This window comes from Abramis brama (assembly GCF_963993115.1).
Source record: "Abramis brama genome assembly, chromosome: 6".
In the NCBI taxonomy this organism is placed as follows: domain Eukaryota; kingdom Metazoa; phylum Chordata; class Actinopteri; order Cypriniformes; family Leuciscidae; genus Abramis; species Abramis brama.
In genome coordinates, this window is record NC_139968.1 from 5,578,060 (window position 1) to 5,722,238 (window position 144,179).

The following is a 144,179-nucleotide window of genomic DNA, read 5'->3' on the forward strand; positions in this document are numbered from 1 at the left end:
AAAAGGACATTTTACAAACCTACATTTTGCGCATGTGCTCCTGCATGCACTTTTCCAGTCACAACACAGCAATCAAAGGAGGACGCGCTGAAAACTGTAATGCTGTTCTCTTCCTTCGAATGTTTGAGTTGCAGAGGAATTTGTGACTGTTTCAGCTGTTCAACCACATCAAAGTTTCGTAATTAGTAAGTCCGTGCTTTTTCTCTTTTTGTTCTTATGTGCTGAAGGGCTGCTGTGCCTTGGTGAAACGGTGTTTGTACGTGAAGAGCTCTTTTCCAAAACGCCATAAACCTAAAAAGCTGCCTCAAAGAACCAGCAAAAGTAATGATTATGAATGTGTAAAATATTGCAATAAGACATTTTAATTGTTTATTAATTTCTGTGTCGGCTGCAAAGATGAAGTTGACGATATTTGACTCGCGATCTTCGCAGTAGGCTAGTGAACGCATGCACCGGAGAAATGCACATTTAGGCTACATAGTTTTATTTTGTTTTGGATGGTTTTGTTTAGAACCAGATTTCTGTAAATATATTCCACATTTTTTAGGCCTGTGAGGCGAGGCTACGGTTCGGTTCACGATGATATAATCTCCAGTTCAAGCACCTTATGTTGTGATTGATAGCCTATATTTACTTTATGTATTTAATGCAGGAATGAAAATATTAATGAATTAATGAAAAAAAAATATATTAAAATTAAGATACAATTAATACAAAACGAAATTCGTTTTAAAGAAAGGCTTTGTGCTTTCTGTTTTGAGGTCTCTGTTAAAGTTTGAAAGTCTCAGTGCAGCTTTCAGAGCGCTCGCGTCCATAATGGAGAACTGTCAAGTAATATTGTTTTTTCCTCATAAATGCAAACACGAAAAATAAAAGACAAAAACTTTTTTAAAAAGACAAACCATAAATTTAGAAAAAAAAAAAAAAAAGATGGATTTATAGCGTTTTGGGGGAAAAATGAATGGATTTATACCGTTTTGAAAATGTTAATTTTTTTTTACTTTGAATTGATCATCAACAATATTGTTGTTTGATTTAATAATCACTGTTGCAAGAAGTGCCTAGTTAAGTTTTTTTTTTTTTTTTTTTTTTTGTAAGTGGAAAAAGTAGGGGGTGCCACAGATTCTGTTTAGTTAGCTCCTTTATTGTTTTTTCTATAGCCTAGAATAATATAGGTCAAATGCAGCAAGTCAAAAGACCAACTGGACCTTCTTTGCCAGTTTGCTCACATTTCTTTGAAGGATGGCAAAAATATCGCCTGAATATCTATATCTAGATATTGGAAAAAAATATCGAGATATTCATTTTTGTCAATATCTCCCACCCCTACATGCAGAACACCATATATGTTATGAATCTTACACGAAATTCATCTTCATCACAATATAACTGATGGTAATGTAAAAAAGTGTATCAATGCAACCTGTTTTTAGCTTATATAACTAGCTCGTTAGCGAATCAAAAAATATATATTTTAAATTTACCAATATCAATATGCTAGCTTGATAGTGAGTACTAAAATACATCTTATTTGTTTATATTCATAAGCAATTAGCGTTAGATTTTTTTATTACATGTGATTCTGACATGATGTCACTACATGCACTGTGCTCCTTCCTCTCTGCTTGTCTCAGGTAAATAATGCGTCTTCAGCTCAGCGGTTGGAGTCGCGCGTTCATGTGTTTTGGGGGCGTGGCTTTGGAAGGAGCCCAGAAGGGAGGGGGTGGAGTGAATGGAAATAATGAACTGTCTTTAAAACAGTCCTGAGAGGTCTACAGACACTCGATTTTTATACTTTCTTTTTCAGAGTACTTACATTTTAATTATGTATTGATATGAACATAAAGTTTAAACAAATTTGAAAAAGAAGTTTTTTAGACCATTCCTACCTACCCTGCCTTTAATCCCTAAATTTACCCTCCTAATGCAGTCCCTTGCAAAGCATGCTGGGAACTACAGATCCACTGCCCAGTTAGTTGTCAACAAAAATGATTCATGTAGTTTTCACACAAATTAAGTAAACTTCAGTTTTAAATATATTAGGTTGATTGAACACAATTAAATTAAGTTGTGACAAAATAGTAAACAATCGTGTTACTTTTGCTTATTTTAATTAATTGAATTGAACAAAAATTCAGGTCTTTATGAGTGAGTCATTGAATCATTCACTCAAACTGATTAGTTTTTAGCGCAATTTTCCACCGGACAAAATTGCGATTGTTAACTCATGATTTCTGTTCTGTCTGTGCGCACCAATCTTGCACTTCTATCTACTCCTCAACCAGACCACCTAGAGACTTCGGGTTTTCGGCATTATGTTAAGGAAAGTCTAATCTCGGGAACGCACAAAAAAAAAACCAGGAAAAGATTTACTATCTCTTAGTGTATATGATCCCATGAGGTCAGAAAATTGCGCTAAAACACTCACCGAATTTTTATTACTTGTTTTTATTCAAATTAAATAAATACATTTTTAAATAGACTGCAGCAACATTTAGTCAGAAACTCTAGTAAAGTTATTTTGTTTTGTTCAGAATCACGAGAAAATCATGATCTCTGTTTTAAACAAAAAAAATCTACATTTATTCAGAATTGTATGACTCATGCATGTTTCCTGCATGTCTCTCAGTTTTCTTGCCATTTGAGACGCACATCTGGTGACGTTGGGGGGTTTAGACCTGCAACACAACTTCAGTATGACATCTACCTCAAACTGCATGGTTTGATTCTTCAACCTAAGGTTGTGCACTTACTTTAGATGAAGCTTTTCTACATCATTGGAGACCTTATAAATGGGTTTCCCCGTGGAAGAGATGAAGAATCTCTCCTGGTTGGTTTCTTCCAGGTTGTCTGAGCTTTTCTGACCAACCATTACAGGGCGAACATTTCTAAAATACATTTCAAACCACTGGAAAAGAAACATGTTCTGTGAGCTCTGGTTCTTCTAGATCCATAGTAAGCTGTTATTAGAATTTAGTTTCACATAATCATACCATTTCCTCCTCCTCGGAAAGGGTAAACGTCGCCAACTGTGCGGTAGCCTTCACCTTTACAGCAACATGCCCACTTTTCCTGCTTAACCATTTGCCAACCTGCAAAAAACAAGTTCAAAATATGAGTCTACCAAAAAATATATTCGATAAACCAAATGTTGCCAATCTCTAACAATTTGTGGCCTGCTCAACTTGTAACCGGTCTTGCTTGAGGTTAGTTCTTACAGCACAATTGCTTTATTACTGTGATGCATTGCTGCCACATACTATTTTTTTTCTATCTTTTCTTGTAATAACAAGATGACATATTTTTCTTGTTAAAACTACATATTTTCTCTTAATAAGGACATATGTTGTAATATGCCTTTATCCACATTAGAGAATTTATATAGCATATCCAGCCCGTTCTCATCCTAGGGCGTCATATATTGACGCTTTTGACATTTCGTCTACATCGAACGCACATGGCACCCTTTAGCGTCAATATGAGACGCAGATAGAAATGGGCCAGAAGGCGCCTCCTAGCGGTCTAACCCTAACCCTACACCAGACCTAAACCTACCCATAACCTAACAAAGCTCTGTGCGTCTCATATTGACGCTAAAGGGTGCCATGTGCGTTCGATGTAGACGAAATGTCAAAAGCGTCAGTATTATGACGCCCAAGGATGAGAATGCGTTGGCATATCACACTTCCACGTTAGAAAAGCAGAAGCAAATAGCATATATGTAAAATACCTTCCGCTGCCTGTATCAATGGCAGTGCCCATAACACAAGATTGTTGTGATTTATTGATGTACAGTTCATCACAGATAGCCTATTTCATCTAAACCAAACTTTCTCAAACGTTTTGGGGCCATGGACGGCTTATAAGGTAGAACAGTTTCCAAGAACCCCTCATCATTAGCCTATAACTGCTTTATTAGAACAAATTATAATTGTTTTATTGCATATCTCTATGTGTATATATGCACTTTTTAATAAAGCACAATTTTATACTGTAGCCTATACTTATTTTCTGGAAAATAAGTCGCAACTGAGTACATGCATCAAGTCTTAAGTTTTTGAGAGAAACCCGATAAATCGCACTGGTATATCAGTCGCATTTGGAAGCTTTTCTACCTTACCATGCAGGCAGCGGAAGGTATTTTACGTATGCTATTAGCTTCTGCTTTTCAAACGTGAAAGTGTGATGAAGGCACGATATGCTATATAAATTCTCTAATGTGGATAAAGGCGTATTACGTGTCACTATACAACAGTGTGTCCTTATTACGAGAAAACGTTGTTTTAAGGAGAAAAGATATCGTTAAAACGACATAACATCTAGTTATTATGAGAAAAATATGCCATTAAAATGATGTAACATCTAGTTATTACGAGAAAATGTAGTTTAAGGAGAAAAGATATCGTTAAAACGACATCTCGTTTTTTCGAGAAAAGATGTTGTTTTAACGTTATAACATCTAGTTATTAGGAGAAAATGTCGTTTAAGGAGAAAAGATATCGTTAAAACGACATAACATCTCGTTTATCGAGAAAAGATGTTGTTTTAACGTTATAACATCTAGTTATTACGAGAAAATGTCGTTTAAGGAGAAAAGATATTGTTAAAACGACATAACATCTCGTTTATCGAGAAAAGATGTTGTTTTAACGTTATAACATCTAGTTATTACGAGAAAATATGTTGTTTTAATGTTATAACATCTAGTTATTACGAGAAAATATGTTGTTTTAACGTTATAACATCTAGTTATTACGAGAAAATATGTTGTTTTAACGTTATAACATCTAGTTATTACGAGAAAAGATGTTGTTTTAACGTCATAACATCTAGTTATTATGAGAAAAGATGTTGTTTTAATGTCATAACATCTAGTTATTACGAGAAAATATGTTGTTTTAACGTTATAACATCTAGTTATTACGAGAAAATATGTTTTAACGTTATAACATCTAGTTATTACGAGAAAAGATGTTGTTTTAACGTTATAACATCTAGTTATTACGAGAAAAGATGTTGTTTTAACATCATAACATCTAGTTATTATGAGAAAAGATGTTGTTTTAATGTCATAACATCTAGTTATTACGAGAAAAGATGTCGTTTTAACATTATAACATCTAGTTATTACGAGAAAAGATGTTGTTTTAATGTCATAACATCTAGTTATTACGAAAAAGATGTCGTTTTAACATCATAACATCTAGTTATTACGAGGAAAGATGTCGTTTTAACGTCATAACATCTAGTTATTACGAGAAAATGTCGTTTAAGGAGAAAAGATATTGTTAAAACGACATAACATCTCGTTTATCGAGAAAAGATGTTGTTTTAACGTTATAACATCTAGTTATTACGAGAAAATGTCGTTTAAGGAGAAAAGATATTGTTAAAACGACATAACATCTCGTTTATCGAGAAAAGATGTTGTTTTAACGTTATAACATCTAGTTATTACGAGAAAATATGTTGTTTTAATGTTATAACATCTAGTTATTACGAGAAAATATGTTGTTTTAACGTTATAACATCTAGTTATTACGAGAAAATATGTTGTTTTAACGTTATAACATCTAGTTATTACGAGAAAAGATGTTGTTTTAACATCATAACATCTAGTTATTATGAGAAAAGATGTTGTTTTAATGTCATAACATCTAGTTATTACGAGAAAATATGTTGTTTTAACGTTATAACATCTAGTTATTACGAGAAAATATGTTTTAACGTTATAACATCTAGTTATTACGAGAAAAGATGTTGTTTTAACGTTATAACATCTAGTTATTACGAGAAAAGATGTTGTTTTAACATCATAACATCTAGTTATTACGAGAAAAGATGTCGTTTTAACATTATAACATCTAGTTATTACGAAAAAGATGTCGTTTTAACATCATAACATCTAGTTATTACGAGGAAAGATGTCGTTTTAACGTCATAACATCTAGTTATTATGAGGAAAGTTGTCGTTTTAACGTCATAACATCTAGTTATTACGAGAAAAGATGTCGTTTTAACGTTATAACATCTAGTTATTACGAGAAAAGATGCCGTTTTAATGTCATAACATCTAGTTATTACGAGAAAATATGTCGTTTTAACGTTATAACATCTAGTTATTACGAGAAAAGATGTCGTTTTAACGTTATAACATCTAGTTATTACGAGAAAAGATGTTGTTTTAACGACATAACATCTAGTTATTACGAGAACAATATGTCATTAAAACGACATAACATCTAGTTATTACGAGAAAACATCGTTTAAGGAGAAAAGATATCGTTAAAACGACATAACATCTCGTTTTTACGAGAAAAGATGTCGTTTTAACATTATAACATCTAGTTATTACGAGAAAAGATATCGTTAAAACGACATAACATCTCGTTTTTACGAGAAAAGATGTTTTAACGACATAATATCTAGTTATTACGAGAAAAGATGTCGTTTTAACATCATAACATCTAGTTATTACGAGAAAAGATGTCGTTTTAACGTCATAACATCTAGTTATTTTACGAGAAAAAGAAGTCGTTAAAATCACATAACATCTTTTTATTACAACATAATTGTGTGGAAAAAATAATAAGCATGTGGCAGCAATGCGCCACCGTACTTTATAGATGAAATGAACTAAATTAATAATTGATGATCTTTATAATAGACCTGAATCAACACCGAACTAACTTCAGCTGGACAATGTTTTCTTCTAGATCTGCTGTACAGCTGTTTGGATCATTGAATCATAATTTTCCTGTTATCACTGTAAAGCTGCTTTAAAACAATCTGTATTATATAAAGCTCTCTCTAAGTGAGGCTGACTTGACTTGACAAACACTTACAGTCATGTGCTGTACGACTCCGAGACCAAAACGGCCTCCAGATAATACAGCACAAGCTGGCGTTCTGCTTTGGTCAGATTGTTGCCGGAGCCGGAAAGCGTCCTGATGTCTTTCAGGAAGTGTGTTCTGGCCGCCTCTAATACAGCGCAGCACTGGACAGGTGTGTGTGACCTCTCAGGAGAACGCTCGTATCTGCCAGGAAAACAAGTGCAACGTGGAAGTAAGCTGTTATCTGAGATTGTGTGGGCACTTCTGATTCAATAGACAAATAACAGGAAGAATAACAAAATGCTGTAAATACACACTACAAACCAGTGTGTTTATGATTGCGATAACAAATAATATAACATGATAACAAATATTGCAATATCAAGCACATACACTGTAAAAAATATGGACGTAGTGTTATGTCTGCCGTAGTGTTTCTGAAGAGCATTTTTGAAGCCCAAAGTGGGCGGAGCCGGCGGTCGCCATCTTGGCAGCGCGTCACTCCTGGATAAAGGCGGATTAGCTGAGGTGATGTGCCGCTAACAGACAGCAGACAAACGGCAAGTAGTGACATCAGCGGCAATCCACCTGTCACTCAAGTGGCCACGCCTTTAATTATGCAGAACTTTAAGACTTAATATAATTTAAACGGATGAGTTATAAAAAAAAATTCCCCCCTCACAGTCATCATGAAGAGCAAAATTTGCTATATAGACCAAAACCACGTTTAGTACCAGGCTGTAAACATATTTTTCTGCTGTAAAGTTGGGCATTTTAACATGGGAGTCTATGGGATTGACTCTCTTCTGCAGCCGGTCTCTAGTGGCCAGTCGATGAACTGCAGTTTCAGACAGACGGGAAAGGTAACAGACATAACAGACAGCTTTTGTACAACTAAAATAACGAGAAGCGGATGAGACCGGATGAGGCATTTTTGCCTTTATGGAAAGCACAGTAAAGGAGAGACATGAGGAGAGAGGAAAAGGACCATGAGCTGGGACCTGAACTCGGGTCACCCGAAGCGCTGCAATATCATTTTTAAAGTCCCTCTGTGGTGTAAATCCAGCTTTTAATGTTGTTTATGTGTCTATGTGGTGTTTTTAATACGCTTTAAAACAAACCATGTGTAAATTCATAAGTCGACAGCATTGCTGAGTATTTTCTCCTTAAAACTGCAGTGAACCAAAGACAGTCTCAAAAACACGCTTTGAAATCGCTGGTGTTTCTGACGTCACAAACTACCTTGTAACCAATCAGATCAACGTGTGATCGTCAACCAGTGGATCTCTGAGCTGAGGGAGTGAGTGGAGGCGGCGCTCATTTGCATATTCATAGAACCACGCATACTAATTGAGGCAAGGGTGTCGAGTTACATTCAAGCTATTTTAAGGCATGAAGAAGTTTTTTTCAAGCAAAAAACTTTGAAAATATGTAATTTTGGTGATCAAAGATGGATTTTAAGGGATAAAATGACTGACTACAGGGGGACTTTAAGAACAAACGTGCAATGAAATCAAATGCCAACCTTTTCCTACTCACCTTGATCACTTGCTTTGAGACTTCACTCTGCAAATCGGCGATAAAAGTAAGGAAGGCCTCACAGTCGTGATGGAGGACGTTGTCTTCAAGACACAGGTTTGTGAATTCAGTTTAGGAACCTAAGTAAAAAAGAAATAGCAGTTAATAAAAATGTTTTATTAAAAGGCGTTATATGGATGTGACATGAATGATAAACGTTCCTGACCTTCTGATGCTCTTCAGGTAGTTCTGAATCGTTTGCCGGCTCTGTTTAGCCTCTTTCAGTTCATTCACATATTCCCAGACCCGCCTCGGCTGCCAAACAAACTCCAGACTCGGTTCCACTGGGTCCATAAAGAACAAGAAGCGGGACACATTTTCCACCTGTGGTATCCAGTCGGACAGCATTAGTGTGATACGTTTAGCTGCTGTCTTGTTTCAGTGGTCAGGCCAGATTCTGTGGATGAATTCCTGAATGTGTGTAAATGAAAGTAGGTTTTTATTTCAATTACCTCCTGTTTGAAATTGTCATTTGCCAGAGTTTTTTCCAAGTAGTCGGAAAAGGCTTTCAGCAGTGGATGACTTGCAGGATGTTTTTGGTAAAGGCCTTTATTTTACATGCTCTTCCTGACTGAAGCAGCAACACTGGAAGAAAACATGTTCAGATGACACCTGTTCATGATTGAACTAATCTAACTAACTAACAGTTCCAGTCAGAAAGGTTTTAAGCATCAAACCGTACACATGCCCTCAGTGAGGGAGGATTTTCTCACAAAGAGGACACCTTGGCATGCATCTAAGGGTTCACGCTGGAGAGAAACCTTATATCTGCCAAGTCATGTGTGTGGAAAGAGTTTCACAAGTTCAGGGGGTCTTAATATGCACACGAGATCTCACAGCGGAGTGAAGCTGAGAGTAAGACTAGGCGAAGAGTTTCACTCAGGCAGATCTTCTGTGAATGCTCTCTGGAGTAAGGCCATTTAACTGTGATCAATACATTATTTTAGCATCAAAACAACGCTTGAGAATCCATGCAAATGAGAAGCTTCACGATTGCTGTGCTATCTCAAAGACCACCAAACTGTCTGATCTGTTCCTGCGAAGAGCATCATTGTTTGTAGGATTTTTAAAATGTTATTGGGCATAGTGACAGTTCTAAACTATTACTGGATTGCATCAAGTTGTGTTGCCAATGAAATTCAATGGTTAACAATGGGAAAAAACTATTTTTTTCCCCTCAGCTTTGAAATGTGATGAAGACCAGGACATGGAGTGGCCTAAAGCAGTGCTTCTCATGGTCATTAAGCAGCGACCCAACATTTTTTTTGTATGGCATTTTTAAAATTGATTTGCCAAAATTAGTAATGATATTTATATACAGGTTTATTAAAAATAGCAAAGTTTTATGTAAAATTCACATTAAATCTGTATTGTAAAAAGCGCTATAAAGATAATGGGGACTTGACTTAAATGCTAGATGTAATGCTCTTGCTATTTATGTTTAGGCTGTAATGTGTGTGTGTGTGTATATATATATATATATATATATATATATATATATATATATATATATATATATTATATAGGCTAAATAATCATGAACACAATGACGGGGTGAAATAGTCTGTGATGGTAAAATCTTGCCTATAGGGCAGCAAATTGTATTTATTATTTGGGCATTCAAACATTTGGTTTATCATTTTAATTTTGTTAAGAAGATTTTGAGTGAAAACAATAGTTTATTCATTTAACATGGTTTATGCTTCTGTACATAACAGACAATGCTCCACTTTCCAAAAACAATAGTAAACAACACAAAAGTAAGTAAAAAAAACCTTGAAAATACTTTAAATATATAGTGTTTGCTCTGTAAAACCTCACTCATTGTAGTAAGATGCCATGGTCATATATTTTTTAAATAAATCAAGTGTGAAATGAGAGTATTTAGTGTATATGTGTATGAGCCATTTGAATAGGCAAGGCAAGTTTATTTATACAGCACATTTCATACACTATGGCAATTCAAAGTGCTTTACACAGAGAGGAATAAAAATAATCCCAAAATAAAAGGAAAATTCAAACAGTTATTCAAAAGCTTTACATAGAAAGGAATAGTTATATCAAAATGGATTTCGATTGATTGCATCATGGCCAGATAAACATCAGGGCTAATACTGAGCACACATGGGCAAAGTAACAGCAGATTCTGTTCTCCAGAATTTAGCAAATAATTGCCTTCCAAATTATGCAAGTGCCCCACGTTTCATTGGCTGTTTTGAGGTGAACTTTACCTTTACTCGACTCAGTTTAGAAAACACATTGATTTTTTTCCTCTGTTAGTGCTGACCACTCACTTTTAACACCCCCACCATTAAACAAATATCCATGATTTTTTTTTTTTTTGCCCCAAATAATTATGCACTAACAGAATAAGTCTTTTAAACCATTGTATGGTTTTATGTCGATTGCATATTATTTATAATATAATAATATTTATGCAGCACATGTTGTCCATAAAGCTTGTATTGAACATTTGTTTAATTAATCTTCTTTATAATTTCATAGGTATTAGGTAAATAATTTTTCCTATTTCTTTTCCCAGTTAAAAGGTATTGGGAGCCAGAAACACCACTGACACATTTCATAATGAAGTTGATTTCAAGACGGTATTACAAAAACAAAAATGCTGGAATTGATTTCTGTGCTTTTCCAAAAAGCAAAACTATATAATACATAATGATTGCAAAAATGCATGTCCAAAAATAGTAAACTACCAAGTTATGCTTAATTTTTTACAATTGTAAAACATTCTGGAAAAAAATGTACAACAACTTTTAATGGTTGCCTATGGCATCTGCAGTAAATATCTCGCCTTACAGTTCACACAACCATAAGCTGATTGTTTACTGCACATTACACCGAAGAGCATTGAGTAACGCTTTACTTGAAGCCTTTTTCATTATAAACGCATTTTAATGCATTAATTATGCCTTTTAATGCACCTTATAATATGGTCTCATAATTGTAACCCAGTTATAATACATTATAGTACTTATCTATTCACTAAAAACAACTTTTTTCATTAAAACACAACAAACACATTGACATTTGTATATTTAACAATTTCATGAACAGGTGTCATTTAACAAGTCATTCTTCTACTATTAAAACAAGCTTCAAGTGCCGCCCCCATGAGTCCAAAGTCAGTGCTTGATTGCAAAATAGATTACTATGGACTACAGGCACTGAGAGGCGTATGTTGAATGAAATGGAAATTAAAAAACTTTATATTGACTTCTAAAGCCACTTTCTGTTACGCCTTTTCAATGCACTAATTGACCAATATGCAATTGTGCACTTCAGTTCAATGCACATATGCAATAATATTAGGTTTTTGAATTGTCTATCATTTGGGGACTTTTGTCTGCAATTTATTGCGGTTAATTTGATGAATCACATTATGTAATTCAATAGGCACAATGCATGATAAATATAATAATTTTTAATCAGTTGACAGCCCTAGCATAACACAAATGACATCAAATTAATGACACTTATTTAATGTAAATTATAATCAAATATTTGTATGCATAATTTGTACTGAAGATGCAAAAACTATAAAAAATGAATGTTAACACATTTATTGGCATGACCCATTAATCATAATTTAGAAACACAAAAGCTACACCGCAAAAAAATGATTTTACAATGGTTTTAGAAAATACTGTTTCAGCCAAATTTCACGTATTTCACGTATAATTCAATGTGCTACTTGCCGTTTCTTTGTAATTTGTGAAATATACAAGTAATTTCTGACAAAACCTCAAAGTGATGCTGATTTCTGCTTAATAGTTAGCCTGAGTTTATACTTGTGTTGACATCATTTACATTGGCAAGCAACTCTGGCTCTAAATTGTTTGCTTATGTCCCACGTCGGTGTATATTATAAAGGTCTGGGCGAGAGAGGAGATCTTTTACTTGGTTGAAGATTGCAGTATGAGAGAGCTGGTGATATTAGCTGCTTTGGTCTCGGCTCTACACGCGGCCAGCCTCCATAAAGACAGTGATGTCGGGTACAAGTGCCAAGCAGATCAGGACAAAAACGCTACGTTAGCCGCCGAGCGGTTCATTAATGAACGTCACCGCCATGGATACAAGTTCAAATTCGTCTCGCTGGACAGTCGCAGTGCAGAGAAGAAGGTGAGCTTTCATGACAGTTTCAGAGTTTCAAAAGAGTGCTTTTAGTGTATTTAAACAACATAATGAAAGAAAAAAAAAATTATGATGTGCAAACTGTCTTGTTTCCATGCAGATTGATCCTTGTGAGGTCGTCTTGGGAATAACCTTAGAGGAAACTGAATGCCACACTGCCAGTCCCAAACCTTTAGATCAGTGTACGACTAGAAGCGAAGCGCAGACGGTGAGCTGAACATCACAGACTCAGATACACTGCCTGTTATTGCTCTGAATATGACTTTTGTGAGTGGTTAACAGCCTTTTAATGTTCCCTTAATAGAAAGTGACTGCGAAATGTAATGTGACTGTCTCCAGCTATAATGGAAAAGCAGCCGTGAAGCGCTACATCTGTGACACTGAAGCAGGTGCTGTAAACAAACCAACAGAGTGACTTTCTTATTTAGTAGATCAACACTCTAGCCTTTCAAAGAACCCATAGCAATGTTTAAGCTGACTTATGTCAAAGAGTACAGAATTTAGGAAATGCAACTCATGTAAAATTATAATGCAAAGTCAAATTAAGTTACATTTCACATAGTGATTGTATATTGCTCATAGTTTTGTATTTTGTTCCAGCTCCACATAAAATACTTGTGACAAAATGCCCTGACTGCCCCAGTCTACTTCCCTTGCATGATCCGAAGGGTCTGGAGAGTGTGCAATCCTCCCTGCAGAAATTCAACAAAGACTCCAGTCATGCATCTTACTTTAAACTGCTGGAAGTGGGAAGGATCAGTACACAGGTGACGCCTTTCAAACTCGGGTGAAGCTTGAATATTCTATGCCAACATTATCTCACGACCAATTCGTACGAATTCGTACGAATAATAAAAAGATGGCTAATTTGTACGACCTCACTCGTACGAATTTTTACGATTTGTCTAAACCCACGTGATGGGTAGGTTTAGGGGCGGGGTCAGGGGTAGGTCATTCGTATGAATTCATACGAATTGGGCAATTCGTAAAATATGTACGATTTTGCAAAAATCTAAAGTGCACACAGTGCAAAGACTGAGAGAGAATAACTCTCCAAACCAGCAGGTGGCAGTCTGTGTTTGTCATTTTTACACCAATTCCACTCAACACTGATAGATTCAATCAAAATATTGACATTTCTGCAAAACTTCTTTGCGCATTTTGTGACAGTTTTTGAATTGAAATGTCCAGCAAATAATGTTAAAAGCATGTTCAGTTTTATCAGACATAGATTAATGTGTAAATCTGGCAACGTTTTATTGAGTTGCTTGTTTTACGTATCACCGCAGTTCTGAATTGTAACGTCCGGTGAATGGTGCTACAGTTAATGATCTATCTATGGGGAAAATGCAGGATAGTCCCGAAATTGGGAGCTTTGTCCTGCGTCCTGCAAGACATTAGCAGTGTCCCGTATTTCAGTTATATCTGTATTATTTTCTGTATTATTACCACTAAGAAATATAATAATAAAAAGTGCATTTGAAATATTTCAAAATATGCGTTTCGATATGGGTGTGTGTAATGTGCAATGCAGAGCAAAACGTCTAAGTTTCGTTGAACAGTTTCAACAGTTTGAATACGGTCATTACAACATTAATTTTTTTAAACATTCTTTGCCTGCATGTGGTTTGCAACTGCATGTTAACAGAATATTTGTCTGTTTTCTTAGTGGATGAGTTTCGGTCAAAGCTTTTTTGCTGAATTTGCCATTATGGAGACAAACTGTTCAAAGGAGGAAGCATCCCAGAAGCCAGAAGCATGCAAGGCTTTGTGTGGGGGTCAGGCTGTAAGTGCACAGCATGTTCATTAATTACTATAATTAAAGGAAGACACTACAGCAAAAAACATTGTCTTTTAAGTCACTGGCCAATTTTGAGATTTTGGGCTATTGTACTCGGTGTTTGGTGTTTTATGCCCCCAACGGCGCCTTCCAGGCAGCGAGGGGATGGGTAGGTTTAAGGTTGAGGGTAGGGTTAGCTGCCTCTAAAGAGCCATTGGGGGCTTAAAACACCATCGAGCATTGTACTCCCATAACTCACATAGTCTTATGTCAGACTAGTTCAAAGAAAACACCCAAAATACACAATTAAATGTTTATTTAATTACACTTTATCTATTTGTGTCTGTAGATTTTTAAGGTTATGTTTGGTTCCATGGACTATTATTTTGACATTCTGTTCCTGTTTCTCCTCTCTGTTTAATTTTATTTTCCTTAGTTACTGATTTTGTCCTCGTTTGTTTCTGTAGTTACATTATTATTTACACATGTGTCTTGTTTGCTGTCCTGGTTTTTCCTGTTCTGCTAGCCATTCTGTTTTAGTTTATAAATGACTTACTGTTGAAGACTTCTCATCCCCATTGACAAGCCGTTACTGAAGAACGACCATCTACAGAGTAAAGAAATTATTGATGGACATAAGCCAATCATCTCCTTCTCAAATATCAAAGAGATGGGTTTGATACGTTCCCTCACACACTATCCTGACCACTCCCTCTGTGTGTTCTACAACAAGTGGTCCAAGGCACCCCCCCCTTCCGTGAACCCCATGCTAGAGCCCATTCCTGCTACGGAACCAGAGCCTGCAGCCAGGTCTGGCTACCCAGTCCATTGTAGGGCCAGGAGATGAGCACTGGCTCATTAATTTGTGGTCCGAGGATCCAAGTCCACACCCTTAAACTTTTCCTTACTCTGCCTGTTCTGTAGGGCTGCCTCCTTCCTTCTCGGTTGATCCAGCCCAGCCTCCTAGCTCCTTCGTGCCAGTCAGTCCCGTTCCCTCTGCTGACTCCGTCCAGTTCCCAGATTCGGCAGTCTCTGCTGGTTCTGTTCAGCTTTCTAGCCCCACCTCTGGCTTTCCGATCCCCAGCTCTGCCCTGTGAGGCAGATTCCCCTGCTCAGAGCCCCTGACTCCACCTCAGTCTGTCAGCCCTTCGGCTTCGCCTTGGCTCCACGCTCCCTCGTCTCTACCGTGGTCTGTCATGTCTTCGCCTCAGTCACCCTGGCTTTGCTGCAGACTTTTGGGCCTCAGGCTGTGCCTCAACCCTCAATTCCTCTGGCTCCACCAGGCTCCTCCTTCCCTACAGTTCCTCCTTTGTCCTTGCTCCATTTGGCGTCACCCTGGTCTTCCGAGTCCCTGGCTCCACCTCGGTCCCGCAAGCAAGCAGCTCCACCTAGGCTTTCCAGACCAGCAGTGTTTATGCCTGTTGACAGTGTTTTCTGATTTATAGAAAGAGATATCCAAAATCTGCCCTAAACCTTTAACTATAATTTCAACAAAATTAAACAATAATTGTGAACCGGGCTTTATCAAGCTCTGTCTTGGAACTTTATGCAAATACAAAACTGTATCTGCTAGTTAATTTTTTCACCATATTCACCTGTAGTGTCTTACCTTACAACTTCATTCAGTCCTTCAGTTCCTTCAAGATCTGTAGTTATGAACACCTCTCTTTCTCTTTTTCTTTCTCTAGCGGTATGGGTTCTGTAAGTCCTCTAAATTCGGAACTCCGGTACCAGGGGTTGAAGGTCTAGATGTGGAATGTACAGTTTATGAAGCTCAGGTATACATCACGATAACACAGTTAAACTGGAATTTTCACTTTCTTCTCTCTAGCTATGCAATTATTGTGCTCTAATTGTTTCCAGAACTTAACTCATCCACTGAAACACCCCGCTCAGTCAAAGAAAGACTGTAAATTCCATGGACCTCACCGCCATCCAGGACATCAACCAGGGCATGATCACCCCCATCGCCCGGGACATGGAGGCCATGACCACAAGGACAAAACACCTGACCAAAGAGGCCGTCCAGACCATGCTGGCCATGACCACAAAGAGAAAACACCTGACCAGAGGGGCCGTCCAGACCATGCTGGCCATGACCACAAAGAGAAAACACCTGACCAGACGGGCCGTCCAGACCATGCTGGCCATGACCACAAAGAGAAAACACCTGACCAAAGGGGCCGTCCTGAACATGCTGGCCATGACCACAAAGAGAAAACACCTGGCCAAAGGGGCCATCCAGAACATCCAGACTACTGTCCAGAAGGCCCTGTAGGGCCTCCAGAATCAGACTCTGAGGGACACCATGAATTCCCATGCCATGGCTTTGTAAAAATACCCCCCTCTGTTTATCCAATCTGCCCCTTCCCTCCACCACGTATCTGCACGGGCCCAGGACTTGTGCGCCCTCCTCCTCCTCCTCCTCCTCCTAAGCACACAGGACTTGTGCGCCCTCCTCCTCCTCCTCCTCCTCATCGTCCTCGTCCTCCTCCTCCTCCACCTCCTCCTCAGTAACTAACAGTAAAATCTGCTGAGGAACATCCAGGTGTTATCCCATGTTGCAAGTTTTGAAAGGGAAAATATTAAAAACTGAACAACATAAGTGTGTAAATGTCTCCAGTACATTCAGTCCAATAAATACTCTTTACTGGACCAGTGTGATTGACTGATAAAGGTCCTGAAACACAGTATTACAATATTATAAAACAGCTGTGACAAGAAAATCAAATCATGTATAAATACAAAGTTCTGTCATCAAACTCTAGATGGCGCAAGCTAATAGGTCCTATCGCAACCTGCTCGTAATCACATCATTATCTATAGGGCGCAGCTGATTGGTTCCTGCTGTATCAATAGCCAATGAGCTTGCATGCTCAACCTTTGATTGATCATTGATCTTTTGAATATAAGACTAAGAAAACATTCTTTAACTTTTCTACTTGGTTCAAAAAATACCATTTGCTGAGGTGATAAATGCATCAACACACAATCATCCAAGTTTACTGTCCTAATGAGAAATCAATATGCTATTATTCCTTAACACCAGAAGAACTAACAGTTAACCTGGCTGTGTGATCCTTTACTCTTAGCATATATGCTTCTGAAGAACCATAACATTTGACACAAATGGCTAAAGTTTATTATTACTGATCATTTCAGTCAGATCTTAACAATTTGTGCAGTACACTTCAGTGTGGATTGAGACACACAATGTAATACAGTCTTTTAAAAGAGGCTGTCATTGAAAGATAGTTTAGCTTAAAACTATATTATATTTAACAATATACTGTATAATAAGTACAGCTTGTGATCAGAGAAGCTCATGCGAAGGGGAAATTCTTAAAGACAGCAGCAAAAGTCTGTTTTTTAACTTTCTTAACATTACAAGTGGACTTTATCATATCATTTGACCCCTTTAAGCATACATAATGTTGTGTTCACAACATCTCTACAACAACATGGTATTGACCTTGCAGCTGCAAGTATCATAGTCCACACATAGTGACATAATCTTATGTTTACATGGAAGAGTTTAGAGAAACATGCAAAGCTTAGGAATCAATTTACATGAGTAAAATGTAGTGTGCTTCCAAAAAAGTTACAAATTAAGGCACAGTCTAAAGAACAATGAAATCAATCCACGCCTAACTTATTTGGATAGTTTAATGGCATGTTGTGTTATTAGATTAGTTTATCAGGGGGAAAAATGATCAAAAGACAAGGTTTCAGGGTTCATTCTCAGAAAACACAACCCTGAAATACAAACAGCAATACAAGACAAATTCTGCAATTTCTCAGAAAATGGAATAAAAGAACTACACAGACAGTCATTTTTAGTAGTGGTATAATCTGACTAAATAAAGAAATTACATTTAAAAAAAAAAAAATGTTGGTCCCACTTTGTATTGATAGGTGTCTTTAGCTACTATGTGCTTTATTCTCGAAAAATCCAACAGAAAGGCGAACAGATAGCAACACACACTTAGACACATACACATAGACAATACCGGACACTGAATTCAAACAGAACTGAACATATATGCAGGTGTTAATGATGGTGACTGATGAGTGAACGTAATTAGTGTCCATGACAACAAATGAGTGACGAAGGCAGGTGATGACAAAACATGGCGAGTCCAAACTAACGTGAATGTGACAGAATGCCCCCTCCCACTAGGCGCGACCTCGCTCCGTGAAGAGAAGATGAAGAGGATGAGGGGATGGCGAAGGGATGGCACAGACAGGCAGATGAAGGTTCTGGGGGTGGAAGGACGACCGGGAGGAGGACAAACAACAAAGTCCAGGGTAGTGATGAAGGTGGAGTGAGCCAAGGGGTGGCCTTGAGCAGGGGCTGATGGATTTCCATCCAGGCCACAGCCAGCGGAGTGCTCTACGGCGGCGTTGATGGAGGGAGGAGCCATGGAGGAATGCTTGTGAGGGGAATGACTGGAGACGACGATGGCGAGGATGGAGTCCACCGCGCAGCCGATGAGCCGGGGTGGTGAAGATCCTGGTGGCCGTGACGGAGCCGCAGAGACGACCTCCCGAGAGGGCGGAGGTGGAGCCTGAGGTAGGGCGGAGCAAGCCGCAGCAGAAGGGGTGGAGGACCAGACAGCAGCGGACGGTCCACAAGTCCACAGCAGAGGTGAAGCAATGTCTGACCTTGGTGGAGCCGACGTGCCGAGGGAGTCCAGTGAGACCGAATGGCTGATGGCCCATGCAGAGGTCGAGGGTGGAAGGAGCACAGGCGCTGGAGCCAGGGCGACGGGTCGAGGCAGAGCCTAGCGCACCGAGGCCGGGGGCGGAGCCTCTGGCTCCTCATGCCCAGGAGGACATGGCTCCCGACAGGTCCGAGGTGGTACCACGCTACTGAGAGGCAGAGGTGGTGCCGAGGGACTGAAGGGTGACAGAGATGACTGGGTGGTACAGATGGCTGGAGACTGGGGGATTGACTGGAGTTCCATGCTAAAACCAAAAAAGAATTGAGTGTTCTGAATTCGAACACTCAATTCTGGGAGAGGGAGGCTGGGCGGGGCCAGCGAGACAGGTAGAGGACTGACAGGTTCAGGCAGCAGTACAGGAGCAAACAAATATCCTCTCCAAAATAAACCCCAAACTTCCAAACCCTCGAAGTCCACCAGCACCGTGGCGATGTGGTCCTCGGTCGCTCTTGTGGGCGCGGGCTCATTCATCGTGGCGATCTCCATCGCACTACCTGCGGTCATCAGGTCATTGATCCTCGTCGTCTGGGTGGTTCTGGCTGGGCACTGGATGGGGAGAGGGGCTATCGGCGTCCTCGAAGGTGAACGCAGATCCGCAGGACGCCAGCACCCACTCCACATATGTTGCGAAGCTCCCTCGAGGAACCTCCCCGGACAACTGTGAAAGTGTGGTGGCGTTGAGTCCGACATCCAGGAACGTGCACAGGCAGTTATCCGGGAAGGTGGTCTGATGGGCGAGATCCAAAAATACTTCAAAATTTTTCTCGTGGTAGCGTTCTCCCTGCTCAAGACACATGAGTCTTAAATTATCGTGATTTTAACGGTAAAAGACTGTAAAAATGCTACAGTGAAAAACTGTTAATTGATTAACAGAAAGTTTCCGTACTATATACGGTAAATAACTGTGATAGATCTAATGGTACATTTAATGTAATTTTACTGTAAAATACCGTTAAATTTACAGTTTTTGAAAGTGAAAAAGAACAACTCATTGTATAATTTACAGTGAAAAAACGTAAATTGACATTCCCACAATTCCCTGTTTCTTCATATTTTTCTTAGTTTGTTCTAATCAGTTATGTACATTAGGGTTTTATGTTACATTTAATGTTGTTAAATTAATGTTTATTGCATTTTTAAAATTTCATGTGTGTTACCATGATGGTGTTTAATGTTTGTGTGAATGACACTGTGCAGCTTCTATTATATTAGTATTACATTTCTTGTAGAAGAGCTGCTTGTGATGAGCTTTGATTGATCATGTGACTCTCATCACTGCTGTGATTGGTGGTTATCAGTGTATTACAATGGTACAAAACAGATATTAATACTTCAATAGGATGTTAAATTCACATTATATCAGATAATGAATTACGGTTTATTACTGTCAATTTTAAGTTGAGTAAAACCAATAACGTTGCTACCGTATTTTTGACGGTAAAGTACTGGCAACCACAGCTGCCGGTTTTTTACCGTAAAAATCACGGTTTAATTTTTTACAGTGTGGAATGTCCATGGTACAAACGCGTTCACTTGTTTGATCCGGTATTCTGTCACGGGTGGTTGCTGGCAGGCAGATGAGGAAGGCATATAGGAATCAATTCAAAAGGTTTATTCTCTAAAGATCCAACAGAAAGGCGAACAGATAGCAACACACACTTAACATAGACAACATGTCCATGACAACAAATGAGTAACGAAGGCAGATGATGACAAAACATGGCGAGTCCAAACTAACGTGAATGTGACAACATACATGTTTTTACATTGAACTTATGTATATTTAAAAAAAAAAATACTTGTATGTAATAACAGCAGTTATTTATATCTATAATTATATCTATAAGTATCTATAATTACACTGTTGACCTAAACCCACCCTTAAACCTACCCATACCACCAAACCTCTCCCTAAACTGACCCGTATCCACCTCAATAGCAGCAAGTGCTGTGTAATACAGCATCAACACAATCAGTACATTGGTACAAACTTATTTATTGATGTAAGCGCATAGTAATTTAGGAAACCTAAAGTGTGACCAAAATGTTTTATTTAATAAAAACAAATCTTTACATACTAAATAATGGGGACGCACTGTTTCCTGGGATCGACCCTATTTTCAGTGCGGCGAGATAATATCATTGGCCTCATGTTGCAACATAAGAAGAAAGTGTTACAAAATCCACAGTTGATTTGATTAGGGTTCATAGGGTTTGACTGATAACCTCAGTTTGCAAACACTGGAGGTATTTGAACTCGTCATCCAACAGTAAGCCACACAGATCTACAGCATGTTGCAACCTGCCCTCTCCCTTAAATCAATCATCCATTTGATCACACTAAGAGTGAGTGCAAGGGGCCTGTGATGTTGATTGAAACTCAATCAGGCGCCAGTAGCCAATCAGGAGAAGAGAGAGGGGTTTGTGGCTTTTAAATGACATATAAACAAGCTTCCATGGAGCATCTAGCTTTGTTGCTGTGTCTGGGAGAACGAGCGCAGCTCCACCATGAAGCAGTGTGTGGCATTGATGATGGCTTTGCTGTGTGTCCACGGGGCCCCTGTGGACGTTTTGGCCCCTGGATCCTGCCAAGATGCTGTAGCGAGCGGTGCGGCCGCTGAAGCTCTGAACAAAATCAATCTGGACCGCACCGAGGGCTACGTCTTCAGCCTGGATCGTCTCAGCAATGTCCATCACATGAAGCATGTGAGTCATTTTCAGGTTCTTGAGTTCAAATGGATACTTTTACATTCCAAGTCAACAGACAGTATTAAAAGAGTAATAAAAGAGTAACAATTTAAATTGATTTAAAAGTAATTTAATCTCTACTTTTTAGGGATCTATTGTCCTATTGACTATGTCTATCTAAAGGGACGCAATGGCTTCACATTTTATATATAACACATTTTAATAAATTTTTACTAACGCTTTTTTTTTTCTTTTAGGGTGAAACAGGGATTGTCTTCTATCTCACACTTGATGTTTTGGAGACCAGTTGTCATGTCCTCAGCAAGAAGAACTGGAGGAACTGTGAGATCCGAAACCCTGAAGAGTACCCAGTATGGTTTTGCTAATCCATAAAAAAACTAAAATAACTTGTTAATGATTTACTTTGTTCTGCATTTTAACAGCCTTTTCAACCGACAGGTCTATGGACAGTGCAAAGCAGTGATGTACATGAACAGAGTTCACAGAGTCGCACGCCTGTACAGATATAGCTGTACCGTGAGGCCAGGTAATGACCAAACACCAGGGTTTTATCATCAGTGTTGGGGTGACGCATTACAAGTAACTTGAGTTACGTAATCAGATTACTTTTAAGTAACGCATTACTTTTAAATTTACAACAAACTACTTTTTCAAATAAGTAATAGAAGGTACTTAGTTTTCCCATTTATTGACTGACATCCCTCCTGTCCTCATGTTGAGAGTAATCGTGAGTGCATAGGCGTTGTGTGTGAACATGACGGTGATTGTAGATCTAGACTTAATGTGAACATGCATTTACTCATCTCATTTGCAAAAAAATAAATAAATCAGCGTTCCTCAAAATGGAAAAAAAATCTGTGAAATGCAAAATCAGAATACTACTCAAACCTCCAATAATTCAATATGTTAAATAAAACAAATACTGGTATGCATTTAATCTTACTTTATTGACCAATGTACTTGTTGCTGACTTTCAATGATTCAGTGAAACCTTAAGAAAAATTACTTTAGAATTTTTGTTTTTATTGGTGAAGTAAGTGTTAAACTTTCTTCTCCTGCATCCTATTCTTCAGCAATCCAGAATAGCAGGCAGGTTTGCTTGAGCTGCACTCTAACTGTACATGTGCAAATTACCTGTTCCTTCAGCCTTATTATTTCAAATTTGATGTGAAAGGGCCTTTATATTTGGCCCAATTATTTTTTATAAAAAAGCAAAAAACAAGCTCATCCCAGGTGAGAAAAAGTAACGCAAGAGTAACGTAACGCATTACTTTTCTTAAAGCTGCAGTCTGTAGTTTTTCCTCTTTGTCGCCATCTCTGTTCGAAATCTGCAATTGCAGTTATTCGCGGAATTATCAACTGTACGTGGGTTGTGCCTCGACACGGCACAGCGCGGATGAATCCAATGTTTTGAGGAGAATGTGCGGCTGTCAATAGTGTGATACTGTCATTCGCAATCACAGATTATACTTTTTGGAAGTACGACCAACATAAGAATTTTCAGCGTAAAATGTCGTCTGAACAAGTAACATCCACTTTTGTTCTGACCAACTAAGGGGAAAAAAGCATTGCAGTAAATCGCTGATTAAATCTAACGATCGCTCATCATATCACGTCAAACCGTGCAAATTATACTTTGTTCTCAAATTGTTAATGTTAACAACATCAGCATTGCGTGACATTTAATGCCCTTCCGATATTATCCTTGTTTTCGCATGGGCCGGTTGCAGTCTCGTTTTTTCTCCGAAGTCTTTCGCATTTGTTCGGGTGAATCTCCAGTTGGTGATTGTCGTTTGAACCTTTCTGCATCCGCCATCAAATTGATAAGTTTTATCATATCAAGTGCTGTGAGAAAAGGCTATAAATCTCCACCACCAGCATCCTCACACTCATAGCCTACTAGCCGAGACTCTTCTTTATGTGTACAGATGTGACGTAATGATGCAAACACATGCTCAAATTTCCATTATTACAAGCTTACCGTTTTGAATCGAGCTACGGCAAGCAGAGAGTTTTCAACACTGGCTGGTTATGTACTTGCTCAAAAATTTATTTTGGATAATTTTTAACCCAAAAAAGCTACGGACTGCAGCTTTAAAAAGTAACTAACGCAATTAGTTACTTTTTAAAGGAGTAACTTAATATTGTAATGCATTACTTTTCAAAGTAACTTCCCCAACACGGTTTATCCTCATATGCTGACAGAAGGCAAATGCAGTAACATGACTCTCGCTCGGCAGTGCCCGCCTCCAAAATCAGGGAACGGTGCCCAGATTGCCCTGTCCAGCTCCCTCAGGACCACGAGGAAGCCTTGAAGACCGTGAAGATGGGCATGGAGAAGTACAATAATGAGAGTGCGCTGGCCAACTACTTCATTCCTCTGAACATTACAAAAGTCTCCGCATCGGTAAGTAAGTGAGCCAGTAACTAAGCATGAGGAAAAAAATGAGGAAGAACACTTTTTTTTAACAGAAAGCTTAATGTGGACATGATGTTTGATACGTCTTTATAGCTTCACTTCGGAAGATTCTACACTGTGGAGTTCACCATCCAGGAGACGGCCTGCTCCTCCAAAACCGCTGTAGCTGATTTCTCCAAATGTGAGGTCATGGCATGTGAGTTTGCGGTAAGTTCTGTAGGAGATGCATAGAAATACAGTCATCGTATGCTGTGTTCGTCTTATTTAAAGGGAATATTTATCACATGTGTTCCTGATCTTTCACTGTGTAGCACAAAGGATTCTGCAAAGCGTCTCACTCTGTCCCAGCCATGGGCGAGGAGCACCTCAGTGTTCAGTGCGAGATCTTCGAACCGGAGGTAAGATGACCCGTTTCCAACAGCACTTGAGTGTGTGTTTGAGATCAAAACAAAACACTTCTCTTAAAGGGGAAATACTCCACTTGCAAGATGGGCTTTCAATAAAACTTACAACACTAGTGCTTATGTTTTTCAATATACTGCAATATATGCATTGACCATGTATGGCTATATATTAATACATATAAAATATTTATAAATGAAGACAAAAATATCATTACATGTAATATTCACAAAGTTTTATCCTTTATGGTGTACATATATTGCACATACATGTTCCCATATAAATGTGAATGTATGTATACACACACATTCACAGAATGAGTTACAACAGATTTCTAGTTCCCAGGATGCTTTGCTTCTGACTGTTAAAGGAGAGTACATGTTACAATTAAGTGTTATTTGATGTGTTTTGCTCAATATTAATATAGGGGGAGATCTGTTAGTGTTTAATGTTATATTATTTTGGAATTTAAAAGGTTTTCTGTGTGAGTTTTTGGGGTCATTGTGCTGAAGAGTCGAGCCTGTGGTTCGGGTGACAATTGGCCGAACATCATTAAGACTATAATTACTATATATTTTTTTTTAAAGTACTGGCTGTGCACTCCTGGCTAAAAACTTGAATACATGAAGGTGTGCTTTTGTTAACTAGCTTGAACATATGAAACATTTATAATGTAAATAATTAAAAATATAAGAAATATTTTACATTATATATATATGTCTTTATATATGTGTTTATGCTGCATTAGTAAATATATCTGCAATATATTGCAGTGCCATATCTGATCACATATCCATCTATATATTATGAAGTGTATTACTGAATATAAAATTACATACATTATGATATATTAGTAAATATATTGTCATTGTTTTTCAATATATTATTCTATATATTTTCAAATATTCTGTTAAACCATTTAATATATTGATTATTCATATATATTATGAATTATTTATTATAAATATTTTTTTTTTTCATGCAAGAATGCAGTGGAAAGGCGATTTATATACCATAAAACTCGTAAAAAAAAAATGCGTCATCTGACTGACTTTTGCTGATGAATAAACAGGGACAACTCTGTGAAAATAAAACTGAGAAAGAGTCCACATTGTTCATTTACATATACTATTACCAACATTGTTACCATACAAAACTGGTTGAAAATAAGCCAGGTTACTCTTTAATAATTTTCATTTACTGTTGTTTTTAGACGGCTGAAGAGCAGAAGAAAAAGCACTTGATCGGAGGTGAACTGGATCACAGTCACAGCAGCACAACAGGCGCGTCTTCAGGACACGATCATGAGCATGACCACACCAAACCCCACACACACAAACACGACCATGAACACACTCACGACCACGGCGAGGGCCACACACACACCCACTCTCACGATCACGAGCATGTTCACGCCCATCACGCCAAGGCCCATGAGCACGCTCCGGGCGAGTGGGAGCACCACCACCACCAGTACGCTCACAAGAAGGAGGAGACCCATGAGCACGACCATGAGCTGGTCCTGGACCACGAGCACAAGCACAGACACCTCCACGAGCACGAGCACCACCACCACCACCACCAACATGAGCAGCAAACCCCAGTGAGGCGCCCTGAAGGGATGGTCAGCGTCCTTCCTCCTGTGGATAAGCCCATGACCCTTCCGTCGTTCCCCGAGAGTCCTGCTGCAGGACCTCCACAGGCCTCCACCCTCCCGTTCCTCCCGGACCCCCAGATCCCAGGACAGAGGGAGCCCAGCATCCAGGCCTTCCCCAGCACCACGTCCCCCGAGTGCCCTGCTCCCTCCACCATCGAGAACGGGCTCCTCAAGCAGATCGTCAGTGAGGATCCGCTCTTTAAAACCACTGTCTAGAGACCTTTGAATATGTACAGTGTCAGAAATACTGCAAGAGGTACTATTATGCTTTGTGCAATAAAGCCTGTTTTGGCAGTCACTGATGCTTGTGTGATTAGCTTTTTAGATGTACAGCAGTCATCTTCATGAAGGTATGGCAACAGTGAGCAAATCCAGTGGTGTAATGTAACTAAGTTATAATACTTTGTTACAGTACTTAAGTTTTTTTGAGAATTTGTACTTTACTTGAGTTTTTATTTCTTTCAATTTTTACTTTTACCTAAAAAATTTAAACTTTTACTCCGATACATTTTGCCCAAAGAATATTCGTACTTACTACTGTTACTTCTTAAATTAACTTGTTAACTTAAATACTTTTATTCAAGTGTGGCTTTCAGGTACTTTAGCAAATCTAATCTAAATCAAGTCCTCAGCCTTTTGTCACAAGTTAAGTTTTTTTTTAATGTGCTGCAGGTTAATTTCATAAACCCTTTTACATTTACCTTTATTTTCCTCATATTATTCATCCTCTCTTCCCATAACTGTAACAAATCCTTCCCTCGCGGGTCAAAATGACCCGAAGCCCTAAAATTATTTTTTAAATTATTTGTCCAGAAAGCTTTTATCATTTCATTTTGATAATATTTTTCTATTTTTAATGCATTTTTTAAAAGGATTTTTTGTTATTTTTTATTTTATTTACCTTAAATTAAGTCAAGTCAAGTCACCTTCATTTATATAGCGTTTTTAACAATATGGACTGTTTCAAAGCAGCTTTACAGTGATAATAGGAGATTACAGTAACAGAGATTGTTTTGGCTTTACAGCAGCTCTAGAATAAAGTTATTGTCCAGATAAAGTTAGTTTTGATTGATTCACTTCCGTCGCAAAGATCATTAGTTATTAACTTAGGGGCCGCTAACATGACACCGTTCTAACAGAAAACCCTTAATGCGCTTAAATTACTAGATTGTATCAATAATTCATATATTTTAAGCACATTCTTCACATTCTTTCGACTTAAATTCAAAATAACTCACCATTTTATGCATAACCATTTTAATTCAGCTCAAAATATCTCACATTAGGTGTCTCTGCCGACCTCTTGTGGAAAACAAATAATATAACATGATATTTCATGACTCTTGCCACTATAAGGCGCTATAAGCGCTATATGGCGCAAACGAGCAGTTTCGCTGGGTCCTAAAGACAGTTTTTCCTTCAGTTTATTTATTAAGTAAGCATTGAGGTATGTATTTAGACATTACATAAAAAATTGGTAAAGTTTTTGCATTTTTATTTTTCTACATATACTGAAGTGTCAGATATTGTAACAATTCAAGTTAGTAAGGTGGAAAGCAGAGTGGAAAAACTAACAAACAAAAAACAAGTAAATATTTATTTGAAAAAACTGATTTTAATCATTGCTTTAACAATCCATTGATTCTGCTTGAATGAATGCATGATGTTAGCTAACTGCATGCTTTGTGTTATCTCAGAACTGTACATTTCTGCTATAAGGACATTACTTTGAGTCAGTCAACTTTGATAACAGATTGCTCTTAATTTTAGAAACAAGCATTTTGCGTAAAGCTGCTTTAAAACTATATGTATTGTGAAAAGTGCTATATAAATAAATGTGAGAAAATGTAAGAATGTAATGTACCATGGCAGATCAGAGAGCTGTGTAAAAACATCTTTAAAGGAGGATCTGGAATGGTTTCTGATGGATATTGGGCAACTGATGGACTTTGTTGATACAGAAGCAACTCAAGTCCATCAACTGCCCAATTCTGCCCATTCTACTAGATGACATTCATAGGTTAAAGCTTTGGATGTATTCTTTCAAGCAGAGGATTTTATACAAACACCTTACACACGTAATAATTTCTTGCCAGAAAAATGGGAACATGGCAAAAAGTTATGGGCTGACAGCAACAATGAGAGTTCAGATGATTGGAATGAAGACCCTGACTCACTTAAAGCTTTGATCTGAAGATGAGAGCAGGAATTATATCCTGATAAATAACACACAGATCAAGCTCCAGTACAGAACACATGGTCATGTAGTCGCTCAGATGGCAATGCTTCAGTTTCTTGTTCACTTTCCTTCATCTGAGATGCAATAGCAGTCAGACAAGTCAACTAATATTGCTTCACAGCTAAATCTCCAGAGTTCAATTAACTCTGCTCTGAGAACCTTTGGTCCCACTCTACAGAGAGTTAAAGTAACTCTAAATCCATGTTAAAGTTAATGAGATAATTAAATGATTAATTACCTATGTGATTATTGAGCATTAGTGATGAAAACCTGCTTGGTAACAAGCAGAATCATTGAAGGATAGAGAAACAGTAGAACTACAACTGACTTCAGCCACAGCCTTAGATGAAATCAACTGAAGAGAAAAGAAGACATTAAATCTGTGAAGATCTCAGCAGAGGAGGATTAAACACCTCCACAAACAGCATTACCAGCTTCACTTATTACTAACCAGACTGACTTTATTTCTGTCAGACGGCTACACAAGTTTTTATTGAGAATTAACAGGGGTTTAACTCTAATGTGTTTCATTTGAAGTCACCATAACAGTGATCAGTATTTATTAGTTGGGCTCTTAACTCTTATTATTGCTTTCATCTTTTTTGGCTGCTGTGACCGTGTGTTTGTTAAACACATTTACAGCAGCAAAGAAAGCTAAAGTGAAATGAGATCAGGTGATGAAGGTTACATGATGATGGTTTTATAATCATCATGAAATAACGTTCAATGATGTTCTTTGAATTTAACAATTGTGTTGTTCTATTAATACATCCATATTACACACCCTGAGTTACTGCAGCATGAGATCCAACAGGATTATAACAATCAGTTAAAATCTTCACAATTTTTTTTAAACATGAGCACAAAAACTTAACCTACGGTGACACACACAGATATCAACAATCAGCACATGAATCTCAACAATGGTGACAAACAACTAAATATTCAGAGAGTCACAAAAAAGCTACTAAATGTCACAACAAAAACAACAGCAAAAAATAAAAGCAAATAGTTAGAATTAAACAAAATAATAGGACAATTCAGCTGCATAATTTATTCATGTTGCAATGCATGCTGGGAGTTTTGTACTATGCTGCTTCCCAGCATGCATTGCAGCATGGCACTTTTGATTGTCACCATTGTTGAGATTCATGTGCTGATTGTTGATGTCTGTGTGTGTCATCATGGATTAACTTTTCGTGCTCATGTTTATTAAAATCACTTCATCAGTGATTGTCTACTTCATAATGATTATAAAGCCATCAACAGGAATCCATCATCACTTGATCTCATTTCACTTTAGCTTTCTTTGCTGCCACAAATGCGTTTAACAAACACACTGTCACAGCGGCCAAAAAAGACAAAAGATGTTATAAGAGTTTAGAGCTCAACTAATTGAAACACTGATCACGGTTATGGTGACTTCAAATGAAACACATTATAGTTGAACCGTTGATAATTCTCAATAAAAACTTGTGTAGACGTCTGACAGAAATAAAGTCAGTCTGGTTAGTAATAAGTGAAGCTGGTAATGCTGGTAATTTAAACCATAATCGTGATTAGTTATTAGTTGTGCTCTTAAGTCAACCTGAAGCTTTCGCACGCACTCCCACCGAAGCTAAGCATGGTTGAGCCTGGTCTTCATCTGGATGGGAGACCTCCTGGAGACTGGGTATCTGCTGGAAGAGGTGTTAGAGAGGATCAACCTGAGGCCTGAGTGGGTCCTAATGCCCCAGTGCAGTCGCAATAAGCTGTACTGTATAAAGGGAAACTCTGGTGTAAAATAGTCCCTACAGCCCCTCACATATCATCCAACACCCCAGTACAGTCGCCATAAACTGTAACCCATGGGGCAAAAATAATCCCATACCAGGCAGTTAGTTTCACATCACAAATTATATAATACTTTATTTAGTTCTTACAACTTACATGAAAGCACTATGAAAGATAACATGCTGGAAAGTCACAAGGCTGCTTTAATCAGTAATGTAAAAACAACACATAATCAGAGACTGTGAATGAGATCATTGGTTCAGGCACTACATAGGGATCGTTACCATCAAAAATAATCAACACCTGATCACATTTTTGCTGGGCTTTCTTTTCCATATCAAACATGCCATACAAACACACAGTCACACCAGTCAGAAAAAAAGAAAGAAAAATGTTTTACTCAAAGTCATAAGTTTCTAATATAAAAAACATACAAAAGAGTGTTGGGACAATGACGGTGTGCATTTATTTGTATTTATTGAACTCAAACAATAAAATAAAAAAACATCAAAAACTATATTAACATGGTAATATTATTTTTATTTACAAAAAACAAGGAACTCCCGCACACTATCAGTACTTGCAAATGAGTAGAAATTGAATGAGTAGAAGTTTAAAACCTATAGTAGTTCTTATTGAGAATTAACAAAGGTTTAGGTGTTGATGTTTTATTGAAATGTTTGGTCACCATTATGGTGATCAGTGTTTCCTTTAGTTGGGCAGTTTGACTCTTGGCCTTTGATGTGAGTTTGAGGTCTTTGTAACAGTGTTTACCAAAACACATAGTTTGTTGAAAAGAAAGCCAGAAATTAAGATGATCAGGTGATATTGTTTTCAGCATCATAAAGTAGAATAAGGCACTAATCGTATACCTGACCAATACTGGTTATTTGTTATTAAAGATGGCATATTATGCCCCTTTTCACAAGATGTAATATAAGTTTATGGCGTCCCAAGAATGTGTCTGTGAAATTTCAGCTCAAAAAATTAATCTCAAAAATGGTGACATGCCTCATGCTGCAATGCATGCTGAGAGCCGTGAGTGTTATACTATGGTGACTCCCAGCATGCATTGCTGTATGAAGCATGTCACCATTGTTGAGATTCATAAGCTGATTCTTGATGTCTGTGTGTGACTAAACACTTTTTCCCTAAAATGTATATAACAAGCAAAACCTCAAGACCTCAAGCTCATGTAAAAAGCCAAGAGTCAAACTGCCCAACTATGGGAAACGCTGATCACCATAATGGTGACCAAACTTTTTCAATTGAACATCTAAACCTATGTTCACTAGTTCACCTTGCCCATTCAACCTTGAGGGTTCATAGTAAACTAACTTGACTTGCTGTCCTTGAAGGAGACTCGAACCCGAGACTCGGCTTGAGCTCCGAGTTAAACATAGACTCAATAAGAACTTATATAGTCGTATGACAGAAATAAAGTCAATCTGGTTAGTAATAAGTGAAGCTGGTAATGCTGTTTGTGGAATGTGTTTAATGTGCTGGTAATGTGTTTAATGCTAGTGTGTCATCCCAGACAGCAACATAGTGTTGGCCCAGATCCAGCCCACATCCAGTACACGTTGATTTCACACGGCCCAGATGTGGGCCGGATCTGGGCCGACACTATGTTGCTGTCTGGGATGTTGCAAAGGGCCTCAGACACAGGCACAGTTCAACAGGTTGCAGAGCAGGATACTTTCAATAGGGTGCCACACAAAAATCCTTGAATGTCCAGGCCCAGATAACAACATTGTGTCGGCCCAGATCCGGCCCACATCTGGCACACGTGGGAAGATGATCTGGCCCACATGCGGCGTGGAATGACGGCCCTTGGGCGACTCCTGTGTGCCAGATCTGGGCCACAAGCAGGCCATAGCAATGCCACATGTCAGCTAAGAGCAAAAATAAATAAACCAGAACTGGACCTTATCTGAGCCACAAAACCTAGAAAAAGCAGAAACACAAGACCTAGATGAAATCAACTGAAGATAAAAAAGACATTAAATCTCAGCAGAGGAGGATTAAACAACTCCACAAACAGCATTACCAGCTTCACATATCCCTAACATGTCATACCATGCAGATAGTTAGTTTCACATCACAAATGACACAGTACTTTATTTAGTTCTTACAACTTACATGGAAGCACTCAAACACCAATTTATTTTATTTTTGCTGTTTTTGATGTGACTTTTTAGTAGATTGCTTTGTAATGTTCAAAACTCTGTGTCACCATTGATGACATTCATGTGCTGATTCTTGACGTGTGTGTGTGTCTGTAAAATAACAGTTCAAAACTTTTTGTGCAAAGTCACATGCTGGAAAGACTGCTTTAATCAGTAATGTAAAAACAACACATCACCCATATAATCAGAGACTGTGAATGAAATCATTAGTTCAGGGGATTGCTACCATCAAAAATAATCAACACCTGATCACATTTTTGCTGGGCTTTCTTTTCCATATCAAACATGCCATACAAACACACAGTCACACCAGCCAGAAAAATAATAAAAATGTTTTACTCAAAGTCAAAGTTTCTAATATAAAAAACATACAAAAGAGTGTTGGGACAATGACGGTGTGCATTTATTTGTATTTATTGAACTCAAACAATAAAAAAAACGAAAAAAACAAACAAAACATCAACTTAACCAAAAAGTATACTAACAATATAATAATATTATTTTTATTTACAAAAAACAAGGAACTCCCGCACACTATCAGTACTTGCAAATTAGTATCAAAATTTTATTAGCAAAGTTTCTGTCTCACGAGTCACGACCTTCATCAGGCAGATGAAAAGATTGGTCCATACCTATATCGTCATACAAAATCCTGTTTGTGGCACAGTAAAGTGTCCTGAATCATCTTTAAGACTGACACTTAAGATTTAGTCCTACACTTCACTTAAATTACAAATGAGATAGATACTTGATAACTAACTTTTAAGCGCAGCTTTGAGCCAATAATTTTTTTACTCTTAAGTCCATTCTTAACAGTGTTCTTGTGAGTAATTCTCAGAGGCTTGATAAACACGGGCCCAGTTGTTGATTATTTTTGATGGTAACGATCCCTATGTAGTGCCTGAACCAATGATCTCATTCACAGTCTCTGATTATGTGTTGTTTTTACATTACTGATTAAAGCAGCCTTGTGACTTTCCAGCATGTTATCTCTCATAGTGCTTCCATGTAAGTTGTAACAACTAAATAAAGTATTATGTAATTTGTGATGTGAAACTAACTAACTGCATGGTATGGGATGTTAGGGATTATTTTTTCCCCAGGGTTACACCCCTTATTTAGTACAGTTTATGGCGACTGTACTGGAGTGTTGGATGATATGTGAGGGGCTGTAGGGACTATTTTACACCAGGGGTACCCTTTATACAGTTCAGCTTATTGCGACTGCACTGGGGCGTTAGGACCCACTCAGGCCTCAGGTTGATCAGACCTGTGTCCTCTCTAACACCTCTTCCAGCAGTTTTACAAACACACTGACACAGCAGCCAAAAAAGACAAAAGATATAATAAGAGTTAAGAGCTCAACTAATTGAAACACTGATCACTGTTATGGTGACTTCAAATGAAACACATTAGAGTTAAACCATTGTTAATCCTCAATAAAAACTTGTGTAGAAGTCTGACAGAGATAAAGTCAGTCTGGTTAGTAATAAGTGAAGCTGGTAATGCTGTTTGTGGGGTTGTTTAATCCTCCTCTGCTGAGATCTTCACAGATTTAATGTCTTCTTTTCTCTTCAGTGGATTTCATCTAAGGCTGTGGCTGAAGTCAGTTGTAGTTCTTGTGTTTCTGCTCGTCTCTTTTTCTGTTCTCTTCTTTCCTTCAGTGATTCTGCTTGTTAACAGGCTTATTAAGGCTGAGATGACTCTATATTTAATATACACAGATTTTGTGGCTCAGATAAGGTCCAGTTCTGGTGTATTTCTTTGCTCTTGGCTGACATGTGGCATTGCTATGGCCTGCTTGTGGCCCAGATCTGGCAAACAGGAGTGAGCCGCCCAAGGGCCGTCATTCCACGCCGCATGTGGGCCAGATCATCTTTCCACGTGTGCCAGATGTGGACCGGATCTGGGCCGACACAATGTTGCTATGTGGCCAATAGGGTGAGTGAGAATCCTTGAGTGTCCAGGCCTAGATAGCAACATTGTGTCGGCACAGATCCGGCCCACATCTGGCACATGTGGACTGATGACATAAATAAGACATTAAATCTGTGAAGATCTCAGCAGAAGAGGATTAAACAACTCCACAAACAGCATTACCAGCTTCACTTATTACTAACCAGACTGACTTTATCTCTGTTAGACGTGTACAGAAGGTTTTTTTTGAGAATTAACAGGGGTATAACTCTAATGTTTGTTTAAGATGAAGTCACCATAATGGTGATAAGTGTTTCCATTAGTTGTGCTTTTAACTCTTAGTAGCAAAGAAAGTAGTACCGTACAGCAGAGATCAACCTGAAGCTTTCGCACGCACTCCCACCGAAGCTAAGCAGGGTCGAGCCTGGTCTTCATCTGGATGGGAGACCTCCTGGAGACTGGGTATCTGCTGATTCAGGACACTTTACTGTGCCGCAAACAGGATTTTGGATGTCGATATAAGCATGGACCAATCTTTTCATATGCCTGATGAAGGTCGTAAGACCGAAACGTTGCTAATAAAAGTTTGATACTCATTTGCAAGTACTGATAGTGTGTGAGAAAGCCCAGCAAAAATGTGATCAGGTGTTGATTATTTTTGATGATAACTGTAGGGACTATTTTACACCAGAGTTTCCCTTTATACAGCACAGCTTATTGCGACTGCACTGGGGCATTAGGACCCACTCAGGCCTCAGGTTGATCAGACCTGTGTCCTCTCTAACACCTCTTCCAGCAGATACCCAGTCTCCAGGAGGTCTCCCATCCAGATGAAGACCAGGCTCGACCCTGCTTAGCTTCAGTGGGAGTGCGTGCGAAAGCTTCAGGTTGATCTCTGCTGGCTGGTACTCTTTAACTCTTTCTAAGAGTTAAAAGCTCAACTAATGGAAATACTTATCACCATTATGGTGACATCAGATTAAACAAACATTAGAGTTAAACTGGTGAATTTTCATCAGCCATTACTGCAGTCTTCTATGTCACATGATCCTTTAGAAATCATTTTGTGCTGATTTTTATCAATGTTGGAAATAGTTGTGCTGCTTAATATTTTTTTCAGGATTCATTGATGAATAAAAAGTTAAAAATAACAGATTTTTTTTTTCAAAATAGAAATCTTTAACAATATAAGCATTTACTATAACTTTTTATCATTTTAGTTCAGTCCTTCTGAGGCTTGTAAGCTAGAGTTCTCAGCGATTAAACACTAGAATGAGACGGTCTAGTAAGAGAGCATGGCTATAGCACATGTTCCCACAGTCAGCTCGAAAATACTATTAAAACTTAATTTTGAAAAAATACTTTGTATTACAAATCTTTATATTAATTGGCTTTATATTAATACAATACAGTGAATGACAGCCATCTGCGGTGGCATCATCCCAGTGGCTTACATTATTGTCAGTTTCGTGTTAGTGATTATTAGAATTTATTAGAATGACTTTATGAATTTCTTCAATGAGAAAATCTAATGCATCAGAAATACAATTGTAAATGTACTACCTTTAACAGCGTCTTATGATTCAGCCTCAATTATCACCCTTCAAGATCAACTGCACTGCTTTACAACTATAGGACAGGAAGAGCTCAATAAACCTCTGCATCTAAACCAACAACATGTTTATTAGATCCAATACCCACTAAATTACTGAAAGAGTTGTTACCTGTAGCAGAAGAGCCTCTTCGCAATATTATCAACTTGTCTTTATCTCTAGGTTATGTTCCAAGATCGTTCAAGCTGGCAGTTATTAAGCCTCTCATAAATAAATCACAATTAGATCCAAATGAATTAGCAAATTACAGACCCATTTCAAATCTTCCATTTATGTCTAAAATACTAGAAAAAGTTGTGTCCCCTCAATTAAGCTTTTTTGCAAAATAATGATATAAATGAAATATTTCAGTCTGATTTAGGCCCCATCATAGCACAGAAACTGCACTCGTTAAAATTACAAATAACTTATTTCTAGCTTCAGACCAAGGCTATATCTCTATACTAGTTTTACTTGATCTTAGTGCTGCGTTCGACACTATAGATCATAAAATGCTCTTAGATCGATAACAAAACTACAGTGGTATTCAGGGACAGGCATTAAGGTGGTTTAGATTGTATCTATCAGACCCTTACCATTTTGGTATAAATCAAAGATAATGTCAGTAAATTATGGAGTGCCGCAAGGATCTGTGTTTGGCCCTCTGCTATTTTCATTATCCGCTTATTACAAACCAATTGATACAGTGAATGACAGCCATCTCCCAGTGGCTTACATTATTGTCAGTTTAGTGTTAGTGATTAATTTACAGCTAAACAAAAGATAACATATATGCTTTAATGTCCGTAAACATTATTTTTTACACATTTTCCACCAGTTTATTTTTGTGAATTGGTTTTCAAGCCAAATGAAGGACACGAAACGAAGGCTGCCTTCCAAGGATCCTTCATACTGAGACGCAGCCTTCGTTTGAGAAACCCCCTTCGAATCTGAAGACCTTGATTACCTGGATCAGGTGCGTTTAATTAGGGTTGGAGCTAAACTCTGCAGGATAGTGGCCCTCAAAGGAGCAGGATTAGATACCCAAAACTTCATCAACTTTTTTAAGTTACTTGCTTTAAGAACTTTAAGAACTTTAAGAACGTATGCAAGATAATGGGGCCATTCCATGTTGAAACTACTAAATTGTTAAACTGTACATTTTCAGGGGTGAAAAACCATATGTGGGTGACCTTGTATACAGCTAATACTTTTTAAAGGGGTTACAATGATCATCCATCCATCCATCCATCCATCCATCCATCCATCCATCCAGGGTGTTTATGGTCTGAGATGCTGGGATAGGCTCCAGCATTATAGGACAGGCGGTTTGAAGAATTGATGGATGGAGTTTTTAGAGCATTAATCCTAATATATTAAAACCTAGACACTTGAACCAATACTGTATTACAGATATTATGCTGCTTTGAATAAGAAATAAATGGAATTAATGAATTGTATGGTGTCCACTTAAAGCAACACTATGTAGTTTTTCAACCTTCATAATATATTTCCAAGACCCTTGTGATGGTACATCGACTTACAATAGGTTGAATGACACGTCTGCCATAGCCTGACGGGGTCTGTATCGCTTTTACTGGCACTACGGAACTTCGGGGTTCGGGTAGTAACCCGAGCACAAAAAGAACAACAAAATTCGACTGCTTGATATTTCAATAAATATCGATGCTGAAATATCTGAACGGTACCAATACTAATTTCTCGAAGTATCGATACACCGATACTAGCCGAGCTGTCACTTTCACTTCTCTCCAAAGGCGCGTTGACAAACACCACACACGCACTCGTCTCATTCGCTCTGGTTAAATAGCAAAAGTGAATGGGGCCGATCACACTTGACGCGTTTTTTGCAGTGAGAGGCGCCTATTTTCAATTGGTTTCCTATGGCAGTGAGTGTTCTGCGCGCTGTTTATGCGCCTGCTGCGCCTCGCGTTTTTGAAGTTGAAAAAAATCAACAACTTCGAGCGGAAAAAGCGCCCGACGTCATCGCGTTTTTTCCCACTGTCCAATCGATTGAATGGAGAGGCGGGCCTTCCGTTTTAGTAATGAAAGCTAGTTGCTTGCCTTGAACCCTATGGCTTGAATGCCCGGAGAGTGCGATGATGGAGGATAAACTTGTGGTGCTCTCGCGGGTTACCAGGAGCTTAACGACTTCACGAAAAGTAACTACCACAATGTTAATAGAAAGTAAATAAAGTTCATTGAAGGCTGGTTTGACGTTTACTTGACTGACAGGACAGCTGTTTCAGTGGTTGCCTAGCAACATAAAAAACGCAGCGCACTGCTCGTTCCGTGTGATGGTACAATTAACATGTGCTTATTTATCTTTATTCAAAAAATTATTATTTAAGTTAATTCTGCAATTTGCCTTCATTAGCGATTATCATCAATTTGATTACACAGATACTAATTAAACTAAACTGAGCTAGACAATGGCATCTCTGAATTCAATAATGAAATGCCTTTAACTGAAAATTGGATGTTTAATCTTATTATTATACATTACTGACACTCTATCCTCCAATTTGATACTGTTAAGCGCTTTGACACAATCTGTATTGTTAAAAGCACTATATAAATATAAATAAAGGTGACTTGACTTCATGTCGATCCAGTGAGCATTGTTTGGGACCGATGCTGACTTGGCCGTCATGCTGTTGGACTAGTAAGTATATTGCTTGCATACTATCTCTAGTTTTTCGAATGTGTTGTCTGCCTGGCTATGTTACGGAAGCTATCTGGTCCTCCATTTATCTTCATGAATCATGTAATGCTAGTAGAGGAGCGAATTATCAATCTGGTAGCTAGTAAACACTAACATGCTAGTTTTCAATGAAAAAATAAAAGCCATGAAATTATATTCATATCACATGCTGAAATATATGCCACTGTGGATGAAGACATTTCACACGCAACGCAGGCAGTCTGCCCAAGACGTGAGAACTCCTTCTGCAGAGTTCGGGGGTATGCCAACAAATGCACGTGTATCCCCTGGTGTAACCATAACAGATTTTAAGACAGTAGTAGAAGACAGTACTGTTTCCCAACTGTAGGGGACCCCGAGAACAAAACTTACATGGTGTTGCTTTAAGAGTATGTATGGTCATCCTGATGAATTGCTATTAAGTTAAAGTAGCATAACAAACATCGAACAGTGCATTAAACCAAAATGAAATTAACAGCACATACCAAACATTACATGTATCTCGAGATTTGTGTTTGTATTATGTGTGGTGTTGTTTAATGGCTGGCTGGAGCACACACTCGCACAGTAATGCTGTGTTTGCTCTAGATGGCAGTATACTCTAGAAAGTCTTTCTTTTTGAGCAAAACGCCCCTTTTTCTATAGATGGCAGCATTGACTAAAAAAATAAATAAATTCTAAGTTTTTCAAACTTCAAATGTCTTTGTCCAAGGAATGGTATTATCAGTGTAATTCATATAGTCCTAACACATTGATGGGCCATTTGTGGTCATTTTCTTTGTTCTACTAGGAAGTAAAATAAGTATACTGTATATGAGTATGATTTTATTGTGTCAGAAGCTGAGGAAATAATTACATATATTCAAAAAACAAAACCTTTGCCATAATTACACACTACATATATGGACATAAACATTCACAAAGTTGTGTGTTTAATGTGTAATCACATTTAAAAATAGTTATTAGTATTTTTTCATAAACCTTAAATTTAACACAAATTTATCAGTCCTATGTCAAGTCTATTTAAGTTGCTATTTGCTTAAAATCTGTGGTTAATTACAATGGTTATGGTAAAAAAAACATACTGATAAACCCCCCCCCAACAATTCTGTTTGCACACATTGCTTGACACAAGTGCTATATACTCATGGCAATACAATGAATATGACGGGGTTTTAGTTTTAGCCCATGGACAGAATTGGACAAAATTGTGCATGCATCCTCAGAATGTCCCGTTGTCGATGTGTGCCAAATTTTGTTGAGTTTGGACTTCGAGTTCAGCAGATATAGGGAATTTAGTGCAAATGGGACTAACAGCCTAAGTGGAGTTTGATTACTTAACTGAAGAATTCAGAGGGAAAACAATCATTTATATTCTAGCACATACAGTTGCAGAGATATAATGAAACACAGCCCATAAGAGTCTGTGGACCTGAGCAGCGGTGCAAGTCTGGGGTCTCTGCGTTTTACAATCTCTGACACCCAGAAACTGTACAGAACAAACTCAAAAGGGCTGCATTACCTTAGGTGTTCAGATGATTGAATGAAATTGTGAAATCTTCAGGTTCTGCTTATTCTGTAGTTCTCCCTTTCCCCAACAGATGTCTCCGTCGATCCCTGATGGTCAGACTCAGCACATGCTGGATCTCCTCACACTGATGTTGTCTATGGGAGACTCTGGTTGGGGAGGGGGGGCACAAGCAGCCTGTGCTTTATATCCTGAATCGGGCTCTTTACTCTGGCCAGAATCATGTAGGCTGCTTTCAGGCAGGAGCCGTCCTCATCCTCACACTGATCTCAGACCGCATGAGGAGCAGGGATGGCCGGGGGACGCAGAGGACTGGTGGCCCCACAGAACACTTTCCTGGAGAACATAGTCCGCCGCTCCAACGGTGAGAGAAGCCTTTCACTATTTCCTATTGGGGAGATCATTTATTCTGCAACATTACAGTCAGCTCACTCCACGTGCTTTAGCTGTGCCTACATATAGTATAACCATTCAGTTCTCATGCTGTTGTACCAATGATTGCTCTTATTTCACACATTAAATGATCTGTTGTTTTAGACTGCTGTGCTTGTGTATGTGTATATATATTGCATATTATATATAATTATGTATTACTATTGGCCCACGTATTACACTGCATAAATATACATTTTTATAAAATTTTAAGTAGGGGTTTAGAATGTATTAATTTGGGAATAAAGACAGGACAAAAATCTAAAATATGTTTTTTCTTGCTGTAACTTTTTCCTTTCAACTTTTCAGTTTGGACATTTTCTCATAGACAGACAGGTATATAGCTGATGTTTTGCTGTGTTCAGTCCCATCCATCCCACTGTGGTGCTTTTCTGTTCACCGTCGCTTGCGTTGACATCTGTAGTTTGTAGATCTAGATCAGTAGAAGTGATTTCTCTTATCCCTTCATTCATTCTCTGTATATTGTACTGCTAATGTGCTTTCACTCTTGTTATGCAATCAAGGGAATTTGTGGGAGGCATCAACACCCTAATAAAGAGGCAAAATCTGTATTAATAGAGATCTGAAAATGATGAGCTACTTCTGTAATCACTTGCTGGTGAAATCACATTATAGGACAAAACAAAATCACCTTTTTTTTTTACTCTGTTTTAACGTAATCCTGTTTGATCTTTCTTTACATTCTACACTGTGACTGTAGAAAGCTCATGAATATTTAATGAGGTCATTAATGATTGGCTGTCTGTTGGTAAACAACTCGCTGTAACATTCTAGCACTGGATTCTTCCGTTTCACACTATTTGGCGATGCAGTTCCAGCATCAAATTTAGAGTTATCTCTGAAGCATTGTTAAAGTCAGTGTTTAAGGTGCTCTAAATGGCTATTTTAAAGAAGCGTATCAGATATCAGGCATTCTGTTCCTCAGCAGTCGCCACTGACATCAGATGCCGTAACTACAGGTTTATGCTGGCCATTCAACAGCAGCTGCGTTTAATAGCTGTAGAAATATGTCATTATAATATAGTAGGTGTTGAATATGTTGAATGGATTTACACCATGTCACAGCTCAGTCCCGAAGCCTTCAGCTAGCAACTATTCTGTGTATGGTGCCATCAGCCAGTCAGGATTGTCATGACATAACTGTCATGATGGCATCTACAGGACCTAAAGGTAACCAGCGGTAACTAGCCAAACCTGGTAAAATCATTTACAGCTCCTTTAACCCGAGAGTAATAAAGATGATCATCAAACACAAGGGTTTTCTATGTGTGAAAGTAAGCATATGTGTCCAGAATTCATCCATGGAATTGCTTATTTCTTCAAGAGTAAAGCTGCGGTCACATTCACCATTGTTCGGCGAATTTGGGAATGTCGCACAGGGGCAAGAGATTTCCCCACACAGATTTCACAGCGTGTTGAAGTTGGTCACGTGCGTTCACCATGTTGACCAACAGAAAGCTGCTGGGTTTGAGAGTGACTTCTGTGTGAGCTGTGCTTCAAACATTGCTACTCTAGTAATGGACCATGGATCTTTTTTGCAGTGTGAAATTTGGCTAATGTGACCGCAGCTTAAAGGAGCTAGTGTTTTTACTTATATCAGAATTAAGTCTTGACTCTTGAGACCCCTATACAATTGCTGATGTAACCACAAAAAATAATCTTTCATTCCTTCCTGGCAGACACCAATTTTGTTTTGGGGAATGCCCAAATTGTGGATTGGCCTATTGTCTACAGCAATGATGGATTCTGCAAGCTGTCTGGATACCATCGTGCTGAAGTCATGCAGAAGAGCAGCACATGCAGGTGCTTACCTGCTTTTATTATTAATAATTAATCTGCATTTAAGTCATATTAGTGTCAGTCAACAATGACTGATTTTGATGTGTTGGTTCAGCAAAAATCCACGTTGTAAAAATCTTGTACAAAAAAAAAAAGTCTTAGTACTATTTTTCCGTAGCTTTTTCTTGTTGACTCAACTTTTGTAAATAACAGTCATACGTACTGAAAATAAGTTGTCTGTGACACACAAAAAAACTTTTAGTTGAGTCAACTTGACATTATTTGTTTTCTGGAGAGGTGCAACTAATCTGTAAGAAATCTTTTGTAGTTGAGCCAGTTCAACATTTTTTGTCTAATGGAAACAGAAGTTCTTATTAAGAATAATGTTCAGATGTAGATTTTTTTTTGTAGTTTGTGGTCTTTGCTAGCCTGACTACGTCAGACTTCGTACTTCCGCTCAATTTCATTTCGCTTCTGTACTCAGTCTGAGACCGCGTCATAGCTTTCCGTTTTCCTCCGGCCTGAAAACAGCCGGCCAATCAACGAACAGAGGGCGGGCTGAGAGACGATTGTACAGTGGATGCGTAGATTTACTTCACATAATCTGCAAAAGTCGTTCACAGCCATGTTCACTCCGGTATTTCGCTCGATGGTTTTGTTTTCGCATCATACATGTGTTTACAGTGGAAGTTAGATGCGGCTGAGCATGCGCATAACACACGCCATAACCAAACGTTATGTGATTGGCTTACGGGTAACCAATGATTTTAAGCTTCAGACTAGCGCCCCCAGGCGGTAAAGAAAACGTTTTTCTATTACGGAACTCCAGACTCTCTCTACGAAGCAAAGCGAAGTAGCAGAGTCTGGTATTACCAGGCTAGGTCTTTGCAACAGTGTTTAACAAAACACATAATTTGTTGCAAAGAAAGCCATAAACAAAAATGATCAGCTGATCTAGATATATCTAGATATACATCTAGAATGTATTTTAAAATCACAATTCAGAATTTCTGATCTGCTGCAAGAAAGTTTTGCTGGTAAAATATTAATAGAAAAATAATCAATTTTGGTCAGAAATAAGATTAGTGTTCTAGATTATGAGGCTGAAAACTTGATCATCTTGGTTTCTTTTTTCTTAGCAACAAATTATGTGTTATGCTAAACACTGTTACAAAGACCACAAAAACTCACACAAAAAGCCAAGAGTCAAACTGCCCAACCAAAGGAAACGCTCATCACCAAAATAGTGATGACCAAATGATTTCCAATAAACAAAAAATGTTGAACTGGCTCAACTACAAAAGATTTGTTACAGAATAGTTGCACCTCTCCAGAAAACAAATAATTTCAAGCTGACTCAACTAAACGTTTTTTGTATCACAGACATCTTATTTTCAGTTCATATAACTGTTATTTACAAAAGTTGAGTCAACAAGAAAAAGCTAAAGGAAATTAGTACTAAGATTTTTTGTTGTTGTTCAAGCTTATTTTTTTTTTACAGTGGCCACGTAATGAAGACTCACCACAACCTCAAGTTGTTAGATCATGGATTTGGCAAATGGCTCACAGCTTGAGTTTATGGCTCACTCAGTATTTTAATTGAGATTCTTGGTTATTTACGCCTCTCTGTCCTTCTCTCAGCTTTCTGTACGGGGAACTCACTGACAAAGAAACCTGCGAGAAAGTCCGCCAGACCTTTGAGAACTATGAGATGAACTCCTTTGAAATACTCATGTACAAGAAGAACCGTGAGTTGCCTATTTGAAATCATTCGAAAGAGTTTAAGCTTATCATATTTATCAAGGAATTAAACAAAAAATGCTGATATTGCAGGGATGCCAGTGTGGTTCTTCATCAAAATTGCTCCCATCCGAAACGAACAGGACAAAGTTGTACTCTTCCTCTGCACCTTCAGTGATATCACTGCATTCAAGCAGCCTATTGAAGACGACTCATCTAAAGGTTTGATTTGACTCATTTCCCATCAGCCAAAACATTTCATTTGGTGTAAACTGCATCAGGAAAGTGAAAGCTGATCTCTGTGTTTGATTTTAGATTTAATCAGGATGTTGTTTTCACTGCTGGAACAATTTATATATATATATATATGTTTTATATTTACCATGCAGGAATGAAACTACCCACTTTATAAGACTGATTGATAAACACTCATTACATTATACATGTATTTTTCTCTAACCATTTCCCCTTGTTATATGACTGAAGGCTGGGGAAAGTTTGCTCGGCTGACGCGGGCGTTGACCAGCAGCCGTGGTGTGTTACAGCAGCTGACGCCCACTGTCCACAAGGGCGAGAACGTCCACAAGCACTCCCGTCTGGCTGAGGTGATCACTGTTGTGTTTGTGTCTACATGTGTGTTCAAGCACTTTCATCAAAGCAACACTCCATCCATTTATACCTGAGCCCTCTTGGCCAAGAGTGTGTGCTGCAATCCCAAAAGCCCCTCTGCTGTATTGAGATAACTCTCCAACATGTGCGGCTGCTGTTCACGTCACACACTCCACATCGGCGTCCCCCTCAGTTCCTGCAGCGCCTCCAGAACACTTCCTGAGCACGTTTTGGTGCGCTATAGGGTGTGCATACAGTGCACGTGATGCAAATTACATCATCAGCATGCATACTGCGTAAATGAAAAGACGGAACAACAAGAGATTCTTGGGTAACACTTTTTTTTTACAGTGTCCTTGTTACAAATGTTACATGTACTTACCATAATAATAACAGTAAATGATGCATAATTACATGCAACTAACCCTCAACCAAACCCTAATCCTACCCTAACTAAATCATTCAGTCCTTAAATATATGTAACAATGACACCTTAAAATAAAGTGTAACCGATTCTTGCAACTGTAGTTTAAACATGTAAAAAGGCATTTTTTTATCAGTCATAGCTTCTGGAGAGTAATAGTGCAGATACTTGACAAAGAAACATACTATCAAATGCTATCAAATGGAGTATACTTTGAGGGTGCTTTCACACTTGGTTCAATTGCTTGGTCTGAACCAGAGTTCGATTACTCCCCCTCCCCCTTCCCCCGCTGGTCTCTGTTCACATTATATTATTTGGGTCCAAACCATAGACTGTAAAAAAATATGGACATAGTGTCAGCCGTTGGTTTCTGAAGAGCATTTTTGAAGCCCAAAGTGGGCGGAGCCAGCCGTCGCCATCTTGGCTGTGTGTCACTCCCGGATAAACGAAAATGTGTAAAGCGGCGGATTAGCTGAGGTGACGTGACGCTAACAGACAGTAGACAAACGGCCAGTAGTGAAGCAGCGGCAATCCACCTGTCACTCAAGTGGCCACGCCCTTAATTATGCAGAACTTTAAGACTTAATATAATTTAAACGGATGAGTTATAAAAAAATCACCCCCCTCACAGTCGTCATGAAGAGCAAAATTAGCTATATAGACCAAAACCACTTTTAGTACCAGGCGGTAAACATATTTTTTCTGCTGTAAAGTTGGACATTTTAACATGGGAGTCTATGGGATTGACTCTCTTTTGCAGCCTGTCTCTAGTGGCCAGTCGATGAACTGCAGTTTAAGTCACTTCCGTGTTGGATTCAAGAGAGAGACAGAAAGGTTGCCGCTTGCTCCAAACTGGGGTACGCTTGCATCATCGAGCTGCGGTGCATACCCATGATGCTAGGCAACGGCTATGAAGAAGGCGCCAAAATGGAAAGAGCTGCTCACATCTCTTTTGTTGTTTTTCTTTGTTTTTTCATCAGCACATAACAGCACTTGCATTTATCTGCCGTCAATGTACTGCAAATGCTGAAGGTGTGCAGAAATGAGATTCTTGCAGTTTGTCAGTCACGATTGTCAGGAAAGTGAGTGACACACACACAAAACACACTGAATGATATATCATTTATTTTATTAAATCATACAACATCAATATCTGTTCACTTCCGCAATTTAGTACGATTGCATTCATATCAGCAGCGAACTGTACCAGAGCTCAAATGAACCGTACCCCAGACCAGCCTTTATGGGGTGTGTTCATACTTTGGTTCTCTTGGTTCTTTCGGTCCAGACAAAACTTGAGCCATTCTGTCCTTTTTAGGGTCGTTTTAGGCCCGTTTTTGGTTTGTTTACATGTCTTGTTCATATTTCAGTTGAACCGCACCAGAGTTAGTTTGGAAGCAGACGAGACTCATCTTTACAGCATCTCAGTCCGCTTGTTTGATTCGCACCAGGGTTCAGATGGCAGCGTTCACACTTATTCAAGTGAACGGCACTAATACAGCAATGGCACCAGAGTTTGTTTTAATTGAACACAGCCTTAGGTGATCTCAGGTACGGTTCGCGGGTGCACAGCCAAATTCGGATAACAGCGTTCACATTATCCAAACGAGCCGAACTCTGGCATCAGTCAAACCCGGGTGCACACCAAAAGTTCCAGTATTAAAGTATCAAGTCAGGTCAGCTTTATTTATATAGCGCTTTTTACAACACAGATTGTTTCAAAGCAGCTTTACAGTGATAATAGGAAAATAATGCAACAAAGTTTGTTTCTGCTGTACAGCAGCTCTAGAAAAAAATAGTCTATAGTCCAGCTTAAGTAAGTTCAGTGATGGTTAATTTTTGTTGTAAAAAAGTTATTAATTTAGTTCATTTATAAGTCGCTCTGGAGAAAACAGTGATGTCAAGTTCAGCTCAGTTCAGTTCTCATACAATGGTGTCAATGTAGGGCAGATCAATAATGTTGTAGAATATCAAGCATGAAAGGCTATGTGTTCACTGTAAGCATACGCTAACCGTTTGTGTCAAAACTGTAGTATATTTTGATCTTATGAACCATTGCAGATTAAGCAGATATTGTAATTTGGGTAACACTTTAGAATAATGGTCCGTAGTTAACAAGTAACTATGCAGGAAGTAATAGGTAGTACTGCATTAACACCGAACTTAATACTATTAACTAATATGGAAGCAATATTAACTAAGCAGTAAGTATTATCTAAATTAGTACAAAGGTAGTTCCTTGGTAGGTATTTGATTATTACTAAAGAAATGTATCCTCACTGAGAACTACTTGTGAACTAAGAAAGAATAACCAATTAATTACTAATCACAAAAGTAACATGTCTAAAAAGTGAACAATTGTGTGTTTTTTTGTGTTTTTTTACTCTTAACATGGTCATAACATTTCAGAAGCTTGTGCCTCAGATGGGTTCTTAGTGGAAACCAGTTTATGAATATTATATTCCCCCAAATACATTAGCTACAGGTTGAGATTGTGACTACTACTCTTGCCAAAGGATGGACACATGTTCTCTGTTTATTTCAAACTTAAACAGAATAATACTAATAATGATCATTTGTTTAAAATTTTAAACAATTAGGAAGTGATGCTGACACTCATGATTGGATTAGTTCACTATTATGAGCTCTTGAGTGTCAGTTCAATATGTCTCAGACTCCAAAGACCTACCTTTATGTTACAGTAGCCGCCAGAGGAGGACTTCTCTTTAGGATATGAATATAAACATTGATGTTCTCTTGTCAAAAACAATTTGCATCCTTAATGAAGAAATTGGCTGCATTTATGTTGCGATAATCGCAAAACCACATCTTCCAGATTACAATGTTTGTTAGAATATTACTAGTGCCTGTACAGTATGTGTTAAATATAAAATTAAATAACTTGTATTACTTGTGAAAAACATGCTAACTCCTCACTAATTACTCAAGCGTTACCTTGTTATCCCGCAGGAACTACTAGTGATGTGGCCCATTATTTTAAAGTGAAAAACATGCCAACTCCTCACTAATTACTCAAGCGTTACCTTGGTATCCGGCAGGAACTACTAGTGCAGCCTGGTCTCATTGTAATACGTAGGTATTAATACGTAATTTTCTCAAAGATAGAAAACATACTTTTTTGTACGTTTCGATGCTGAAACGTATAACGTTAATATGGACGTATCTGCAACGTTTAAACGTAACATTATTACGTTTTTACAGCTAAAAAATGTAAACTATTTACTAATATTTCATATCATAACGATATCTGTATAATTTCCCTTTTACCATTTTATAGATTATAAATGTAAGATCTCTTAACCCTACTCCCACACCTAAACATACCCATTTTATTGACAAAATTAAAAGGATAAAACTTAATGGACAGATATGTGTAGGGAAATGGCAGTTTTATTAACAATATAGCATTAAAACATAGTAAAACTAATCCTACCCCTAACGTTACCCCTAACAATTTCTGTAAACTAAGTTACGTAGGCTAGAATTATAAAGAAAAACAACAGACAGGTATAATCACAATCATTTATTTATTAAGAAAATATCAAAACCGGTACCAAAAGTTGTTCACATGACGATGTGTCGCAGTCCTCTCTGGCAGTATTGTATGAGGTAACGTTACAGAGCAGAATATAAATTATTAATCCATGAAAATGTTAATCCGGTTTCGGTTCGCTGTTCGCTCTGTGAAGGCGCGCGCGCTTCTCCAATTCAAATATAGTACACCAATTTAAACACGGCATGTTGTAATCTGTGACGAAGCATGCGAGAGCCAATAAGCGTCTGATATCACTGCTGTAAAACATGTCGTAACGTTTCGGGAGAAGCGGAAATGGAGATGAAGATCACTGGATAAAGGGCTGAATTTGGATCTGTTTCTTGCAAACAACGTATGGATTCTAAATATTTGGATTACATCAAGCTAATAAAATTTATATATTTTGTGAATTTATGTTGTGTTTTAGTGTATTATGGGTCTATAGGAGAAAATACCTTTTGTGTCTCACAGTAAATAAAACACAAAATGGTTAAACGATTAAAGAAGGTATTTTTAAGGTTTTAAAGTGTATTCTTGTTTAACACCATATAGGCTAATCATCCGAAACGAATTTGCAGCAGAAGGCATGAACAGAGCGAAATGTTATTATTTATGAGTAACGTTAAACTGTATTAATAAATGTGACTGAAAATTTAATTGATAAGACAGTTGAATGCAATAGAGTCAAAACATTAATTTTGAGTAATTAGTGAGGAGTTGGCATGTTTTTCACTTTAAAATAATGGGCCACATCACTAGTAGTTCCTGCGGGATAACAAGGTAACGCTTGAGTAATTAGTGAGGAGTTGGCATGTTTTTCACTTTAAAATAATGGGCCACATCACTAGTAGTTCCTGCCGGATACCAAGGTAACGCTTGAGTAATTAGTGAGGAGTTAGCATGTTTTTCACAAGTAATACAAGTTATTTAATTTTATATTTAACACATACTGTACAGGCACTAGTAATATTCTAACAAACATTGTAATCTGGAAGATGTGGTTTTGCGATTATCGCAACATAAATGCAGCCAATTTCTTCATTAAGGATGCAAATTGTTTTTGACAAGAGAACATCAATGTTTATATTCATATCCTAAAGAGAAGTCCTCCTCTGGCGGCTACTGTAACATAAAGGTAGGTCTTTGGAGTCTGAGACATATTGAACTGACACTCAAGAGCTCATAATAGTGAACTAATCCAATCATGAGTGTCAGCATCACTTCCTAATTATTTAAAATTTTAAACAAATTATCATTATTAGTATTATTCTGTTTAAGTTTGAAATAAACAGAGAACATGTGTCCATCCTTTGGCAAGAGTAGTAGTCACAATCTCAACCTGTAGCTAATGTATTTGGGGGAATATAATATTCATAAACTGGTTTCCACTAAGAACCCATCTGAGGCACAAGCTTCTGAAATGTTATGACCATGTTAAGAGTAAAAAAACACAAAAAAACACACAATTGTTCACTTTTTAGACATGTTACTTTTGTGATTAGTAATTAATTGGTTATTCTTTCTTAGTTCACAAGTAGTTCTCAGTGAGGATACATTTCTTTAGTAATAATCAAATACCTACCAAGGAACTACCTTTGTACTAATTTAGATAATACTTACTGCTTAGTTAATATTGCTTCCATATTAGTTAATAGTATTAAGTTCGGTGTTAATGCAGTACTACCTATTACTTCCTGCATAGCTACTTGTTAATTACGGACCATTATTCTAAAGTGTTACCGTAATTTGTTCAGCTCAAACCGCAAAATTGTATTAAGTCGTCAGTGTCCTAATGTTCAGACAGATATAGGGAACTGAGGAGCGGAATGGGTGACAGCATTAGTGAATTTCCTCCCTCAGTTTCTTGTTTCACGTTCTTTTCAGTGTGTTGAAATCATAGAGCAGATCATCTGTGTTCTCCAAGTTCTGTTCTCACACACACTCACATGCAGCAGGATGATTCTTCAGCCATGGATACTTAGCTTACACTATATAGAGTGGATATACTGTACATATCATATATGATATATAAATATCATCATGCTTTTCACTTTATAATACTGTTCTAGATAAAAAGTAAATTGAATACTCATGACAGCTTTCTGAAGAACTGCAATGTCACGTGACCACGACCGCGATAGAGATGATTGAAAGCAAACAGATGTTTTGGTAGTTTTTGGCAGAGAATCTGAGGCACGAGCTGTAAAGGCACAGCACTATCAAAGCCACTTGAAGGCAAGCCTGCAAACTTAGCGGAAAGTAGCGTAACGCCTGCTAACGCTGTGGTACGCAGGGAATTTCTTTTTTTTAATGGATGTCAATAGCTTCACTACTCTGAATAAACCGCTTTTGTGAGGAAATAGATTATCATTTAATGAATCGAAAGCCCATTGGCTAATCTTCAACATGTTTGCTCTTAAACATTAGTTTTGGATTGATCTATTTGTAGAGTTTACACAAGAAAAATGCTGTTTTATAAGAGAAGTCAAGGACAATTGCTTGACAGGTATGATTCAGTTTACGGCACCTCTCATTCAATGTAAAAATGATGTTGGTTTAACTTAAAGTAAGTTACCTGGTTTAACATTTTGAGTGTTAATACAATGTAAGAGATTGGTTTATTCAACAGAAACACAAAATATTATTTTATCTGAACCATGTTGATTATCCAAGTTGATTTGACAAAAGAAAAAAAGTTGTGATAACAAATCATGATTTTTTTTTTTACACTGTATGGTATCCACAAACAGTGATTGACTGTCGCACAACTCTGAATTAAAGTCAATGACGTCAAGGCTGTAATGTGATTGGTTATCAAGGCACATGTGATCCAAGTTAGCCATTACAGTGGAAGAGCCACGGACCCTCGTATCTCCCAATAAAAAGACCATCTCTGGCACTATTCTGGAAAGGGCACAGGGAGCAGCAGCTCATTTGCATTTAAAGATACATGCATGAAAACAGTATGTTTTTACTTCCACTCAAAAATGGAGACACCTGAGACTTATATTAAATCTTTTAAAAAGGGGCATAATAGGTCCCCTTTAAAGGTATTGTAGAGTCTATGACTAATTGAAGTCACAAGAGGCACAAGGTGCATCTCAGTCAGCTCCCTAGCTTCCTCGGCCGTGACTCGGTATATTGTTTGCACAAATTAAGGCACTGGTAAGGACAGTAAGGACCCTTGCACACTACACATTGGGACATTGATGGTGACATGACAACATCCTCATTGTACAACATCACTTCTGGTATTTACGAACAACAGCAGAGCTGATATCTTTCTGACATTATTTGTCAATGTTTTTTAAAGTGCATTATAATAAATACTTTGCACACTTTGCAACATTTCAGCAGTAAATAAATTGTAAATGTTAGTTAGATTATGTTCATTACCTTTCTAATGATTTATGTATGTTTATTCTGAAATATAATTAATGGTTTGCATTTTAAAAAACATCAAAAAAGCATGTTTCGCGCCTCAGCACTTCCGTTAAGGGAACATAGTGAGCATTGATGCTTCCTGGTTTTCACAGTGCATTGAGGGACTTTTTAGGGGACGAATGTTTCAGTGCAACTTAAAATGGCCGACTCCCTGATCAGTGCCCTGACTACTGAACTAGGGAGCTGATTGAGGCGCAGACACACACTGAGTTGGCTCTGATCTGGGGCTTTATTGTCGCAGACTTGAAAGGGTGATGAGCTTCTTCTGTCTCCTTGTCTGCTCTTGGCTTATGTTCCTTTGTATAGAAAGAGCAAGTGTGCAAGTGTGTGCAAATCTCCATTCCCAGACAGATTCATGCTGTCTCTTTCACAAACGTGCGGAAACAGTCATGTCTCTCTCACTCATAGTTTCTGTCATTCTCTCGGTTGGAGTTTATTCTCAAATACATCAGGATGCCGTTTGTGGACTGAGGAAATGTTATCTTGCTGTCTCACTGTAAAAATGAATACGCTATATCTACTCAATAAAACTGTGGCAACAGATTACAAGCAATATTATTAATTAAAATGTAACAAATTAGAATTGAGTAATAATTAATCAAATTAATTCCTCAAAAGTAAACCATTTAAAATTAGTCAAATTTACAACAATTTTTTTTTAAACAAAAATATCTGAATAACAGACAGACGTCAAAGATGAATTAAGAACTCTTTATTTTTTATTGCCAACATTGAAGACACCTGATGTTAACAAGCAGAATCACTGAAGGAGAAAACCATAATTTTAAGTCATCATTATGGTTATCAGTGTTTGATTTAGTTGGGCTATTGACCCTTAAATCATTAACTTCAGATTTTACACTCTGTCCTCTTCTTATTCCCTATCAGGTACTGCAGCTTGGCTCGGACATCCTCCCGCAGTACAAGCAAGAGGCTCCGAAAACCCCTCCTCACATCATCCTGCACTACTGCACCTTCAAGACTACCTGGGACTGGGTGATTCTCATCCTCACCTTCTACACGGCCATTATGGTCCCCTACAACGTGTCCTTCAAGACCAAGCAAAACAACGTCACGTGGCTGGTAGTCGACAGCATTGTGGATGTGATATTCCTGGTGGACATCGTGCTCAACTTCCACACCACCTTTGTTGGACCCGCTGGGGAGGTGATCTCAGACCCAAAGCTCATCCGCATGAACTACGTGAAGACCTGGTTCGTCATCGACCTCCTCTCCTGTCTTCCTTACGACGTCATTAATGCCTTTGAGAATGTTGACGAGGTGAGTTTTCTTTCTCTTCACCGGTTGTACACTGTCCGAATTTTTTTTACATTTAGGGATGCAACAGGTTGTTACTGGGGCAGTGCCCTCAAAGGGACAACTTTGTACTTTAACTACCCCAAAAAAGTACATATTGCCCTTGTTGTTCAAGTTGATATTGTTTAAATTGTTTAGCTAGAGGAGAACTGGCTCTCCCAGTGTAGTCTGGGATATCCCAATGTTTTTTTCTCCTGCTACTGCCAACATTTTTCATTCCTTACCTCTGGCTTACTCGCACATTTTGACTTGCAGAGTTAGACACGTTTCTTGGTCAACATATTTTGTTGATCCTGGAACAACATTCCACTCTGAAAATTGAGTCCTAACCCTATTCCCCCCTAAAGCTAACCCTACCCATAACTTATCCCTAATATCAGAGGGAAATGATAGATGAATAACCCTGATGTAGAAGCACCTAACTCTGGTAGTAAGCCCAAACTTGACATAAAATGTAAACTTGTCCCTCAAATCTAATTGGTTGTTTGACACGTCGTTCCAGGATCAACAAAGGTGTTGATTCAGGAACGTTGTACTTGGTGAATTCAGGTTCTGCGGATTTACTCACTGGGGGGGGGGCAAAGCATTATGTGTTGATTTTCTAGAAGCTCCCAGTCAAACTTCTCAGAGATGGGCTTATAGGACAAAAATCTTTACCACAATATAATTAATTTTCAACCACAGTAAGGAAAGACATCACAAAATAGTAAATCAGAGACTTTACAAACTGAAATTAAAGCCATACCATATATTTCTCAACATTGTTTTTGAAATGACTGTGAATTAGTTTTTGAAATGAAATGACTCACATCGGATCATTTTTCACTTAATCCGACCTATCATATCTCCAATGATGCATTTTGAGAACATTTTAAACTCGACTAACAACACTAACATTATATAAATCAGGTGTGCACATGAGCATCAGAATTTGTGACCTGTTTTCATTAATACTTTTTGAGAATTGCTTACTCCCTTAATATTACAAAACCGACCAATATTTGAAGTCACGGTCACATTAGACTTGGTTGTTGCACACAAAATTGCTAAGGACACTGCAGCGGTCATGATGTGATGTCATGTCACACTCTACGGCGTCTTTTTGAAAAACATTAATTCAACATAAAACTTGTGTAATGTACAAGTAAATCACTCCGCAGAAGTAGCAGTGCTTCGCCTTCTGAGAATATAGTTCCCAGTGTGTATACGGTTAGAAGATGGCTGTGTCTCATGTGACCTTGTTAATTTGTACACGCTGTGACTATAAATCACAACATATAGGAAAATGTTGGCGTTATTTTGTCACTTATTGGGAGCAGTATGCTAGCTGGAGCCATTTACCTCCAGTCTTTGTGCTAAGCTAGGCTAGCGGTGGGTGCGTCAGACAGAGTTACGGCACGCACGGAGATGAGAAGGGTATGTGTGGACTTATCTAACTCTGGGGGATACGGTGAATAAGCTAAAGTCCCAAAAAGTTGGCGTGTTCCTTTAAAATGTATGTTTTTAATGTAACCTTCTCCCTTTAAATACCTCGGCTAGTTCGAAAATAATTCATGCAATTTAATATTGCTTATTTGAAAGAATTAAAAGAGCAGTTTCATTCCTATCCTCGTATTGTTCAACTGCTCTAGGCTGAAATTAGTTTCAGGAAGTAATAAGTAATTATAACATGTAAGTTCTGTTTTAGTTGTGTTTTTACTCTATTTGCTCGAGTTCTTGGTTAGTTTCCCTGTTTGTTAATTATTTTTCATAGTTCCTAATTCCACGGACCTGTTCTCTTTCTCTTTAGAGCACATTCTCTGTGAGTTTCCCTAGTTCATTTGTCCATTATCGTATGTGTTGTATGTGGTTGAGTTCTAGTTCATCTCCTGCGATTCTCCACTGTGTGGATTATAATAAAGACTGTTTTTGTTTCTACTCTTTTCCCATGCGCTTAAATTCAGCCTCTTGTGACAGTAATACGTAATTAAATTTTTAGATAGAGTTATAAGTACAGTAATCCAATTACACTGTTCAATATGTGATTAGTAGCTAGTAATTAATTACTTTTTTAGAGTAACATACCCAACACTGAGTTTGACACGTTTGCTAAACTATAAACACTATAAATAAAATATAGTTAGATCTAACTCATTTGTATCATAGCTTTATACTGTCTTATCACCAACCACAATATGAATTTCTATAAAGCTTCTTTGAAACAATGTGTATTTGGAAAAGCGCCATACAAATAAATTTGACTTCACTTGACATATTAACACCTTGGATTAGTAAAACTTATACTGTATGAACCTTTTAGGGGTAAATAAGGTCCATTTGAAGGTAATGCCCCAGTGACAAGCTGTTTTACCCCCTAAAGAAACCATTTTGTCTGAGAGTGTAAAGTGCTATTTCAAAAACTACAGGAATATTGAAGTGGTGTCTGTAAGCATGAGCCCTTGTCAGTCTCTCACATAGCAACATTGTGTCGGCCCAGATCCGGCCCACATCTGGCACACATGGAAAGATGATCTGGCCCACATGCGGCGTGGAATGACGGCCCTTGGGCGGCTCACTCCTGTGTGCCAGATCTGGGCCACAAGCAGGCCATAGCAATGCCACATGTCAGCCAAGAGCAAAGAAATACACCAGAACTGGACCTTATCTGAGCCACAAAATCTGTGTATATTAAATATGGAGTCATCTCAGCCTTAATAAGCCTGTTAACAAGCAGAATCACTGAAGGAAAGAAGAGAACAGACAAAGAGACGAGCAGAAACACAAGAACTACAACTGACTTCAGCCACAGCCTTAGATGAAATCCACTGAAGAGAAAAGATCTTTTCTTGTTGAGATTCATGCGCTGATGGTTGATGTCTGTGTGTGTCATCGTAGATTAACTTTTCGTGTTCATGTTTGATAAAATCTTCTAACTGATTGTTATAATATTGCTGGATCTCACGCTGAAGTAACACAGGGTTTGTGATGTGAAAATATTAATGGAACAACATAATTGTTTGATTAAAAAAACATCAGTGAATCAGTCTATTTCATGATGATTATAAATCCATCATCATGTAACAATCATCACTTGATCTCATTTCACTTTAGCTTTCTTTGCTGCTGTAACTGTGTTTAACACACACACGGTCACAGCGGCCAAAAAAGACAAAATATATAATAAGAGTTAATAGCCCAACTAATTGAAACACTAATCACTGTTATGGTGACTTCAAATGAAACACATTAGAGTTAAACTCTGTTAATTCTCAATAAAAAACTTGTGTAGAATTCTGACAGAAATAAAGTCAGTCTGGTTAGTAATAAGTGAAGCTGGTAATGCTGTTTGTGGAGTTGTTTAATCCTCCTCTGCTGAGATCTTCACAGATTTAATGTCTTCTTTCCTCTTCAGTTGATTTCATCTAAAGCTGTGTCTGAAGTCAGTTGTAGTTCTTGTGTTTCTGCTCGTCTCTTTTTCTGTTCTCTTCTTTCTTTCAGTGATTCTGCTTGTTAAAAGGCTTATTATGGCTGAGATGACTCCATATTTAATATACACAGATTTTGTGGCTGAGATAAGGTCCAGTTCTGGTTTATTTCTTTGCTCTTGGCTGAGATGTGGCATTGCTATGGCCTGCTTGTGGCCCAGATCTGGCAAACAGGATCGAGTGAGCCGCCCAAGGGCCGTCATTCCACGCCGCATGTGGGCCAGATCATCTTTCCACGTGTGCCAGATGTGGGCCGTATCTGGGCCGACACAATGTTGCTATGTGGGCTCAATCTTTCTGCTGAAATTGCATTATAGCCTCACAGTCAGTGTTGATAGCTTTGCCACACTAAAGCGGCGTTTTCAGGATTGATTTCATCTAAGCATGTCAGGTATTTCCCTCGGGACCTCTGTGAATGAAGCTGCCATTGATGTTCTGTGAGTGATATTGCAGCATCATGCATCGAATCTTTGAATCGCTGTGGTTTACCGCAGAAAGAAAACCATAGGAGCCATAGGAGACACAGGCTTTGCACCCTCCGAGAATTGTAAAATCCATCAGTCAGTGGTTCATAACTTCATAACCTCAGAATCCATCATCATCATTATCCCAGCAGCCATCATTACCAGTGTTGTGCGGCTCGTTCAAGCATTGCTTTACTCTCAGCTTATCCTGCACTGCAGACGGCGTCAAACTTTGTTGTCAATGATTAGTGCAATAAAAATTGAGAAACTTTTATAAGTCAGATAAAAACACTACAAGGGATTCCAATTCTTTTTCTTCAACTAAATGAACCTCTAGCCAAGAAGACAAATGCCATTGTCAATATCTAAGGCCATCTGCATCAGAACATTCAGTCTGTGGGCCAAAATCAGCAGCTTCTAGACTTCTTATCCCCACTCAAAAGCAAGGTCATGTAGAAGTCATGTTCATTAGCGGCTCACGTGATTCAGCTCAGTCTCAGAAGCCCACAGCAATAGCATTTGTGTTTCCGGTATGAAGACTGCTGGAAAGAGCCACGCAATTGAATAATTCATGTTCGAATTGAACTACGGACATTTACATTCTCTGAAAACTGGAATAGAAAGAGACTAATAATCCCAGGCTCGTTATGAGTGAGGGATTCAGGATTCAGGAGCGTGAATGGTTAACGTGGATTGTGTTCACTCTGTGTGTGGCTCTGTACAAACACCAGTTTAATGATAGCAGTGTGTTGGATCAGGACACCCTTGCCCTGACAACTGTGTATTGTAAAATGTCTAAGTGCCCCAAACATTTTTAACTGCTTTACAATGCATGATTTTTTTATTTACTTTGTTAATAGTGGAAAAGTCTAGTCTATAAATAAGTCCTGCTTTGTAGGAGGCACAGCGAGTGATGGACTGGATTTTAGGTATTAAATATCAAACTAGCAGCTTTAATACAGACCTTAAAGTCATCATGAAATGTGCTTTGCAACCCATCTTATGTCATACCTCATTTTAGTCATCTCTCAATGAGAAGAAAAGGCTGGGCTTGTTTCTATATTGTCTGATTAGAAACTTTAAAAAAACATAAAGGGCATTTCACATAGAGATCCATACCTGAATACAAGTTTGCATCAAATGGTGGATGAATATATTGTTCCAGGAATCAGACTGTATTTATTTGAGCCTGCATAAATGGTCAGTTTCTTAGGATAAGATTTCTGTTTATCTTCAGAACACACATGAAGATATTTTTACTATTCTCCAATCACTTTTGTCCATCCATTGAAATCTATGCAACCAAAATTGTTCAAGCTTCAAAAAGTCGTAATAGTAATCCATGTGAATTATTGAGCGGTTTACTCCAAGTCTTCTGGAGAGACACAATCACTTTATATGATGAACATATTTATTTAAATTTTTATTCATGTATAAACATTGATCAACAATGCATGCTTGAACAAACCTCAATGGTTAAGGTTTTTCTTGAGGCGCAAGAGCAATTATTGCAACTATTGCAACTATTCCTGTAACCTTTATAACGCAATCTCGCTTTGAAGCAACAGTGTATAATTTTTGGGCAAGATATACCATCACTGTCTAATCCAGTGGTTCCTGTCTACACCCTTCTGCGTACTCCTTCTCTTCCATTTCCACTGCAGTCACAGCTTTTCTATTAAAGGAACACTCCACTTTTTTTGGAAACAGACTCATTTTCCAAATCCCCTAGAGTTAAACAGTAGAGTTTTGGTCTGGCAGTAGCACTTTTAGCATAGCTTAGCATAGATCATTGAATCTGATTAGACCGTTAGCATCTCTCTCAAAAAAATGACCAGAGAGTTTAGATATTTTTCCTATTTAATAAATCTTCTGTAATTACATCGTGTACTAAGACCGACTGAAAATGAAAAGTTGCGATTTTCTAGGCCGATATGGGTAGGAACTATACTCTCATTCCTGCGTAATAATCAAGAAACTTTGCTGCCGTACCATGGGAGCAGCAGGCACAATGATATTACGCAGCGCCTGAAAATAGTCCCCAGCTAGGTAACTTCCAACGTAATATCATTGCGCCTGCTGCAAGTTCCTAACTTTAAGAAACTTATCCTAAAAATATCGAAACTCCTTGGTCATTTTTTTGAGAGAGATGCTAACGGTCTAATCAGATTCAATGATCTATGCTAAGCTATGCTAAAAGTGCTACCGCCAGACCCAGATCGGCTGAATGGATCCGAAAACGGTAAAACTCAACTGTTTAACTCTGGGGGAGTTGGAAAATGAGCCTGTTTCCAAAAAAAGTGGAGTGTTCCTTTAAGAGACAATATGTGTCACATTTGCAATCATGTGGATATTCAGGAAAAAATGCATTCTTGCTCGTGTAATAGATTATCAACATTAAAAATAAGAACTCACACAGCGTATGTTTTTGTATAGAAGAAAGTTTGAGTCTTAAACCAATCTCAATATTTGTTCTTCATGCTAGTAAGTGCTAAATCCCTTCTTTTACAAAGGTCCATTGTGGAGCACAGCAGTAATGTAGAGCGATTTGCTAAGGCAGCATATACTCCGCACACAACCTATCATATACACACTGTTTGTGTGGATGCAGTCAGTTTTGTCAGCAAAAGATGATGTAATTTGATTGGATGTCATGTATTTGACCTTTTACGGCTCTACCATTTTCCTGTTTTTACACTAGATGCAGCATTTTACCTGATAGAAAATACATGCTCGGTTTTAATGTTATAATTGAATGACTGGCAAAACACAGCATTTTGTTTGCATACCCCAAGTACACCAGTTTGGGAACCACTGGTCTAATCCAATGGAGTGAGCTTGGGGCGGGACTACTTTTTTGGCCATTGGTAGTAGACAGTGTTTGAGCAAATGAGCAATAACTTTTTGATGATAGATTATGAAAACAACATCTTTTTTCTTTAAAATAATGTGCATGGATACTGGAACTGGTATTAAGGAACTGGTATTGGTAATCAGGAACTGGTATTAAGAAAGTAAATTGGGCCACTTTCAGTTTCATGTTGACTTTCATAACCTGTCAGGTGCCGTCCTCAGTTTGGGTTTTGGCACAGACTCATTCATTTAATCCCTCGGTAGGAAGTGCACACTCAAAGCTGTATTATTCTGGGGCTTTGCGGAGCTGTCAGGCCGCTGTAGCAGAGCCTGCATCCGAGCAGGAGATTATAGCACACACACACACACACACACACACACAGTCCTCGTTCCCACAGCAGCAGAGGACGCCTGTGCTGGGCACGTCAACACCAGTCATCCTTGCTTTCTCTGCTGGTGCTGCGGGCAGAATACAGTTGAATCCGAGCCAGGGTTAAGCTGCGTCTGCAGGGTAATGGGGCTTTTTCAACTGGTTGGTTTAGAGTAGTCACAATACTAACATTTAAGCTGTCAATAGCACAGAAACAAATTTCGATTTCACAGTGAAAACAGTAGACAGGCTGAATGAAAATGATTCGTTGAATTTAATAAAAAAATGTATGGTAAGTGGTTGCACACAATTGATATTAGCTATATGCATTACGTTGAACTAAAATTGATTAGGTTCAACTTAATGCATTTGTTTAAATGTAGCTAAAATCAATTGTGTGCAACCACTTACCATAATTTTTTTATTAAATTCAACGAATCATTTTTTTCAGTGCAGGCTGAATGAAAATGCAAATTGACTCTCTGACAGTAGGTGGCGCTTATGGGAAAGTAAAAATATGGCGGTACACAAGGAAAGTGGTTCGCAATTTTCCATTTCTGACACCCACTTGTCAGAGAAGACAGGAAGTCAAACAGGTTTTCAAACAGCCGATTTTGTTATCACTATTGAGTTACCGCCAAATACAAGAGTACAGAGATCAGCGAGCCACTTCCGGGTTCTTCCTCTGCTATTCACTGTCGCTTAGCTAAATAGTCTCTTCATGAGCTCCATCAAGATAACAGCATTGACCATGTGACCAAGAGTGCAAATCTTATAGATTGGCTTTCTTTGAGGTTCAATGAAAAAGAGATTAGAACACTTCTCCATAACAAAAAAAGGGTAACACTATATTTTAGTGTCCTTGTTACATATGTTACATGAACTTACCATAGTAATAAGAGTAAATTATGCATAATTACATGCAATTAACCCTCAACCAAATCCTAATCCTCCCCTAACCCTAGAGTAAGTACATGATGTTAATTATTATTACTCAGTACTTAAATATATAATTACACTGTAACAATGGCACCTTAAAATAAAGTGTGATTGGCGACATTATGAAAGTGTTCGTGTCGATCTGAACAGACGCATCCATTTTCGCACCAGACATTTAGTTTTCGAACAGGCTTTTAGTTTGGTTAATATTCCATTGGGATTTTAAAATAAATAATAAAAAAAAACCAATTAATTAGATTTTAGAAACATTCACTGTGTCCCCATCCGTGGTTCACTTTAAGACCCTTTCAGGACTGGACCTGTAGTAATCGTACTGTATTGTAAGTCACCATGGGTAAAAACATCTTCTAAATGACCACAAACTCATCTAACTCGACTAATCACGTGTCTTGTTTCTTGCAGGGCATCAGCAGCCTGTTCAGTTCTCTGAAGGTGGTGCGTTTGCTGCGCCTCGGGCGAGTGGCCCGTAAGCTGGACCACTACATTGAGTACGGTGCAGCGGTGCTGGTGTTGCTGGTGTGTGTGTTCGGCCTGGCCGCCCACTGGCTGGCCTGCATCTGGTACAGCATTGGGGACTACGAGGTCATAGATGAAGAATCCAACATGGTCCGTCGGGACAGCTGGCTGTATCTCCTGGGAGAATCCGTCGGATCACCATATCGCTTCAACGCCAGTGGCATGGGGAAGTGGGAAGGGGGTCCCAGCAAAGACTCGGTCTACATCACATCATTGTATTTCACCATGACCAGCCTGACCAGTATTGGCTTCGGAAACATCGCGCCCACCACAGATGGAGAGAAGATCTTCGCCGTGGCCATGATGATGATTGGCTGTGAGTAAAACTGTTCTCCACCACTACGTGAAATTCAAGTTACACTGTGGTACTACATAAATTGCACTTTCTTGAACAAAAAAAACATTGACAGATCCATTAGTGTAGGGATCAATTCCCTCAAACAACAACAATCAGAAAAAGACCACAATCTGCAGGCTATCAATTTTATTTCATAAAAAAAACCCTGTAAAGATGTTCTACGCAGAACAAGTTGTAGAGATTTGGACTCCAGGTGTTTTATCTGCCGTTGACAGACTCTCAGAGGAACTTCAGATCTATATAGAGCCCTGTGCTGTTCTAGATTACATTCAGTCCAGATGAAGAATATTACATAATTGCTTAGTTAGGCCCTACTTTTCTGCACTGTAGAAATACAGTGATAAAAGGTAGATACACTTTTATTTTATAGTGTTCGGTGTTTTTATGTATTTAGATTAATAATTACAGAGTAATGCTAATTAACTACGTGTACTTTATGGAGCTGTTCGCAATTACACAATTCTTGCTGGTTGTTAAGTAATTTAGTATAATAAAGGTGTGATCACATTAGCAACATATCAGCGAAATTTTGAGTAAATGGGACTATTGTCAACAGTGCACAGAAATCACTTTCAGACCAATGAATACTCTTTTTCTTAAAATTTTCGAGGCCATTTTGAACTCGAGTGAAACGATCTCATGAGATCTCATAAGGAAAAGGATGATTTTGAATGAATTTGTGCAGTGTTATTTGTAAGGAAACGTATCATTTAAATTATAAAAGTGGCGCATAAACAGATTGTACAAAAATGTACAAATCCATATGAATTAGCCACCAATTCACAAAAAAACATAAAATAATTACGAATTGCCATGAGAGTGTGTTGAAATTTTTTGCCCATGTGAAACTCCCAACAATGCAGATTCCTATTTAAATGATGAGATATTGCCAGTAAAATTCTGCCAAACAACACTAATTGTGACCACACCTACAACTGCATTAAGCTGATTACCATAGAAAATAATTTCGACTGTAAAATCATGTCTTGTGTTAATTAATTCATGTAAAAATGTAAAAAAAAAATGGTTTGGTTTTTACAAACTGAGGGGCATGTCAAAATTATTTTTGGTAATACTTTATTTGGTATGGTCGCACTTTCCGTTGTTTGTTGGAATTCAGCCTTGCTTTACACATCACTACGCTATTGACCATGGACAACCTTTATTGCCTGACAAGATTTCACTGAAATATCACTAATGTCGTCACATTTATTTCTACAGCACTTTATATAATAACGATTCAAGATTTCAAAAGATTTCAAATTTCTTTTAGATTTCAAAGCAGCTTCACTGCAATAAACAGAATCAGTGATGGTCACTTCAAATTTCTATTTCAGAAATAAGCAGCTCTACAGAAGAGAATAGTGTGTTGAAAGAATAACTCTTTATTTTGATGGCCCTTTTTAAACCTTCTACTGACTATAAGTAATTTCTAATGAGAGTTAGTTGACATGTAGTTGCAATTTTTTTAAGAATTAGTTAGCATGTAGTTGCAAATTATTGAGAGTTAGTTGACATATATAGCTGCAAATTATTGAGAGTTAGTGAACATGTATAGCTGCAAATTATTGAGAGTTAGTAGACATGTATAGCTGCAAATTATTGAGAGTTAGTTGACATGTATAGCTGCAAATTATTGAAAGTTAGTGAACGTATAGCTGCAAATTATTGAGAGTTAGTTGACATGTATAGTTGCACATTATTGAGAGTTAGTTGACATGTATAGCTGCAAATTATTGAGAGTTAATGAACATGTATAGCTGCAAATTATTGAGAGTTAGTAGACATGTATAGCTGCAAATTATTGAGAGTTAGTAGACATGTATAGCTGCAAATTATTGAGAGTTAGTAGACATGTATATCTGCAAATTATTAAGAGTTAGTGAACATGTATAGCTGCAAATTATTGAGAGTTAGTAGACATGTATAGCTGCAAATTATTGAGAGTTAGTTGACATGTATAGCTGCAAATTATTGAGAGTTAGTGAACATGTATAGCTGCAAATTATTGAGAGTTAGTAGACATGTATAGCTGCAAATTATTGAGAGTTAGTTGACATGTATAGCTGCAAATTATTGAGAGTTAGTGAACATGTATAGCTGCAAGTTATTGAGAGTTAGTTGACATGTATAGTTGCACATTATTGAGAGTTAGTTGACATGTATAGCTGCAAATTATTGAGAGTTAGTGAACATGTATAGCTGCAAATTATTGAGAGTTAGTGAACATGTATAGCTGCAAATTATTGAGAGTAAATTGACATGTATAGTTACAAATTATTGAGAGTTAGTGAACATGTATAGCTGCAAATTATTGAGAGTTAGTGAACATGTATAGCTGCAAATTATTGAGAGATAGTAGACATATATAGTTGCAAATTTGAGTGAGTGAACATGTATAGCTGCAAATTATTGAGAGTTAGTTGACATGTATAGCTGCAAATTATTGAGAGTTAGTGACCATGTATAGCTGCAAATTATTGAGAGTTAATGAACATGTATAACTGCAAATTATTGAGAGTAAATTGACATGTATAGTTGCAAATTATTGAGAGTAAGTGAACATGTATAGCTGCAAATTATTGAGAGTTAGTGAACATGTATAGTTGCAAATTTGGAGTGAGTGAACATGTATAGCTGAAAATTTAGAGTTAGTGAACATGTATAGTTGCAAATTATTGAGAGTTAGTGAACATGTATAGCTGCAAATTATTGAGAGTTAGTAGACATATATTTGCAAATTATTGAGAGTTAGTTGACATGTATAGTTGCAAATTATTGAGAGTTAGTTGACATGTATAGCTGCAAATTATTGAGAGTTAGTGAACATGTATAGCTGCAAATTATTGAGAGTTAGAGAACATGTATAGCTGCAAATTTAGAGTTAGTGAACATGTATAGTTGCAAATTGAGTTAGTTGACATGTATAGTTGCAAATTTAGAGTTAGTGAACATGTATAGTTGCAAATTGAGTTAGTTGACATGTATAGTTGCAAATTTAGAGTTAGTGAACATGTATAGCTGCAAATTATTGAGAGTTAGTGAACATGTATAGTTGCAAATTTAGAGTTAGTGAACATGTATAGCTGCAAATTATTGAGAGTTAGTGAACATGTATAGTTGCAAATTGAGAGTTAGTTGACACGTATAGTTGCAAATTATTGAGAGTTAGTTTACATGTATAGCTGCAAATTATTGAGAGTTAGTGAACATGTATAGTTGCAAATTACTGAGAGTTAGTGAACATGTTGCAAATTATTGAGAGTTAGAGAACATGTATAGTTGCAAATTGAGAGTTAGTTGACACGTATAGTTACAGATTACTGAGAGGTAGTTGACATTTAGTTGCAGATTTACTTAAAGTCAGTAGAATGTCTAAAGTGGACCATCAAAATGAAGTGTTACCCAGTAGTTGTTATTCAGCTCTGTTCAGTTCAGTGTGGACATGTTAATATAACTGCACCGTAATACAGCTAAACAGGAAAAGCACTGTATCTTCTTGGTGTTTTTATGCAGGTTTGTATCTGTATTTAACCAGCATGAATGACACGATCACCTGCTGCCATCTGAGCGTGTGTGTGTGTGTTTGTGCTGGTGCAGTGTGTGTAGTGTTGTTGTGTAGGGTCTCTGCGTTCAGGGCGTGAGTGGAGCTGTTGGCCGCCTGAGGCTGACGCTGATGTGGAGTGTCATAAAAGTGGGGGAAGACTGACAGAAAGACAGAAGATCACAGTGATCCTGCTGATGCACAGCAAACACAGCAGGCACACATTCAGTCAGCGTGACACTCTCAACACTCACACGCACACACACACACGGAGAATAAGAATTCAGAATTCGCTTAAAGAAAATAAAGCCTTTCAGATGACAGTAATGAGAATTTAAAGAGGAAATGTACATAATATGCAGTGCTCAGTGTTTGTGTGTCTGGAAATGGGAGCCGCTCGATTAGGGCCACTGCAAGAAATAAAGCACACTAAAGCCGATCTCTCTCTCTCTCAGACTACAGTCAGGATGCTGAGAGACAGGCACAGCCAAAGCTTACCTTACAAAAAAATAAATAAATAAATACAGTGGTGGTACCAGGGTATAATAATGGTAACAAAAGGTATTACCATGGTAATTTTTATATGCACTCCACTAAAAGTTTGTGGCTGGTAAGATTTTTTCAGCTGATTTTTAAAAAAAGTCTTACCAAAGATGGATTTATTTGATCAAAAATACAGTAAAAACTGTGATATTTCAAAATATTGTTACAAATTTAAACAACTGTTTTAACTCTTCTATATTGAACAATGTATTTTATTCCTGTGATCAAAGCTGAATTTTCAGCATTATTACTCCTTCAGAAATCATTCTAATATGAGGATTTGATGATCAATAAACATTTATGATGATTATTAATGTTGAAAACATTGCTGCTTCATATTTTTGTGGAAACCCTGTTACATTTCCCCCAGGATTCTTTGATGAATAGAAAGTTCACAAGAACAGGATTTATTTGAAATAGAAAACTTTTGTAATGTAGAATCTTCATTGAAACTTTTGATCAATTAAATAAATACTTTCTGAATAAAATAATTAATATAAAAAAATTACTGATCAGTTCTGTAACTGTAGCAATTACCACATTCAAATATATATTTTTTTACATGATATTTAATTGGTACTCCAAAATACTTAAAAAGCTTTAAAATTTTACCATGGTAAAATCATGGTACTTTTGTTCGCACTGGTTAGAGGTCTACTGTATTATTTACTCATATACTATACATTTGTAGTAAATTGGCTTTATTTATAAATATATGAGCTCTAAATTGCTGTGTTTAATTAATTTTTACACAATGCATTCATGAACAATAATTATTTATTATAGTTTTTGTTATTATTACTTTAAGAGAGAGAGAGAGAGAGAGAGTGAGAGAGAGAGAGAGAGAGAGAGCTCTCATATGGCCTGTCAGACACTCTTCTCTACTCTGTTTGTTACTCATCTTCTCGTCTCTTCTCCCTCTGGAGACTCATTAGAAGCGTGTTACACTTCAGTGAGAACACAGAGACCATTAAAGTGATGATTATTTCATTAGCACAGCTCCTCTGAGAGTGGGTGGGATCCCATGAACAGTGTTTCGTTTGTTAAAATACACAATCAAATCATAGTCAAAATGCTTGAGAGCATGCGAATGATGCAGTTTATCGTTGCCGATACCGATAACCGATGATTTTTAATATTTGAAAGCCGATAACCGATATATTGGCCGATCATTTTTGAGAGCCTGATTTAAAAAAAACTAAAGTTCTCACCAATAAAATCCATGTCCTATACACACAATTACAGTGTTCTCATTATAATTGTATGTAGCCTTTATGACAGACTTGCGTTGCACATGTGCACTTAAACGTATTTTCCTTTTTTGAAGTGATTTCAATCATATTTCAAGCAATTCAAAACCATCATGTTGAACAGTGCGCATCTGAATTGTCTCGACTGAAGAAAATAATACATTATTTATCGGCTTTAATATATTGGCCAAATCTTCTTATGGGAACGATAACATTACAAATGAACATTTATCGGCCGATACCGATATGGAGGCTGATATACCGTGCATCTCTACTGTTTATGTGTGGTGCCCAACAATCATAACCATATTAACCATATCAGAACATATTCAATGTTTAATATTATACAGCTGTGTGGAGCAAGACACGTGATATTTCACTGCGGGTGAAAATAGAAACTAGACGAGCCACGAAATGTCACATGTCGCTTGTTGAAGCTGCAGCTGGTTAGGACAAAAACACACACTGATCTGAAATCATGTACAGTCTGAGCAGATACTCTGCATACTTTATAGTATGAATGTATTAATGAAAATACTACATCTGCCATGTTGTCATTATCATGTGACCTACCAGCATCAGTTGCGTCGCTTCACTGCCGTTCATAAATCCTGTCCCGTGGCCTCATGGGATAGTTCATGGGACTCAGCGTCAGACTCACACACACTGGTTCCATCATGAACTACTGAGTCTCGTACAGCTTGTCACCAGCTTGTTGTGCATGAGAGTCTGGTCTCGTCTCTGCGGAGGCTGTTAACGCATTACTGAGCTGGGATGGCAAGGCTGTCTTCATGATGTGACTCGCTCTTAAAGTTTGTTGTGAATTGGGACTTTAATGTTAAAGCAGAAACCGAGGTGATCGTGACATGATCCATAGAGCGAACACAAGCCTTTCAGTTTTGAGGAAATATCCATCCATCCATTTCCAGACCATCTTCTCAACAGTTTGACCAAACATCATAAGACCCATCTCTTTAGGTTAAGTTCAGCTTTTTCCATGTCAGCCATTTTGAATTCAGTCATAAAATGCTGTCTTTTAACGAACGCATTGGCGTATCATTACTAAACTTGGAATGAGTCTCAAGCACAAACCATGAAAACATAAAAAACGGCAAACGCTTCAAAAGTGGAATGATTGGTTTGAACCACGCCGTACAGACCACTGTCAAACAGAGCTGTTCAATCCTGCAGAAATCTCTGCTACGAAACCCACGCTAAACTAGTCTAAACCCAGTTCTGAAGAGCACTGATGTACAGAACAGGAGAAACATGGCATAGACAATCCAGTTAGAGGCTTTTCAATACACAAAACACCAACATTTACTGTGGATTTACTGTAGTAACACATGCAGTAGTGGACAGTAACGAAGTAGCTTTTAACAGCTTTTCACACTTTCTGTGAAGACCATGCTTCTGATGCATCATAGACCCCATTAAAGTATTACTATTCTATAAATGCATTTATAAAGACTCATTAAGACTTATACTGCATTATATGAACAGTTATAGTTACATTTATATTATTTTTATAATAACTTATAAGTCATGCATTTGCTTTTTCAATGTGCATGCTCATAATCCATTATACACTGATGTATAAATGGTTAAATATAAAATAGATCCAGAGACACTTGTTTGCTGTACCAATTAGTTATCAGTTATGTCTTTAATGGCTATAATGTTTGCATTAGAGGTCATGAATGGTAATTTTGATTTGTTCAAATCTATATCTCCTCAGCCATATGCATGGGATTGCCTATAGCAGTTTGGAATTATACTTTAAAAAATATTGTTGCAGTGTTTTGCTAGTATGTAACATTAAAAAAGATTTAAAAAAAAAAAAAAATACAATTTGGGTACTTTTCCCCATTGTTTTATTACAGGAATTATTGTTCATTAAACAGCTTAAAATGTATAATGAGCACATTAGTTTCTTAACATTTGCGGTAACACTTTACAATAATGTTCATTAATTAATGTATTAACTAACATGAACTAACCATGAGCAATACATGTGTTACTGTATTTATTAATCTTTGTTAACATTATTTAATGAAAATACAGCTGTTCATTGTTTGTTCATGTTAGTTTACAGTGCATTATCTAATGTTAACAAGATTTTAATAGAGTCAAGTCAAGTCACCTTCATTTATATAGCGCTTTTAACAATATGGACTGTTTCAAAGCAGCTTTACAGTGATAATAGGAAATTACAATAACAGAGATTATTTTGGCTTTACAGCAGCTCTAGAATAAAGTTATTGTCCAGCTAAAGTATTAGTAAATTTTGCAATTATCATCAACAAAGATTAATAAATGCTCTATAAGTGCAGTTCATTATTAGTTCATGCTAACTAATGTAGTTAACTAATGAACCTTATTGTAAAGTGTTACCGCATTTGCTTTAGGAAAATTGCATCCTATATTTCACTTTACTTATAGCCATCAATTATGCATTTATAGACGTTAGTAACTGTATTATCACTCACAAAATGTATTTATAAGAACACAACACGGCTGTTAATAATATTAATATTTAATATAATAATATTTAATATTTAATATAATAACATTATAGCAATGTAGGTTGAATCTTTATAAGTACATTCACGGAACCATATAATACTTATAAATCAGTGTATAATGGATTATGAAAAAGCAAATGCATGACTTATAAGTAATTATAAAAATAATATAAATGTAATTATAACTGTTCTTATAATGCATTATAGGTCTTAATGAGTCTAAATATATTTATAGAATATAATACTTTTCTTATGAATAAGTATAAATAGAGATATAATTCATTATAAGCATGGGCTTCACAGAAAGTGTTACCAATTTTTCTTAATAGTAGTTTTCTTTGTTAGTGTACATTTATCAGAGTATTTTAATATTGGCAAACCTTTACTTGCACTGGCACAATAAGCGATGGCAAGGTTATTGACCATGTGTTGTTGAAATGAACAATCAGAGGATATATAATAGCATATTATTATCATCGATTATTCTGTTTTTGCAGCTGCATTATTATAACAATGACTAGTAAAATCATAAGGAGGAAGCAGACCTTTGAATCCCTGTTCAACCACAAAACTCTCAGTTCAGTTTTACAGTCAGACAGATTGAACTCTCACTTTATCCTCTGGACAGCTGTAGCTTTACCGCACGATTCCCACTTCCACACGGTGAACAGAAATACAGCAGCCCATGTGATACGCTCTTTTCCTGCGCTAAAATATTGGGTTTTCCCATCTTACTATTTCTGAGTTGTCTTAAATGTCTTCCAAAAACCTTCAGGGTTTTTTCTTTCTTTTCAAACTAGCATGTTCTGTTTCTGCTCAACAAAGTGTTTCTGCTGTTTTACACAATAAGGATTTTATTTAGTACCTTTGGTTTTATTGCGTGATACTTTGAAAGTAAGGCTACACTTGAACTTCGGATGTATCGCTGCCAATGATGTTCACTGGGGGATGAACACTTCTGACACGCTGTTTGAGGACCTGTGTATTTCACATCAAGTACTTATGAGTAAAAGTACAGAAACGCTCATAAAATATTATTCCAGTGAAAGTATAAGTACTCATTTTCAATGTTACCTGAGTAAAAGTACTTGATTTTTAAGTATGCCTATTAAAAGTAATACAGTTCTGATTGATGGACCTTGTTTATTTTATTTTTCTAGCCAGCACTAGTCAGTCAGTAGTCAGCAATAATAAGAAATAAAACTGCAGACATTTAATATGTATTGATCTGAAAATAAGCAACCTTTTTATTCTAATACTAAAACTTATTATACACTATAAAAACAGTAAAGTCAAGTCACAATATACAAACAATATACAATATAGATTGTTTCAAAGCATCTTTACAGTGATAATAGGAGAATACAGTAAGAGAGATAGTTTTGGCTTTACAGCAGCTCTAGAATAAAGTTAAAGTTCAATGCGATTTGTGAACCAGTTCAACAAGTTCATTGGAAAGAATCAGCTCGTTCACGAATGCGAGCGACGATTTCTTCAGTTTAAAATAACGAGGAACATTATGTTTTATGAAATGTAGTGGATTATAATGTAAGACATCATGATTTGGAATGTAGTGAAATCATATCTCTATTGTTTATTCTGTATTTCTCCATTCTGTCACTGATGGGGTTCGGGTTCCTGCCACTGTCGCCTTGGCTTTTGTCTTGCTTAGTTGGAGACACTTAATATTCAACAATATTATTGATCTTATTGATTATTGACACCATGAGAACTGAACTGAGCTGGACTATATGGCTATATAAATATGAATAAACTAAATTAATAACTTTTTTAAAACAGAAATGAACCATCACTGAACTTACTTAAGCTGGACTGTGACATTATTTTCTTCTAGAAACAAACTTTGTTGTATTATTTTCCTGTTATCTCTGTAAAGCTGCTTTGAAACAATCTGTCTTGTAAAAAGCGCTGTATAAATAAAGGTGACTTGACTTGAAGTAAAAGTATCCCAAAATAAAATGTACTTAAGTATAACGAAGTAAAAATACTGTCTGTCCCACTGATCTCTACAACATTCACTCAGGCTTTTGCGTGAAGTTGATCTCCGTCTGTGTGTGCTGTCATCACGGCTGTATTAGTGTGTGTCCTCTTTTAGACTGTGTGACGAACACGTCCATTTGTCCCGGTGACAGATCAGAGATCAGTGTCCACACAGACACACTCTTTCTGCCCGTCATATGTGACAGTCATAGGAATTCATTAACATACACATGATAACATGATACAACTGTTGCAAATATGAAGTTTATGAAGCATGTGAATCTGGAGAAGAGGTTCATTTTACATGCAAATTACTCAGAATTTACACTTTTAAATTATATATCTTACAATATATAATATATTATTTTGTTATTGTAATGGGATATGAATCCAAGCAATATGTAAGGTTATAGTAGCAAGATTTGACATTGCATAGCAACTGTAAACAACTAAAATGTTGTGTCCCCTTAATAACAACTTCATAACAATCTCATTTTGACTATATTTTTACTTTATGTTCGTCCATGCCGCTCTCTTTACATGCGACAGTAAAGCAGTCTTTCCCACTGATTGAAATGCAAATATAACTCGATAAGTATAAATTGAACAGTATAGACACCCACCACTAATAATAAACCAGCAATCCACTGCCTGAAATCCCACCGGGATATTTCCCCTTCACCAGATCCGTATCATGGTTATCATTCTGCACATGCAGAGCTGGGATTGATTAATGTGCCCTCTGGGGAGCGGGAGCCTCGGAGGGCGACAGAGGGTGACGGGCCGGTGGAAAAGCGCTGACCGGGAATCACCAATTGCCTGAAATGTAACTGATCCAATAAAGCAGGGCTGTAAAGTAGCCGTAATGCTGATGGAGCGAGACACGAGGTCTCAAAAACTGTGTTTGTCTGCAGTGACGATATTCAAGAACGACATGTCATGGCCATTAAGACCATTTGTGAGATGCAGGCGAAGACTAACCATTTCTTTGTTGTTGTTGTACTGAATAACACCGTCTATCGGTGGTTCTACGTAGATGATTCCCTATAAAATGAAGGCTTTTGTGTAAATCTTTTCCAGCACATGTGCATTGCTCCATCAGGGAGATCGTACACACATACAGCTGGACATGCTGAGGCTGATCATTTCACTTGGTTTAGAGCCGCTTCACTCAGGACTGTGATCAATACAGTTGCCTATATGACATACTAATGGACCTGAAGAAGACATCCGCCGCTGTAGCAGTGGAGATCCTCAGTGTCAGAGGTTCAGTGGGTTGCAGAGCAAGCAAGTGTCTGGTTTCTGAGGTTACAACCTTGCTGTGTGTCCTTGACCAGGACGTGCTTGATGTCAACTGCCTACAGAGACGATATTACAACCCGAGTGGCAGATTTGAGATGTTCTTCACGAATGGGCATTCGTGGATATCACACACTCCACAAGAGAACACCATCATAATTTACCTATCGTGAGCCCCGCCCCCCTTAGTTACTGTTGCTATCTCGGACAAACAAACGGAGTTGCTAACTGTCATTCAATGACAGCTGTCAGTTGTCTCAAGATGTTTTTGATCAATTTTGGACACTGAAGGACAACCTCTCTAAAACTAATGATCTTTGCAACGGAAGTCAATCAATCAAAACTAACTTTAGCTGGACAATAACTTTATTCTAGAGCTGCTGTAAAGCCAGAACAATCTCTGTTACTTTAATTTCCTATTATCACTGTAAAGCCGCTTTGAAACACTCCATATTGTTAAAAGCGCTGTATATATGAAGGTGACTTGACGTCGAGAAGCATTCATGTGGGACTTCAATATGCCATGGAGGGATATATAAAAGATTTTAAAATAAATATAGTGGGTAACAAGATTAATTTGCAAGCGAGGGTTTACAGATCACAATGCAAGCGGGAGAAGCCTCATGTTACGGTTGTCACGATTGCAGATGAACAACATCCAGGATCAACACTGTTCATGTAGCGCAGGGAAAGTTTTTAATAAAAAATGTATTTACATTTAACCAGTTTAATATGGAGAGGCACTGAACTGTAGGCCGGTCTGTACATGACGTGAGAACAGTTAGCTATTTAGGTTTGTATGTTAGCATGGACTCACTAACTTTAATTGTAACTTAATGAGAGTATGAGAACCAGAAAATGAACGTTTTCGTCTTCATTGGGATTAGGGTTGAATCCTTAGTTACTGCGCCAACATCATTGGATTAATACACAGCTTAATCCAAAGCAGACACTTTGCTCTGCCTGGTTTGGGTTTAAGAAATGGAATAAAACAAATTCCAGTGCCCATCCTCTCAGGATACCTGTTACAAGTTCCCCAGGCACATCGTTTTACCATTTTTTGTAGCATAAACACAGACCAAACCGATGAGAGCTTCGGATCTTCCAATGATTCTCTATGGCGCTGAAACCTAAAGATGTCTGAGTTCCCCGGGCAACTGATACTCAACTTCCATTGGCTGATCTGCGTTCGAGGGGAGGGGCTTATCGATGGGTCAATCACTGCCTACAGTCTGAAATGTCTTGAGAGTTCATTTGATGGCAGAAAGGCTGTTCAGTAGGCCGAGCACAGTGGGAAAAGATGGACAGTGATATGTTGAATAACTTGCGTGTGCACCTGACCTTTTCGTTTTTGCTTCAACCATGCATAGTAGTGTCCTCAATAACTGGGGAAGTTTTAAAGGTTCTCTAATTAAAAAAAAGAATGGTAAGAAGTTCACTTCAACCTCTCTTTAACACAGATTCACGAGTTTGCTTTACCATAAAATCATATGGCATGATATAGGTAAACATATTTGGTTTGCTGTCCATGGTTATAAGTTTGCTCTTCAATTGAGATGGAGCTTTCAGATACCCTCAGAGAAATATACAGAAAGATGAATTTAGGCTTAAGGTAGAGAAGGGGAGGAGAAGGGATGCTTGAGCGACTTCATCTGAACATGGTAAGCTAAGACGCTGGTAATATACTCCATGGATCATGATTGACTGGATTAGATGAAAAAGCTCCTTACAAATTTACACCATGAACTTTATGTAGCTTCTTGTCCTTTAATGAATGTACAACTTACAACTGTCTTTAGTCTGACCTCTAAAAATTTACATATTTCATAACATGGTGCTATTCAGGGTTATCTTGCAATTTAGGGAAATGTGCGGAGATGAAGCAATCCAACATAACAAACCACATAACGATTAACACAACAGAGGAAAACCGAAGGCTTGAATACACCAGGGAGAATAATTAACAAAACAGGGAACAGGTGACACTAATCGGGCAACTAATGAGTGACCAGAACTAATGCAAAACAGAGACATTGAAACCTAAGACTAGAAACTAAACAAGACTAAACAGTACAGTTTAAACACACTGTATCTGCTGTAGAATCCATCTGTGTCACCACTTACTGAGAGGGATGTTTATTAATAATGTTTATACACCATAAATGCATTATATCAAATTACTAATTTAAATGTTAACCCAGTGTCACTTTCTTTCAGCTCTCCTCTATGCCACCATCTTTGGTAATGTAACCACCATCTTCCAGCAAATGTATGCCAACACCAACCGCTACCACGAGATGTTGAACAGCGTGAGAGACTTCCTGAAGCTCTACCAGGTTCCCAAGGGCCTCAGTGAGCGGGTCATGGACTATATCGTCTCCACATGGTCCATGTCCAGAGGAATTGACACTGATAAGGTACTTGGCGCAGTCTCGCAGACAGAAGATCTCGATCTATATCCAGGGAGCTTATTTTCTTCATTCATTTTTAAAGTCATTTCTTCTGTCTTTGCCATAACATCCGTAGCATGTGTGAATAATGTCCCTCTAATGTTTAAGATCACAGTCTACCTTAGGTGTTACGTAAGGCTTTGAACAGCTTCTCAAAATCTCATGAATTATTAGTGAAAGGCTTGGACAACCTCCAGTTTTTGTTTTAGCATGACTCTAAGCAAAGGATGTGTATTTGATAGTGTTTATGGTTTTTCTCGGCAGGTGTTGCAGATTTGCCCCAAAGACATGCGAGCAGACATCTGCGTTCATCTCAACCGGAAGGTGTTCAAAGAACATCCGGCTTTCCGTCTGGCCAGCGACGGCTGTTTGCGAGCCCTTGCCATGGAGTTTCAGACCATCCACTGCGCCCCGGGCGACCTCATCTACCACGCCGGCGAGAGCGTCGACAGCCTCTGCTTTGTGGTGTCAGGGTCTTTGGAGGTCATCCAGGACGATGAAGTCGTTGCTATTTTGGGTGAGTATAATATTTCTTATCCAAATTAAGCAGATTCATTCTGTGTTTTCCACTTGTTTCATGCCAATTTTGGTCAGTGTTGTGTGGTTTAGCACTGTTTCATTCCTCTGTTTCATACGGTTCCTAACTAAATCAAACTGGGGTGCGTTTCCCATACAACACTGTAACTCACTGCTTCACTATAGTAAGCTGAAGAAATCAACTAGCTAGTCACGACTGTTTCCCGAAACCGTATTGTCGCAAATGTATCGTTCAACCACAATGGTTAATGATAACACGCAGATGGTGGATTAATAACTACTTTTAATGAATCCATTTGAGATCTAATTAAAGCTAAATGCTATAAATTAATAAATTACGAACATGGCATCTGAGGACTAATTCTCAGTTATTTTGCTCTATTTCCAGACTCAATCATAGGCTCATTCTTACACACTAGAGCACGTTCGCACATGCACACTTTACAAAAACGACGCTTTAAATCTCTTGACAAACTAAAAAACGTCAATTATATTTGTATCAATTCGAAATAAAAGATGAATGTCAGCTTGCTTATTTTGCTCAAGATAAGGATTTATTAAGTCCATTAATGTCATGCAAACAAGAAACTATGCTTCTAACCACAGGTCGAGAGCTGTCGTTCCAAACACACAACTTTGCGATGCTGTTGTTTGCGAATGTTCGTGTGAACTATGTTTTCGGGAAACAGACTCGTTGAACTATATAACGACAGAACTTGCGACCATACTGTAGTTGGCTTACGATGCTTTTGGGAAACGCACCCCAGATTGTGACTATGTGAAAGGTCACATGCAAGTAATTTCAATATTTCTACCCTGTAAAAAGTGGTAACTTACAATTGTTAGCTTAAAGAGCTATTTCTACCCGATTTAACCAATAAAATGTAGTTATATATTTGGTATAAATGAATGTATTTAGGTCTATTCAGTTATGTTAAGTGATATTTTTGGCTAAATTTAGATTTTTAGGTTACCATTTTTCTCCCAGTGTAACCTATGTCACCACTTTCAGATAATAATGTTTAATTGTAGATTGTATCACAAAAATATTTTGGACCCTGTTTAAGCTCTCCGATCTTAATATTTGTAAATGGGGTCTCGATGTCAGATATATATATTGGAATTAGAACCACATTTAACAGTGGTCCAATTTGCTGCAACACAAAATCTTATCCAACAAATGTTTTGCTGTTTACATGCATGCAACAAGATCCAATCTGGTGTGCGTTAATCGTACAACAATGTAACTCGCTGATTAACTACCATAGTACAATGCACTGTTGGAGAAACTAACCAACTCGTCAAGACTGTTTCCTGAAACTGTAGTAAAATAGTCGCACCTCTGTCGTTTGAACCACATTGGTTCAACAATGCACAAAAATTCGATGAAAAGGCCCAATCTAAAAACTAGACAATGCAAGAAAACTGTGTTTTTCATGAGATTTTAAATGACATGTTTTATGACATGCACAAGGCTTGCACATTATAAGTTAGCTGTCAGAATGCGTTAAAGGTGTTAACATGCAGAACAAAATCAGGGTAATGGGCAAAGATCTACATGTGAAGAGTTTTGCACAAGTGTTTTGCACAAGCACAAGTGTTTTGCAATAAAACAACACAATTATACATTGTACTAACAATTATTTTTATGTGAGTTAAAGACCCGTAATATGAAGTGTGACTTAAATTTCAGCACATTCATTAATTGATGAGAAATTATTGATCAGATACAACATGGTTTTAGCTAAAAAAATTAAGTTATGACTGTTTTTAAAAGCTCACATTCTACCGGGTCAAAACTGACCCAGGAATGCAAAAGGCATTGTGTCAGTTTTTGAATAGGTTAGGAAGATTAAATAAGGTCAAGCATAAGCAATAATAATAGCAATGCTTGCTTTTGCTATTACCAAATTACCAAATGCCTCTAATAAGCTAAAGGCAGCATGAGAAGCTCTCTGCACAGCAGAGAAAGATCTGGTGTCCAGTTTTACGCTGAGATAAATATTTGCACTGCAGCCCGTGCGGGACAGGTCTCTAGCAGAGTGTGTCGTTTCACTGGAGGTGTAAATCTGTCATTGCAGGGTGAGAAACAAAGCAGAGTCGTCTGCGGGGATGAGATCTGCTCTAGCGTGAAGCGCTGTGTGAATGTATTTTAAAGAGTTAAAGATTGTAAATTTTGTATGAAAGCACAGTGGAAGCCTTTGTCAAATATTAATCGGTTTGCTTGTTCTGGAAATAGGATATTTTAAAAAAAATGATGTTTGAGCTACAGATATCGAGCAATCTATTGTTGTTCTAAAAAATTCTTTCTTCTGTGGAACACAGGAGAATATAGTTTGAAGAAAGCATTGTAGCCCATTGACTTCCACTAAAAACACTAAGACATTTCTCAAAATAGTCTTACACATTTGGAACAAAATTAGGCATTTCCTTTTTGGAATAAATGATATCCGACATGGTGTGGCACTGGTGGTCGGCACAAGTGTAAACATGATGTTAATCTGTGGTCACGTCAGCAACATTTCAGGCATAATTTCATGGGCAAAAAAAGTCCACTGTCTATCATCATTAGTGTAGCGATGTATGAAGCACAACTCACAAAGAAGTCATTTTCAAACCAAGCAGTTTTCTGTCGTTCAGTACTGCAAATTCACGTTACTTTCAACCCTTTGCAAAATCTGCATGGTTTTTGCCTGCTAAAATTCACTGGTATGTGTGTAAATTCACAATGGTAAATGTGACCATACCTTTACTGTTTTACTTTACTGTGGATCTTATTTATATGCATGAATTAATTTAATGTTCGCCTGAAATGACTTTCTCAACCTGACCAGTTTTATCCTGAAGTGCATATTGTGTTTCCTGTGATCCATGAAAATGTGCACCTATATACACGAATCCGGGACATTCCCCTGAAAGTATTAGAAAGCCTAATGGAATTCATTTTTCAATGTCCCCCTCCCTTTTTTTTCTCTCAGGAAAGGGAGATGTGTTCGGAGATGTGTTCTGGAAAGAGGTGAATTTAGCTCAGGCTTGTGCCAACGTTCGTGCACTGACCTACTGTGATCTTCACATCATCAAGCGGGATGCCTTACAGAAGGTTCTGGAATTCTATGCAGCCTTCGCCGGCCACTTCTCACGCAATCTGGTGTTAACCTACAACCTGAGGAAAAGGGTGAGTGCCTATAGACCACTTCACATGAAAAATAAAAAGTTCCAAATGAGTTCCCGAGAGTTCCAAATGAGTTCCAGAGATTTCCAAATGAGTTCCTGAGAGTTCCAAATGAGTTCCCCAGAGTTCCAAATGAGTTTCCCAGAGTTCCAAATGAGTTCCCGAGAGTTCCAAATGAGTTCCAGAGATTTCCAAATGAGTTCCTGAGAGTTCCAAATGAGTTCCCCAGAGTTCCAAATGAGTTTCCCAGAGTTCCAAATGAGTTCCCCAGAGTTCCAAATGAGTTTCCCAGAGTTCCAAATGAGTTCCCCAGTGTTCCAGATGAGTTCCCCAGAGTTCCAAATGAGTTTCCCAGAGTTCCAGTTGAGTTCCCCAGAGTTCCAGATGAGTTTCCCAGAGTTCCAGATGAGTTCCCCAGAGTTCCAGATGAGTTTCCCAGAGTTCCAGATGAGTTTCCCAGAGTTCCAGATGAGTTTCCCAGAGTTCCAGATGAGTTCCCCAGAGTTCCAGATGAGTTTCCCAGAGTTCCAGATGAGTTTCCCAGAGTTCCAGATGAGTTTCCCAGAGTTCCAGATGAGTTCCCCAGTTCCAGATGAGTTCCCCAGTTCCAGATGAGTTCCCCAGAGTTCCAGATGAGTTCCCCAGAGTTCCAAATGAGAATTCTCTTGTTGGAGCAGTTTCCCAACCTACTCATTTTGGATGTTTTGTTATTTTAAGGAAAAAACTTTTAAATATGTAATTTTGGTGATCAAAGATGAGTATTAAAGGATGAAATTATTGACTACAGGGGGACTTTAAACCACTGGCAGATATGGCAAAAAGTTAGTTTTAGGCCCTGTCTGTAAATAAAACCATGAACATGCTGGAGAGCTGATTTATATTAGAATATTCTCATTGAAAGACTCTATTTTATCATTCATCAGCTGGAAATAATTGTTGTGAAAGTGATTACAATGTTATCGTTCCGCTGTGTCATTATTGTTAGAGATGTGCTGTGGACTCTGCTATTCTTTTACATATAGAACAATTTGTTTAAATATATCTTTAGTGTTATTATTGTAGTACGGCACTTTTTACCTAGTTCACACAAGCATCATAATGGTAATTTACTGGTTAAGTTATAACTTCTTATCTTGGAAAATTTGCCTGACTAATTTCCTGATGTTGCTCAAAGGCCCTGTTCACACATCTCTGAAATATGCAAGTGACCTAACCTCTTTATTTTAATGAATCTCATTTGAATGAACAAACTACTGAAGCTTTGTGATGTTTCATCCGTTTAGTTATTATGTCTCCTCTTTCTTGAACGATGTTGACAGGTTTTTTATTAATATCATCACAGGCACGGCTGAACGCTGCTCTTGTCTTAGAGTTTGTCAGCAGCATTGTGTCCATGTGGAGCCGACTGCACACGGCTTCGTTTAAATTCATGTCTCGTTTCTCAGTGTAAGCACTTTTTACAGTGAAGTGATTATGAAGCCAACTGAGCGGGAAGATCCATACCCTCTCTCCGGCACAATCCCTACAGCGCTCCATCACTCGTGTGGCTGGAGGCACAGTCAGCGGCTCCGAGTCATTTCTCACTCACATTTTCAAATCTTCTCTTTTTAAAGGGATGGTTCACACAGAAATTTATTTACTTCAATAAATATAAGTATTTGTATATATTTTACACAAAAAATTAATGTGTGAGAGCATGTTATACCGGCTGTTATATATTTGGTAGATTTTCCAGCGCTATCTTTTATACTGCGTGTCTTTAGTAATTCCTGACAGTAGTTTTTTAACGCCAAAAGAGGGTTTGCGCAAAATGCTCTTCCAAAGAAATGCAGTTTAACCTTGCGGCGTCCAAAACTTATGGTTTAAATTCATTCTTTTGTCACATTAAGCTAAAATATGTGGAAGACTGAATCTATGTAGGACTTTAAATGTTCTGGAATAGCAACTGTAAGCATTAATATTATTATTAACCTTTATTTAACCAGGCAAGTCAGACATACAAACATACATTACAATACACACACATATACATTCATTTAAAACATTTACTAGCTGTGATAAAAACACTCCCAACTAGTTTTTTTAAATGCAGAGATTGAAATATATGACTTTTCTAGCATTTACAGTTCAACGACCATGAACAGTTTTCTTTCCAGGGATAAATGATTAATAATGTATGATCTCGCTTTGGTTCATAAGTCAGAACAAGTTAGACATTATAATTATTACATTTAAAAAAGTAAAGTTTTATTATAAATAATGATAATTATTATTTTTATGTGGGGTTTTTCCAATGACACAAATGGTATCAAAAAGTCAATTCTGTAACACTTTATTCTGATGGTCCACTTTAGACATGCTACTAACTAAAATAAAATTTGCAACTACATTTCAACTTATTATTCTAATTAATGTCTAAAACGGGCCATTGAAATAAAGTGTAACTCAGTTCTGCTGTGAACGGGGAAAGTCGAGTTCATTTGCAGTTTTGCATTTGCAGTTCATCATGAAACAGTGCATTAGATTAGACTGAACCCAGCCCTCTGCATTATACTAAACACACATGAGTCTGACATTATACTGTGTGTGTGATTTAAGAAAGGCTCTCGGTTCGCTCAGCGTATGAAATTGAAGCAATCATGGCCTGTGTTCATGTTTCAGTGATTGCAAGGCTATCATCAGAGTAATGGCCTTCTTTGTCCAGGTGAGGTAGTCTCGTAAGCGGCTCTGTGTATCTTCTGCATTATCCAGATCCAGCTTACTGTAAATCTGAAGTGTGTGTGAGTCAGGATGAAGAGAGAGAGAGAGAGAGAGAGAGAGAGAGGGGTAAAGATTAGATGGCCATGATCAAAGTCGCCGTTCAATTTAGTAACGGTCAGAAAATGGCCATGTAGAGTCAAGAGCTGAATTAGACGAACTCAATGTCAAGCTGACCTTGGAAGAACAGAAAATAGAAACCAGATACAGACGTATCTTCATCATCAACCCTCTCTCTCTCTCTCTCTCTCTCTCCCTCCCTCTCTCACTCTCACTCTCTGTAAAGAATGCACTAAAGAAACATGATTTAAGACTTGTCACATGATTCGCATTAACATTACATCTATCTATCTATCTATCTATCTATCTATCTATCTATCTATCTATCTATCTGTCTGTCTGTCTGTCTGTCTGTCTGTCTGTCTGTCTGTCTGTCTGTCTGTCTAAAGTGAATCGATTACATCGATTATCTGCTGTACAGCACAGTGCAGTATTTGCAGTATTTATCTCTGTAAAGCTGCTTTGAAAAAGCTCTATATACATGAAGGTGACTGGACTGATCTGCCTGTCTATCTATCTATCTATCTATCTATCTATCTATCTATCTATCTATCTATCTATCTATCTATCTATCTATCTATCTAGTGTGAATAGTCTTAATAAATCACCTGTTGTCAGTAATGACAGAATTTTCCATTAGGGTGAATTATAACCTTTAACAGCAGAGCGTCCTGACAGTGACACGTTGGCCGTCACGGTCAGTGGTATTGAGTGTGTTGTGGGATGGACAGATCCGTCTCCTTCAGCGGAGATCTGTGCGCTGGATGCTGTTATCAAACTGTGTGCTGTTCATCCAGACAAATCGCTCTTGCATTTCATCTTCCTTCAGGCGATACTATCCTGATTTCCCATTTCTCCTTTATCCTTTTCACAACATATTTCCTTTTATTTCTGCATTTGTTTAAGCAGCCAGACCTTTCACAATCTTCACTGGTATTACTTTTACTTTATTTACACTGTCTGTCTCTCTTGTATCATCAATCTCTAGCGGGTGTGATTTTCTGTGTATGATAATCATATCTTACAGCTGGACAACAGGGTCTTAATGTCTTCGTGATGCATTGCTCTCAGAAGTCCTTGTACCGATGATTTAGATCACATCAACCCTGGGGAGAGCATCTAGTGTCTTGTTTGCTCACAGAAACTGCTGAATGATGTTATTGAAACTGTTCATGCGAGTGGCTGCTTGTGAAATATTATATTACAGACGCATGTTCACCTTGTGAAATGATCCTGCTGTTCGGAAAAAGGTTTGGAAACTATCTCTAGCATGTCATTGTATGATAAATGCACTTAATGAGTATATGTCTGGGAATTTACTTCACCTTCATCACATAAAGGTCAAAGAGCAGTACTCCCTTCACCGTTATTTAGCTGCAACATGGCAAAAAGAGTTCATATTTCATGTTTCTAGCGCTGTCTTCACTTGCTGCGTGATCAGTGTAGTCTGATTCAGGAACAAATGACTCTCAGATGTTTTTAAAGAATTGCTCAAAAGACTCACAAACTCACAAGTGATCATTTTAAATCTGTCAAATACAGACATTTGTTCAGAAAGGAAAACTAGCTTATTTCTGTGCAGTTTACACTAATTTCTAAGTGAAACCATAGACATTATTTCATGATAAATTACATGCAGTATCCTATATTGTGATCACATGACCTCATGATGCTACATGTGGATAATAGGTAATAAATTATACTTCTGGTTCATTGATTATCTGCATTGCATCAGTAAACACAGAATATTTGCATGTTATGCAGAGTATCCAAATACCTTTTATTACAACAGTTTTGTTGTAATAGTGAATAATTTACAGTTTTTCTCGATTGCTTAAACACTATAACCAGGCTTTTGAACTAAAATTTCAAAACCATAATGCCATTTATCAAAAAGCACACCCATTTCACTAAACTATAAACACTATTCCCTGTTTTGACACATGAGTCAGATTGGTTGAACTGTCACTGCAAAACTCTACACACAAATCCCTTCATTTCTCATTGCTTAGACCATGTTGTCATTTAGAAAGCACTAGCATTCAATATTGTTCACTCAATCAGCACAGCTTCAGCTCAGTTAGCACACAATTATCCAGGTGGAAACACTAAGAGTCAAAATTTAACACACATCAATCAGAACCTTCAATAGATATATAAAAGGGCCCAAATCAGTTTATTGCGTTTTGGAACAATGGATCCAGAAAGACATGAAGGAAGAGATCGAGGAGGGATAAGAATGAGGAGGAGGAAGGGCAAGGATAAGAAGACAAGCAGTCTCAGATGAAATTCAAGCCACTCTAGTTGCCCATGTGTTAGTCAATGGTATGATTATGAGGGAGGCTGGGCTACGAGTAAGGCCAAATTTGAGTCACTTTACCGTCACCTCGAGAACCTTCAGGAGGTGTGGTGGCAAACAAAATTCTATCACTGAATAAGAGACAAACATTTCCAATAGTCTTTGATGAGGTTTATTTTCTTGCAAGAAAAGGCCAGCAGTCGTACACACACAGAGTGGCTGCAGAGTGTGACAGTGAAGGGAGGGCATCCTTTCTCCTTTATAGTCTTGACTCCCAGAATGTTATCTTTTCTAGGCAAATGATGGTATTTCAACCATATGTGGAACATTCTTAGACGTGTCCATCATATTGTATCCTTGAGTGGAGACCCTCCTGTCACGTCCCAACACTCTTTACCATTCCAATACAATTACATATTAGAATATGGTTTGTGTGTGCTCTTTTACTGTCATATGTTGGTCACACACATCTTACTGTAAGTAAATATAAAAAAAAATGTTTTTTGAGGAGAGAGTAAAAAAAAAAAGAGTAAAACAGGAAAAAAAAAATATTTTTGTGTGTGTGTGTTTTCTGTGTATGAATCAAAATGTGCCAATGTATCCACTGGTTGTGTCTTTTGTGTTCATCATGTGAAAAGGTTTGTGATGGGGGGAACCACAAGCAACATAACTTTCCAGTTTTGGAAATGTTGTTTTGAATTTATTGTACCAGTGTGTTAGACTATGTTGTAGTGTGTGTGATTTTGATGGCTTGTGTGTCCTGTCTGAGGGCAAAGTTTGGTTTTTCAGCAAGAGTGAATGGTTTTGAGTGTAGAGCTTCATTTTGACCTGAAAATAGGATGTTTGGGGAATTGGGTGAGAGGTTATGGATTTGTGTTTATAGTTTTGAGAATACGAGGCATAGTTTCAAGAAATGTGTTTAAGCAATCGAGAAAAACTGTAATCAAAACTCAATAACTGACTTCAGAGCTGAACAGTGATTTCCGAGTTGTTGGAGTAATTCATCTTTGAGAGATGCAGTTGTGTCCTCTCACCTCTATGCTGGATTGGCTACATTGGAAACCAATTTTACAGTCCTGTGACTCTATTGATCATCATGAGCAGTAAGTTGTCTCTAGTCACCTTCACTGGAGCGAGTAAATGAAGATGGAAATGTTTAATTTCACGTTAAGCATTTTCCTCCCATAGAAAACCATTATAAGAATGCTGAATGTGGCTTAATGCATATTAGAATGTCCCCTTATTATGTCGAAATAACGACTTATGTCAAAATAACGAGATATTATGTCGAAATAACGACTTATGATGTCGAAATAACGGCTTATTATGTCAAAATAACGAGATATTATGTTGAAATAACGACTTATGTCGAAATAACAAGATATTATGTCAAAATAACGACTTATGATGTTGAAATAACGAGATATGTCAAAATAACGGCTTATGTCGAAATAATACAAGATATTATGACGAAATAACGAGATATTATGTTGAAATAACGACTTATGTCGAAATAACAACTTATGTGAAATAACGACTTATGTCGAAATAACGACTTATGTGAAATAATGAGATATTATGTTGAAATAACGACTTATGTCGAAATAATGAGATATTATGTCGAAATAACGGCTTATTATGTCGAAATAACAAGATATTATGTAGAAATAACGAGATATTATGTCGAAATAACGACTTATGTGAAATAACGACTTATGTGAAATAACGAGATATTATGTTGAAATAACGACTTATGTCGAAATAACGACTTATGTCGAAATAACATGTTGAAATAACGAGATATTATGTCGAAATAACGACTTATGTCGAAATAATGAGATATGTTGAAATAACGACTTAATATCTCGAAATAACGAGATAAGTTTCTTTTTTTCTTTTTTTTTTTGCCTTGCGGTTCAGGGCTTCCGTAATTATTTGTTCTCTACAAATAAACACAAACGTGGATGTATTTTAGCCAGCAAAAGTCTAAATATATTTTAAGAAAATAGCTGTATGATAATAAAGATAATTTTGTTCCTGATGTTAAGTGAAACCACTGTGTTAATAAACAGATGCTAAAGGGCACTTTTGGCTTATAGTGACGTGCATTTGTCTTGGCTGTGCAGCAATGAAGCATGTTATGTTTTTCATTTTATTTCAATAATTCTCCACAGCTGGCTCTACGTTAGGAAAAGCATGTTCATAGTTGTTTTCAGACTTGGCCAATAAACCTCTCTAACCTCCAAAACTCATTACCTTCAGCTTTGACAGGACAAATGCAGAAAAATGACACTTGTGAATATTGTCCGCCTGCAGTCCAGAGCTGCTCCCACCGCACATCTCAGTCATCCGTCTGACCTGATGGAAAATCCATTTATTTTTGCACTTTACAATGCATCTAAATGGCTTCATCAGGAAGCAGATCCATGTGACCGGGCAAGAAAACAAAGTCTTGCTGAGTCAGTCTGTGCACAGGAATGAATTAATGAACCAACATCATTAACACATTAGGACAGCTTCCGCATGCATGAACGCAATGCTTGTAATTAGGTTAGCAAAAAAAGTTTGCCCGTCCTAAACACCTTGTGCTTAATTTTCATCTGTTTTACATTTAATCTAGACTAAACGACTAAAAACTCTGTATTATGCATGCCAGGCAAGTAATTGTCAATATCACTGTATAAAGAAACGCTCATGCCTATACGCATATGCATATGCCGTCACCGTTCTCACAGATTCACGTTTTTGAAGTTCACACGGAGATGATGATGGTATCGCTTTCAAAACCCATTTCAAAAACTTGCACTTTGAAACCTATTTCAAAGTTTGCGTTCTCAGGCCACCAAACGCTGTTGACGTGTAAATGAGCGGCCAGAAAGTTTTCTGTTTTCAGTTAAAACGGTGTCATGTAAGCGGCCCCTAAGTTTATAACTAATGATCTTTACAACGCAAATGAATCAATCAAAAACTTACTTAAACTGGACAACGACTTTCTTCCAGATCTGCTGTACAGCCAAAACAATCTTTGCTGCATTATTGTCCTGTTATCTCTGTAAAGCTGCTTTAAAACAATCTGTATTGTAAAAAAGCTCTATATAGGCTAAATGAAGGTGACTTGACTTGACTCCAACTCCTTTAGTAATCAATCTAATCTAAACAAGACAAACTAAACTTAATACCTTTATAGTCTTCTCCTCTAATTGTGAAAATCAACTTTAGAAGCAGGAATAATCAAACAATAATCGGATGCGAAAATAACGGAGGAATACTATTACCTGTGAACTACTGCCGTACAAGGACATCTCATGAATCTTATCACCTCACATTTATGAGTTAACAGTTATAAGAAGGTAGAAATAATACAGGGATCTTGCTTTCATTCCGCCTCCAGGTTCATTCATAATTAGGTAAAAACACGTGAGATCATTCTCCCAGGGTATGGGAAGCTGTTGTCCACCATTTTGTATAAACACAGCATAAAATATCTGCAGGATATCATAGTCCTCGCCCACTTTCATGTTGACTTGGAAAATTACCATCTCTTTTAAAAGCTGAAGGCACATTGCAGACCCAGATAAATTTGTCTTGGATGTAGACTGAGATGTGATGCCCTCCGTGTTTGAAGAAGGAAACAAAGGTTTCGCCAAGACATGATTCTGGATCAGCATCTTTTGTTGGTCCCGGAACAACATTCTTGTCCCAGTGGGTGTTTCCCATTGGGCAGTCAGCACCAGCTGGTGGACGCCTTTTTCTCTTTGGTTCTGGGGTGAAAATGTGACCTTGAGTTTTGTGAGATTCAACCATAGACATCATGATAAGATCAACAAGCCAAGCGATGATCTCTGATGTGAACCCATGAACCAATGCAGATTCACTGAGAATCTGCATCTGATAGATTATACTTTCAATAAAACATTTGCAATGGGTTTGTAAAAGCAGTTTTTATGCATGTTTGGCCTGAGTTTTTTTTGCATTTACACCGCTTCAAAACAGTGATTCATTTTGCGAAGCAATTGGTTCAGTTGATTTGAAGCTTTGAAAAGCTTAGTTTCTCCCATCGCTAATAAACAGAATAACAAAACTAGAACATGGCATGGACATGAGAGCTTGGACTTGATAATATAGACCTGGCTTGAACCTGCCCAGGCTTGACAAACTCACCAACAGAAGGATACACAAAAACACACACAAGTAAACATGGCAAACATGAGGGCTTAAATACAAGGACAAGGGGAAACACATGACAACAACAACCAATGACAAAGTGGAACTGATTAACATGAACCAATGAAAAAACAGAACTGACATCAAGATAACCAGACAATGAATCAATACGAAGATTGCATGGACTAAAGATGAACAGGGAATCACAAACCTAACAAAACCTGAACAGACATGACAAAATCACAGATTTTTCATTCTACTATAGTAGATGTTCTACCAGTGACTGATTTTTTCAATCCAGGGTGGAAAAAACTTACTTGTGGCAATATTTCTGCACAATGGTATTAAGTTGCATTTAGTTTTATGCAACACAGATGAATGTGAATCTGGCAACATTTTATTGTGCTGGTTGTTGTACGTATTGAGGTAGTTCAGAAATGAAATGCTTTATTTTGATGTACCATGAAGCTAAAAATAGCAGTGACTAACCCTTCTAGCAAACACTTTAAAATGAAGCATGTGACTCGCTTCTCATCGTTCGAGGTGCTCAAGCGTCAAGAGTCCAGATAGATGCAGTGAAAGCACACAGTGACCAGGGGCGGTGAACATTTCTGGGTCAATGATGCATTGCTAATTTCTATTGTCCTTCATGTTGCAATCAACACATTCAAACGCATGACGTCACGATCGTCATCAGATGATGTTGGACATCATCACCTTACTTGCATGTGTTTGAATGCCATGATTAAATGTGCCACGATGTATGGTTTTTTAAATAAGTTACGACTTAAATTTTGGTCTGTTCTTCACATAAAGCACTCTTCACAAATTCCTCTATAAAAACTGCTGAAAACGGGTAACACAGGCTCATCTGGGTTACTGAAGTCAGCAGCGCTGTACGCTTGCTAGGAACGTTTTTTATTTGTGGAAGTTTTGCTTTTGGTGAGCTTATAAAATAATAAAACTCAGTTGAATCAATATTTTGTGTAAAGTTATTTAATTATTCCATCCAGTATCATGGCCTCGCTCTCTCGTTTCACACAAACGCATTGGCGGCCATTTTGTGACTATTTTTTACACTGTTGGATTATAGGATAACAAACAGGTCTGAAATCTGAAATCAATATCTCTTATCCCCATAATTATTTATGTTGCGAGATTCTGTGTTATATGACTGTATACCGTGTCCCTTAAATGTCCGTCTAGTTTGAACTTGCCGCGCTAGCAACTGCTCACTCTGCGGAAGCTTTGCGTTTAAAGACCTAATAAAATATTTAGACTCAGATCAATATTGTGTGTCTAATTATTTACTTACGTGGCAAGTAGCCATGTAATAAGCGGGAGAATGTACATCCAGCCGTTTGTTATCTCAGAATAAACCCCTTCAGGCTGATGCAAGGCTTTGGGGTCCTCATCACCCTGTCAAGGTTTATTCTGAGATAACAACCGGCTGGATGTACATTCTCCCTTACTAATAAACTGTGTGAATTCTTATGTATACATGTACTCTCTTGTTTGAATCCTATAGATCGTCTTCCGTAAAATAAGTGACGTCAAACGGGAGGAAGAGGAGATGCTGCGAAGGAAGAATGAAGCCCCTCTGAATCTACCTCCAGATCACCCTGTGCGGCGTCTCTTCCAGCGGTTCCGCCAGCAGAGAGAGGCCCGTCTGGCGGCGGAGAGGGCAAGTCAAGGAGAACCGGATCTCGAGAAAGGCAGAGCGGAGACCATGGTGCTCGAGATCACGTCACCAACCAGCGTCATCACGGTCACTGAAAGTCCAGCCACTCCGGTTACGTCTTCCTCCACCTCATCGTCCTCGTCATGTCGTGCAAAACTTTACGCTCCCGTGGCCTCTAATGGAAACTATACAAGAAATAAGTCCGCAGAACCACCCAAAAGCAAAGGCTGGGGTCGGTTTAAAGAAGCCACAGCCAAGTCTGATCTCTCCTGGTGTCCTGTGTCCAAAGCCGAGTCCATGGAGATGCTACCAGACAGGACTAAGTCTCAATATGAACTGTCCCTCAAGAAGACAGACTCGTGCGACAGCGGCATCACCAAGAGTGACCTGCGACTCGACAATATGGGTGACGGTAGCGCTCGAAGCCCTCAGGAACGGAGCCCCATTCAGCCTGAGGGGAAACGAGCGTTCCAGTCCATTCCCGAACAGAGTCTTCAGGCCTGTTTTACGGAGCTGAAGCAGGAGCTGCGAGGAGACATCAGCTCCCTCAGCGGCAGAATGAGCGCACTCGAAGCACAGCTCGCAGAGATGCTCCGACTTCTCAAAGACAGAAAGACCTCAGGAACTTCAAACTTGTTTGACATATCAAGGCCGGACTCTCCAGATTCAGAAAGGGATGATATGTTCTCCTAATGTGTTTCATGTCTGATGCGATGGGCTGAAGGGAAGACGGTTTGATCCTGTTCTAGTCATAGCCAAACTGACCTCAATTAGTATTTTACTTTAAAGGTGAAGTATGTAAGATTTGTTATGTTATTCTCTTAACCCAGTGTATTGTTCACTGACTGCTATTAGTATGCCATTCATGGGTTTCCAAAAAGTGTAAACATTTAAGCACCATTAAAGCATTGAGAGTGTCCGCTCAGATCTGTCAATCACTTTCAGCTCAACCAATAGTGTTGGAGTTGGAGGTTGGAGGCGTGGCTACTGTAGGAGGTGAGAACTGGGGGTGTGGCTACTGTAGCAGGCTGAGAGTTTGGAGCATGGCTACTGTATCAGACTGAGAGATTGGGGTGTGGCTACTGTATCAGACTGAGAGATTGGGGTGTGGCTACTGTATCAGACTGAGAGTTGGGGATGTGGCTACTGTATCAGACTGAGAGTTGGGGGCGTGGCTACTGTAGCAGGCTGAGAGTTTGGGGCGTGGCTACTGTAGCAGGCTGAGAGTTTGGGGTGTGGCTACTGTAGCAGACTGAGAGATTGGGGCGTGGCTACTGTAGCAGACAGAGAGTTTGGGGCGTAGCAGACTGAGAGATTGGGGCGTGGCTACTGTAGCAGTCTGCGAGTTTGGGGCGTGGCTACTGTAGCAGACTGAGAGTTGGAGGCGTGGCTACTGTAGCAGGCTGAGAGTTTGGGGCGTGGCTACTGTAGCAGACTGAGAGTTGGAGGCGTGGCTACTGTAGCAGACTGAGAGATGGGGCGTGGCTACTGTAGCAGACTGAGAGTTGGGGCGTGGCTACTGTAGCAGGCTGAGAGTTTGGGGCGTGGCTATTGTAGCAGGCTGAGAGTTTGGGGCGTGGCTACTGTAGCAGACTGAGAGTTTGGGGCGTGGCTACTGTAGCAGGCTGAGAGTTTGGGGCGTGGCTACTCTAGCAGGCTGAGAGTTTGGGGCGTGGCTACTGTAGCAGACTGAGAGTTGGAGGCGTGGCTACTGTAGCAGGCTGAGAGTTTGGGGCGTGGCTACTGTAGCAGACTGAGAGTTGGAGGCGTGGCTACTGTAGCAGACTGAGAGTTTGGGGCGTGGCTACTGCAGCAGGCTGAGAGTTGGGGGTGTGGCTACTGCAGCAGACTGCGAGATTGGGGTGTGGCTACTGCAGTAGGCTGAGAGATTGGGGTGTGGCTACTGCAGTAGGCTGAGAGATTGGGGTGTGGCTACTGCAGCAGACTGAGAGTTTGGGGTGTGGCTACTGTAGCAGACTGAGAGTTTGGGGTGTGGCTACTGTAGCAGACTGAGAGTTTGGGGTGTGGCTACTGTAGCAGGCTGAGAGTTTGGGGTGTGGCTACTGCAGCAGACTGAGAATTGGGGTGTGGCTACTGTAGCAGACTGAGAGTTTGGGGCGTGGCTACTGCAGCAGACTGAGAGTTGGGGGCGTGGCTACTGCAGCAGACAGAGTTGGGGGCGTGGCTACTGCAGCAGACTGAGAGATTGGGGCGTGGCTACTGTAGAAGGCTGAGAGTTTGGGGCGTGGCTACTGTAGCAGGCTGAGAGATTGGGGTGTGGATACTGTAGCAGGCTGAGAGTTTGGGGTGTGGCTACTGTAGCAGGCTGAGAGATTGGGGCGTGGCTACTGTAGCAGACTGAGAGATTAGGGTGTGGATACTGTAGCAGGCTGAGAGTTTGGGGTGTGGCTACTGTAGCAGGCTGAGAGATTGGGGCGTGGCTACTGTAGCAGACTGAGAGATTAGGGTGTGGATACTGTAGCAGGCTGAGAGTTTGGGGTGTGGCTACTGTAGCAGGCTGAGAGATTGGGGCGTGGCTACTGTAGCAGACTGAGAGATTAGGGTGTGGATACTGTAGCAGGCTGAGAGTTTGGGGTGTGGCTACTGTAGCAGGCTGAGAGATTGGGGTGTGGATACTGTAGCAGGCTGAGAGTTTGGGGTGTGGCTACTGTAGCAGGCTGAGAGATTGGGGCGTGGCTACTGTAGCAGACTGAGAGTTGGGGGCGTGGCTACTGCAGCAGACTGAGAGATTGGGGTGTGGCTACTGCAGCAGGCTGAGAGATTGGGGTGTGGCTACTGCAGCAGGCTGAGAGATTGGGGTGTGGCTACTGCAGCAGGCTGAGAGATTGGGGTGTGGCTACTGCAGCAGGCTGAGAGATTGGGGTGTGGCTACTGTAGCAGCTAAAAGTATTCCCAATATGTTGGACCTTTAATTGAAACCAGCCTGCGTTTACCTGTTGAGACATACCTTCACAAGCTCCTGTAAGGGCTGTATTTGTGATGAGTTGGAGGAGGCGCAACACGCAAATGGGGAAGAAATGCTTTATTTTTGAAATTCTGCTAGGTGTCACTGGTGTTGACGAATCTACATACTTCACCTTTAAAGATAAAGAGTGTAATTTTTTCGATGCTAAAATACTTTCTTCTTTTTTCTGAGCCATAACCTAGTGGGCAGCAATCATATGGTGTAATGCCACTATGGCTCATTACTTTTGCAGTTCTGTTTGTCGGAACAAGAATTACACACTTCAACTTGATTAATCAACACATTAATATATGGATATGGATCTTACATATAATGGAATATACCAGTATGCCACTATAAAATCAGTTGTCAACTGTTTTGTATGGAATTTTTGTATGGTCATCCAAATAATTTTTTGTATCTGTGAAATGTACAACTGCCGTCTGTCTTATTCTCGCATCTGTCAAATCATACGTAATTTACAACATACATAATTTGTCAGTCAATCAAGAAAAATACAAAACTGATTATAATGATTTAAACAATGGGCCCATTTATGAACAAGAGCAGAATGAATTTCTGTGTCAAACCAAATTTCGGAGTAGAATTATTGCATTCAGTTAAATGTGACAATTTATGAATGATTTATTTTATGAATCATGAATGATGAGTTCTTGTTTTATGGATCGGGCCTTTGCTTTTGCAACACTTAGTAAAATTGTACCACCTTGCACATACTGTTGAATCCACATTTTAAAAGTCTTACTAAAAATCATAAACCTGGTAATTGTATGTTTGGGACTGTATGCTTTTTCTACTTGTTTTTTTGTTGTTTTTTTTACTATAAAATACTCTGTTGCCTGTTTATGTGATAAAATGATGTGCTCTTAATAATGTGACAACTTGCAATATAGCAATAGCGGCAAATGCAAAATAACCAAAATTCCACTGTCTGTGAATTCTTGGAGGATGACAAGTGCATTGCACTGTTTGTTTTTAACTTTTAACTGCTTCATAACTCTAACTTTATATCAAAGTTATCTCAAATAAAAGAGCCAAAGGAAATAGTTAAGGGGAAATGTTATGCTAAACTTGGAAATATCAAAAAGTGTATTTATTTATTTTAACAGATGCATGAAGCAAAATTATATGGTGGATAAGCAATACTGATAACTGTTTAGGTTTATAAACGAGGAATATACCAGTTATATAAGATAATATGAAGCATGAAATAAGGTACAGTAGTGTTCATTTAGCATGTGCTTTTTAGCATTCTTCCCAAAAACCTATTCCCTTTTTAAAAGTGTTAAGTCCTTTTTGTTTTGTAAATGTCATTTCCAAGAAAGTTTAGGACAGTGGTATATCATAGCTTGTAAACAGTAAACTCTTGAACGTTTTGCCGAATTTGCACTGCACAACTTTAATGTTTGATTCATTGTCTATCCTGAATGCAGAATGAATCAGTGTACACACTGTGAAACTGAAAGACTTGATGGGACTTACTGATTGTACTTTCTTTTTTTAATGTCTGATTTAAGTCTAAAGATTATCAGAAAAAGGTCATTGCAAAAGTTTGAGATAATAGTTGTTTAACGTTTACGTTAGTTGTAAACAAATGCTGTATTTTTATTTATTTTTATTTTTGCAAGATCGAATTTTAAAGACTAAATTAATGGAAATACTTGATTATTAAAGTATGATGGAAGTAAATGGAAAGTGTGAAAGCCATTTTGCATTTGAAAATTACTGTTGTGCAACTTATGATTAATAAAAAGCCTACTTATGTTTTATTCAGATGTTTATTGCAGCAAAAGGTTTTATGTACAGTCCATGCATTACAGCAAATACAGATACATACTGAGAGAGAATAACATGAATGTAGCATATATGAAAACGTTGAATGAATAGTGTTAGCATCTTTTGTTTGTTGCTGTGTTTTCACTTTGTCTGTGCAAAAATTTGTATTTTTTTAATTATTTGAATGTTTTTTTAATGTTGAATTTTTTTATGTTTTTAAATGTCTTTCATGTGAAATCACTTTTATGAGGTCATGACACAGATGTTAGATCTCATTATCAAAAAGAAATATAAATTAAAGGAATCATACTTAATTGTAAAAAAAATATATATATATTATGTCCTGCTTATTTATAATCAATATAAACGAATCTCATAAAATGGCAAGAAAAGCAACTGTTTATTAAAATGTGTCAAATGTTTATATTAAAGCATTTTATACTTTGCATTACATATGGTCATTCATATTGTTATTGGAATATATACAGAAAATATTTATTCAAGATTGGCATGATCTGTTATTTTTTCTTGATATATTATACCTTTAAAATAAATTACCTTTAAATTCTCAACTATTTAAGTGATAAGTGAAGATTTTTTTATACATTACTGCTCAAAAGTTTGTGGATAGTAAGAATGTTTTAAGAAGTCTCTTATGATCACCAAGGCTGCTTTTATTTGATAAAAAATAAAATAAAATACAGTAATACTGTAAAATATAGTATTTTTTTTAAAAAATAACAGTTTTATATTTGAATATATTGTTGTGTATTTTCTGTTACACATGTCCTCCTCAAGCTCATCTTAGCCTGTTGGATCAGGCTTTTCTTGGTGGGTTTGTTTCGCTGTCGTTCCTTCAGACATTCGCAATTAAAGACGTCTACTTTCTCTGATGGGTCTTGTAATCTGATTAGGGCCACAGAGCCAGTCTGATCCTCACAGACTTTGGGACAGATATTTGATTAAAGTGAGAGTTGATGTCTTATGCTAATCAGCTGTGTCATAGTTTCTATACAACTAAAGCTGAGTTACAGGCCATTTAATTAAATTACTTGATAAGAAAACTAAACATAATTAATATTAATTTGATGTCAGAATTTTAGACAAGCTAGTATAAAGTTATGCTAATGCTAGCCTTAAACTGTACAGAACACATCTAGTTCAGTCATGAAACTCTAGAGGGCGCAGGCTGATGGTCCTTCACATGCAATCTACAAACAATCAACATGACACAAGCTGATTGGCCTCTGCTGATCCTGCAGCCAATGAGATTGCTTGCTGAACATTTAAATAGTCTGATTCAGTGTTTGCTGTATGCTAGTCCTTCCTCTGAACCCCTCCACCTCCCCAGCTCCACCTGCCTAGATCCGCTACAGGATTTATGTGTGTCTATTCATGCAGCAGATCTTACATGTTCACAGCAGCGTCTGTGTGTCTATTAGCAGTAGCAAGTCCAGTTGTCATGATATAAATATATTTAGCTTAATTTTCTTCATATGTGGGTACTAAACCATGAACCATCACTGAACTTATTTAAGCTGAACTGTGACACTATTTTCTTCTGGAAACAAACTCTGTTGCATTATTTTCCTGTTATCACTGTAAAGGAGCTTTGAAACAATCTGTATTGTAAAAAGCGTTATAAATAAATGTGACTTGACTAAAATAATATAAAAATCCCATAAAAGACTTAAAATTTACTTCTTTTTTTTTTAATTACAATTACATAAATTTATGTAATTAAGATTTTTTTTTCATGTTTTTGAAAGTACTCTGTTCTGCTCATCAAGGCTGCATTTATTTGATTAAAATACAGTGAAAACATTAATATTGTGAAATATTATAATGTAAAATAGCTGTTTTCTATATGCATGTGTATAGTAAAGTGTAAGTTGAATTTTCAGCATCATTACTCCAGTCTTCAGTGTCACATGATCCTTCAGAAATCATTCTAATATGATGATTTGCTGCTCAAGAAACATTTATGATTATTATCAAATCATCATATTAGAATGATTTCTGAAGGATCATGTGACACTGAAGACTGGAGTAATGATGCTGAAAATCAGCTTTGATCACAGGAATACATTACAACAGCATACATCAGACTTGCTCCCACATCTGTTTGTTTTTCCGTGTTTATACTTTGGGAAACCCATCCCAAGGTCACTAGGCTCTGTTTTCCAGGTTTATCCTCGCATCTCCCTCCCCTTCTGTGTCACTGAGTGACGACTGCAAGCTCCACATCATCCCTCCAGTCTGAAGATGGACCTCAGGGACCAAGCCCTCTATTTCTGTTGTTTACAATGGATTTCAAAAGACTATAAATCAACGAACGTCTACCAACTACAGATTATCAGACGGACTACTGCCATCAGTCCTCAACATGTAATTATTGTCCTTACAGATTGTACAGTGCTTCGCCTTATTAGCACATTGAAAAATGAAAATATCTATTTTAAAACATAGATGATATGATATTTATGGGCAAATACTGTAATGCTTGAGGAGGACGAGCTTCAGTTCAACACTGACTTCAGCTGAACAACAGCCAAAATCTTTTTTTTTTGAGTTTATTCTTAATCCAGAAATCATGAGACTCTTAGATCGCTTTACGTGTCTGTAGATTTATTAGAATACTGAGCATAGTGATACCAAATTTACCATAATCGACCATTTTGATGTAAAATTATGTATGTTTTCAACGCACCTTCTTCTTTATCTATTGTGACACATTGTGAATTGAGATGTTTATAGCTTTTACTCTTGTCGAGTGCAATGATACAGATTTTGGCATGGTTTTATTGCCAGCTCTTCCTACAACGTTGTTGGTATCTTCAACAGATTATTATTATTATACCAAACTGAATATAAGACATATGGAAAGCTGATAATTATTAGTAACAGAAACATACAAACACGTGCATGCTAACATGGGGAACAATGGCATGTGGTAACGTTGGAAAATTTAGTAATTACTTTAACTTGCAAGACTTTGACCACAGTCATGACCCAAGATTCAAAAAGAGGAAGAGGTCAGTTACCACTCTCAATGTCAAACCAGAATATTAATAAGTTCACGCAGCTCAGTCTGTCTTTCATATTCACTTCCACTCTCTAGAGGGAAGTTGTACTTCTGGTGGAAATTTTCTATGTAAGAGCTAATATAGTCAGCTGGTCATTGTCACAGAATAAACCCTATCAGGGGTGCGTTTCCCGAAAGCATCGATAGCCAACTATGGTCGCAAGTTCCCTCGTTACCAATAGAGTTCAATGGACATTGCGATGAACTTGCGACCATAGTTGGCCAACGATGCTTTCGGGAAACGCACCCCAGGGTGATCAGCCGACTACTACCCTTCAGTGTTATTTCATGTTAATGACCCGATGCACACACATAATCTCACGTAGTACACAGCTACTTGCCAAATGAGTTGTCCCAATCAACCTGAATTCACCCCTAAAAACAACAAATATATTTTTAATTATTTGACTATATATTGATTATATCTTATAGATTATCTTAACTCAGTGGTTCTCAATTCCAGTCCTCGTGACCCACTGCTCTGCACATTTTGTATGTCTCTCTTATCTGACACACTCAGTTCAGTTCATGGAGTCTCTCCTAATGAGCTGATGATCTGGTTCAGGTGTGTTAAATAAGGGAGACATACAAAATGTGCAGAGCAGTGGGTCACGAGGACTGGAATTGAGAACCACTGTCTTAACTGAACAAGCATTATCATCTTTGATAACTTATAGGTTATATCATTAGCAATTTACAATCTAATATACACTATATTGCCAAAAGTATAGAGACACCTCTTCAAATCATTGAATTCAGGTGTTCAGATCACGTCCATGGCCACAGGTGTATGACATCAAGCACGTAGGCATGCAGACATCTGTGAGAGAATGGGTCGCTCTCAGGAGCTCAGTGAATTCAAGTGTGGTATCGTGATCGGTTTCCACCTGTGCAATAAGTCCATTCGTGAAATTTCCTCACTAAATATTCCACGGTCAACTGTTAGTGGTATTATAACAAACTGGAAGCAATTGGGAACAACAGAAACTCAGCCACGTAAAATCACAGAGCGGGGTCAGCGCATGCTGAGGCTCACAGTGTGCAGAAGTCGCCAACGTTCTGCAGAGTCAGCAGCTACAGACCTCCAAACTTCTGTGGCCTTCAGATTAGCTCAAGAACAGTGCGTAGAGCTTCATGGAGTGGGTTTCAATGACCGAGCAGCTTCATATCCAAGCCTTACATCACCAAGTGCAATGGAAAGCGTGGGAGGCAGTGGGGTAAAGAAAAGTTTGGTGGAGGGGGGATTATGGTGTGGGGCTGTGTTTCAGGGGTCGGCCCTTATTTCCAGTGAAAGGAACTCTTAATGCTTCAGCATACCAAGACATTTTGGACAATATCATGGTCCCAACAGAAATTCCCATAAACACACTTCTAAACCTTGTAGAAAGCCTTCCCAGAAGAGTTGAAGCTCTTATAGCTGTAAAGGGTGGGCCAACTCCATATTAAACCCTACAGATCAAGAATGGGATGTCATTAAAGTGCATGTGCACACTGTAAAAAATGATCGTAATTTTAACGGTAAAAGACTGTAAAAATGCTACAGTGAAAAACTGTTAATTGGTTAACAGAAAGTTTCCGTACTATATACGGTAAATAACTGTGATAGATCTAACGGTACATTTAATGTAATTTTACTGTAACATACCGTTAAATTTACAGTTTTTGAAAGTGAAAAAACAACTCATTGTATAATTTACAGTGAAAAACCGTAAATTGACATTCCCACAATTCCCTGTGACACTTCACATTTGAGGTATTTTTGTTGAAATAACTATGTTTGTTTCTTCATAGTTTTCTTCGTTTTTTCTAATCAGTTATGTACATTAGGGGTTTATGTTACATTTAATGTTGTTAAATTAATGTTTATTGCATTTTTAAAATTTCATGTGTTACCATGATGGTGTTTAATGTTTGTGTGAATGACACTGTGCAGCTTCTATATATATTTGTATTAACTTTCTTGTGGAAGAACTGCTTGTGTTGAGCTTTGATTGATCATGTGACTCTCATCACTGCTGTGATTGGTTGTTATCAGTGTACAAAACAGATATTAATACTTCAATAGGACGGTAAATTAACATTATATCATATTACTGAAATTTACTGTTATATTTACTGGTTTATACTGTAAAATTGACATGTTGTTCAGAATAGCACGTACATTTTACAGTTTAAACCAGTAAATATAACAGAACTCCAGTGTGTTATATGCTGGTTTAAACTGTAAAATGTACATGTTATTCGGTAAAAGCAATTACTGTTTTGTTGTATATTTTACGGAATTGTTCTGGTAACCCCAGCTGCCAGTTTTTTTCCGTAAAAACTACGGGATTTTTTTTACAGTGCATGTAAAGGCAGGCGTCGCAAAACTTTTGGCAATATAGTGTAGCTACAACACGTCACATCGGCCTACAGTACTTTAAAGGGTTAGTTCACCTAAAAATGACATTAATTACTCACCGCCATGTTGTTCCAAACCTGTATGAGTTTCGTTCATCTTCAGGAACACAAATGAAGATCTTTTTAATGAAATCTGAGAGCTTTCTGTCCCTCCATTGACAGTCTACGCAACTACCACTTTCAAGCTCCAGAAAGGCAGTAAAGACATCATTAAAGTCATCCATGTGTTGGTTTGACCTCAATTTTATGAAGAGACCATCGTGCATCGTGGTGCTCACGTGATCGTGTCATGAACTCGCGTTGCTTCATACAAACAAGGTCAAACTACTGAGTGGAGCATAAGCAGATCGTAGACTCATTCATCAAAACGTAAAATCTTAAATTAAGATTTAAAACAGAACAAAGATTCACTCATTTTCTTCTGTACATTTGTGTATTTTGTAGAATCTTCCCATTGTCCCATTGATGAATCGTTACAGTCTGCTAGAAATAGGCTACATGTTGCTCATGCAAACAGTACAACACAAAGAACAGCAACTTCTTCATCATAAGAAGCATTTATTTGTGTCCCTAATGTTATAGCTCATGTCTAGAAGTGAAATACTACTCATGATCATCCAGTGAGGGTGTGTGTGTTTCAGAGACGAGGGAATCCCGTAGTGTTTATCGCCCTACCCTGCAGACTCCCGCAGTCTCCTCCTCATTCACTGATCTGCAATGCAGTGCCAGGCTTCCCCAGCTCTCTCTCTCTCTCTGCGGTGTGTGTGTGTGTTTGGCTCTTCATCTCGATCAGCACCACAGCGCCCCTCACAGGACACACTGCAAGAACACCGTTAGACTGCAGATTTCATCTCAAAATCAACATTAAGAAATGAAGCTGCAAATGAAACACATCTTAAGGACCATAAAGACTTTGTTTCTTAACTAAGCACATACAAATTCAGAATCAAAACAATAGAGATCTTTTGTAACATTATAAATGTTTTTACTGTCACTTTTGATCCATTTAAAGCATTATTCTTGATTAATTATGGGCCAAAGTTCCATATATGCTGTATATGTACAGCAGGAGTTTATTTTGCACATGTGAAACAGAGATGGTAGTTTGGCTGACCTCTCTCACACTGTTTTACATAGGCGAGGGCTGGCTGTCATAGAAACCGTGTGAGCGAGCGCTGTGATTGGTGCAGGGGCCGGGATCATCCGTTGTTGCTCGCTGAGAGAAGTGCTGAGTGGACCCTCCTGTCGACCCCCCCCCCCCCGGCCCCTCTCGGCCCCATGGAGTCAGGGCACCTCCTATTGTCCCGCAGATTTGTTTTTTCCATCCTGGTTGAACTTTCTAGCGTGACACTAATAAGTCCATTAGCATCATATATGTGGCTTAGCAGGGCGCGGGGGGCATAGCCTAACAAATGTGTGGAGTCAATTGGTAAGAAACACTTTCTGCTTTCCATAGGACATTTTCGAGCATTTTTAAGTTAAGCTGATCAACTTTCTGAGTTTGATTGATTGCGCTACGTTTAAGATTTTACTGTGTTTGTTTGTTGTTCTTCAGCTGTTTGAAATACTGTTCAGGATTTTGTCATAGTCTTCAAAACTCATTTCTAGATACAAGGCGGATGTAGGTCTGTCATATTTATCATAAGTGTTTTGGCCTAGTATTGACTATATTCTGCTACACTTAGAAACATTTTACAAGAAAATACCATTTAAGTTGTTCTGACTTTTAATTCAATGTTACTTGCTGGTTCTTTGTAATTCCTTGTCAAATTTACTAGCAATTTCTGAGTGAAAATTGGGTAACACTTTATTTTAAGTCGACGTAGTTACACGTTCCTACATGTACTTATTAAAGTAATGTAAATTAGTCATAATTACAACTAACTACAACTAGTAAGTACATGTAGTTAATTAATATTACTCAGTACTCATTTGATTAAGTACTACAGCACCTTAAAATAAAGTGTAAACGAAAATTGATTTTACGCCAAAGTTTCTCTTAGATATTTGGTATGGATAAGCTTAGCCTCTTTGTAGTGGCCAGACAAATGAAGGCCCGAATTTACAAATGGAGGCCCAAATTTCTGTACTAGAAACATCTTAATCATTGAAACTCAAGCTAAAAGTCGAGATATTGTGATTAAAATTATATTTGGATGCGAAATCTCAACAGTCGATGTTTGTGTGGAGACAATATGAAAAGACTTGCAGAAGAAATCTTCTAAAAGATAAACGGACCAGTACAAGGACGAATCCAAGCCTCCCAGCTGTGGAGTAACATCTGCTTTCGGGACAGCTTGATGAACAGCTAATTTGGTTGGCAAAATCGGAAAACAAAATGGATGACTAAACGCTGTCATCTGGATTTCCTGAAGGAGAAATATTGCCGTCGCATCAGTCAAGCTCCTGAGAGAGAGAATCGGATGAGGGGGGGAAAAGAGGAAAACAAGGCCGCAAAGCAAACAATGTTGCTCTCGCCACATTTAACACGAGCCCCTGTGGGGGACACAACAATGGCTTCAGCAAGGCCGTAGCGCATCTACACGTTGCTAGATCTCTCTCTGGCCTGTTGGCTCGTGCTCGACCAGCAGAAGTCCGAACAATTGAAGTTTTATATTTTCCATTGAGCTCAGCAGTCAGACGTGCGAGACGTGTATATAAAAGCTGGAGCGGTTATGCTGTCAGCCTTCATCTGAAGGGAAGCTGGGACTGTTGCTATGGAGCTTCGGTGAGGAGTGTTCGGTGAGGTACTGTTCTGCGGTTCGGTGGGAACGCTACTCTTACACCAAGCTTTTTGCTCCCAAAAGATACGGAAGAATCGGTTTAGTCTGTTCCGGAGGTTCAGAAAACCAATTTGGCTCAATTAGAAATGGCTGTTTTGTTTTCCGCATTGATTTTGCTGTGAAATCGGTGGAGCCAAAATATTTAATAAACTAACACGTCAATGGTGGGAATGTGTAGGACATTGTAAGGGATTGGGGTTTTGATATCTGGGGAAATCCGCAGGGCTTTCTGATTGGATGTAGATCTGGTTATAAGTTTCCAAAAGTTTGAATATGCCTTCTATCCGTGGAGATCTCAAACACCTGGAGACAAGCTATCCTGGAAGCTGACATGTTTGCTTAATGGGTTCCGGAAATGTTTTTAGAGCCAATCACCTGAGCTGTAAATGTCATGTGACATTTAATTCTATATTAGAACTCCATTCAGAGGGTGGGGGGGGGGGTGCTCTTAGCCATACAAATGGTCACTGGTGAAACATCTACAATAATCAGATTTTGTGGTGATTTTTGTTTTGGTTTCTATACCAAAAATAATGTTCTGTCAGATGCACAGCAACTTCTGAATTGCTGACAATGGAAAAATAGGCTTTTTTTTGGCCACATAATTGTGTATTTATAGCATCCACCAGCAAGCAAACTGAAACTCATCAACTAAACTTTTACTCTTGCTTTTTAAAGTGTAACTTGACCCTTTTCTGTAACACTTTACAGCAAGGTTTCGTTTGTTAACATTGGTTAACTTGAGCTTACGGTGAACCGTTGAAATTTTATCAACTAACATTAACAAAGATGAATAAATACTGTAACAAATGTAGTGCTCGTTGTTAGTTAATCCATTAATCAATGGATTAATGTTAAAAAATGGGACCTTATTGTAAAGTGTTACCAACTTTATTATTTTAAACATTGCAGAATTTGTTGAGTTAAGGGAAAGCTTGAAACCCTTGAATGTGTTCAGTGTATTATGAGAGTCAGTACTGTTTAAATTCCTTGCGTTGACACACACACAAGTGTTTTGTGCAGTGGTATAGCATTGAGTGCAGTCTAAAGCAGACGCAACACGACACGGTTATTAAACAGGAGCAAGCGTAACGTCTCAGTCTTAGACTAAACATGCCACATGAAACAATGATTTAGAGCCGCTAGTGCGACTGGACGAGATGAGTCGACCGTGAGCCAGAGGTTTGGAGTCCTCAATGGTCCTTGAAACAAAATATATATGTGCTAACACTTTACAGTAAGGCTCATTAGTTAACATTAGTTAACGAACTAAGAATGAACAATACTTCTTCAGCATTTATTAATCTTTAATATTATAGTCTACTTCATATAGCATCTTCTCATCAGCTGTGAAAACTCAAGAGAATTCGCTTTTAACCTCTACATTAGCAGTAGTTACACACTAAGACAAGTCCATAATAAATAGGGCCCAATGAAATGTTAATATAAAGGAATTTATTGTATTCATTTTTCACAGGTGTTTAAACCATATTTTGAATTGCGCAATAAATCGCGTTGCGTATTATGTAGAAAGTGGAATGTCCTGGTGGAAAATTACAGATTTTCCTATGGATTTGTTTTTCTTCTTGAAGTGTCATTATCAAGTCAATGCATTTCTGAAACACTGAGTCAACAAAAATAAAATACCTTAATTTTGACAGAAGCAATAGCGCTGCAGATGCGGTTTGAATGTTCTCTCAATCAGATGTGTTTTACTATATTAAAAACTCAATAGCCTTTGCATTGATGTCTATTTTAAGCTTATTTATACAGAGCTTTATACAAGACAAATTGCTTCAAAACTGTGTTACAATGAAAATCACAGTAATACAGTTTCAAGAATCAGTTGTTTTTATCAAGTACAACTTCAAGTATAAGAAAGCAGATCCTAGACATCGGTCAGTGAAGTGCTACAGTTTTAGTTACAGCTTGAGTTTGACGTGTTGGACTCACAGTTGGTGATGTTTCCCAGGTTTCCCAAGGGGACGCTACTGAGAAGCTGGCTCACCAAGTCCCGACCCAGACTGCTGCTGCTCATCGCCGGCTTGAAGAGGCCTCAGGTCACACTCATGCGCAGGAAAAGGATGAAACGCACGAAAGTAGCAAAGGCCACGTAAGCGGTAAATATGGTTATTGTTGCAGTCAGAGTGACCTCTCAAACTCGATCTTCCTCTGAAATGAACTCGCAGCAGCTCTCACTTACACTTCATCGTGACTTTGATTGTACTGTGCATCATGGAATTGTAATGAAATGGAAAAGTAGTTGTAATAAGCCCACAGAAAGAGGAATAAGAGGGCATAACAGGTCAACACTAAAAACTCTCATGACTAGTACGTCTTTTGAACCTATTTTTAGTGTAAATAACCGGGCAACGTCCATGAATAGGGTTTAGTTTGAAGTCCATTCACTTGTGTAAGAGGCATAAGATTCAAATGTTCGTACACAACTTGGGTGCGATCACATTTACTGTTGTTCAACAAATATTCACGGTCAAAATCACTCATTTCAATAGGAAACCATGCAGGAATTAAGCGTGGCGGTGAAAGATTTCCTAACGCAGCTGTATGGTGTGAAAGTGATGTTTTTTCCCACATTATTTCTCTGATGTGACCACACCTTTAGAGAATGTTTACATGACAACCATGTACTAAAAACGGAAAAGTTTTTCATGACAATGTTATCAAAACGATCCCCGTTCACATGGATTCGTGAAAGCGGCTAAAACGCTGTATTATTCATGCCAGGCCAGTAGGTGGCGACTTCACTTTATAAAGAAACACAACGCACCTATAGACTGATTTTTAAATAAAGTTAGCGTTTCAGGCCCCCAAAACGCCACTGTCGTGTAAATGAACGGGCAAAACGCATCAAAACTTTTACGTTTATAGTTGAAAATGGTGTCGTGTAAACAGCCAGTTGAATATTGAAAAACTATTTTTAATGTCCAAAAACTTGATGTTTAGCTGTGTCCAATATCTTGCATGTAACCCTTGTACCAAATTATTTTCCCCCATTGAAACAAAATGGAATATTCCAAAAATGTGTGACCCCCAGGAAGTGACATCATTTGGATCCTTTCTACAGCATGGCAGGAAAACAAGTAAATCAGTTGATTTTCTCAATTTTTTACTGTTGGCAGCATTTAATAAGTCGCAATTGCATGTTATAAAGTCAGAATTGCGATATATAAAGTCGTAATTGCGTGATATAAAGTCAGAATTGCGTGAAATAAAGTCGCAATTGCGTCGTATAAAGTTAGAATCCTTTTTTTCTCGCAATTGCGACTTTATATCACACAATTCTGACTTTATAACACATAATTGCGAGTTTATATCTCGCAATTCTGACATCTTTTCTCAGAATTTTGAGATATAAAGTCGCAATTCTAAGGGAAAAAAAGACAAGACTTTTTTTTTTTACCTCAGAATAGTTTATATCTCACAATTCTGACTTTATAACACGCAATTGCGACTTTATATCTCACAATTGCGTGTTATAAAGTCAGAATTGTGAGATGCAATTCTGAGAAAAAACGTCAGAATTTCAAGTATATTTCTCGCAATTGCGACTTTATATCTCATAATTCTGACTTTATAACACGCAATTGCGACTTTATATCACGCAATTCTGGCTTTATAACACGCAATTGGGAGATATAAAGTTAAATTATAACCTATTTTACCAAATATGTATTATATATACATCATTGTGCTTAATTTGTGATTTTATAAATGTTATTACAAAATTTTGGTAACAGAGTCGCAATATTTGATATTGACATATTATTAAGTTTGCTCTCCTGGGGCTGTTGATCTCAAGCCCTGTTTTGTACCCTATTCATGGAAGTGCAGCCAGAATATAACGACGGAGGTGCTTGTCAGACTGTTGTCCGGCAGAAATCTTACATGCGTTCCCTTGTGTTGCAGAACCTGCAGTCGTATGCCACATTTCACTTGAGTCAGTGACACAGAGAGAAGCTCCGCCTGCCGTCGACATGAACGCAGATCGAGACGCAGACAAACCATCTCACCCGTCTCTACCAAACACACGAACTAAACGCCAGAGCAAAAGCAGAAGAGCTTCGGAGTTTGTTGTGAAAATGAGGGATCTTCCACAAAGAACCAAACCCCCAGACTAAAATCTGGAGCCTCACACTGACATTTGTTCATCTTTCTCTCAAATACACATCTGTCATGCTTCAGTACACCACACCTCGTGTGACAGAACATTATTGCTCTTGCTCTTTAAAGTGCCTTTGGTTGACAGTGCTTTCCTGTGTTCTCTGGTCAGGATTTCAGGGATTTTTATTTTTCAATTCCTAATGATGTGTGTGTGGGTGGAAAAATAAGAAAATAGACATAAAAATGTATAATTGCCAGCTAGTAATTGCCAATTAGCTAGTAACTAGCACACCAGAGGGTTTCTCATACTGTTGAGCCCGTCATGACAGCTGACAGTCCGTGACTGTGTCCCGATCAGGAGGAAAATCATCCATTTAAATGTCAATATCCAATGAAGAAGAAGAAAAAACAAACACTAGTTATAAAACATGTTATATCACAATACAAATGATCATTTTGTGGCGCTACTATCATTTGACAAACAAAAACTTTCATGAGAAAATGCATAAAAAACATGATTTTTTCCAGCAACTCTTTAATTTATGTGATTATTTGGTTGTTACTAAAGACATCCACATCATTTTTAATGAACATTTTAATTCAGAACTGCACTACTTGTCAGGTGAATTTCATGAAGCATGTCCAGTATCGCTCATAAATCACCGCAAAATCAGAAGAAAAAATAAGAAAATACATTTGGCAGGGTTTTTTTTTGTTTTTTTTTACAGTGACATTATTTTCATGTCAATTAGCCACATTTTACAAAAAAACAATCTCATTACTGAAATACACATGGACAGTTTTCTAATTTTCCACAATAGTTATTCCCATTGGATTCTCATCATCCTGCCTGAGCACATTTATAAACATCACATCAACTATAAAGTAAAACAATTACATTTTATTTAAGCAAAATATAATTTGTATATTTTATTAATGATTTAATACATATAGTATTTTATGAATTATATTTTTAAATTATAAATAAATTTTTTTCCTTTCTTCCGATTTTGGGGTGAAATATGACATTTCTTGAGGGTTTTCATCAGATTCACTCATTCGCACTTGATTCCAGCATCAATCAGTCAAAACATATGCTTGCACAGTTTGACATTTTCACAATTAATTTATCTTTTGAACAATTGTGTCTTTTGTGTTCATATTGTCTTCTATGTCAAAGCAGACACGTAGATTTGTTTGAAGAATCGCACATGTTTACTTTCAGTTTTCTTTTTAGTAATTCTTTGAATAAACATGGTAACACTTTATATTAAGTCGTTCAATTGTCCTTTGTTATATGTAGTAACAGCACAGTAATTAAATAGTAATTACATATTTATAAAACAAGAAAATGTAAACCTTTTAAAAAAAAATATTCTTATTAACATTTCTAAAAAATATACAGACATAAATCACTGTTATCAGCTCTTTTGCATAGCAAATTAATTGATTATTACTTAAATGATCTAAAACTAAGCACTTAATATAAAGTGTGACCAATGCGTGTTTAAATCAAACCCCTGAGGAGGAAGATTCAAGTGAATTGTTCTCTTTTATATTGTGTGTTTTATGAAAAACACAAATTAGGTGCCGTTCATCACAAACAAGAACACAACTATTAACTCACACTGTCTAGCTGAACGCTTTCTCTTTAGTTGTGGTTACTGCAGTGCTAGTCATGAATTATATTTAATCTCTTAGCATGAAGGGACTGGCCTTCTGATTTGCATTTTTCAGCCTGACTGATTTCCATTCAAGCATTAAGTATGAAACCCATTAAGGAAGATGGAAAGAAATCCTGCGGGATAGGAAAGTGAACGCGAGCAGGTTCCACTTACTACATATTTTATGCTCTTATTGAGTTTTCTTTAGAGATCATTTCTACTCCTAACCAGACAAGTCTCTTGTAACGTTCAAAATTGAAGGTGAAAGTGCGACATGACACAATCACAGCCAATCAGAAGACATCTGATGTTTAATATACAGTTATACGCACCAATGAAAGTAGCTTTATCACGTCAGGTCTGGTTAGGACACGGTGCACAGCTTTCAGGTTCAGCAGTTCCCACTGGAGGAATGGTTTCATTCGGATGAGTGTTATTTTGAGGTGAACTTCTGCTGGATGAGTTTGTATCTGTTGAGCTGCTGTTCAGAGACGGACGGCTGGAGGTCTGACAGAGCCTGTCTGAAGTCTTCCGAACACAGAGTCAGAGCGCCGGCCTCCGAATCCACACCTGCACCGCAGACAGAGAGATGAAGAAAGATGAAGGAAAGTAGTCCAGACTTTGAGAAAGAACCAGAGAGACAAAGAGTCAGGCCAGAAACATCCTTTACTCAAGTAGACAAACGCAGACGTGAACACTTTCAGGCACACATACTCAAACATTACTGAGGCTACCGAGGGCGATAGTGTTTCCTATAAACGTCTGTGTCATTAAACCAATAAATAACAAACTAACTTGCTTGAAAGAAGTAAAGGATGGTAGGAGAGGACAACTGAAGAATGTCTGCAGCAAGAGTACATGCATTATGAATCAATAGAAGCATTTGCATTCACATACTTGCGTAGAGTTTGTTTCTGGCTCAGAGAGAGAACCTGGAATGTGAACACATGAGTTTCAAGCATAAAATGTAATGTTTTAATTTCTTCTTGGTTTAAAAAAATTATCCTCTAAACCTGATAAATAAAGATCTCAGCTGTAGAACTGTCAAATGCACAGACGCTGTTTTGATAGTTGTTTCTTAAAGGGGTGGTTGAAAATGATTTCACTTTTCTAACTTTAGTTAGTGTGTAATGTTGCTGTTTGAGCATAAACAACATCTGCAAAGTTACAACGCTCAAAGTTCAAAGCAAAGGGAGATATTTGCTTTTAAAGAAATCGCTTTTTAAGGACTACAACAAACGGCTGGTAGAGACTACACCATATTCCTCCCGGGTTAGTGACATCACCAACCCTAGAATTTACATAAACCCCGCCCCCTGAACACGATTTATAGATTATCAAGACCGAATATACTAATCAATGACTAGAAGATAACTACACATACGCTGCATAAATTCACCAACTAACCATTCAGAAATGTCCTGTTGCTTCTACATGTTGTCACTTCTTCTAGAGTCTCTCCATCTTTCTGACTCCGGTTTGAACATAAAAGGCTAAAAGTTTTTTAAATTTTCAGTGCACATGTGTGTGAGGTAAAAGGACACAAGCTCTTGAAGTTCCGCCCCCTGTGCCGGGAGCAGCAGCTCATTTGCATTTAAAGGAACAGACACAAAAACACTGCGTTTTTGCTCACCCTCAAAAAGTGACAATTTTAACATGCTATATAAAAATATCTGTGGGGTGTTTTGAGCTAAAACTTCACATACACACTCTGGGGACATCAGAGACTTATTTTACATCTTGTGAAAAGGGCATTATACCACCCCTTTAATTTACTGCAAATATTTGCACTGGAGTGAAATTTTTTAACATGTTTAGTCTGTGTCACGGATTCAGCCAGCATGCCATCAGCACCAGGTCCACCATCAGCACCAGGTCCATCAGCACCAGGTCCATCAGCACCAGGTCCATCAGCACCAGGTCCGTCAGCTCCAGGTCCATCAGCACCAGGTCCATCAGCACCAGGTCCATCAGCACCAGGTCCGTCAGCACCAGGTCCGTCAGCTCCAGGTCCATCAGCTCCAGGTCCATCAGCACCAGGTCCATCAGCACCAGGTCCGTCAGCTCCAGGTCCATCAGCTCCAGGTCCATCAGCTCCAGGTCCGTCAGCTCCAGGTCCATCAGCACCAGGTCCATCAGCTCCAGGTCCGTCAGCTCCAGGTCCATCAGCACCAGGTCCATCAGCACCAGGTCCATCAGCACCAGGTCCATCAGCTCCAGGTCCATCAGCTCCAGGTCCATCAGCTCCACCTTCTCGTTCACAATCACTGGAATACTAATCTGACACACCTGTCGCTTCCTCATCAAACACCATTCATAAGCACACAGCTCACCTGTGTTTGCTTACCTTCTTCGTCCTCCTCAAGCTACCGATATATCAGACTGTAGCGCTTCTTCCATCCTGCAAAGAGAGAGACTTGTCGGTTAAGTGTGACCTTTGAACTGCTTATGCTCTTCACTTACCTATTTGACAAACCAAAAGATCGAAACCCATCTGTGAATAAAAACCTGCTCAGTTCATCTCCGTGTCTCATATCATGACAGAAGACCGGACTGAACAAAAGAATCACACAGGAAACTTCAACCATTTGCTGAACCAGTTCAAACTCTCCGACAATCCTTTCTTCCTCTTTCCAGTCCTTCTGCGTTAGTCACATCATTCAGTCCCATGGCCCAACCAGCGACCTCCTCGCAGAGGATTGCAGCGGATTTCTGTTGCAAAGTTCACTGCAATTTGAAATGCAACCTCAACGATTTCAAACAGAAATAGCTAAAATTAACTCATTCCATCTCACCCAAACTGAGCGTTCAGGCCTTCATCCACTAGGAATTTCATCTCAAAGGAACTTCTCAAACACCTCCGAATCAAGAAACTCCCCTGTTTACAAATCCTGAACATCCATTCGATCCTGGGTGAGCTGCTTGGTCGAGGAATCATCACTCACTGTACACCATGTATCACGCTCAGTATTGGACACCCGCATAGGGAGGAGATCTCACTTCTGGTGCTGGAAGGCTAAACCACTGAGATCATCCTGGGACACCCATGGCTACAGATCCACACACCTACCGTTTCCAGATCTACTGGAGAAATAACTGAGTGGAGTGAGTACTGCTTCAATCATTGTCTACAACTTCTAGTCAATCTCAACTCCACCACCATTCAAAGTCCAGAGGTGCAGTCCACCGTGTGTGTGCCGGAAGAAGAGTTCAGCAAGCAGCTGGCAACTAAACTTCCACCTCATCGGCCATGGGACTACGCCATTGAGCTGGTACCTGGTGCCACACTGCCCAAGGGTAGAATCTATCCTCTATCAATCCTGGAGGCAAAGGCTGGAGACATGGATGAACACATAAAGGAGGCCCTTAAAGGGATAGGTCACCTAAATATTAACAGATTATGAGTCTATGAGTCAATAGGGCCCAATATCTGCTTGGTTACTACCATTCTTCAAGATATCTTGTATTGTGTTAAGCAGAACAAAGAAATGTATACAGGTTTGGATCACATTGAGGGTGAGTAAATGATGACATAATTTTCATATTTGGGTTAACTATCCCTTTAAACAAGGGTTCATCCAACCATCTACTTCCCCTGCTGCTTCAAGCTGCTTCTTTGTGGCAAAAAAGAACATTGGCGTGAGGCCGTGTATCGACTACAGATCTCTGAATGACCAGACGGTCAAGCATCATTATCCTCTTCCTCTGGTTCCAACAGTCCTGGATCAACTGAGAGGCGCCCGCATCTTCTTCAAGCTGGACCTGTGCAGCGCATTCAATCTAATCTGAATTAGGAAGGGTGACGAGTGTAAAACCACCTTCATCACACCATCTGGCCATTGTGAATACCGGGTTATGCAGTGTGGGCTAACTAGTTGTTCCAGGATATGCTCCAGAGTTTTGTCATCATTTACATCAAAGATATCCTTATCTACTCCCAAAACCTGGCTGAACATCACCAACATGTTGCGCAGGTCCTTCAACGCCTCAGAGACGACCCACTTTACCTTAAGCTGGAGAAATGAGAGTCTCCTCAGCCTTCTGTCTACTTCCTGGGTTACATCATTGACGGATGTGGCATCCAGATGGACCAGGGGAAGGTCCATGCTATCAGGAACTGGCTACAACCCACTTCCATCAAAGAGCTGCAAAGTTTTCTGTATGAAAATGCATATTCTATAGGAAATTCATCGCCAACTTCAGCCTGATTACCTCTCCCCTCACTTTATTACTGTGAAAACAACCTGATATGTCACTAGATATTAAGAAATCATGTACATTTCAAATACTTATATCACTGAGTAGTCCGGCCAGGATATTGTCATTTAAAAGTGAAGTTGCAGCCCTCAACTGATGTTGATGTTGTCATGTTGTGTTTTGGCCTGAAGCGCCACCCTCCACCTATCTACCAATCACAAAGTCAGTAAGTGTTTCGGCATCCGGGTTGCCAGCTCTGCTCTAGTTACCACAGCTGCAGCTACAAACGTTCCTGCTGGATTCTGCAGCCTATCTGGCAACCTTGAGTCGGGGGGGAGGGGGAGGGGATACACTGCTCTACAGTAATTTGAAAGTGATTGCAGTACCAGTTTTGGCCACAATCTTACATACGGTTCCTTTAACTCAACAGCCTCCTCAAACCATTCTCCCTCGAGCCCTCTTTGTGTGCCCGATATATTGGTCTCCGAATGATCAGTAAACAGCTGCCAGTAGAGAAAAGCCTGCTCTGCCGAGAGGTCCTGAGAGATGCACCTACTTACCATCCAACCTGCGTGTGACCCTCACGGACTCAGTTCATTCGTCTCCGGGATCCGGGCATCCAGGTTACCATTAGACCCTCTCGTTCCTCCGTGAAAACTATTGGTGGCCAAGTATGACCCAGGACATCTAACGCTTCGTTTGAGGATGCCCCATCAATGCCATCTCCAAAACACAGAGACACCTACCGGAAAGCATGCCCCATCCACTACCCATTCCTCACAGTCCATGGTCTCACCTGGGAATAGACGTTGTCACCGACCTGCCTCTATCCGACGAAAACACCTATATCCTAGTGGCTGTTGACTGCTTCTCCAAAGCTTGTAAACTCCTACCATTCAAAGGCTTCCTCGCTGCCATGGAAACCGTTTCAGAAACCAGAAACTGTTTCATCATGTCTTTCGTAACTTCGGGTTACCTGAAGACATCGTGTCGGATAGAGGCTCAAAATTCACCTCTCATGTGTGGAAAGCTTTCTTTTTTAACTTCTCTGAGTATCAGTAAGCTTGTCTTCCAGGTATCACCACCGAACCAATGGCTAAACCGAAAGCAAGATTCAGGAAATTGGACTTTACCTGCGGTCATACTGCCACAACCATCAGCTCAGCTGGAACCGCTTACTGCCGAGTATGCACAGAACTCCCGAGAAGAGCAGCAACACCCTCCTACCGTCAGGGACAAAAGGTCTGGCTCTCCACCAGGGACATCTGTCTCCGACTGCCCTTTCGTAAGCTGGGTCCCTGGTTCATTGGCTTATTCACCATCTAACACCAAATTAATGATGTGACTTACCGGCTCAACTTACCTCAGCTTAAGATAAACAGGTATACACCGTTCCTTCCTTCCTGGACTCCTGGGAATGAAGCAACCAGCTAGAATTCCTCATGGACTGGGAAGGATACGAGCCTGAGGAAAGGACATGAGTTCCACGTAATGACATTCTAGATCTCACTTTATACACTGTCATGGATTCAGCCAGCATGCCATCAGCACCAGGTCCATCAGCTCCACCTTCTCGTTCACAATTACTGGAATACTAACCTGCCACACCTGTCGCTTCCTCATCAAACACCATTCATAAGCTCACAGCTCACATGTGTTTGCCTACCTTCTTCGTCCGCCTCAACCTACCGATATATCAGAGTGTATCTCATCTGCGTGCGCTTCTTCCATCCTGCAGAGAGAGAGTGACTGTCCTTTGAACTGCTTATGCTCTTTACTTACCTACTTGACAAACCAAAAGATCGAAACCTATCTGTGAATAAAAACCTGCTCAGTTCATCTCGATGTCTCACCTCCTGTTTCATGGCAAAAATGGAGGATACATTTCAACAGAATAGCAACAATATTCTAAAGTCTCTAGAGTGTTCTCAGGTTTACTACACAAAAGAAATTAACTTATTCACTTGTTACTGATTAATTTTTTTTAATTAGACAATATTATTATATTTTATAAATATATTTATAATAATCCTAATAATATATTTATATTTAATTGTATATATATATATATATACAATTAATGAGATTAGTAATTAATGAGATTAGATAATTAATGAAATGAGAAACTTAAATACACAATAATGATTAACAGGTGTGATCGTAAAATGAGTATCCATGACAACTGATTAGTGGCAGGATAAGGAGAACAAAGGAACACTGGAAAACAGGTGACTAGACATACTGACACAAACTGAAACTAAGGCAAAACGTGATAATAGTCAAATGCAATTTATTCCCGTGATCAAAGCAGAATTTTCAGTCTTCAGTGTCGCATGATCCTTCAGAAATCATTCTAATATGCTGATTTGCTGCTACACTATTACCTTTTGCTCAATTATTAATAATGGTTCTTATAATTGTCAATGTTGAAAACCGTTTTTACAGCTCAACATTTTTGAGCATTTCTATTGATGAATAGACAGTTCAAAAGAACAGCCTTTATTTGATATATTTAACATTATGGGCCCTATTTTAACGATCTGAAATGCAAGTATCAAGCGCAAAACGCAAGTAACTTTGTGGGCGGGTCTTGGGCGCTGTTGCTATTATACCGATGACTCTTGCGCCCGACGCAAATCTAAAATGGGTTGGTCTGAAGTAGCTTCATTATTCATAGGTGTGGTTTGGGCGTAACGTGAAATAAACCAATCAGAGTGTCATCTCACATTCCCTTTAAGAGCAGGCGCGCTCGTTCCATGGCGGTTTGCTATTATAACGGCGGATTTGCCAGACGCACGCCAGGAGCGCTTCACAGCCGAGGAGACCGACGTTCTCGTCAGGGCCATAAAACACAGAGAAGTGACATTGGGGATGGAGAAACACACCCAAATTAGCTTCGGTTAAACAGGCGTATGATAATTTGGGTAAATGTGTAAGCTAGATGTATGCTTTTATAATAAATTGTCTATCTATCTATCTATCTATTGTAATAATGTATGATTTGCAAAAATGAAAACTGCTGCTTCTGTGTAGATGAGAGAAGCTAAGTGTATGCGCGTTGTGCACACGCTACATTGGTTATGGCCAAGCATGCGCCCTTAAAATAGCATCTGAATAACATGTGCCACTGACTTTAGACGAGGTTTCTCCTGGTCTGTGGTGGAATTGTTTTCTGAAACTGCAAAATAGCACCAGGGAACGTTTGCGCCGGAACACGCCTCCTCTTTGCGCTGAACCGCCCCCGGGAGCGCAAGTGTATTTCTTAGTTAACCGACGTGCTTCTGTGAAGGGAGAAGTCCGCTTTGCGCGGGTGCAAAATAGGAATGATACATGCGTCGCTGTACAAAGTCAATTGCGCTGGGTGCGAGATAGGGCCCTATAAATGTATTTACTGTCACTTTTGATCAATTTAATGCATCCTTGCTGAATAAAAGTATTAATTTCTTTCTTTTTTAAATAAATCTTACACCAAACTATTGAATGGTAGTGTGTCACGGTTTCCACAAAAATATGAAGCAGCACAACTGTTTTCAACATTGATAATAATCAGAAATGCATGAAAACCCTGCATATAATGACTGACAACCGAACGCTCCTAATTGCTCTGAGCAACTGAAGTGAAGGTGATGGCATTTTCATCAAACATTTGCCATTTAGTTTGACATGGTTGGTCACTTCATCCTTCATTTGTTGCCTCATTTTTCCACATTTGTTGCACTGCACTGAATATTTGCTTGTCACATACCTTCAGTGATGAGTGAAATCTTCCTCTTGATAGCGCACATCATGGCATCCGAGCAGAGCGCGTAGAGATCGGCTCCGGTCAGCTGAGGAGGGCAGGACTCCACGACCTCCGACAGACACACGCTGGGATCCACTTTAAACCTACAAGCAGAAAGCAGAGAGTCACATCACATAACACACTAACGCACTGAGAGAGAGGAACGCCATGATAGACACTCACTTGCGCAAGATTGCCTTCAAAACCTGCAGCTGCGACTCTCTGTCTTCATTCACACCGACATACACCAACTTATCAAATCTGAAAAAGGGCAAATTGCTAGAATTCATGCATTTCATTCAAGACAACAATTGAAGAGCTATTATCTGAATGTGTTTACCTGCCAGGCCTGAGCAGTGATTGGTCCAGCAGATCAGGACGATTAGTTGCTCCGATCACAAAGACGTCTCCAGACGAATGAAGACCATCCAGCTCAGCTAAAAGCTGCGACACAACCCTAGTGATACAAGTCACAAAACTTGGCTTATCATGATGCAACAAGCCGTCCTGTAGCTCAAACAGTAGATCATGGCACTAGCAACGCCAAGATCATGGGTTCGATTCCCAGGGAAATCAATAGCTGATAGAATGAGTACCAAGAATGCAATGCAAGTCCCTTTGGTTAAAAGTGTCTCCCATTGAAACAAACCTTTAACCAATACAATTAAAGTTTCTTGATTCATGACACAAAAGCAAAAACTAACATGCTATTGAACACACTCCTTATTTAAAAATATATATATTAATAAAAATAAAAAAATAAGAAACTAAATTTTCTCAACTTTTCTCAAATCTCGTAAATAAACATTGCCTCTAGTGGTGGTAGACAGTAACAAAGTATGTGTTGCTTTACTTGTTATTAGACTTGTCATCAAACTGTTAGAAATTGATCAAAACTTTACAGGTTTCATAATCCTCAATATGACCACATAAGAAATTAATAACTAATAACTAAAAACTATAGTTGTATATCCAATCCAATCTGACTTCTGACCTGTAATGCTGCCTGGATCATAATCATACACTGTTCGCTCGTTGTAGATGTAAACTATATAATCACACAGTTTATATATAAAGTTGAATATATAAGAATATCCATCAATGCATACAGTGTACTCACATAAAGAAATATATACTCCATAGAAATATACTCTTTGATTATTTTTATCATCACATAGTGTAAACTATATTATCTCCTAGCTGTTTTCAAAATGACGTCACACCAGTGCGTTCTTCAATTTCGCTCAAAGTATATTGGGGCCTTATTAATCAGACAGCATTCTCAAACCAAAGTACTACTAATACAGAATAACTAGAGTTGTTATTGTTTCTGCACATGTGGTGTAGCGTTAAGGTTTTGTGACGCTGACCTGTCCATCACCCCTCCTGAGTCTCCACTGTGGCCTCTATTAGGAGCCAAAGAGTCCAGCTCATCGAAGAAGATAATACAGGGAGCAGCCGTTCTGGCCTTACTGAACACTGACGGAGACAGAGAGGGAGACAGTAACCAGATCAATCCCATAAATACAGGGGAAATCAGCTCATAAGCATCACTAGATTGAGATGCGTAGTTCCTCTTACCCTCTCGAATGTTCTCTTCACTCTGACCGACGTACATGTTGATGAGCTCAGGACCCTTCACACTGAAAACAAACACCAGACACATTCATTACATGAAAGCATGTTCATTCAGTTTGTTTCACTCAACCCTCCACGCACACGCAATACAATCGCCAGTGGCTGGTACATTTTTTGGTTACTCGCCAGACTGATATACTATATATATTATTTTTTTTTTTTATATATATATATATATATAATTTTAACTGAACCAGGACTGGTGGTGGTGCTTAAGATATTGTTGGTCATTCAGTGTTTCTGTAAAAAAAAAAAAGATAATAATAATTGATAATAATTATCATTAAAAGATACTAATAATGACAATATACAACACATGAGCTGCTGGGTTCATGCATGTTAATCACGTTGTCAGCGTTCGCTCGAACTGATTTGCTGAAATTAAAACAGGGATGAGCGCCAGCCAATGAGATTGCTGTCTGCACATTAGCTCCGCCCACTCCCGGAGAAACCAGCATATCTTCCACTTGTTCTTAAAACCTGAATAATTCCAGATGAACTCTGTTATTTTGACAGGAAAACGCAAACAAGAATATCGTTCACATGTAGCGCGTCATTTTGCGTGGTTTGCAAGACTCTCGCTCTCTCTCTCTCTTTGCATGTGTGAGAGAAACGCGACGGCGAGTGTGCGCCTTCACACTAGAGTTTACGGTACGTCAAATACACATTATTTAGTTGCCAAGAGTGAAATTTACTCGCATATGTGAGTGATTGTAGAGGGTTGTCTCTGCTCTCTCTCACTGCACTCAACACTTGTCACGTGCTCACCTGAGGAAGGTCATGGTGCACTCGGTGGCCACGGCTTTAGCCAGCAGGGTTTTCCCCGTGCCGGGCGGCCCGTACAGCAGCAGGCCGGAGCGCCGCAGGCCCAGCGAGAGCAGCTCCGGGTGATCCAGGGGAAGCTGAATCGTGTCCAGAATCTCCTTCTTCACCTGCTGGAGTCCACCGACGTCCTGCCATCTCACCCACGGGATCTGGCACACACAACAGAGGACTAACTCTGGGCCCTGAGCCGCAACCACAGCTCCAACGCTTCAGATCGGACTGCCACTTAAAGGGATACTTCACCGCTGGAAAGATCAATGTGTATTTAAATTGGGTCATTTATGTAGTAGAAATGTGAAATTATTTTAGAAGTTGGTGTCTTCTAGACTGAGAAAAGCCAGAAAATGTATTTTTGGCTCATGTGAATGAAAGACAACAACTCCCAGAATGCACTTGCTTCGCTGCCCTACGAGGACACTCCCAAGCCACGCCCACCGGTTACAGAGGGCAGTATGGGAAGAAATGATACAGCTAGGCTACTAGTCGACTCGAAACTGGAAAGACGGCGTTTTATGGTGAGATCCCCCTATGGGCGGGTTGAAGACATGCGGGACGAGCGCCTCCTACTGGCTGGAGTCTCTCGCCTCTGGACAAAAGAGCCTCTGATGACGATAAATGACCATTTTTGCGTCATCTGAGGTTATTTTTGCAAACACACAATACAGAAATCTCTCGTCTCAGGGGGACATGAGGGAGGGAAGCACGGTCACTCGTTTCTACTGATACAAAGCTTAATGCTAATCAGTGAAGTATCCCTTTAAGTAAATCGTAAATTATGACAGAATTTTTTAAGTACACATTTAAACATGAAAACAATACCTGTGTGAACAAAAGTGCTTTTGATTGTAATGAATGTGCACTTGTAGTTTAAAATCTAATTAAGTGTATTTTTCAATTACTTTACTGGCATATAAAGTAATATTAATTAGACAAAATTTTACACCAAAAGAAAGTCTTTTTCATGACTATGTTTCTTAACACACTTAAGTGCACTTTTAAATGTGCACTGTCAAAAGAAAACTTAACATTTTTAAGTACATTTTAAATGTTTATGTGTTGTGCTTTAAGGAACTGCACTAGCACAGTAAAGTACTTGATTATAATTTGAACTGTAGTGAGTTTTTGATATTAAATTTAAAGTCAATTTTAAATGTATTAAATTACAAATGTGTAATTACAGATATGTTTTAATACATGACATTCAATTGAAATGACATTAAAGTATATTTGAGTTTACCATAAATGTTTGTCAGTACCATATTTCAAAGACAACAGAAGTAAATATGAAATCCTGAAAGTCCTACTTAAGTGGGTCTTGAACACTCTAAAGTTCAGCTAATTGCACTTAAATTTGAATGAATTTAATTGAAATGAAAATGCAATTAAGTGTGCACACATTACATTCAGTTTGCACTTGAGTATATTCGGTAACACTTTATTTTACAGTGGCCTTGTTATACATGTTACATGTAGTTATTTAGTAATAACAGAAAATTATGCATAATTACATGCAACTAATCATAAACCAAACCCTAATCCTAACCCTATATCAGTACATGTAGTTAATTATTATTACTCAGTACTTAAATGTATAACACTGTGACAAAGAATAAAGTGTAACCGTATATATTCTTTTCAGAAGTATATTATTTTTGTAATAAGAACTGTTTTTTACAGTATGCTAAGGAGGACTTCTGTTCCGCAAAGGCCTAAAAACCCCCCCAAAAAACCATGCAACTGTACTTTAGGCGCTCCAATGGCGTGTGAGTGCGCCTCCTGCAGGACGTCCAGCGCCGAGCTGAAGTCCTCAGACGAGATGCTCACGCCAGACACACACAGGTCCTCCTCGTCCTGCTCACTCGCCGCTTCTGGAAAACTACACAGCAGAAGCACCTCGACAGTGTCAGGAACTAAATCCATGAATGGAGTGAATGAGCAAAGTCGGGTGAACACTTACTACGTCTTCAGAAGTCTCCTGTGAGCGGCTTTCCCAGCGTTGGTAAGAAGTGCGCAAAGATCTCCTAAAACGAAACCCTACGGAAGCAACACAGAAACAAAGTCATCATGAAACGCTTCTGGGAATCCATTTTAGTTCGGTAATGTGATGTAAAGGATTAGTTCACTTCAGGAGTAACATTTCCTGATAATATACTCTCCCCCACGTCATCCAAGATGTTCATGTCTTTCTTTCTTTAGTCGAAAATAAATGAAGGTTTCTGAGGAAAACACTCCAGGATGTTTCTCCATATAGTGTCTTCAGTGGGGTCCAACGGGATGAAGGTCCAGATGTGAGTTTCAGTGCAGCTTCAAAGTCTCGACACGATCCAGCCGAGGAATAAGAGTCTCATCTAGACAAACCAGCGGACATTTATAACAAAACATTTATATACTTTTAACCACAAATGCTCATCTTGAACATCCATGACTTCACGCATTATGTAATCAGGTTGAAAGGTCACGCGTGTTCCGGTTTATAAATGAAGGGTAGGGCGATAAACTCTCATTTTCTCCTCCAACTTCAAAATTATCCGACATCATTGTTTTACCTTTTATTTGTTTCTTTTATTGTAAATGGCGTTTGACTTTAGTCTTTGCACGTTGGCTTTGTAAACACTAGGTCTTTCTTCCTCCTACGTCACGCTTGACCTTTCAACCTGATTACGTAATGTGTGTCGCATCACAGCGAGTGCAAGACCAGCATTTGTGGTTAAAAGTATATAAATGTTTTGTTATTAAATGTCCGCTGGTTTGTCTAGATGAGACTCTTATTCCTCGGCTGGATCGTGTCGAGACTTTGAAGCTGCACTGAAACATCTGGACCTTCAACCCGTTGGACCCCATTGAAGACACTATATGGAGAAACATCCTGGAATGTTTTCCTCAAAACCTTCATTTATTTTCCACTGAAGAAAGACATGAACATCTTGGATGACGTGGGGAAGAGTAAATTACCAGGAAATTTTAATTCTGTAGTGCAGCAATTTCCACTGAAAGCAGAGATGGATGATCGGTCAGATGTCTCACAGCTGTGTGTTTGGCTATCTTGCCCAGATTGACGTCTTTTCCCAGCAGCAGGTCGTCACTGAGGCTGGCCAGCATCGCCCTGCGCTGCTCCTCGCACAGGCTCTCTATCGCCACCTGGTGCACAAACGCTGCCATCACATCTGAGGACAACTCTCTCTGTCCGCTCACAGACCCCACCACAACCACACTGCAGGAGAAGAGGAGAAGCTAATGAAGTAGAAGTGATGATCAGGCTTTGAAATGAACACCCGCCAAATGTGGGTAAAACTCAACTGTGGCGGGTAACGCTGTCACATCACGAGCCGGTTTGGCGTGTTATTATGTTTACTCACTTTGCTGGGGAAGTTAAATCTGAGTCATCATGTCGTATTGCGCAGAATATCCACATATCTGGCTTACTTGAACAAACGTCTCTACGCAACAAATAACGGTGCGCTTGATCATTTGCAGTGAAGCAATAGCGAAGATTAAAAAGCATTTGGTTGACAGAAAATACTTTATTTTCCAACATCCTACATTTTTTTGATGTTCTTTGTGCTGTATTGATCTGTCCATCTAAAACACAATTTTGGTGAAAAGGATGAGGATGAAAGAGGAAGGGAGGAGATGCTGGATGACTGGATTTTGTTTGAATAAGAAATTAATGTATGAAATCCAAATTATATTATATATAAGCTGTGGCGTAGTTAATCTGGTTTATTATTTCTTCTTCTTCTTCTTTATTGGCTAGTAGAGGTTCTGAATGGCCGGTAACTTAATTTTGTAGCCAAATTGGCAGGTGAGTGAAAAAGTTAATTTCAAACCCACCAGCAGAACTTCCCTTTAGGCTGCAGGTGTTGTTGTGTCTGAGCCTAACCTGGCATGAGCCTCTGCCACGAGCCGGCAGAGCGAGGCCGCGACCCTGGAGTCCGTCTCGGTGCCGTCCCGCTGGCCGAGCAGATGCAGGTTTCTCATCAGCAGAACACATGGGTGATGGAGCTCGGCTCTCTCGAAGACTGACTTCATCTTAGCCTCGCACGCGGCTGCAGTGTCGGCGCAGAGAGTCACGCAGTCCACCTGAGCGGGAACACACACACACACACACACACATTCACTACTCCTGTCATATCAGAACATCAGACCTTTAGATATCTGAACATTGAGAATGTGACATTAGTTCCCTCACTGTAATTAAGTTAAATCATGGCAACAAGTTGTTGGCCAACGTGGCCATGATTTAACTAAAATGAATTAACAAATGAGTAAAATGTGGTCACAATTTAAATAAAATGAGGGAAGTAATTAGAACAATGTGGCCACGGTTTAAACCAAACAAGAACACAAATTAAAAAAATTACACTACAAAGGCAACTAAATAGTAAACTGTTGGGACGAATTCAAGAAAATAAATAAATGTTGACTAAAAAAATATACAAATATTTATTTCAGTGTATAAATCTATCAATGAGAATAGTTCAATGAATCAATCAGATTTACCCAATATTTGTGTGTTTTTATGCTTATTAGAGCATCACATTTGTTAGCGACATGCTAACATCAAACTCCACCTGAATCAATTGTGTTTCCTGTGCGCTTCACGAGAGACTGAACTCATGAAGATTTTGATGCTCATAACTGTAGAAAAACTCAAATAATGAAGTAATGAAGAGAAATCCCGGATCACCTTAATGAGATGCAGATGTAGCCTCCTGCTAGCTGCTTTCACCACGGTCACCTTCCCACTGCCGCTCGGACCCATCAGGAGAACTGAACAGCCTCGACTCAATGCAAGAGAGCTGCGATAAAATAATGTTTAAAAATAAAAATGTGTAAATTAACATCTTGTCACTTCAGCATTCCTGCAATATATACAGTAACAGCTACTAGTTAAAACATCTTCTAATGCAGTAGCTGTCCACCAGAGGGCTCAGGATGACTTAAACGTGTTTCAATTAATAAATTAGCATGAATAAATGCATTTAAATCCAGCCTTAGAAACAAATACAATCGAGATGTAAACTGAAATCATGTTTATGTTTTTCTTTTTTTTTCTTATTGTTTCTGTTGAAGAATATACAGAACAGAACGTGGAATTTTGAGTTATAAAGTCAGAATTACGTGAAATAAACTTGCAATTTTGAGTTATAAAGTCAGAATTTCATGAAATAAACTTGCAATTTTGAGTTATAAAGTCAGAATTACGTGAAATAAACTTGCAATTTTGAGTTATAAAGTCAGAATTACGTGAAATAAACTTGCAATTTTGAGTTATAAAGTCAGAATTACGTGAAATAAACTTGCAATTTTGAGTTATAAAGTCAGAATTACGTGAAATAAACTTGCAATTTTGAGTTATAAAGTCAGAATTACGTGAAATAAACTTGCAATGTTGAGTTATAAAGTCAGAATTACATGAAATAAACGTGCAATTTTGAGTTAGAAAGTCAGAATTACGTGAAATAAACTTGCAATTTTGAGTTATAAAATCAGAATTACGTGAAATAAACTTGCAATTTTGAGTAAGAAAGTCAGAATTACGTGAAATAAACTTTGCAATTTTGAGTTATAAAATCAGAATTACGTGAAATAAACTTGCAATTTTGAGTTAGAAAGTCAGAATTACGTGAAATAAACTTGCAATTTTGAGTTATAAAATCAGAATTACGTGAAATAAACTTGCAATTTTGAGTTAGAAAGTCAGAATTACGTGAAATAAACTTGCAATTTTGAGTTATAAAATCAGAATTACGTGAAATAAACTTGCAATTTTGAGTTAGAAAGTCAGAATTACGTGAAATAAACTTGCAATTTTGAGTTATAAAATCAGAATTACGTGAAATAAACTTGCAATTTTGAGTTAGAAAGTCAGAATTACGTGAAATAAACTTGCAATTTTGAGTTAGAAAGTCAGAATTACGTGAAATAAACTTGCAATTTTGAGTTATAGTCAGAATTATGTGAAATAAATGTGCAATTCTGAGTTATAAAGTCAGAATTACGTGAAATAAACTTGCAATTTTGAGTTAGAAAATCAGAATTACGTGAAATAAACTTGCAATTTTGAGTTAGAAAGTCAGAATTACGTGAAATAAACTTGCAATTTTGAGTTACAGTCAGAATTACGTGAAATAAACTTGCAATTTTGAGTTACAAAGTCAGAATTACGTGAAATAAACTTGCAATTTTGAGTTACAAAGTCAGAATTACGTAAAATAAACTTGCAATTTTGAGTTACAAAGTCAGAATTACGTGAAATAAACTTGCAATTTTGAGTTACAAAGTCAGAATTACGTGAAATAAACTTGCAATTTTGAGTTAAAAAAACAGAATTACGTGAAATAAATTTGCAATTTTGAGTTACAAAGTCAGAATTACGTGAAATAAACTTGCAATTTTGAGTTACAAAATCAGAATTACGTGAAATAAACTTGCAATTTTGAGTTATAAAGTCAGAATTACGTGAAATAAATTTGCAATTTTGAGTTATAAAGTCAGAATTACGTGAAATAAACTTGCAATTTTGAGTTATAAAGTCAGAATTACGTGAAATAAACTTGCAATTTTGAGTTATAAAGTCAGAATTACGTGAAATAAACTTGCAATTTTGAGTTATAAAGTCAGAATTACGTGAAATAAACTTGCAATTTTGAGTTATAAAGTCAGAATTACGTGAAATAAACTTGCAATTTTGAGTTATAAAGTCAGAATTACGTGAAATAAACTTGCAATGTTGAGTTATAAAGTCAGAATTACATGAAATAAACTTGCAATGTTGAGTTATAAAGTCAGAATTACATGAAATAAACGTGCAATTTTGAGTTAGAAAGTCAGAATTACGTGAAATAAACTTGCAATTTTGAGTTATAAAATCAGAATTACGTGAAATAAACTTGCAATTTTGAGTTAGAAAGTCAGAATTACGTGAAATAAACTTTGCAATTTTGAGTTATAAAATCAGAATTACGTGAAATAAACTTGCAATTTTGAGTTAGAAAGTCAGAATTACGTGAAATAAACTTGCAATTTTGAGTTATAAAATCAGAATTACGTGAAATAAACTTGCAATTTTGAGTTAGAAAGTCAGAATTACGTGAAATAAACTTGCAATTTTGAGTTAGAAAGTCAGAATTACGTGAAATAAACTTGCAATTTTGAGTTAGAAAGTCAGAATTACGTGAAATAAACTTGCAATTTTGAGTTAGAAAGTCAGAATTACGTGAAATAAACTTGCAATTTTGAGTTATAGTCAGAATTACGTGAAATAAATGTGCAATTCTGAGTTATAAAGTCAGAATTACGTGAAATAAACTTGCAATTTTGAGTTATAAAGTCAGAATTACATGAAATAAACTTGCAATTTTGAGTTAGAAAGTCAGAATTACGTGAAATAAACTTGCAATTTTGAGTTATAAAGTCAGAATTACATGAAATAAACTTGCAATTTTGAGTTAGAAAGTCAGAATTACGTGAAATAAACTTGCAATTTTGAGTTATAGACAGAATTACGTGAAATAAACTTGCAATTTTGAGTTATAAAATCAGAATTACCTGAAATAAATTTGCAATTTTGAGTTATAAAGTCAGAATTACATGAAATAAACTTGCAATTTTGAGTTATAAAGTCAGAATTACGTGAAATAAAATTGCAATTTTGAGTTATAAAGTCAGAATTACGTGAAATAAACTTGCAATTTTGAGTTAAGTCAGAATTATATGACATAAGCTTTATATTGCAGAATTGCAGAATTTTGTCAGATGTGAACTGAGAAAGAGGTCAGGACTGTAAGACGGGGGCGACTCGAGCGCCTGTACCTCTCGGTGAGGTGCGGCTGGATGATGCTGAGCAGTTTCTCCACAGCGCTGGACAGGCCAGCGGGACTGAGACTCCTCCAGAGAGACGAGCCCTTCGGCAGCACAGAGCAGGGGCACGGGCTGTGGGCGGAGCCTCCCTGTGACAGCCAATCAGAGCTTCAGCAATCTGCATATGACAACTGATGAATGCGATTGTCTTCATTCCTCACCATGTACAGTGAAGTGTGACTGGAATCAGCCAGATATGAAGAACCCTCGTCCTCCTCAGCAGAAAACCCACACACCTGCTTTACTCTGAAATACAACACTGGCCACCTGCCAATCACACAACAGGCAAGAGTCGGACTTTCAAAGATCATTCAAGTCACCATGAAATCAAACTTCTTCATTTTATGGACTATTGCAGTGTTTATTATAAATGATTTATCTGTGCACATCATTATTCTGTTAAATTCATGTTCTGGTAATCTTGAATGAGAATATCTTCCTCTTGCAGCATCTCTTCTATTCTCGGATGATGTGGGCGGAGCTATAACCTGTCAATCACATGAGATCAGCCAATAGCAAGCCAATCAACTCCATCCAATCAACTCCACACGGATAAAACCAAGTCCCGCCCACATTTGTTCTTGTTCCAGAAGCGTTTCACTCAGATATACGGCACAATAGAGGAGAAAAGACCAGTTTCATGCAAACATTAGCGGATCTACAGAAGATGAACCTGCAGCTGAGGATTCCTTCAGAGCTGTTCTCTATCAGATCAGGATGCCCTTCCGATGGGATTCCCAGGATATTCCCCTGCTGAACAAGCCTGAACACAAACACAGCATTCAGGGAAACAGACAGACAGAGAGAGTGAGACTGATGGGTGTGTGGAGCGCTCAGTGGGCACCTGGGTGTGCTGAAGTGTGTGTGGAGGAGTGTGTCGAAGGGCCCGTGCGAGGCGTAGTCAGGAGATATGACCGCTTCAATGCGCAGCTCTCGAGCAAACGCCGGCGCCGCGGATCGGCACGCGCTCGCAGACGTCTGAGACCCCGTGTGCGGAGACTCCTGGTTCCACCTCTGCTTGATCAAGACACAGAGACATCCGGTCACATGATCAAGACACAGAGACATCCGGTCACATGATCAGACCTGAACACCAGCATAATCAGACCCATACCTGAAGATATCAGCAGAGCCGTTTCTGATTCAAAACTCTTTCAAGCTCAGCTTTTTCAACACTAAATACAGTGTATCAGTCATTCCATTCCTTTTGAACTCTGTAGCATTTAAAATATATATATGCTTGAGTAATTTAGGTAATTAATTCAGTATTTATATAGACTTTTTCTACATAAATGTGACATTCAGTACAGTAAACTCACGTCAAGCGAGTTATACTATATGAAATATCTCAGCTGATTGTTTATCATCACAAAATGTAAACTAACTTATCGTACAGCTCTACATATAAAGTTATATATATATATAAATGTGTCCATCTTTATTCGCATACAGTAAACTCACGTAAAGTGATATATATTATATAGCAAATCTCAACTGCTTGATTGTTTATATTGTCACAAAATGTGAACTATATTATCGTCACGCTCGAATCTGCTAAATGCGACTTTAAGGCATGATATTAAAATATTACACATCAACATCATGAATTACTGTAAAGCTGCTTTGAAACAATGTGTGTTGTGGAAATCTCTATCACAGCTAACAGGGAGTTTAGCTAACGTTGCGTCAAGGTTACGAACTAACGTCCTTCCAGTAACGTTATTAGAAGTTCATTCGGTTATCTGGTCTTTAATAATGTTCTCAAAATGTTAGCACAAAAAGTTAAAAAGTTTATGGAGTGTTCTTTTTCTGAAACGTTTTAGTTGAACGTTAAATTTTAACTTAAAGGATTAGTTCACTTTAGAATTAAAAGTTGGACCCCATTGAAGTCACTATATGGAGAAACATCCTGGAACGTTTTCCTCAAAAACCTTCATTTATTTCCGACTGAAGAAAGACATGAACATCTTGGATGACGTGGAGGGAGAGTAAATTATCAGGACATTTTAATTCTGAAGTGAACTAATCCTTTAATAGTAATATTGTGATAAAACCTTTTTTTTTTCTTCTAATTTCCATTTTTTAAACTGTGAATTTATTATTTCAAAGCTCAAATTACTTGAGCATCACTGTCAGAATTATTCCAGACGTCTTCACCTTAATTTTGATGGCCTTATTCCCGACAGGCACTGCCATCCCCCCCGACAGGTTAAACCACTGAACTGCCGAGATCAAGCCCACACTGTCATTCCCATCCGTGTGCTGGTGTGGAAGCGCGTCAAAGGCTCTGACTGAGGCCAGATGGACCCGTCCCTGCCTCTTACAGGCGCCCTCGCCCTGTCCCGGGACAGGACTCGCAGGCACAGGAGTCTTCTTGGCCTTATCCGCTGGGACGGACACACTGACCCACTCCCCGTTAAACACACCCAGCTTCAGCAACAAGCTCTTGCTCACAAATACACAGCTGTCAACGTCCAAGCCCTCATCCGGCTCTAGCCTGGACAGGATTCCTCCTGGTTTCTGGAGATCTGGGACATCAACCACCCGGATGTCAAGTCTGCATTCAAGAGCCTGCAAAAAAGCACTGAAGTCCAAGACTTTGCTGTTGAGCAGAGAGCTGGCAGAGCTCAAGCTGTTGGCGTACTGGGCGAAATCAGACACGCAGAGAGAGGACGATGCCAGTCTGGTGCTGATCATGATGGAGGAGGTGTTGCTCAGGTCCAGATCTCTGCAGTCCGACACCAGCACACTCGTGTCCACTGTTATCATGCCCTGGCTCACAGGTGTGCACTCGAGCACCAGCACGTCTGACATCTGCGCATGCGCAGCGCCCAGTGAGTGATGGAAGGGGAGCAGAAGCGAGTCCCCCTGCCTCGCTAATAGAGTCATCCCGGGACAGGACAGCAGGACCAGCAAACCACTGCAGAACTGCTCTGAACAAGCCCATTTAAAGCTCTGCTTCGTCCGAGCACCGAGCACAATCCTCTTTAAAGGCAGCAGGGACTGTGGACGAACTGTTCCCAGCGAATGCTCCCTCAGCCCGTAGTGTTTGAGGAAAGATCTGCTCGCGTACACAGCGAGACACGTGTGAGTGTTTACATCGGTCTCCTCCTCTGGAGTGATGTGCGCGCACACCAAAAAGCCCCGATTAGAGGGTGACTGCTGGTCCGTCGGCGAAAATAACAGCGCGTATGTGGGTTCAGTGTAGTCTGGAAACTTCTGGGTGAAGTGTGATTTGTTGATAAGCACGTGTAGAGGATGAATATGTGATGGAAAGTTGTCAAGACACTGCAGCTTCATGGGGGCCGCCATGTTTGAAGACGCGCGCATGCGCAGTGAAACGAGATAAACTGACAGCTCCTGGATAAGCGGTAGATTTTTGTAATGCTCTTAAATTGTTTATCATTTTGTGTAAATGCTACTTTCAGGAATGTAAATAGTAGAAGATTATTTTTCCCCCCTTCAAATCAGAATTATAGTCTTGTCTATATATTGAACCATTAGCGGTTAACAGGAAAACCAAAGAAGTTTGGTTTAATATATATTTATTTATTTATTTTAAATATTATACTTTTTTTTTAGCGTACAATCTATCTAACAAGACAGAAACATCGTTTTTCCGAGACATCAAGCGCCGCCTGGAGGAATAATAATGTATTTCTCATAAGAAATAGGAAATTATTGGACACCCAATGAAAAAAATAAAAATAATAATCACTTAATTTTGATTATATAAAACGATATGAATTAACATAATTAAATTATAATTAAATTATATTAATTAATTGATATAAATTGCAGCTTCTTTAATACAAATGTGTCTCAGAAATGTATGTATATTCCTATAAGTGTTAATATTCAGTCTGTCTGCAAAAAAATAAAATAAAAAATACAACATAATTGTCTTTCATGTATATTTGACCCTGTGAAAAACTGTTAAAGTTTTGGCTTATCAGTTGTTTTATCCATTTGATTTGTGAACTATAACATGTGAAGATTATTATGTGTTGCATACAAAAATGGCATATTATAAAAGATTTTGTGATATTATAACTTCTGTAATTTACACAGTCAGATAAGTCTAAGTGTAAAAAATAAAGGTTGATATTTTAATCCACATTCATGGCACTGTTAACAAAGTACAATTTGGTGGATCATTGTTAGAAACAGAACTATTAGGTGAACTATTACCTAACATTAAATTAACACAGCATGAAAAGTGAAAAGGCCTTTTAAAATGTGGATTCTGGCCGGTCTCACCCCAGTGGTCTAGACCTGTTACCCATCCTGACATACGTGTTATTCTGAACATATATGTCAAATAAAACTTATATAATATAAACATATAAATATAAAATATCATGTCATATTTAATTTGACCTCCTGACCACACTTTTTATTTTGGGGGAGTTTCAAGCATTTGTTTATACCGCATTTGTGTAATGTTTGCTGTGCTGTAGTTAGCAGGAGTCACCACTGGGTGGGAAATGTGCACTATAAATCAGAGCTCTTCCACACGGCTCCGACACAGACCTGTGACTGTCGAGCGGTCCTGAAGAGCTTGATCCGCTGGTTCAGGTGTGTTTGATTAGGGTTGTTGCTAAACTCTTCAGGACAGTGGAGACCTCTGCTTTAAATAGACAATGTTCCACTTGTTTGTCTGGTTTTATATAAGTAAACAAGCTCTGCCTTAAACAGGAAGTTAACAAAGCAATTCTTCATGTGTTCAGAGACATTTCACATAATGGGACCAGTAACTTTACTGAGATCCTTCGTGTCCAAGCTAAAGTCGGTGGTGTCCCTGAGATTGGTTCCCCCGTCAGTTCCTTCAGACTGTCCACCAGGAGCGTCCTTCATCTCTGTGACTGAAACCTGCTCAGGGACTGTGCAAACTGGTAAATTACATCTGTGAAAGCATCTAATCACTGATAGAGGCACAGAAGTTATACAGATATACATGTGTGTAGGCATCATGCACTTTCTGACTCTGTAAATGGTTACAGAGACAAACTGGGCATCAGACACTAAACAATGAGGATCACTTTCTAACAGGCTGTCAACTCATTCTGAACACATCAAACTCACGCAAAAACACGCACCTCGTTCATAGAGATGTTTGATCTTCTCCGTATGAAATGAATCATAGTCTGAATGTAAAATCTCAGAGTGTGTGCCATCATGCACTATACGATTCGACTGGCCAAAATCTGAAGACTGGAGGTCCTTACATTTCATATGTCCGAAATACATTTAGAATACATATGAAATAATTCATATGCGTTTTTTCGTATTCGTCATTCGGTGGCTCTGAATTGTCAAAGCACCCCTCAAAATGCTTGCTAGGTGCGAAAAATGCAGAAAATCGAAACCCGATCTGAATCTTTTTATGACGGACGAAAGTTTGGGAGGCCGTGTGTAAACGTGATTGAGGTCGTATTTATTTTTTAACACGCGAATATTTTTATTTATTAGTTTATCAGAGGTAGTGGATGTGGCACGCAGGGCGAGGCCGAGAGCCGTGGGAACGGTGCGACTGTTAATGAGCATCACCTGCGCGCCGCACCGGCTCGAGTCTCACAGACGGAGATCTGGAGGAAGAAAAGGAGGAGCGACGACAGTGCAAGACAAGAGAGGAAATTATTTAATAATTAAAGTGTTGAAACGTTCGCCGGTTCCCACCTCCTCCTTCCCTGAACACTAATCTCTTTACAGTGGATTTCTATCCTATCAGACACTTTCTCATTCTCTGTGGAAACTCCTGGAAGCTCACTAGATATAGATGAGGACACACTAAGGAGATGGCGAATGTTAACTTTATATACAGTCGATTATGCTTGATTGCCTCAAATGGCAGTCCTGTCTGATGGAGAGTGTGTAAGAGGGATTGGGCACAACATCAACACGTACAAGCCTCTAGCGGCGCCAGGATTTTGATTGTAGGTGGGCCCCCAGAAAACTGGATGGGCCAGTTAAAATAAGGCAAAAAAAAAAAAAAAAAACGTGTTCCCCTTCATCTCCGTTTCAGCGCTTTTCTGCGGCACTGAGGACAGCGACTCAGTAGCCTACCTGAATTTAATGCGTAATTAGCATAGGTTAAAAAAAAATTAAACAGGAATTTTTTGTTGCTTTTTTAATACAATTACAATTTCATTTAATTTATTGTTTAATAAAATTATTGGCCTATTATTTTTAGTTTATTAACAGCAACAACAGCTGTAAAGATGAAGTTGACGATCGCCATCTCCGTAGTGAACGCGCCTATAGAGAGAAATGCACATCATGGATTACATAATCAGAGAGTAGCCTATTTCTTTTCATTTTAAATTGTTAAAAAGACATTTCAAGCTTTCTTAAGATATGTTTCATGTCTGTGAGGCATATGCTGAGTTTCGTTAAGTTAGGATGAGATGCGCTCCTGTTCACGAGCAATGCAAGTGACCGCGCGGGCGCCTCTATGATTGTGTTGTCTGCTATATCTGCTTTTTATTTATTAAATCCAGGCAATTGGTTGATAAAAATATTAAAATTAAGATACAATTTATACAAAACGAAATTCACTTTAAAAAAAGTCTTTCTGCAAAACAAAACTTAATTAAGTGGTCAAAATCATGTCTGACCCGCTCCATGTCTCTCGATATTGCTCATCCTATCTTACTCGTGCGGTTCACTTTTCATAATCAACATAGATGAAAAAATAACATTATAATATTTTAACAAATATGAAACTAAATGTTTACTATTTAATGGCAACAACACAGTAGGCCTACAGACTCTCTATTTGTACAAATTGCTGCACATTCATTTTATTCTGAATTTTGCACACATAAGTTGAAAGGCATTTATTTGTGCATGCATGTAAAACATATCTGCAACATTTATCAAGTTCACTGATAATTATGCGTGCATTTATTAATTATTATCTTAATGAATAATGTAACAAGGAGAAGCATGTAAACTGCGTTGTTTGTTTAGAATGGAATGGATCGCAAATAGATCTGAATGAAGAAACCTACAAAACCATAGTAGAAAATGGATGGGCCCGGACCTAAAATGGGTGGGTCCAGGCCCACCCGGGCCCAATGGTAGCGCCGCGGCTGGTACAAGCGTCAGGGTTGCCAGGTTTGTGCAACAAAACCAGCCCAGAATTGATTGAATGGGTACCTGGATAATGCACTGCACATCATTGAGGATTAATAAGCACATTTTCTCAGTGAATGCCACTAATAAAGATTCTCTGTCACAGGAGGCAAATGTCTCCTGGAAACTTGGGAAGGCTTGAATGAGTTTCTGAGAGAGGACACAAACAAGCAGTTCAGCGTCATCTCTCTTTCCTGCAACTGCTATGCCAATGACACACAACTCTCATTCCAGCCAGATGATCCGACGGGAGCTGCTCACATCTCTGCTGGATGAAGGACCACATCTTCAACTCAGTATATCCTGCACATACAGCCGATGTCGGACAACTTTACACTATTGTCAACTTTCCTGGGTTCTCTCTATACCAATGCACATCTATCTTATGAACATGACCTGGATACACAAGGCTCAAGCAAGACGATGCCATCCATTGGGAATAACGGTTGGTGAGCCGGTGCATATTGATGGCTTTCCCATGCAGAAGATGTCCTCCCAGAGGTAGAGCGTTGAGAGAGGATATATAGAGGTCAAAGGCTCATCCGTGGCTTCCCAGTGACATCACCCTTTGTGGGTCCTTCCTCCGCCTTCCCAGAGTGCATCACACTCACACTGCCACAGCTGCTTCCTCCCCCATGAAGAGGAGACGACGAGAGAAACGGGGCATGTGGGAGGAAGAACCCAGAGGAAATCCTGCCAGCTGAAAATAGTGCCGGGAGCGTGGAGGACTGGCCGTTACCTCACTCTTTCCCAGACACCAGGCGCAGGCGTTTCCTCATCAGTGGATCCTATAAAATCAGACAAGATAGCTGACATCCCTCAGGAAACCTTTAAACTGCTTTGTGGCCGAACTCTCGGAGAAAAAGCCACTTACATGACCGTTGCTAGGTTGGTTATTAACAATAACAATGTTTAAATACTTCCATGTTTCCCAGACTATGGGTGAGCCGTTCGGAGGTTGACTTCCTGAAAAGTGTGAAAACTGTGACTCTGTGATTGGCTAGTTAACCCCTCTGGCCATGCCTACACAAAGCTCAAACAAATACTAATCCCTGACCTAAATGCTAACCGTAACCATACGATATACTGTCAGCAAAGTTATTTTCGTTCTCCGCGTAGGGGTAAAAATAAGTTTGAAATACGTGACTAGCGCTGTACTGTTAGTGAACATCCCGATGAAGTCCACGATGCTGAGATCAGCGTTTAGATGAACATGTGAATATGTGTTGCTCTCTTTCCTCTCAATAACGACATAAACACACAACAAAACTGACAGCGGTGAAGAAAACAGCAGTTCAGAAAGCATCGGATCATAGAGATGTGGATGTGATGGATCAGATTGGGAGTGTTTTGGGAACCCTGTTTTAAAACATTCAATATGTTTTTCTTATTCAGTTTGGTGCCGCTAGTAAAAGCATCAAAAATATTTTCTCTCTTTATAGACTCTATATTTGTCTCTTTAGCTGTCCGGGATTTGATGTAGCTCCGATCTTGGATACTGACTGGTCAAGACAGCAATCCAGTCATTGTAACTGCTATGATGTTCACCGACTAGTAGCCTATATTGCGTAGTAAAATAATGTAAATTTTATTCCTTAATATTTTATTATTTAGTTACTATTTCATTAAAGCACCGAGCTATATATATATACATATATACAATCTGATAGTACCATTGCCTCATTATACACTCTTATTATATCCATATTTGAATTGTATTTTCTCTCATTTATTCATCATTTGTCAGTTCTATTTTTATTTTATTTTTATTATTTAGACATGTCAATATCTTTGAACACAGAAACTGTCATGTGAAATCCATCATGACATGTGATGTACAAAAATGAATGAATCAAATAAACAATACGAATAGAAATTAAACTGAAATATGTTGTTATTGTGTAATTTTGGTGTATTTTCACACATATTAACATGTATTACTTATTTTAGAAGCGCATTGATATGTGTAAAGCATGATTCAACAGCTGAAGGTCGTCGACTGAGTGGAACTGAACTGCGGCTCTGCTCGCTTGTTTCACTCGGACTGTGTTGAGGGGCGCACCGCTGATCATGTGACCGTCATGCAGAAGAAGCTCCACTAAACATTTCATTCACAAATATTGTCTTTATTTTGTGTGATGATATATTAAAAGCGTCAGAAAATGCTGTTAGTTTTATCTGAGGAACACAAGGAGCATTTAGGTTTCTTATCAGAGGTGGATTCTGCGGGTAAGTGATTCAAAAACTGCAGGAAACCACATAATATTTACTGTTTATGTTTATATATAGTATCTGTTTACGTGTAATAAATATGCCCGTCATAAGGTGACGGTTACTTAACAGTGGGGTTAAAAACTTTGAGAACACAACTATCTTCTATTTTTGTTTCAGTGTTTCCACATATTTATAGTCAATGTAATGTGATATTTTGCGTTTTATAAATAACATTTATTAGTTTCACATAAATGCTAAAACGTTCTCTTCATTTCTAAAGAAAAAAAGAAAAGACTTTTGCACTGTAAACTATGGAAGCTATTTCCGCAACGAAATATAAATAAAATAATAAGTTAATTGTGTTCTTATGATTTATTAAAATTATTATAATTGCTTATACCTCACAATTCAGACTTTTATTCTCAGAATTGCGAGTTTATATCTGGCAAATCAGATATTTTTTTGTCTAATAGTTTTGTGGACAAAGTCTGAATTGTGAAATATAAAGTTTTTTTAATTATTTTTTTTTGTATTCCATGTCGAATATATAAGCAAGGTATAATGTATATAACAGGCATATTCTTTGTGTGTGAGAGAATATAGACTGACGGTTCCTATTACACAGAGTCTGTTCATAATGTTTAACACACAAACTTCATCATAATCAATATAATAATAAAGCATCATGATCTTCAGTGTGGTTTCTGTTTGCCAGTTGTTGGAGAGTTTGGCCGAATTGCTGTGGAGTTTCTGAAAAAGGGCTCAAACCCTAAAATCTTCGAGGGAGCGGCACGTGAGTGAAGTGTTGTTGATGATCTGATGAATTATGAGTGTGCCGTCCCTGTGCTGTTGCTGATGGGCGTGTTGATCTGTTGCTGCGGCAGGGAAGCTGAATGTGCCCGCGGAGAGCGTCCAGCACGGGGTGGAGGGCTTGATGTACCTCCTCACAGAGAGCGCCAAACTCATGGTGCGTCTGCACTGATCCTCCTCAGACACCGTGTGCCAGTGAGCCCTCGCTTCATAGCGCATGTCCGTGTGTAATCCGCAGGTTTCGGAGGGGGATTTCCAGGACTCAGTGCTGGTGTTGGGATTCTCAGAGGAGCTCAATCAGCTCCTGCTCCAGCTGTATCTGGAGAACAGGAAGGAGATTCGGCAGATCCTCGGCAAACTCGCCCCCAGCCTCCCACATTACCACAACCTGGAGTGGAGGCTCGACGTTCAGGTGAAACACACCAATCTGAGAAACATCAGTCTAGAAGAAATCAGTCTGGTTAACTGAAATAAAGACCAGATAAAGTGAAATATGAATATTAGATGAAAAACTACTACTTGAAATAAAGTACCAAAATTACTAAAACTGAAATAAACAAATCTAGCTAAATAGAAATATTTAAACTAATAAAACAGACAAATACACAAAAACTTTAACTAAATTTAAAATGTAAACTGAATATAGAAAAATAAAAGCAAATAATTAATAAATATTGTTTTTCGTCCTCTAATGACAAAACGGATACATTTAACATTTCTGTGAATGTTAAATGTATAATTTTATACTCAAATTTATCATTTTATATTTCTAATTATGATTTTTACATTCATTATTATTATTATTATTAGTGCTGGGCAAAGATTAATCGCATGCAAAATAAAAGTTTGTATTTGCATAATATATGTGTGTGTACTGTGTACAATTATTTTGTATATATAAATACACACATATGCATGTATTTATTTAAGAAATATTTGCATGTATATACATTTATACATAATTTATATTATATATAAATATAAATAATTTATATATAAATTAAAAAAAATATATACATGCATATGTGTGTATTTATATATACAAAATAATTATACACAGTACACACACATATATTATGCAAACACAAACTTTTATTTTGGATCACGATTAATCTTTGCCCAGCACGAACTTTATTTTTAAACAAAATTTGCAGCAATAGCTGAAAATGATAGTTATTATGACTGTATACAGTAAACGCCTAGACAGCATTACTCTCATATACAGTTTTGCTGGAAAATCAATGTAAATAATTGTAAAAAAAATTGTTAGTTTTTAGTTTAACTAAAATTAGTTAATTTTTTTTAATTTTTTTTAAAATTTAACTAAAAATAACATTTTTATTATTAAATTAAATTTTTTATTTTTAAATAAAATTAACTAAAAATTTGTTTTTTGTAAAATTAAAAACCATTTAGGTCATTTTACCTAGCTGACACGTTTACTGATATTACGAGGAGAATTAGCAACCAGATGTCACAGAAAACAATGGGCCAGATTTACTAAACAGGGCAGATTAGCACGAGAGCGCAGTCCCAAAAGAGCTCTGACAGGAGTGTAAAGCTCTGCTCGTGATCTACTGACGACACACACATCACAGAACACACATCATTTCCATAATGACCAGCGCAGTCTACCAAGAGCAGCGCAGATTAGCATCTGGTTTAAGACATGCTCTTCTTGTCCGGTAAATAATGGCACAGATAACAGTAAATTGACGAGCGCAAACCTTAGTAAATCTCCTAGCATGATTCATTTAAAAACCCTCCTCCAATAAAGTTTGCGTCTGAAAGGGAAACTCCTACAAATGCATAAATGTGTGCAAACATAACCCTGTCCACGGCCGTCCAGCGTTCACTTCTCACTGCGCGTCTTCAGTAAGTGCTTTTTAAACGGCAAAAGGCCCTACATGTTAAAGTCTGCCGGGCATGAGCGTTCCTGCACATGGTCCCTCGCTGTATCCTAACGGTGTGTGTGTGTGTTGCAGGTGTCCAGCCGGGCTCTCCGCCAGCAGCTGAAGCCCAGCGTGAGCCTGAAGCTGGTCCTGGAGGACGGGGCGGGTCTCAGGGCGCGTGTGCTTCAGACGGACCCCTCCACCCTGCAGCACCTCATCCAGGAGCTGGAGCGAGCGCTGGCCGAGCTCAAGAGCAGCCACTGCCGACGGGTGCTGCGCAACATCAAGTAGAGCGCACACACACACACACACTCCTCTGCTGTAGGAAGGGCATCTACTCCTACTACTATCTTCAGGTTTAATATGACCTTAAAGGGTTAGTTCACCCGAAAATGAAAATTCTGTCATTAATTACTCACCCGATCATGTCGTTCCAAACCCGTGAGGCTGCCGTTCATCTTCAGGACACAAATGAAGATCTTTTAATGAAATCTGAGCGATTTCTGTCCCTCCATTGACAGTCTATTCACCCAAAACTTCAAAAAGTTCATAAAAAGAGATCGCACTAGAAATCCATATGAATCGAATCCATATAATCCAGATTATTAATTTAGAATAGATTATGAATTTAGGCTTTTATTCACATTGATCAGCGCACGTGAACAGAAACTCGACTGTAATTGCGTGACGTGAGAATGAACCTCATTGGCTCTCATGCTTGAGCTTCTGTTTACCATATCTGATGTGCATAAAAGACTAAAATCAATCTGTTCATCATGTAAAGCGATCGAGTCTCTTCAGAAAATTTGGACTAAACCGCTCAATTCAGTTTTACGATCTCTTTATGAACTTTTTGAGGCGTCAAAGTGGTAGTTGCGTAGCTGTCAATGGAGGGCCAGAGATCGCTCAGATTTCATTAAAATATCTTCGTTTGTGTTCTGAAGATGAACAGAAGTCTTACGGGTTTGGAACGACATGATCTGGTGAGTAATTAATGACAGAATTATCATTTTTGGGTGAACTAACCCTTTAAACCAGTGATGCTCCAGCTGTTTCTTAGAGGAAAATCAATGCAGATTTGATAGATTCATTTGTGCCATAAGTATTAACAGATGCCTTTGCTTTATAATAAGCATGTGCACATGGAACTGAAGGGTGTGTCGTGTGTATTTTTGGGCAAGGGGTTTACGTCCCCGGCAATATAATGCACATTTAGGACCAGTTTTACTGAATGCCGTCTTGATCAGTTATTGCACTCTTTCTTAAGTGTCCACAATGTAGAGTAATGATCAGGCTGAATCTGCAGTGGTTTAGCAGTTCCTGCACTTACTACATCTGCAGAATTATGTGCACAAAATGTAAAAAAGAAATTTGTGAAATGCAGCTGAGAGTGCCACACTTTATATGTAAATGTCAGATGTCCGAATGGACCTGGTAATAAGAACAAGATGACCATTAAACTGCCTTTTTCCTCAATACGCATTGCACTGTTAACATTTGAACTGTATTCATGTGTTTTTAGTTGTTTTTCATCAGTTCCTGTAATAAAAACATAATCCATCAAATTTAGCATGTGTGATCCTATTAAGTCAGCATAAAAATGAAGTTGCGCTGGTCTTTTCTTCTCTTTTGTGTTGTATATCTGAGTGAAACGCTTCAGGAACAAGAACAAATGTGGGCGGGGCTTGATTTTGTCTGTGTGTAGTTGATTGGATGGTTGTGGTTTGCTATTGGCTGATCTCATGTGATTGACAGGTTATAGCCCCGCCCTCGTCATCACAGAAGAGAAGAGATGCTGCAAGAGGAAGATATTCTCATTCAAGATTATGTGGAACATGAATTTAAAACAATAAAGATGCGCATTTATAATAAACACTGCAATATTCCATACAAAAATAAGGCTTTTACATTTTGATTTCAGGGAGACTTTAATGCAAACAAACTGGTATCAAGTTTACTCTGAGTGAAACCTGCCTGAAGCAAACGTTCTTTCTTCCTTCAGTCAGATGATCATGAGTCATTCAGCCGTTGTTGAAGTTCAGGGAAACTGTTTCCTTGTGTCAGGATAATGATTAATTTGCTAATTGCTAACGTTTAATCTAAAGTTAGCGAAGTCATCCACTCCCTTGTGCTCTAGTTGGCTTTACCCAGAGGTTGTGGTGTAACTTTAACAGTATTACACAGACACGAGAGCAGCGCATGCAAGTGCACATCCCATAATGCAGTGCGGCTGCTCTGAGTTTCGTCTGTGAGGTCTCGGTGCTGCAGGAATGATATAAACACCATAAGGTTAAACACTGTCATAATTCATCATCTTGAGATGAAGCAGTATGAACATTTCATATCACGATTATAGGTGATCAATCACGGTTTTGTTCAAATGTGCTGGAAATGTTCAAAAAGTACAGAAACACACACTGAATTCATTTCACCAAGCAAACAAATAAAATTAGCAGCACTTTGCACTTTTTATTGAACATTAATATAATAACATTAACAATGACGTCTGGCTTTTAAATGAACAAAATGTTGATTGACTTAACACATATCGTTTTATCATCATGTACAACATGTTTAAATAAAGTTTTTTTTTATTTTTTATATAAAATGCATAATTTATTAAAATATCCAATATAATTATGTACTTTGTAAGTACATAAATTGTATTTATAGATGATAAATATTTAAACTGGTTATTGTGTATCTCAGTTCTCGCGCATGCGTCGTGGCGCTCTCGTGAACTCACGTCATGAATAGTTCAATAAAATCATTATTTTTGTTTTCTTCTTGCGCACAAAAAGTATTCTCGTCATTTGATAAACTTAAGGTTGAGCCACTGTAGTCACTTGGACTATTTTAACGATGTCTTTACTAACTTTTCTGGGATGGCAGATTACCTTGCAGCCTATGGAGGAGTGATCCAGCTCTCAGATTTAATCAAAAATATCTTAATTTGTGTTCCGAAGATGAACTAAAGTCTTACGGGGTTGGAACAACATGAGGGAGAGTAATTACTGACAGAATTTTAATTTTTGGGTGAACTAACCCTATAAAGTAAGTACTTATTCAAAACATGTACTTTCTCAAGAGAATGTGCGATTTTTATGGAAGCTTGTTTCAACCACAGAATAAAAAATAAAAAAGGTAATTGTGACTTTTTATCTCGCAATTCTGACTTTTTTCAGAATTGCGTGATATAAAGTCACAATTGAGAGTTATAAAGTAAGAATTGGGTGATATACATAAAGTCGCATTTGTTTTATAAAATCAGAATTGCGAGATATAAAGTCAGAATTGCGTGTTATAAAGTCAGAATTGCGTGTTATAAAGTCAGAATTGAGAGATATAAAGTCAGAATTGCGAGATATAAAGTCTGAGTCGTGTGATATAAAGGCAGAATTGCGAGATATAAAGTCAGAATTGCGAGATATAAAGTCTAAACTGAGATATAAAGTCAGAATTGCATGATATAAAGTCAGAATTGTGAGATATAAAGTTAGAATTGCAAGATATAAAGTTAGAATTGCAAGATATAAAGTCAGAATTGCGAGATATAAAGTCTAAACTGCGAGATATAAAGTCAGAATTGCATGATATAAAGTCAGAATTGTGAGATATAAAGTTAGAATTGCAAGATATAAAGTCAGAATTGCGAGATATAAAGTCTAAACTGCGAGATATAAAGTTAGAATTGCAAGATATAAAGTCAGAATTGCGAGATATAAAGTCTAAACTGCGAGATATAAAGTCAGAATTGCATGATATAAAGTCAGAATTGTGAGATATAAAGTCAGAATTGTGAGATATAAAGTCAGAATTGCAAGATATAAAGTCAGAATTGCGAGATATAAAGTCTAAACTGCGAGATATAAAGTCAGAATTGCATGATATAGTCAGAATTGTGAGATATAAAGTTAGAATTGCAAGATATAAAGTCAGAATTGCGAGATATAAAGTCTAAACTGCGAGATATAAAGTCAGAATTGCATGATATAAAGTCAGAATTGCGAGATATAAAGTTAGAATTGCAAGATATAAAGTCAGAATTGCGAGATATAAAGTCTAAACTGCGAGATATAAAGTCTAAACTGCGAAATATAAAGTCAGAATTGCGAGATATAAAGTCAGAATTACGAGATATAAAGTCAGAATTGCGTGATATAAAGTCAGAATTGAGTGATATAAAGTCAGAATTGCGTG

At 38.3% G+C, this 144,179-nt stretch overlaps 6 protein-coding genes across 6 annotated transcripts; 5 read left to right on the forward strand and 1 right to left on the reverse strand.

Annotated features, from left to right (window-relative positions):
* The first annotated feature begins 10,916 nt into the window (after positions 1–10,916).
* On the forward strand, positions 10,917–16,998 carry ahsg1 (alpha-2-HS-glycoprotein 1). Its single transcript, XM_084116641.1, has 7 exons — positions 10,917–12,551; positions 12,664–12,771; positions 12,868–12,952; positions 13,164–13,330; positions 14,233–14,349; positions 16,032–16,121; positions 16,207–16,998. Exons 1-7 carry the CDS (start codon positions 12,348–12,350, stop codon positions 16,858–16,860), a joined length of 1,425 nt encoding a protein of 474 aa, XP_083972767.1. The 5' UTR covers positions 10,917–12,347; the 3' UTR covers positions 16,861–16,998.
* Positions 16,999–20,312: 3,314 nt separating this feature from the next.
* fetub (fetuin B) lies at positions 20,313–26,552 on the forward strand. The gene is made up of 7 exons (XM_084116642.1): positions 20,313–21,773; positions 22,013–22,126; positions 22,215–22,302; positions 24,017–24,183; positions 24,289–24,402; positions 24,507–24,593; positions 25,811–26,552. Exons 1-7 carry the CDS (start codon positions 21,576–21,578, stop codon positions 26,468–26,470), a joined length of 1,428 nt encoding a protein of 475 aa, XP_083972768.1. The 5' UTR covers positions 20,313–21,575; the 3' UTR covers positions 26,471–26,552.
* A 13,814-nt stretch (positions 26,553–40,366) lies between these two features.
* On the forward strand, positions 40,367–95,567 carry kcnh1b (potassium voltage-gated channel, subfamily H (eag-related), member 1b). Its single transcript, XM_084117854.1, has 11 exons — positions 40,367–40,581; positions 42,350–42,473; positions 44,091–44,197; positions 44,283–44,411; positions 44,676–44,794; positions 53,111–53,503; positions 62,053–62,482; positions 75,904–76,103; positions 76,401–76,653; positions 79,652–79,848; positions 90,654–95,567. Exons 1-11 carry the CDS (start codon positions 40,509–40,511, stop codon positions 91,497–91,499), a joined length of 2,871 nt encoding a protein of 956 aa, XP_083973980.1. The 5' UTR covers positions 40,367–40,508; the 3' UTR covers positions 91,500–95,567.
* A 3,916-nt stretch (positions 95,568–99,483) lies between these two features.
* LOC311085833 (uncharacterized protein) lies at positions 99,484–108,046 on the forward strand (the record flags this gene model as incomplete). Its single annotated transcript, XM_084118453.1, has 5 exons — positions 99,484–99,520; positions 103,465–103,781; positions 105,809–105,949; positions 106,892–106,937; positions 107,764–108,046. 5 exons carry the CDS (start codon positions 99,484–99,486, stop codon positions 107,973–107,975), a joined length of 753 nt encoding a protein of 250 aa, XP_083974579.1. The 3' UTR covers positions 107,976–108,046.
* An 868-nt stretch (positions 108,047–108,914) lies between these two features.
* Positions 108,915–131,281, reverse strand: pex6 (peroxisomal biogenesis factor 6). The gene is made up of 17 exons (XM_084116743.1): positions 130,084–131,281; positions 128,771–128,940; positions 128,600–128,689; positions 128,088–128,193; positions 127,879–128,015; positions 124,751–124,862; positions 123,944–124,143; positions 123,088–123,274; positions 122,021–122,097; positions 121,807–121,939; positions 120,007–120,212; positions 119,182–119,243; positions 118,971–119,079; positions 117,941–118,057; positions 117,784–117,861; positions 117,565–117,704; positions 108,915–110,192 (listed from the first exon to the last, which is right to left on the reverse strand). Exons 1-17 carry the CDS (start codon positions 131,254–131,256, stop codon positions 110,056–110,058), a joined length of 3,234 nt encoding a protein of 1,077 aa, XP_083972869.1. The 5' UTR covers positions 131,257–131,281; the 3' UTR covers positions 108,915–110,055.
* A 5,813-nt stretch (positions 131,282–137,094) lies between these two features.
* commd2 (COMM domain containing 2) lies at positions 137,095–141,544 on the forward strand. Its single transcript, XM_084117468.1, has 5 exons — positions 137,095–137,292; positions 137,993–138,070; positions 138,162–138,244; positions 138,326–138,499; positions 140,073–141,544. Exons 1-5 carry the CDS (start codon positions 137,226–137,228, stop codon positions 140,268–140,270), a joined length of 600 nt encoding a protein of 199 aa, XP_083973594.1. The 5' UTR covers positions 137,095–137,225; the 3' UTR covers positions 140,271–141,544.
* The last annotated feature ends 2,635 nt before the right edge of the window (positions 141,545–144,179 follow it).

What these genes read in the sequence shown, in the direction of transcription:
- ahsg1 (XM_084116641.1), top strand. Translation starts at nt 12,348, where the DNA reads ATGAGAGAGCTGGTGATATTAGCTGCTTTGGTCTCGGCTCTACACGCG. An exon ending in GTCGCAGTGCAGAGAAGAAG is followed by an intron (nt 12,552 to 12,663) that starts GTGAGCTTTCAT and finishes GTTTCCATGCAG; the next exon opens with ATTGATCCTTGTGAGGTCGT. An exon ending in CTTTGTGTGGGGGTCAGGCT is followed by an intron (nt 14,350 to 16,031) that starts GTAAGTGCACAG and finishes TTCTTTCTCTAG; the next exon opens with CGGTATGGGTTCTGTAAGTC.
- fetub (XM_084116642.1), top strand. Translation starts at nt 21,576, where the DNA reads ATGAAGCAGTGTGTGGCATTGATGATGGCTTTGCTGTGTGTCCACGGG. An exon ending in TAGCTGTACCGTGAGGCCAG is followed by an intron (nt 22,303 to 24,016) that starts GTAATGACCAAA and finishes CTCGCTCGGCAG; the next exon opens with TGCCCGCCTCCAAAATCAGG. An exon ending in TTACAAAAGTCTCCGCATCG is followed by an intron (nt 24,184 to 24,288) that starts GTAAGTAAGTGA and finishes ACGTCTTTATAG; the next exon opens with CTTCACTTCGGAAGATTCTA.
- kcnh1b (XM_084117854.1), top strand. Translation starts at nt 40,509, where the DNA reads ATGGCCGGGGGACGCAGAGGACTGGTGGCCCCACAGAACACTTTCCTG. An exon ending in ACTCATGTACAAGAAGAACC is followed by an intron (nt 44,198 to 44,282) that starts GTGAGTTGCCTA and finishes CTGATATTGCAG; the next exon opens with GGATGCCAGTGTGGTTCTTC. An exon ending in AGCACTCCCGTCTGGCTGAG is followed by an intron (nt 44,795 to 53,110) that starts GTGATCACTGTT and finishes ATTCCCTATCAG; the next exon opens with GTACTGCAGCTTGGCTCGGA.
- pex6 (XM_084116743.1), bottom strand. Translation starts at nt 131,256, where the DNA reads ATGCGCGCGTCTTCAAACATGGCGGCCCCCATGAAGCTGCAGTGTCTT. An exon ending in GTCACACTTCACTGTACATG is followed by an intron (nt 128,016 to 128,087) that starts GTGAGGAATGAA and finishes TGGCTGTCACAG; the next exon opens with GGAGGCTCCGCCCACAGCCC. An exon ending in AGATAGCCAAACACACAGCT is followed by an intron (nt 122,098 to 123,087) that starts GTGAGACATCTG and finishes TTGCTTCCGTAG; the next exon opens with GGTTTCGTTTTAGGAGATCT.
- commd2 (XM_084117468.1), top strand. Translation starts at nt 137,226, where the DNA reads ATGCTGTTAGTTTTATCTGAGGAACACAAGGAGCATTTAGGTTTCTTA. An exon ending in ATCAGAGGTGGATTCTGCGG is followed by an intron (nt 137,293 to 137,992) that starts GTAAGTGATTCA and finishes TCTGTTTGCCAG; the next exon opens with TTGTTGGAGAGTTTGGCCGA. An exon ending in CAGAGAGCGCCAAACTCATG is followed by an intron (nt 138,245 to 138,325) that starts GTGCGTCTGCAC and finishes TGTAATCCGCAG; the next exon opens with GTTTCGGAGGGGGATTTCCA.